Here is a 127916-nt window from a genome sequence, read left to right as displayed (position 1 = left end):
CAAGGTCAATAGGAGACAATCTCCGGATCCAACCCCATCATCTGAGAAAATTCCCACACTATCAGTTTTTGATAAATCAGTCATTTATGGGAAATCAGTCTCTTAGTCCTTAATTTTGTCTTCCTGAGGGCACACGCGAAAGATTCTCCATTTTATCTCCTCCAGTTCTATTTTGGATTGCAATTCTTTCACACTACCATAGCAAGTCAAATTCCTCATGTCCAGACTTGGGAGGGTGAGGTCGCTAAGACAGTGCCCCTTTGGTCAGGAGTGGTGAAGGAGCTGGGTATGACTGAATGTACAGAGTGGAGACAATAACTAGAGCAGAGGAGGACTGGCAGAGCAGAAAATAAATCACACCACATTAATCCTCGCAGTGCAGCCAGGATGCCATGTGCATGTTTATCATGCAATCGAACTCATGATCTGCTAAGATTTGCTCTCCATATTCTCTCAGTTAGGCCTAACTACCCATCCTTTAGGGTCCAAGTCAGCTCAGCTCCCACCTCCTTCCTTAGTCTTTCTCCATTTCTGGAGCCCCTACAGACCTCTCTCTCTTCTGACCTTGTAGCACTATTAGAGCCACTAGCTGAACTCTTGCTGGCAATGTTACTTAGCTTCCCTTTGCATATTTTATCCCTTTTCTGGATTTGAGCTTGCTAAAGCCAGGGACTGTATTATATAGTATCTTATTTTATAACTCCCTCAGTACTTAAAAAGGCTTTTTACTTGGCAGTTCATGCTGTATGGAATCACTTGCACGTAACTTGGTAAATGCTTTTAGATGGCAGTGACTAACATTAGGAAGATAGCCTGCTCCATTATTGTAAAATTTTAATCTATATTACACATTAAATCATGCCTCTGTCCTTCTGAAATGTAACTAAACACAGTTTAAATTTAATTTTACATAGTTGGCCACAATTGTGCCTGCCTAGTGTTGTATCCTATAACCTTAGAGTGGGGATGAAGTAAGACCTTGGTAAGGTTTGGTGAAATGTGAAATAAAATAGATTCACTTATGTCAAGGGGTTTTAAAATGGAGCCAGGAACCCATTAAGGAGGTGAACCTCACACAAGGATGGAACCATGGACTTCTGAATTGGGCCAAACCACAAATATTCCAAGGACTCTGCAAGAACACCTGAAACTTGTTACAGTTACGGACCGGACTTTCCCCTCCCTTTAGTGTTAGCCTTATCAAACCTGTTTAGTCAACACTAGCTTCTGCCTCCAACTACAATTAAAATTCTTTGTAATACAAATCTCCCGTCTTTGCCTTTAAAAGCTCCTGACTTTTACTCCCCAGCAGGACGCTGTTTAGGTTGCTATCAGAATCTATGTGACCTGAATTACAATTCTTTGATCCCCAAATCGGTTCCTTCCAAGACACAAATTCTAAACTTTCTGAAAAAGATTTCTCAGTTACAAAAGACTGGTAACTCTTCTGTCACCCCCTCCAGCTCCTCAAGTCTGTCCTCCACACTTCCCCCCATCTCCCTCCTTCTTTTCCTCTTCCCTTGCTGAACTCCCTTTTTACTCCCCAAACCCTGAGGCCTCCCTTGATCCTCCACCCCCAACCTCTTTCATTCAACCAATTCAAACTCACAGGTTTAGGGAATTCCCTGATGGTCCAATGGTTAGGACTCCGCACTTCCACTACAGGGGTCACAGGTTCGATCCCTGGTCAGAGAACTAAGATCCTGCAAGCTGTGCAGTGCAGCCAAAAAATAAATACATAAATAAATAGACAAAATCATACATTTAAATTGAAACTTAATAATGAGAGCACCCTTTTAAATCTGATTTACATACTTGGGACTAAGGCAGAATTGCTAGCTATAGCCAAAGGGATTTCCAAGCTTACTGAGAACCCTCACCATTTTGCAAAGGAATTTAACATTGTCATTCAAATCTATGAGCTTGTGTTTCCTGATCGCCCAACTTTGGATGGCTAAAACTAGCTGGAATAATCCTTTAGAGGATCTTCAATGTTTCATGCCAGCTGACAGCTCTGAAGCCAAAGAAATACCAAAAACTTTACATGAAGCCATTCCTTGGGCCTTCCCAAAACCTGTTGATTGGAATAAAATCAAAGCATGCACTCAAGGACTAACAAACTTGTGCATGACTATTACAACAGACTTGAAATTGTTTTCAAGGAAAATCCTGGACTTGTAACGGAGCAGGACCTTATGGGGCCTTCCTAGGACAGGCCTTCCCCCATATCCTCTGTTTTAGCTTCTCTCTGAAGTACCTAGATAATAGTTTTTTTTTTTTTCTTAGAGTTCATCTCCATTTATTTCAACATTACATGTTTAATGATGACTTCAACATTGTATTTGCAGTTTTAATATAAACTTAAGTAGGCTTTAATTTTTTTAAATAATTATCTATAGAACTGCTTTTAGGCAGGCAAAACATGTTCAGTGATTTTTTTTATCCTCAGCCATTGTCTTATTGCTCCTTTTATCAAATTAATCCTTCCTGTCCCAAAGAAAATTAAGAGATCACTATTATCTATAAATTGGGGGATGAGTTATAAAGTTTTTGTATATTATATGTTACATACATATATACAATATACATATGCATTTTATATATGTGTGTATATATGTAAAGTATCCTCCAGTTTTACAAATTTTTAGTTACAAGTCTTAAGAGGGATAGAATATATAGAGACTACTTATTAAATTTTATTTGGGAATTACTGAAATAGAATGTTACATATTTGCCTCCTAATAACAAACACCATAAAACATAACTCAGTCAATAAATGGAATTCAAGGAAAAATTTAAATATTCTTACAAACCACAGAGACTACAAATGCCAAAGAAAATCTGATGTCTATTTAGGTCACTAAATAAACATTTTTCAGTAAAATCTACAGATAAAGAAGATTTCAGACTGAATAAAAAAAAAAACATTTGGAGGAAATTTATCTTTAAGTTCAAAAGTCACAAAATTAATCAACTGTCAAAAATTAAGTTCAACAGATTTCTTAACAAACACAAAGAATTCCATACAAGAAACTGATTATAAAATTCTGATAGGACTTCCCTGGTGGTCCAGTGGTTAGGACTCTGGGCTCTGAACGCAGGGAGTCACAGGTTCGACCCCTGGTTGGGGAAGATCCCACATGCCACATGGCAAGGCCCCCCAAAATAAATAATTTACAAAATTTTTTAAATACAGAGAAAGTAAGAAAAAGAGAAATGAAAAATAGTAAGGTCTAATGAATAGTAAATATTATATAAATGAAAGCAAATAAATCATTTATTGTAAGAATTTTTTTTTTTTTTTTGCGGAACGCGGGTCTCTCACTGTTGTGACCTCTCCCGTTGCGGAGCACGGGCTCCGGACGCGCAGGCTCAGCGGCCATGGCTCACGGGCCCAGCCGCTCCGTGGCATGCGGGATCTTCCCGGACCGGGGCACGAACCGTGTTCCCTGCATCGGCAGGCGGACTCTCAACCACTGCGCCACCAGGGAAGCCCTGCATGTCTTTTTGAATTATGGTTTTCTCTGGGTATATGCCCAGTAGTGGGATTGCTGGGTCATATGGTAGTTCTATTTTTAGTTTTTTAAGGAACCTCCATACTGTTCTCCATAGTGGCTGTATCAATTTGCATTCCCACCAACAGTGCAAGAGGGTTCCCTTTTCTCCACACCCTCTCCAGCATCTATTGGATGTCCAGGATGGACATCTTTAGATGGTTATTAAGAAATGGAATAAATAAAAATGACATTAATGGAATTAAAACAAAGGTTTTAATACAACACCACCTGTAACAGGGAAGAGCGAATTTTGACTCTTCGGATCTGTTTCTTCGACTTTAACCTTTGCTTTTCGTTGCTTTTGTTATTATAATCATACATAGTGGCCTGCCTCAGGGAACCCTGCCCCTCTGCCAGAATGTTAAACTAAAGTGCCTTTGTTCAGCTCACAGGGAGGCAATCTGACCCTACCCACCTGTGAATGGCTGCAGAAAAGAAGGAATTAACACATTCCCTCCCCAGCGCTGGCCAAGCCAGGCAAAACTAATGGCCTTTTTACTTTACTTCCTCATCTCCTCCCCCTCTCTGTTCTATAAAAGAAACTGGCATCCAGACCCCGATAAGATGGTTATTTTGAGACATTAGTCTGCTATCTTCTTGGTCTGCTGGCTTTCCGAAGAATAAAGTCTTTTCCTTGCCTCAACGCCTCCTGTCCGATTTATTGGCCTGTGTGGTGAGCAGAGTGAGCTTGGACTCGGTAACACACCTAGGATTGGATGGAACAAAGGGATCCCCTGCTGGTTCCCCCAACATTAAAGGGCCTGGAACAAGTCTGCTCTATTTCCCACAATTAAAAAAACTTTTTCAAAGCCTGCAAGAAAATTACACTGAGATACCTGACCAGTAATTGCTTGGGGACAGTTAGGATAATAAATCAAGTTAAATACTGACAAAAGGGCCTGAGTCCCTTGGCTCAGTCCCTCAATGGGGATCTCAGAGCCTTTTATACAAAAATGGGTAAAATGGCTGGAGATAAAACGTACATTTCTGAGACTTCTTGTTTCAGAAGATTTGTTGATGGGATCCTAATCAAGGCTAAAATTAAAGGTATAAGAGTTGATAGAATTGAGGTGACAGTTTATAAAAATTGGTATATTTGAATGGACTTTATACAAGATGGTTAGTTCTCTTTTGCCTAATTAGATTGTGGGATTGAAACTGTGCACCTCAGGTTGGGACTTGAACCCGTGTCGGGACTCGAACCCAGCCAAAACCCTGATTGGGACTTGAACCCATGGTCTTTTAATTAGAATCACTCACCTAGTGTCTGGACTTACTGAAGCTCAGGTTCTTTGTGTCTCAGCACAGAAGGGATTCAGCAAGAGGCAAAGCGATAGGCAAGAAGTAGATTTATTAATATAGGACACTTGTAAGAGATGCAAGCGGGCAGGCGAGGGAGCTCTGCCCTGAGGATTAAGTGGGCTACGATTTTATAGTCAAAGGAAAGGGAAAGTGTTGGAAGCCATCCTGGAGTCCCTGCGCTGTGACAAAGTCATGATGCAATCAAAGGCAGGACTGCAAAGCAGCACTGTGCCAGGTCGGTGGACTACATCTCTATTGATGTTAAGTCTGCTTGTGTTAAGGAAACAGCACAAGGGGGATTTGTGCCCAGGGTTAGGAAAATGAGAAAAACTACTACCCCCCCCCCCTACTATTATTACCACAAAATGGAAAGTACCTATTCCGGCCGCAGGAAACTGGGAACGCAATACACAATCTGGAAATAATAGGGATGTTCCTATGGAAAACACCCCCAATAGAACAACAGTGGCCCTACGAAGGGGTTGTTGATGATTTTGCTTTCATATGGGTCCACTATAAAGAAAGGTTAATACTCTGGCAACAATTGCCAGGTGATAAACAGGAGCGTAGGAGGTATTGTAAGTGCTACTAGTGGAGTCAGGTACACAGGAACTGTAGGATAAATTGTAAATATTTTCAAGGCACTATTCAAAAAACTTGCCCATGCAGAAAGAACACGAAGATTGCACTTCTGTAATAAAAACTTACGTAATAGCTTGGCTTAACTACTAGAAAATAACCTGCAACTAATGAAAACTTAGAAAATTATCTTGTTAGTACATCTAAAAACTGGGGACATTTTCAAAACACTGATAAAAACATTTTGAGGTTAGAACATGTTAAGATTTTTAAATTTTGTACATGATGATGAAACCTGCCTACATATAAATACCTGCTCTAAAAAATAAATTTAGCTTAATGTGCTGACATCTACAAGGGTGTCAGGTCTCATTTCCTTCGCCGACGCCGTCCATCCCTCAGGTTTCCCTGGACTCGTTGGAGCTGGACTCCGACATGAAAGGGGAAAAGATCCCCTTCTTCGAGTAGACATGAGGCTTACATCACTAGTTCCTCCTTCGTATCAGGCTGGAGAGTGTCTGACCCTATGAGAGCAAACTAGGATTATCAGTAGAAAGGTGGTAACATTTTTCTTCCACCTAATGGCCTGGGGCATATCTCCAGAATGTTTTCTTTAGGGAGTTCCCTGGTTGCCTAGTGGTTGGGATTTGGTGTTTTTATTTATGGCTTTATAGTTAAGCTAGGCTGCTTCGTTCCACAAGTTCCAATAGCTTTCTTGAGTGATCATTAACTTACAGTGGTCTCCCAAAGTTTTCCTAGGTTTCCCTCTCTATGTATAGTCCCCTATTGGGACTTCTACAACTATGTGTATAACTATCCTATTCTATCCCTATCAGGAAAGGCATTATGTCTCACTAGGGAATGCTTCCTCTGCCTGGTATAAGACAGGCACATAAATCTGCTGCTCAGGCAATATTAATTAAACATAAAGGAAACCAATAGGGTTACCTGAGCCCACACAGTATAAAATAAAAACTGGGGGCTAATATTCAGGGGCTAATATAAGCAATAATGGAGGGTATTATTTTTTTTCTTTTTTTGCCCCTAGGGTAAATGGCTAGACCCATCCAGAAAGAGGGCCTCTGTTGTATGCCTTGCGCAAACTTTTGAAAGCATGATAAATTGAACCCTAAAGTTCTAAAACATAGAACTCTTGATATCCAGCTTAGTTGGAAATCTTCTCTCTCTCTCTTTTTTTCTGATATAAAAAAAAGAAAATTAAAGAAAATGTAGTTGGGACTTCCCTGGTGGTGCAGTGGTTAAGAATCCTCCTGCTGATGCAGGGGACACAGGTTCGGTTCCTGGTCCAGGAAGATCCCATATGCCACGAAGCAACAAAGCCCATGCGCCACAACTACTGAGCCTGTGAGCCTAGAGCCTGTGCTCCGCAACAAGAGAAGCCACCGCTATGGGAAGCCCGTGCACCACAACGAAGAGTAGCCCCTGCTCGCCATAACTAGAGAAAGCCTGCCTGCAGCAACAAAGACCCAACACAGCCAAAAAAAAAAAAAAAAAAGGAAGGATGCTATCCTATCTGATTCTTACTATAATAAAAAAAAGATGAGAGCTGGAATAAGAAATGTTTTCTTTAGGGAGTTCCCTGGTTGCCTAGTGGTTGGGATTTGGTACTATCAGTGCGGAGGCCTGGGTTCGATCCCTGGTCGGGGAACCATCCTGCATGCCTCGCAGGACAGCCAAATCACAAAAACAAATAAATTAATACAAATTAAAAGAAAACAAGAAAAAATATAGAAATTAAGAAAAAAACGGTTTAAAAAAGCTTTAAAAAAAATTGTTTCCTTTAGTATGGCAGGTCACCATATGCATAGAGGGGAGAAGCTCTTTTTGCCTTTCAGCTGGGGAACAGCTCCTAGAGAATGCAAAAAGAGTTGCTTTTCCAGACCAGGTGAGTTTATTCCTATTTTTCAAAAGGTTTAATGTTAGAAAATACTTGAGTAGTATTTAATACGTTTATAGGTTAGAGGAGAAAAATATGTATCTAAAAACAAATAATAAACCCAGTGAAGACATACATATTATCCAATATCCATTTCAAAGAGTAGTTTGAAAGATAAAATACTGGACTTCTCAGCTGCAATCAGTTGGACTTACTGTCTCCATTCCCTTATTTATTTATTCACGAATTTTTCTTCCAGTTTTGTTGAGATATCATTGACATACAGCACTGAAAACGTTTAAGGTGTACAGCATAATGATTTGACTTACATACATCATGAAGTGATTATCACAGTAAGTTTAGTGAACGTCTATCGTCTCATGCAGATACAAAATTAAATAGAAAAAAATTTCTTCTTCTGATGAGAACTTTTAGGATTTACTCTTAAAAACTAACATGTAGGGGCGGAGTCAAGATGGCGGACTAGGAGGACGTGGAATTTGGGTCTCTGCACAACTAGGGCACCTACCAGGCACCGGAGGGGGACCATGGACACCTAAGGGGACGGGAGGGACCCCCAGCGACTGGGTAGAATGTGGGGCATGGTGGGGAGTGAAGGTGGAGGAGAAGTGGAGGCAGGACGGGACTGGCGTCCCTGAGAGGTGGCTGGGGGAGGGGAAGGGATCCCACGCCCGAAGGGGGAAATTGGAGAACCGTTGGGAGGGCAGAGGATCAAATGGGAGCACGGACAAGTTTCCCGTGCCCACTTGGGCCCCCAGGAACCTGCTGATATCCCTGGCCTGATCCTCTGCCCACCTAGGCCCCCTCCAGCCATGCGGGTCCTGAGGGAGTGGGAGGGAGGGAAGGGGGAGCAAAAGTAAAGGCCGGACCTCCAGGACCAGCACCCCTGAGGGGTGGCTGGGGAAGGGGAGGTGTTCTCACACCCAGCAGGATCCACCCACAGTTAGGGGTCCAAAGGGGACGGGGGAGACGCTGGGGGAGACCATGGTGGGGGGGCACGGAGGAATGGAAGGGAACGCGGCCAACGCTTTCCCTGTCCAGTTAGGCACCAGGGAGTCTGTTGGGCTCCCAGGCCTAATTCTCTGTCCTCGGAGCCTCCCTCCTGTCGCCCAGAGCCCGAGCCCCGCCCCTATACCCGCACCCAGGGCCCTACCTCTACACTCGGAGACCCCCTCTGAGACCCCCTCCAACTGCACTGGGCCTAAAACACACCCACACACCCTCACCCAGGGCCCTACATCCAAACTCCGGAACTCCACACTCCAGAGGCCCCTCCTTTGGACGTGCTGCCTCTCTTCCTCAGCCCAGGTGCTAAGCAGAGGCACTGCCTAGGCCCTGCCCAGGCCCCGCCCCCAAGGTCTTTTCCTGCCGCGTGGGTCCTGAACCTAGGTCCCGCCCCACACTCAAACGTCACCTCCCCCCACTCGCCTGGGTTCCACCCAACCCTAAACCTTGCCCCTGCCTAAGTTCCACCCCCACCCCTAAACTTCACCCCCAAATCCAAGGGTTTTTCTTTTTTTCCTCTTTTAGATTGGGGTTCTGTTTTACCTTGTTGATTCATTGTTGTTGATTCATTTATATTTTTATTTTTCCTAATAAATCTTTTATTTTTCTAATTTTATTTTATTCTTTACACTTTGTTATTGTTCTCTCCTTTTGGCTTGTTCCCCCGTCCCCCCCTCCCCCCTTTTTTTCTTTTATCTGTTGTGGTTTTATTTTACCTTGTTGTAGTTGTTTCAATTATATTTTTATTTTTCCTTATATATATATATATATTTATTTTTTTTTTTTTTTTTTTTTGCGGTACGCGGGCCTCTCACTGTTGTGGCCTCTCCCGTTGTGGAGCACAGGCTCCAGACGCGCAGGCTCAGTGGCCATGGCTCACGGGCCCAGCTGCTCCGCGGCATGTGGGCTCTTCCGGGACCGGGGCACGAACCCGTGTCCCCTGCATCGGCAGGCGGACTCCCAACCACTGCGCCACCAGGGAAGCCCTCCTAATATATTTTTGATCTTTCCAATTTTATTTTGTTTTTTAATTCTTTGATATTGTACTACTCCTTTTTTTCTGCCGCTCCACACAGGTTGCAGGATCTTGGTTCCCAGGCTGGAGGTCAGACCTGAGCTCCTGCAGTGGGAGCTCCGAGTCCAAACTGCTGGACTAACAGAGAACCTCAGACCCCAGGGAATATTAATCAGAGCGAGGCCTCCCAGAGGTCCTCATCTCAGCACCAAGACCCGGCTCTATCCAAGTGGCTGCAAACTCCAGTGCTGGAGGCCTCAGGCCAAACAACCAGTAAGGCAGGAATAGAGCCCCAGCCATCAAAAAAAACAAAAAAACAAAACACGACAAAAAAATATGTCACAAACAAAGGAACAAGGTAAAAACCTACAAGACCAAATAAATGAAGACGAAATAGGCAAACTACCTGAAAAAGGATTCAGAAAAATGATAGTAAAGATGATCCAAAATTTTGGAAACAGAATGGAGAAAATACAAGAAACATTTAACAAGGATCTAGAAGAAATAAAGAGCAAACAAACAGTGATGAACAACACAATAACTGAAATTAAAAATACTCAAGAAGAAATCAATAGCAGAATAACTGAGGCAGAAGAACGGATAAGTGAGCTGGAATATAAAATGGTGGAAATAACTGTCAGTGAGCAGAATAAAGAAAAAAGAATGAAAAGAAGTGAGGATAGTCTCAAGAGAACTCTGGGACAACATTAAATGCACCAACATTCGAACTGTAGGGGTCCCAGAAGAAGAAGAGAAAAAGAAAGGGTCTGAGAAAATATTAGAAGAGATGATAGTGCAAAACTTCCCTAACATGGGAAAGGAAATAGTGAATCAAGTCCAGGAAGTGAAGAGAGACTCATACAGGATAAACTCAAAGAGAAACACGCTGAGACACATATTAATCAAACTACCAAAAATTAAATACAAAGAAAAAATATTAAAAGCAGCAAGGGAAAAGCAACAAATAACATACAAGGGAATCCCCATAAGGTTAACAGCTGATCTTTCAGCAGAAACTCTGCAAGCCAGAAGGGAGTGGCAGGACATATTTAAACTGATGAAAGGGAAAAACCTACAACCAAGATTAGTCTACCCAGCAAGGATCTCATTCAGATTCAGCGGAGAAATTAAAACCTTTACAGAGAAGCAAAAGTTAAGAGAATTCAGCACCACCAAAGCAGCTTTACAGCAAATGCTAAAGGAACTTCTCTAGGCAAGAAACACAAGAGAAGGAAAAGACCTACAATAACAAACCCAAAACAATTAAGAAAATGGTAATAGGTACATACATATCGACAATTACCTTAAATGTAAATGGATTAAATGCTCCTACCAAAAGACAGACTGGCTGAATGGACACAAAAACAAGACCCATATATATGCTATCTATAAGAGACCCACTTCAGACCTAGGGACACATACAGACTAAAAGTGAGGGGATGGAAAAAGACATTCCATGCAAATGGAAATCAAAAGAAAGCTGGAGTAGCAATTCTCATATAAGACAAAATGACTTTAAAATAAAGACTATTACAAGAGACAAAGAAGGACACTACATAATGATCAAGGAGTCAATCCAAGAAGAAGATATAACAATTGTAAATATTTATACACCCAACATAGGAGCACCCCAATACATAAGGCAAATGCTAACAGCCATAAAAGGGGAAATCACAGTAACACAATCATAGTAGGGAACTTTAACACCACACTTTCACCAATGAACAGATCATTCAAAATAAAAATAAATAAGGAAACACAAGCTTTAAAAGACACATTAGACAAGAGGGACTTAATTGATATTTATAGGACATTCCATTCAAACACAACAGAATACACTTTCTTCTCTAGTGCTCATGGAACATTCTCCAGGCTAGACCAAATCTTGGGTCACAAATCAAGCCTTGGTAAATCTGAGAAAATTGAAATCATATCAAGTATCTTTTCCGACCACAACACTATAAGACTAGATATCAATTACAGGAAAAACTGTAAAAATACAAACACATGGAGGCTAAACAATACACTACTAAATAACCAAGAGATCACTGAAGAAATCAAAGAGGAAATCAAAAAATACCTAGAAACAAATGACAATGAAAGCACGACGACCCAAAACTTATGGGATGCAGCAAAAGCAGTTCTAAGAGGGAAGTTTATAGCAATACAAACCTACCTTAAGAAACAAGAAACATCTCAAATAAACAAGCTAACCTTACACCTAAAGCAATTAGAGAAAGAAGAACAAAAAACCCCCAAAGTTAGCAGAAGGAAAGAAATCATAAAGATCAGATGAGAAATAAATGAAAAAGAAATGAAGGAAACAATATCAAAGATCAATAAAACTTAAAGCTGGCTCTTTGAGAAGATAAACAAAATTGATAGCCCATTAGCCAGACTCATCAAGAAAAAAAGGGAGAAGACTCAAGTCAACAGAATTAGAAATGAAAAAGGAAAAGTAACAACTGACACTGCAGAAATACAAAGGATCATGAGAGATTACTACAAGCAACTCTATGCCAGTAAAATGGACAACCTGGAAGAAATGGACAAATTCCTAGAAAAGTACAACCTTCTGAGACTGAACTTGAAAGAGATAGAAAATATAAACAGACCAGTCACAAGCACTGAAATTGAAACTGTAATGAAAAATCTTCCAACAAAACCCCATGACCAGATGGCTTCACAGGTGAATTCTATCAAACATTTAGAGAAGAGCTAACACCTATCCTTCTCAAACTCTTCCAAAATATAGCAGAGGGAGGAACAACCCCAAACTCATTCTACGAGGCCACCATCACCCTGATACCAAAACCAGACAAAGGTGTCACAAAAAAGAAAACTACAAGCCAGTATCACTGATGAACACAGATGCAAAAATCCTCAACAAGACACTAGCAAACAGAATCCAACAGCACATTAAAAGGATCATATACCATGATCAAGTGGGGTTTATCCCAGGGATGCAAGGATTCTTCAATATATGCAAATCAATCAATGTGATACACCATATTAACAATTTGAAGGATAAAAACCATACGATCATCTCAATAGATGCAGAAAAAGTTTTTGACAAAATTCAACAACTACTTATGATAAAAACTCTCCAGAAAGTAGGCATAGAGGGAACCTACCTGAACATAATACTCAGGTACATAATACATGTACCTGAGTCATGTACAACAAAGCCACAGCCAACATCGTTCTCAATGGTGAAGAAATGAAACGACTTCCTCTAAGATCAGGTACAAGACAAGGTTGCCCACTCTCACCACTATTATTCAACATAGTTTTGGAAGTTTTAGCCACAGCAATCAGAGAAGAAAAACAAATAAAAGGAATCCAAATCAGAAAAGAAGAAGTAAAACTGCCACTGTTTGTAGATGACATGATACTATACATAGAGAATCCTAAAGATGCTATCAGAAAACTACTAGAGCTAATCAATGGATTTGGTAGATTAGCAGGATACAAAATTAGTGTACAGAAATCTCTTGTATTCCTATACACTAATGATGAAAAATGTGAAAGAGAAATTAAGGAAACACTCCCATTTACCATTGCAACAAAAAGAATAAAATACCTAGGAATAAACCTATCTAAGGAGACAAAAAACCTGTAAGCAGAAAACTATAAGACACTGATGAAAGAAATCAAAGATGACACAAACAGATGGAGAGATATATCATGTTCTTGGATTGGAGGAATCAACACTGTGAAATGACTATACTACACAAAGCAATCTACAGATTCAGTGCAATCCCTATCAAACTACCAATGGCATTTTCCACAGAACTAGAAGAAAATATTTCACAACTTGTAGCCAAAGCAATCTTGAGAAAGTAAAATGGAGCTGGAGGAATCAGGCTCCCTGACTTCAGACTATATTAGAAAGCTACAGTAATCAAGACAATATGGTACTGGCACAAAAACAGAAATATAGGTGAAGGGAACAGGATAGAAAGCCCAGAGATAAACCCATGCACATATGGTCACCTTATCTTTGACAAAGGAGGCAAGAGTATACAATGGAGAAGTGACAGCCTCTTCATTAACTCGTGTTGGGAAAACTGGACAGCTACATGTAGAAGAATGAAATTAGAACACTTTCTAACACCATACACAAAAATAAAGTCAAAATGGATTAAAGAACTAAATGTAAAGCCAGACAGTGTAAAACTCTTAGAGTGAAACACAGGCAGAACACTCTATGACCTAAATCACAGCAAGATCGTTTTTGACCCACTTCTAGAGAAATGGAAATAAAAACAAAAATAAACAAATGGGACTTAAGGGAAACCATAAACAAGAAGAAAAGACAACCCTCAGAATGGGAGAAAGTATTTGCAAACGAAGCAATTGACAAAGGATTAATCTCCAAAATATACAAGCAGCTCATGCAGCTCAATATCAAAAAACCTGGGCTTCTCTGGTGGCGCAGTGGTTGAGAGTCTGCCTGCCGATGCAGGGGACACGGGTTTGTGCCCCAGTCCGGGAAGATCCCACATGCTGTGGAGCGGCTGGGCCCGTGAGCCATGGCCGCTGAGCCTGCGCGTCCGGAGCCTGTGCTCCGCAACGGGAGAGCCAGAACAGTGAGAGACCCGCATACCACACACACACAAAAAAAACCTAATCCAAAAAATGGGCAGAAGACCTAAATAGACATTTCTCCAAAGAAGATATACAGTTTGCCAACAAACACATGAAAGGACGCTCAACACCACTAATCATTAGAGAAATGCAAATCAGAACTACAATGAGGTATCACCTCATGCAGGTCAGAATGACCATCATCAAAAAATCTACAAACAATAAATGCTGGAGAGGGTGTGGAGAAAAGGAAACCCTCCTGCACTGTTCGTGGGAATGTAAATTGATACAGCCACTATGGAGAACAGCATGGAGGTTCCTTAAAAAACTAAAAATAGAAGTACTATACGACCTAGTAATCCCACTACTGGGCATATACCCTGAGAAAACCATAATTCAAAAAGAGTCATGTACCACAATGTTCACTGCAGCTCTATTTACAATAGCCAGTACATAGAAGCAACCTCAGTGTCCATCAACAGATCAATGGGTAAAGAAGATGTGGCACATATATACGATGGAATATTACTCAACCATAAAAAGAAACGATATTGGGCTTCCCTGGTGGCGCAGTGGTTGAGACTCCGCCTGCCAATGCAGGGGACGCGGGTTCGTGCCCCGGTCCGGGAAGATCCCACATGCCGCGGAGCGGCTGCGCCTGTGAGCCATGGCCGCTGAGCCTGCGCGTCCGGAGCCTGTGCTCCGCGACAGGAGAGGCCACAGCGGTGAGAGGCCCGCAAAAAAAAAAAAAAAAAAAAAAAAAAGAAACGATATTGAGTTATTTGTAGTGAGGTGGATGGACCTAGATTCTGTCATACAGAGTGAAGTAAGTCAGAAAGAGAAAAACAAATACTGTATGCTAACACATATATATGGAATCTAAAAAAAAAAAAGGTTCTGGTGAACCTAGGGGCAGGACAGGAATAAAGACGCAGACGTAGAGAATGGACTTGAGGACACGGGGAGGGGGAAGGGTAAACTGGGATGAAGTGAGAGAGTAGCATTGATATATATACACTACCAAATGTAATATAGATAGCTAGTGGGAAGCAACTGCATTGCACAGGGAGATCAGCTCGGTGCTTTGTGACCACCTAGAGGGGTGGGATAGGGAGGGTGGGAGGGAGACGCAAGAGGGAGGAGATATGGGGATATATGTATGCATATAGCTGATTCAATTCAAGCAGAAACTAACACATCATTGCAAAGCAATTATACTCCAATAAAGATGTTAAAACAAAAAAAAACTAACATGTGTAACATACAACAGTGTTCATTATATTTATCATGTTGTACATCACATCTCCAGTACTTATTTACCTTATAATTGGAAGTTTTTACTGTTTGACTGCCTTCATCCACTTCCCCCTCCTCGCACACCCAGCTCTTGCAACCACAAATACCGTTCCTTTTTTTATGAGTTTGTTTTTGAAGTATAATTGACCTACACCACTATGTTAGTTCCTGTTATGTTACACATCACAGTGATGTCTATACATTTCAAACTGATCACCACGGTGTCTAGTTATGATATGCCACAAAACAAAGATACTACATAGTTACTGACTATATTCCCCACACTGTTCAACTCATACCTGCGACTCATTTATTCTGCAATTGGAAGTTTTCACCTCTTAGTCCCCCTAACTTATTTTTTTCCTCCCCCAACCCCCTCCCCTCAGGCTAACACTTGTTTGTTCTCTGTATCTATAATTGTTTCTCTTTTATGTTTGTTCATTTTTTTTAAGATTCCACATATAAGTGAAATCATACAGTACTTGTCTTCCTTTGTGACTTGATGACTATCTTTAGTGTTATGTTTGGATTCCTTTCTCTTTTTTGTTTGTATATTATAGATTTTTGGTTTGTGGATACCATGAGGTTTATGTACATGTGACTCTACATGTGACTGTTTTAAGTTGCTGATTTCTTAAGTTCAACTGCATTTTAACAACTCTTCATTTTTACTCCACTCCCCCCCAATGTTTACTATTTTTGACATGTATTTTTTTGTTTTGTATACCCCTTAAATATTGAGGATATAGATGAGTTTACTACTTTTGTCTTTTAATCTCCTTTCATACATGCTTGACTACCTTTACTGTATATTTGCCTTTACCAATGAGCTTTTTCCTTTTGTAACTTTCCTGTTTCTAGCTGTGGCCTTTTCTTTTTCATTTAGAGAAGTCCCTGTAGCATTTCTTGTAAAGCTGGTTTGGTGGTGCTGAACTCTTTCAGCTTTTGCTTGTCTGCAAAACTTGATCTATCAAATCTGAATGAAAGCCTTGCCAGGTAGAGTATTTTTGGTTATAGGTTTTTCCCTTTCATTGTTTTGAATACATCATGCCATTCTGTTCTGGCCTGCAGAGTTTCTGCTGAAAAGTCAGCTGATAGCTTTATGGGAGTTCCCTTGTAGTATGTAACTTGTAGATTTTCCGTCGATGCTTTTTTTTTTTTTTTAAACAGATTCCTTCCTTCCTCCTTCCCTCCCTCCCTGCTATTTTTTTAGATGCGTCACACGGCATGAGGGATCAGATCCCTGACCAGGGATTGAACCCATGCCCCCTGCAGTGGAAGCATGGAGTCTTAAGCACTGGACTGCCAGGGAAGTCCCTCCCTAGATGTTTTTAATATTCTCTTTTTATCTTTAATTTTTGTCATTTTAATTACGTGTCTTAGTGTGGTTCTCTTTGGGTTGATCCTGTTTGAGACTCTCTGCTTCCTGGACCTGGATGTCTGTTTCCTTTCTCAAGTTAGGGAATTTTTTAGCTATTCTGTCTTACAATATGATCTTTGCTCTTGTTCTCCCTTCTCCTTCTGGGACCCCTATAATGTGAATGTTAGTATGCCTGATGTTGTCCCAGAGGTCTCTTTAAACTGTCCTCATTTCTTTTTATTCTTTTTTCTGTTCAGCATCAGTGATTTCCACTCTGTTTTCCAGTTTGCTGACTCATTCCTCCATATCATTTAATCTTCTGTTGATTCCTTCTAGTGCACTTTTCATTTTAGTTACTGTATCCTTCATCTCTGTTTGGTTCTTCTTTATATTTTCTAACTCTGTGTTAAAAACTTCTAACTTCTCATTCTGTTCATACAATCTCCTCCTGAGTTCTTTGAACATCTTTACGATCATTAACTTGAACGTTTTATCAGATATATTGCCTATCTCCACTTCACTTAGCTCTTCTGGGGTTTTATTTTGCTGCTTTGTTTGGAACATATTCCTGTGTTACCTCATCTTGCCTAACTTGCTGTTTTTATTTCTGTGTTATGTGGTCGATTGGTTACATTTCCTGACTTTGGAGAGTTGGCCTTTCATAGGAGACATCCTATGCATCTCAGCAGCACACTCCCCTCTGGTCACCAGAGCTATATGCTCTAGGAGTGCCCCCTATGTGGGCTGTGTGGGTCCTCCTGTTGTGGCAGGCTGAGTACTGTGGGAGGTCTGGTAGTGTGGCTGGCCCCCGGTCTGGTTGGTTGCCAGGTGCTGGTTAGCAGGGCCAGGTCATGAAGTGCTTGCTGTCGAGTCCCAGGCATCACAGGGCTAGTGCTGGCCCACTGGTGGGTGGAGCTAGGTTCTGGGATTGGTGGTTGTGGGGCTGAGGTTCCCAGATCTAGTGTCAGCCTCCTGGTGGGTGGGCTCGTTCTTGACATGGCTGGTTGTGGGTTCTGGGGTGTCCCAAAGCTGGTGCTGACTTGCTGGTGAGTTGGGCTAGATCCTAGAACAGATGGCTGAGGAGTCCAAGGTTTCTCTGAGCTGGTGTCAGCCTGCTGGTGGGTAAGCTGGATCCTGGGGCTGCTGGATGAGGGGCCCAAGGTGTCACAGAGCTGGTGTTGGCCTGCTGGTAGGTGGGCTGGGTCCTGACATAGGTTGGGCTAAGGGGCTGCAGTGGTCCTGGGCTTGGTGTCTGCATGCTTGAGGGGGAAGCCGGGTCTTGGGGCTAGTGCTGGCCTGCTGCTGGGCAGAGCTGTGTCCCAGGATGTCTGGCTGCACGCCCTGGGGGTCCCAGGGTTGGTAAGATGGTCTGCTGGTGGACGGGGCCCAGGCTGCAGCCCAGGTGATCATGGGTCTGATGTATGTCCACTGGTGGATGAGGCTGGTCCAGGGTCTAGCACTGGTGGGCAGGGCCATGTCCCAGGGTGACTGTGGGCTCAATGTGTCTGAAGACAGCAGGCCAGCTGGTGGATGGGGCAGCATCTTCCCCCAGCTGGTTTGGGCTGAGGTGTCCAGTACTGGTGCTGACAGGCTTGTGGGCAGGGCCAGGTCCCGGCGCTAATAAACTTGAAGAAGGATTCCAAAATGGCACTTGCCAGTACCAGTGTCCATGTGGTAGAAGCAGCTCCACAAAATTTTCTGCTGCAATTATTTATGTCCCCAGAGTGAGCTCCAGGTGCCTCCTGCCTCTTGGGGAGGCTCTCCAAGATCAGCAGGTGTGTCTGACCCAGGTTCCTTTCAAATCACTGCTTCTGCCCTGGGTCCTGGCACGTGTGAGATTTTGTGTGCGCCCTTTAAGGGTGGAGTCTCTATTTCCCGCAGTCCTCTGGGTCTCCAGAAAGTAAGCCCCCGTGGTCTTCAAAACCAAACATTCTGGGGGCTCATATTCTTGGTGTAGGACACCCGGACCTGGGGAGCTTGATGTGGGGCTCAGGCTCCTTACTCCTTGAGAAAAGCCTCTGCAGTTGTAATCATCCTTTCATTCATGAGTCACCTACCTGGGCATATGGGTCTTGACTATACCATGTCTCTGCCCTTCCTACCTGTCTCATTGCTGTTCCTTCTTTAGTTGCAGAAGTTCTTTTCTGCTTGTCTTCTGGTCTTTCTCATCAACAGTTACTCTGTAAATAGTTGTAATTTTGTGTGCCCATGAGAGGAGGTGAGCTCAGGGTCTTCCTACTCTGCCATCCTGGCCCCTCCTCAGAGACCTTCTCCATTATGTAAAAGATACATGAGAGTATATGATATTGCAAACCTTGTTGCAAGACATGTAGAAGATGTCTTTTTCTACGATGCAAAAACAAAAAAAGTATTTGTCCTCAAAAGGTTTGCAATCTCTGGAGGTGAAAAACATAAAGTAACCCTAGTAAAAAGGAGTTATGTGTTATAATGTCATTAGACTGGTTTTATAGTACTTCATTCTTCCTTTATTATAGTACTTCTCACATTGTTTTGAAATTTGTCCACTTGTCTATCTTCTTTAGTAAAGTATGAACTGAAGGCAAGAACCATATCTTATTCCTCTCTGTAGCCTACAGACCTAGATTAATGGGTAACCTAGAGGAGGAGCAATAACTATTTGTGTAAAATGAAAGAAACTGATGAATAAGTGAAGAAAATGGCTATGCAATTTAGAGGGCAAGGATCATGTCTGGCTGGGGTGATCGCATAGGGTGAAGTCATTTAAGTTGGATCTTAAAGGATTTAAAGGTGAGAGTCTGAGAAAGGGAATGGGAGCTTAAGGAGGTAGAAAACAGGCAAAAGAAATATAGAGTTGAAAGAGAGATCAGAAGTCTAGTTTTAATATAACCTCCCATTAAATGTGGGCATTTCACCTGTCAAGATGCTGATAAGTGGTTAAGTATCTCATAAAGCGTTCTATTCTGCTTCTTAGATAGTCTAGTTTGATTTGGACAATCTGCCCTAGAACTAGTTTTGATTCTTCTATAAATGAATTCATTTCAGAGTATTGAAGATTATGTAAAATCACTTGGCTTTTTAGGAAGTTAACTTATTTCTCTGACAGGTACTTTTTCCAGTATTTGCTGCTTATGTAATTTAACAAAGTTAAATACTCATGTTTTGGTATGGATCTCAATACCTTGTAACCTACACCTAAGATGTTTTTCTAAAAAATTGTGGTAAAGTACACATAACATAAAATTTACCATCTCAAGAATTTTTAAGGGTATAGTTTAGTGGCTTCAAGCACATTCATATTGTTGTGCTACTATCACCACCATCCACTGGACTCTTTTCATACCAGAGATTTTTAAAACTGAAAAATATAAAATATTATTGCATGCAAAAAAGTCAGATACATTTTTAATAGAGCTATGTACATTTTAAACATGTGACAAAATTCAGACTGGAACTTAAAACCAATTTATTAATTAAACTGTGGTGCTTGGTATTTAACGGTGATTGCACGAACCATGGGCTTTATAAGTCAAAATCTAAGATCTATATAAAAACCTTGTACATTTTTCTCTTAAAATGAGAGATAATTCAAAGTACTAAAAGTTCAATTTTGTAAACCCAGAAAAGATAAGATTTCTGATAGTACAAAAAACTAGACACTCTCCTTTCACTGGATAAATCCTGTGGGAAGTCAAACAGGTGGTAAAGGATCAAACTTTAGCCTATTCCACGCCATCACAGTAGCACTTATTTCTTACCTGTGGGAGCCACCCTTGCCAGAAGAAATGGTTTCAGTTCATTTGGTGGTTCTATTTAACAGGGCAAAGTACGAAGCAGTGGTATTTCCCAATCTCCTGCTAGGACTCCGTTAATTGAAAAGCAGTGCAAGGTAGAATTAGAACCCAGGGTTTTAGGATCTAAGCCCAGTTTTACTTCTAAGAAAAATATTTCTCTAAAATTATAATCCCGATACAATGGCTTCTTCAGTTCAGAATCTTCATCAGAACATTTATTTTTCTCAAACAGTGCCCTCTGCACTTGATTTTGTTTTGAAGCTATTTCGGGAGCAGGTACTGAAGTTTGGGAAACAGTTTCAATGCGTTCTGTGTTGTCACTTCTATAACTTCCTCCACTGAGATCCCTTTCACCTGGGCAATATATTCTGCTGAAATGGAAATGTTTTGGGGCTCATTCCGTACCTGAGACAGACAAAGCAGACATTAATCAAACATGACACTCAAGGAAAGCAATCCTTGAAGACTGTAGATAAAAGAGATGAAAATGAGTTGGTAAAAACAACTGATGAGCTCTTTCTTTTTTTTTTAATGGGGGTGAGGCGAAGCTGAGGAAAAGGCCCTGAACTTCAGCTTGAAAGCTAAGGTTACAACATTAACTGTAAGTCTATCCTGCTCCTGAAAAGAGCCCTGGGGTATTACCAGTCGAGGTCCCAGCACCTAGCATATGAAGCAGTCTGCACAAAGTGGACACTTGGTGACCTGCCTGACTGATGAATTAACTGTGCTTTGGTTTGTTCCTCAAGTGAGTGCTTGCAAAGGTCAAGCTCTGTAGCTTGGCCATTTCAACTCACAGGCTACGTTACAGTTTGACTCAGTAATGCCATGGTGTCTGGAAGACTACACAGATTATGTAGTCATATTTCACTGATTCTAAGATGCATTTCTCCCCTATCTTAACATCTCTGAAATTGACATATATTTTATTTTAATGACATTCAGTGGCATGTGAAAGTATAATTGTAGTGTTTTTTTCCTTAATGGTCACAAAACAGTGGTACATCTACAATCAGTGGCATTTAGATTTGATGAAATATATTATTGTTGTTACTATTAAGTTATCGACTCAGGATGATAGTGTTCAGAGGAATAAGATAACAAGGTTAAAAAATAACCTTGATAACGTAGCCTAAGAAAACAATGAAAAATGCACACCAAGATTTAGGTTCAAGGACATTCATCATATTGTTTATAATACAGTTGACCCCTGAAAAACATGGTTTTGAACTGTGTGGGTCCACTTATACATGGATTTTTTTTTCAATAAATGCTACAGTACTACACAATCCAAGCGTGGTTGAATCTGTGAATGCAGAACCACGAAAATGAGGGCTGAATCCGCAGATGCAAAACTGCAGACGTGGAGGGTGGACAGACATGTATTTTCCATGGTATGGGGCGGGGCTGGGGGGTTGGGGAGGGTGTTGGTACCCCTAAGCACTTCTTGTTCAAGGGTCAACTGTACTGTGTTGGAAACAAATAACCTAAATGACAGTATCAAGTTAAATATATCGTGGCACATTCACACACTAAAATTTATATACTTATTAAACATGATGAGGAAAAGTATATTTATTGATATTTACATGTGTTCACCACATAAAAGCAAGTTATGGGGGCTTCCCTGGTGGCGCAGTGGTTGAGAGTCCGCCTGCCAACGCAGGGGACACGGGTTCATGCCCCGGTCCGGGAGGATCCCACATGCCGCGGAGCGGCTGGGCCCGTGAGCCATGGCCGCTGAGCCTGCGCGTCCGGAGCCTGTGCTCCACAACGGGAGAGGCCCACGTACCAAAAAAAAAAAAAAAAAAAAAAAAGCAAGTTATGAAATGATGTGTTGAGGCTAATCCTATTTTTATGAAAAAAATATTATGTATACATATATGGACATAAAGAAGTGTGGAAGGACATAAGAACCTTCATTTATTTAGTGCTTGTTGTAGGCAAGGTTTTGTTCTAAGGTTTTCATGGAATTTCTCATTTAATCCTCAAAATAACTCTGTGAGATAGGTACTATTATTATTAGCATCCCTTTTTTACAGATAAGAAGGGATCCTAAACAGCGAGTAAGTAGCCCAGTTGAGGTTTAAACCTGTGCAAGCTGACATCAGAGTTTATGCTTTTAACCACTATACTATAGTGGTAACCTTTCAGTGGTAGATGGTTCTATTTTCTTATGATTTTCTGTTTTCTATTTTTCTAGAACAAACACATTTTACTTAACAAAAAGCATATTCAGTTTTATTTTTTTTATTTTTATTTTTTGGCTGCGCTGTGTGGCATGCAGGATCTTAGTTCCCCGACCAGGGATTGAACCCGTGCCCCCTGCAGTGGAAGTGCAGATTTCTAATCACTGGACCGCCAGGGAATTCCTCAGTTTTAAAATTCATTTATTCAATAAATGTTTTTGAGTACCTACTATGTGCAAGGCACTATGCCAGAAATCCACAATTTTTATCAAATTATCTAAATACAAACATAAAACTGAGTTATAAGAGCATTTGAAATTCGTTTCTGTTTAGGGTGAAAAAGCTAGGTCATTTTCATCCTATTTCACACTAACCAGGAAGGCAATTTTGTACCATTCTGTCCTACAGTCAAACAAGAAAATAAATGTGGTTATAATCCTCTATTTTCTCATTCCTCTTCTACATTCTTTTCTTTTTTTTTTGCAGTACGCGGGCCTCTCACTGTTGTGGCCTCTCCCGTTGCGGAGCACAGGCTCCGGACGTGCAGGCTCAGCGGCCATGGCTCACGGACCCAGCCGCTCCGCGGCATGTGGGATTTTCCCGGACCGGGGCACGAACCCGTGTCCCCTGCATTGGCAGGCGGACTCTCAACCACTGTGCCACCAGGGAAGCCCTAGGCACTTTCATATACATTACTTCATTTAATCCCCACTGTAATACTTCAAAATATTTTACTATTATTTTACCCACATTTTATAAATGTAGAAACAGTTTCAGAGAGATTAAGGAACTTGCCCAAAGTTATACAGCTAGTGGGTATCAGAGACAGGATTTGAATCCAGCCCTTTCTGCCTCTAGACACTAAGCTTTTTACTATACTGGTCTGGATTTCAATATTACATAAATTAGGACATGACCCATATCAAATAATATTCTGTGTAGCACAACAGCCATATTTACAAAAGACTTGAAATTAAGTCAATATAACCTTTCAACCTAGCATTAAAGTAGGATCCCATTATATTTACACTGGAATGAGAAACACAGCTAAACTGAAAATAGTTCAAATAAAAGACACAATCTAAATAATGTAGAAATTAGAAAATCATTTACCTTTTTTTCTGGCCCTAGCGCAGGTGAATCTGTTTCCAAGCAAATCGAAGTTAAAGGCAACTGTTTAACAAGTTTCTGCTTCTTAGAGAAAAGAGAAAGCTAGTAAGTTTAAAACATGAGAAGTAAAGATTAAATAAGTAGCATTAAACCCACATGTCAATGCATACTACTCTGCAAGAATCTAAAATTCATACTTTAATATTCAATTAATAAATGTTCACTATGTTCTCATCATTCTACATTAATGGTTAGATTTAAGAAGAAATATTCTTTGCCAAAAATTATCCAAAGCCTCTAGGAACCCAAAGAGTAGTAACCAAGAACAAAAAATGAGGTAACATCCAACAAGAACCAAAACATCTGATATCATATGCCTACTGAAAGATCCAAGGAAGAGTGACTTCCCTGGTGGCATAGTGGTTAAGAATCCACTTGCCAATGCAGGGGACACGGGTTCGAGCCCTGGGCTGGGAAGATCCCACATGCCATGGAGCAACTAAGCCCATGAGCCACAACTACTGAGCCCACCTGCCACAACTACTGAAGCCCGCGTACCTAGAGCTCGTGCTCTGCAACAAGAGAAGCCACCCAATGAGAAGTCTATGCACCACAATGAAGAGTAGCCTCTGCTCCCCTCAACTAGAGAAAGCCCGCGCACAGCAACGAAGACCCAACACCCAAAGATAAATAAATTAAATAAATAAATAAATAAGAAATTTCTCCACAAATGATAAAAGTAGGAAAAATAAAAGTAATCATGGACTATCAATTAACATGACCTAATTGACATTTCTAGAACTTTCCACCTGAAACCGTATATAAGGCCCAGTGTCCCTGTATTTTGAAGTAAATGCTTTTGCTTCAAGTCTCCCAGGCCTCCCCTGGGCCTCAAAAGGCTGGTTCAAGAATTAGTGATTAGGAAATGTGAAGATGTAGGAGCAATGAATAGCTGTTGGGTCGGAAAACTGGTAACAACTTAGACTATGAATTCGCCACATAGCAGAGTCACCAAATTCCCAGTTCCCTGAAAGTTATAGATAGAGGCCTGACACACACTCCTAAGCTGTTCTTACAGGAAGCAGACCCCAACCAGATGGAAACTGCTGACCTCAAGCATGTAGACCCCAGACCAGCTGAAACCAGAAGATTGATGATGCTCAAAACTTCACCTTGACGCCAATCAATTCGAGAACTGAGCACAAGCTGCTCACATACCCTGCAGCCTCCTCCCTCACACTGCCTTTAATATCCTTTTTCTGAAAGCTATCAGAAGTTCAGGTCTTTTGAGTATGAGCTGCCCAATTTTTTGTTAGTGGAAGTTTATTTTTTTTGTGAGTGGAAGTTTATTTTGATGATATCCAATTTATCTATTTTTTCTTTGGTTGCTTGTGCCTTTGGTGTCATAGCTAAGAAACCACTGCCTGATCCAAGGTCACAATGATTTAGATCTGTTTTCTTCTAAGAGTTTTATAATTTTAGCTCTTATACTTAGGACTCTGATCCACTTTTGAGTTACTCTTTATATGAGGTAGGGACCTAAGATTAATTTTTGCAATGAAACCAGAATAGTATCACAAGTATATAATAAAAGTTCATATTTCAGAGTATATTTCACAAAGTATAAAATGAGGTTTAATGAAAGAATTTACCTGTCCACTTCTTATGATAGAAGGAGGAATTGAGAAGAAGTACCCAGCTTTTACTCCTTCCATGGCTACAGATGGCCGACCATCAAATGCATGCAGCAACACTTTGTCAGCACCTCTCAAAAATTAAAGATAAATCACAGTTCCATTTTATTTCCTTAATGAGAGGTTTTACCACTAATCAAACTGAACAACACAGATTTTAAGTAAATGTCGGTCACTATAAGGTTCTATGATTTCTAAAGAGTAGATAAACATATAGTGTTCAACCAGTAGAATAAAAATATAGCAAATTCTTAATCTTCAGAATAAAATTAATAAATATAATTTAAGCAATTATTTAAACTTCCTATACCATCAAACCTTCTCCAAATCTTCAGAATAAAATTAATAAATATAATTTAAGCAATTATTTAAACTTCCTATACCATCAAACCTTCTCCAAAAGTTTCTGAACTGTCAAATTATTGTTCCTAATAGGTTTTTGAGCAAATTGTCCTTAAGAAGGATGCTAGTGAAAGAAGAAATGAGGAAATAAATGACTCACAAATTCAACACTCAGAGTTAGTTTCACAAAAACCATCTCCAGTTCTTAAAGGATGGCTGCTCACCCTGCACAAAAATCACATTCTCGGTGAATCCAGGGGGACTCAGTACTCATCACTGAGAAATACAGTGCTTTCTAGTTGTAGGCAATTATGTTTACTTCACTATTTGATACTGTTGGTAGGTGTGACATTTAGTGAGTTACTACTGTGAATTATGAAATCAAATTAGTGGGTCACGACTGGCCAGTGTGTGCTTATATATTTGTGTGCATAAACACACGCACACACACATATCTATACACACATACATATAGATGTACTGCTGCTTGAACTTTTGTCAGTTTTCTGTATATGTATATACTGAGTTTCGAAATAAAGTCAGTGCCAAAAACAGTATGTGTGTGTATATATCGAGTTTCAAAATACAGTATATTTCTTACCGTGGACAGCACTTTAAAAATTTGAAAAGTAATCCTATAAGAAGTATTTTTTCTTTAGGAACAACTGGTGAAGATGACAGTGCATTTTATATAAGATGGCCACAATCTGTATAATACCATTTTCTAAAGCAGCAGCCATAAAACATGCAAAACAGTAACTCAATGTGATCACCCTTCTTTGCTTTGTTTTTTCCTCTCTCACATACGCTGACTAAAATGTTGGAGCTGCTAATTTTCAAATTAAGGCATTAAAATTACTTGATCCAATTTTTCATTTGCTTTATCCTGGCCTGATAAACATCATAATCACACTGAAAACCTTGTAAATAGTAGGCTGACTTGCAAAACCATCTTAGTTGATTTCCATCTCTACCTTTGACCCATTCCCTTCCCTTTAAGAAATCAAGTAAAGCATGGCTTGTTCTACTGGGAATATGGACTGGAATTGTCAAACTTAAACATTAGGCACATTTTTCTCAGGAACCTAAATACCTTGCTCATTTAAGAGGCTGATGGTGGGTCTTCCAGCTGAACGTGAGTGAACATTTCTGGTAAACAAAAAAAAAATTCCTTTTGAGTACTTAATATGAAATTATTATTTTTGTTATATTAAAGCAATTCAGAGAAAAAGAAAAGTAGAGCTCAATTTCAAGAGAATCATTACTTAATTTGCTCTGTAACTATTAATATAGAAAGATGATAATTAACCTACAAAGGCAAATTTAGTCTTTTGGCTAATTGGACCTGTCTGATTAGGACTTGTCTTTGCTCTTCCTTCTGTTCATCAGTGCCAGCAATTCTGGGGGAGAAATCTAGTCCAACCTATAATGGAAAAATAAAACAGAATTACATGTTTATGGTTTAATGAATCCCCGAAGACATATTATGGTACAGTACAGTCCAAGAGAAATATAATGGGAGCCACACACATAAGCCACATACACAACCTTACAGTTTCCAGTAGCTACATTAAAAACACTAACAAGAAACAGGTGAAATTAATTTTAATGATATATTTAATCCACTATATCTAAAACATTATCAATATTATCATATAGTCATATTATTATGTCAACACATAATCAATAAAAAAAAATTATTGAGTTATTTTACATTCCTTTTTTGAGGTATTGAGACTTTGAAATCCTCAGTGCATTTTATCCTGATAGCACATCTCAGTTTGGGCCAGTCACATTTCAAGTGCTCAACAGCTGCATGTGGTAACCACACTGGACAGTGAAGATTATAAATGACTGCTTCCCTTGATTCTATTCTGGCATGCATCGTGATAACCTAGATTCTGAATGTAAGTGCTATTCTTATTTTTTATCTTTAATTATAAGTGGAATTACCAAGTGATACGATGTTTCACAGCTGTAAATTATTTAATAAAAATGTTCTTTAATTATAAACTCTAACCTATTTAAAGTATGCTTGTATATACTATTTTAACTAACCAGAGAGATAACCCTATGTAAGCAAAAGGAAAAAAAGAGGAAAGTACATTGAAATGGTAATAGTTTTCTTTCATTAACATAAGCCCATGGGGAGACTTCTATTGTTTTATCCCTAAGCACTTTTGATTATTGAGGAAGTACTGACAAAGTATTATTCAGCTGAACAGGGTGAACATAATTATCCAAGTCTGTTATAATCACTAATACTGAATTAAGGACTATTTTCATCTATCACATGAAAGTCTGGATTAGAAATCACTTGATCAGCTAGTGGGTATTTACCTCTCCAATTGCCAACAATCGATCCTTATAATTCTCGATAATGGGCAAAGCTACATCCAAATCCTGGGATGAAAAAAAAGTAAATTTATTAAAATAGGAGAAGGGACTTTTATAGGTTTTGTATAAACACCCATTATATGCCAGGCACTATGCTATACTGGGTCCTTTACATAGTCAATACCTTTTAACCAGTTGAGGAACTAAGAATGTAATCCTTCTATAATGGTGAGTACTTCTGTCCGGAAATTTGAGTACAAACATCCCACATCCATTTATGTTACAAGAACATGACTTCCTTTTTTAAAAAGTATTTATTTATTATTTGGCTGTGCCGGGTCATAGTTGCGGCATACAGGATCTTCGCTGCTGTGTGCGGGATCTTCATTGGGGCATGCAGGATCTTTTAGTTGTGGCATGCGGAATCTTTAGTTGCGGCAGGGGAACTCTTAGTTGTGGCATGTGGGACCTAGTTCCTTGACCAGGGATTGAACCCGGGCCCCCTGTATTGGGAGCGCAGAGTCTTAGCCACTGGACCACTAGGGAAGTCCCAAGAACATAACTTCTTACGAAGATTCCCACTTAAACCCTTCCTTCTGTTCAGGAGGCATTTCCTGGCATTTAGGAGGAGTGAACTGGATTTCCTGGAATAGCTGAGCAAGAGAGAAGAAAGCCACCAAGTGGTCACCTTTGAGTTTTGGGGAGTGCACTGCTATGTTCTCCTCTTAGGGTACTGATGCCTTGTGAATTTTTAATAGTGATAATCCCATACATCCTTTGCACTATTTTCACTAATTTCTTTTGTCTTTATAGTCCTGTGTAGCCTATTTTTGTCCTAAAGGTTCAACAATATACATATTAAATACCACAAATATGTTGTTTGCCAACTATTGAAGTAACTGTGTACTGTTAGTTTCCATGATATTACTATTTCCACTTAAAGAGAATTCCCCCTGTGAGGGATCCCTTTAAGACAAGGGAAAGACAAATACGTGGAAAATTTGCTTCTAGATATTTTAAACAACTTTGAGGATTTTAGTCTCAGAATATGTAAATTCAAGGTACTTCTAGTGAGGATAATCAGAACAAGGGAAAATTAAGAAAAGGGAGGTAGGGCTTCCCTGGTGGCGCAGTGGTTGAGAGTCCGCCTGCCGATGCAGGGGACACGGGTTCGTGCCCCGGTCTGGGAGGATCCCACATGCCACGGAGCGGCTGGGCCCATGAGCCATGGCCGCTGAGCCTGCGCGTCCGGAGCCTGTGCTCCGCAGGGGGAAAGGCCACAACAGTGAGAGGCCCACGTATCCTAAGAAAAGGGAGGTAAACCATATGGTAGAGGAAGAAGAGGAGATTTTATAATTATACCTCAAGAGAGAGAAAAGAAGATGAGGAAGGGTAAATCAAGGCCTCAGACATTCCAGTAGACTCAATGAAGAAGAATTAATATTGTCATGTGGAGCTAAGAGTATATAACCCTAAATACCAGAGAAGATGTCTGGCAATAGCTGAGTAGGTCAAAGTGTCAGGCAAAGATTTTCCATATCAAACATCCAAACTACTGTGTGTCTGTGGGACCTCAAAGGGACTGGAGAAGTTGGAGAGATTACTCAGGAAATGTTTGACACTTAGAAAGTCTTCAGTCAGAAAGAAATTACACATTTGGATGAAGACGAGATACAGGGAAAATATGCTTCTTGGAATATGTATTATCTATAAAAAGAAGCAAAATACATTTACAATGAGACTGTTCCCATTCCTCATGAAATATTTTGGAAGTTTCTGGCAAGTCAGGTATAGTAAATAGAAATTAATATAATTCATATCACAGATTCAATATGTATAAATGTATGTGTGGTCTTTATCATTTTAATAGATGTAAAAATATTGATAAGGACATTCATAGGTCTAAAACTGACTTCAGTTCTATTCCCACTTCCTCCATGAAGTCTCAAGTTCTTTAACAGCTAATGGTTCTACTGTAGGGTTTTAAAATATCCTATACCTCTATACCCTATGACTGGGCATACTACAACTAAATAATTATTCATGATTTACAAATGAGGAAATTGAGACTTGGCAAAGTTAAGTGCCACAGATCACAGAAGCCAGTAGGCCAAGTCTCTCTGACTTCAAAGCCCATGCTGTTTCCACTATGCTGTTGAGAGAAGAAAGGAGAGAGAAGGAAAGGATGGAAGAAAGAAGGGCAAGGGGAGGGAGGAGAGCTTTATTCTGAATGATTTAAAATAATTAGAATTGATTTTTTTATTAAAGAAAATGTTTAGTCTTCAGAACCTTTAGAACAGGGGTCAGGCGTGTAACCGAAATGAGTGAAGTGGGTTAAGTAGGGACAGGAGCCAAATGGACAGCATGTGCCCTGCCTGGAGGGGGCAGTAGCTTGTAGACAGTGAATTGTGATTCCCCAGGGTATCCCAGGGGCTTAAATTCTGCCTGGTAATAATATTTATTGAATATGCTGAAAGATTTGTGTGATGCTAGGCAATTTTCATTTTATAAACCAAGGTAATTTAATGAATACTTACATATTGTACATACCTACCTTTGTACCACATGGTAGGAGCTTGTAATCTAACCACAATGGGAAAACTAAACTATTGTGGGGACTACAAGCACGTTAGGAACAAAACTGCTTAACTCTGGTCTTTTCCAGTGGGCTATCTTGAGATTTGCTGAGTTCCTGTCTGTTTTGAGAATCTAGACTTACCTGTATATTGTTGGTATTTTATTTAGTTTTGTAAGTTAAATAGTCCCATCAGTTCTACATTCATGCCAAAAACATGCCAAATCCACTCACTTCTCTTCATCTCCACTGCTACCACTCTGGTCCAATCCACCATCGTTTCTCACATGGACTATTGCCAACAGTCTTTTAACTATTCTCCCTTCTTCCTTTTTTGCCCTCTTCAAAATTGATTCTTCACACCATTGCCAAGGGTATCTTTTCAAAACAGAAATCACATCTTGTCACTCCTTACTTTAAATCCCCCACTGATGTAAACTACAATCCAACAAGGCCCTGTATGAGGTGAGTGGGGATCCCTGCCCAATCCCTCTGACCTCACTATTCCTTCCTCTTCCATCTAGTCACATCAGTCGTCTTTCTATTTCTTGACCACATCAAACTTGTAACTACCTTAGGACCTTTGTGCTTCATTGTTTCCTTTGCCTTCAACACTCTCACCCCTCTCTTTGCATGGCCAACTGCATTCAGGTTGCAGTTCAAACATCACCTCCTCAGAGAGGCCTTCCCTGACTACACAATCTAAAAACCAGCATCCACAATCCCCATCACATAATCTTGTTTCATTGCCTTTAAAGCACTTAGTTCACGTATCTAATTGTTGACTGTCTTCCCCAATCCAGAATCTGGCTTCTGTGAGAGGGATTTTACTCTATAGTGCTTAGAACAGTGTTTGAAATATAGTACATGCTCACTAAACACTTGTTGACTGACTACTGAAATGAAGGACTATTAGTATAAATCTCTACATAAGTGAAAGAAATACTGTCCTGCTATCATCCCCAACATCTTGGGAATTGCAACTCTCTGGCAATTTAGCTAATTTTATCATATCAACAACTCAGGAAATCTACAGGATAAGTATTTATTTTTACCTGAAGTGAATTAGAAGTAATTTTGTTTCAAAATAAGTAAAACTACCTCGGGTACCCCAATGTAGGAATACAGATTTATTATTATAAAAAATGATAGTCTTCATATCTTAATTTATTCATAGATAACAAAAAGTCTTTGCTTCTTCAACATGGGGCTTTCAATCTCATTATGTAATAAAGCACTCAGGACACTGTGCATCTCCCTGATGCTGAGTCAGGAGAAAAGTCTGAAACAGAAGACATGTTGACTACTGTGAGTCAGTGAGATCTTGTGGGTAGGAATTTTTTTAGAGCGGGTATAAAAGTAATGCAGTTTAACAGATCAAGAGCACTCCTACAGGGATAGTTCAATGTTCAAAGAAGACACCATGTACTTGAACTCATCTGTTCCCTTGCAGTACCGCATCTATGAATTTGTATCTTTCTTTTTCTGGATATCTTATCACTTTTATTGCCAAAGCAATATGATAACATGATAAAAAATATGAAAACAAGGTGCTTATAACTCTACCAGACCATCACAACGAGTATAATTTCTGTACTTTTCTCTCTAGTCTTCTCCTTATAGAATATATTTTTACATGGATGTCACAATGAATAAGCCATTTGGTATCCTGCTTGTCTCCCTACACTATACTGTAAACATTTTCCATGTTGCTACATAAACCTTATAGTCCACACTTTCTATAGTTGTATTTAACATTGTATAAGTTAACTGGTTTTTTATCTCCTAACCTCTAGGCTCTTTCCACTTTTTCTCTATTTCAAGTAACTGCTGTAACAAACATCTTTGTGAAAGAAGATGGAATTTATTTCTTTTGGATTATTGCCTTATAATATTAATTTGAAAGAGGAGGAGCACTGAGTCAAAAGATGTTATGATTTTTTTATGGTTCTTGTTTTATAAGACTGTTTGTTACCTTTAACGTGACACTTCTTTGGTCTTTTGGTGAAACTCCCTGAACTGGGTGAACACCCAAGCATGGCAGAACAAATCCATTATACCTAAAAATGTAGAACGAATTAAGAAAGCAGAATATTAGACTAGGAGACAAAGTTACTCTGAGGAACAAGTAGGAAAGAATTTTTTTAGGGCTATGTTAATGTGATTGTTTTTCTTCTCGTTCTCTTTAAAAATTGATGATCTTTGATATTATAAATATGAAATCATAACTGCATCCTTATTAACAACTCTTTCTAAATCTTAATGAGAAGTAACACCTTTCTGAAAGCTGCATAATCTTTTCAAATTCTCCTGAATGTTCAGCAACCACCACAAGAGCCATAACATTGGCCTGCAACAAAAATGAAGAGAATAGTTAGAGTCTCAAACAATATACATCCAATATAATTAAATAAAAATTTAAAGTTTTCTGTGCTTTTAGTTATCCTTGCTCACTCACACTCCATCAGTATAATCATAATAGCTATCACTGAGTAGTTACTATGCTTCAGGTATTATGTTCGGTGAATATAAATATTACCCCCCATTTAATCTACATACTCCTATGACATAGGCATTGCTGTAATCCACTGTATGGATCAAGAGACAGAGTTTTGGATGGAGTCAAATAACTTGCCCAACATCACTAGCCCTGTGTAACTCCAAACCCCATACTCCTAATTAAGCTGCCACAGTGAAAGATGGCTGTATGTAAAAATGGCAACCATTTCTGACTATCAATTTTGGGGAAGATCACAAAATGCTAGCTTCATAAACACTTCCAAAGATTAATAATTTTTTTCCCACACAAATCAAACTGTTTCAGAAAACTTTTATAATTTCTCCAAGATCTCCAGAATAATGTTAATTCAAGAACTGAAAGATGGACCAATTTGTTCCATATTGCTGGTAAGCATGGTGGCTGTGGGAATGTGTTTTGGATTCAGACTATCTTGTCTACATCACTCACTAGTGGTGTGTCTTCGGACAAGTTAATCTCTAGGCCTTAGTTTCCTCATCTATAAAATGGTAATGGTTGGCTATAAAATAGTAGCTTCCTCAGAAGCTTGCTGTGAAACATTAAATGAGATAATGTACAGGATGGGCTTAGCTCAGTGTCTGGCACACAGTAAACAATAAATGCTGTTTATTATTAACTTATTGTTATTGAAGTAACAACAACATCGTATAACTAAATTTCAAGCTGTTTTAGATCAAAATTAGGAGGAAAATAAAAACAACCGAAAAAAGGGCAATTATAGGTATTGGCTTACTTTCTTGGCTTTCTCCAACACATCATCCAGATCCTAAAATAAACATAAGTAATCACAATCATTTTAGATGGATAAGTAAGTGTCCTTTGGCTGTGTATATCAATGTAATTGAGGCACCATAAAGAATGACAATGATGGCAAGGAACAAGGTGGTGGAATGTGAAGAGCCTATGCTGACCCTACCTCCCATCTACTCTCTCAGTAAAATGTGGCTTCTGTTCCCACTCTACTAAAACAGAAACTGTTATTGTCAAATATAAAGGACACTTCTCTGTCCTCCTACTCTACCCCTCAGCAGCATTAGAAACTCCTCACTTGTCCACTCCTTCCTTTTTGAGATATTTTCCACTCTTGGCTTCTGCAAATACTCCTCTCTAGCTGGCTGCTACTTTTCAGTCTCCTTGACTGGCTCTCTCTTCTCTGATTTCAGAACCCTATGCTTCTCTCTCTGACTCACCTTAAGTACTCTTATTACTATGCTCATTATGCTAATGAGTCCCCAGTTTTTATCTCCAGCCTATAACTCTCTCCTGAACCCAAGATTCACATTTTATTTTATTTATTTATTTATTTTAGTGGTACGCGGGCCTCTCACTGTTGTGGCCTCTCCCGTCGCGGAGCACAGGCTCTGGACGTGCAGGCTCAGCGGCCATGGCTCATGGGCCCAGCCGCTCCGCGGCATGTGGGATCTTCCCGGACCAGGGCACGAACCTGCGTCCGCTGCATCGGCAGGCGGACTCTCAACCACTGCGCCACCAGAGTAGCCCCAAGATTCACATTTTTAAATGACCATATGACATCTCCACTTGGATGGATATTAGGTTTCAACATGTGCGGAACATAACCATTTCTCAACAAACCTATTCTTTCTGCCTGCCCTCTCCAGCCTGTTTTCCCTCATCTCAGCACCACCACCTCTCTACAGCATCCTCAAGTTCTCCCTTTCCCTCTCTTTCCTCAATTCCTCTCAGCATGTACTACAGATTCTATCTCTAAAATATACCTTGAATCCATCTGCTTCTCTCAAACTCAACCACTATCTTTAGTCTAAATACTACAAAAGCTTCTAAGCTGGTCTTCTAGCTTCCATTCTTGTTCTCTGTCCATTAACCACACATCAGCAAAATGGTTTTTAAATGGATTATCAGATCTTGTCTCTCTCCTTAAAAAGCAAAGCCCTTTACTAGATCCCCATTGTGCTTCTAATGAAATGCGAACTCCTGACTCACTAAACCTCGGCAAACCTCTTCGGTCTTGTTTTACGCGTCTTTTTAGCTCATCAGGCTCCACCCAGCCTTCCGGTAGCTCGAACGTCCAAATTCTGTCTTGCCTGGAGGACTGCAACCCGCTTGCTTTCCTCACCACCATGCACTCACCTATTTGTCTTTCCAGCACCAATTTAAGCTTCACCTCTTGAGAGGTTTTTCCCCTAAAATAGACCCCGCTCTTCTTTTTTATTAGCCTCTAGTTTCCAATGTAGCGGATAAAACACTTTGAAATTACGTGTGTGTGTGTGCGCGCGGTAGTTTTTGTTTGCTTCGCTCCCCTGTAGAACTGGAGCACGCGGCGTGCGGGAGTGGGCCCGAGTTTCGCGGACGGCGTCCTGGGGAAAGTGGATTCTCTGCCCGGAGCTGAGAGGCTGGTAGGATAGCCGGGCCAAGGCGGGGTAGGGGGAAGGACTCCAGTAGCCAGTAACAGCAAATAAAAGCCAAGTGGAGATAGAGGATACGGATATTCGGAATGAGAAAGAAAAATCAGTGTGAGTGAGATTAAATAAGTCGTAAGGAGCAAGTCGCACAGGACCACAGACGGGGGCCCGGGAGGATTTGGGGCTCCGCCCTAAGGGAGGAGAACAAGGATAGCCTGAAGGGAAAGAATGGGGGCCTCCCTGCTCCCACGGGCCCGACCTCGCCCTCACATACGCGGTCAAAGTCCGGGGCGGAGAGGTGGCAGTGACAGTCCACCAGCCCTACGCCCACCGCCCCCATCGCCGCAGCCACTGATTCCCTCGACTTGCCCGCGGAGCCTCAGGCGGAACGCTGCTGCTGCAGGCCGAGTTTCCGGCCGGACGTATGCTCTTTCCTCCAGGGGAACCCGCTCTTCCGCTCCCAGAGTTCCCGCCCACAATTCAAGTTGGGAAAATGGAGGGGGCTCTTGCGTCGGTGGCCCGTTCTGCTCCGCGGGACGTGGAGAGAGTGGCCGGGACAGACGATGGGGCCCCGGTTCTTGCCACTTCCCGAAAAGACTTCCGGGTGCGTTGCACCTCGAAGCGGGCCGTGACGGAAATGCTAGAATTGTGCGGCCGCTTCGTGCAAAAGCTGGGGGACGCGCTGCCAGAGGAGATTCGGGAGCCCGTGCTGCGAGATGCGCAGTGGGTACGGGCCCAGTCTTGTTTTATCACCCCCTCTCTCCACACCCCAGGTCTCAGTGGTCAGAAAGAGCGCACGCCAGGCTTCGGCAGAGTTAACGGTGCCCCACGCTTGGTTAGAAGCAGCTCGGGACACGGGAGGGAACGAAGTAGATGCTAGAGGCAGCTGGGTATTGTTAATTACTTAGACCAGTGCTGTCCGACAGAAAAATACAAGGCGAGCCATGTATGTAACTTGAAATTAAAAGTAAGAAAAAATAGGTGAAATTAATTTTAATCGTTTTAGCTTATAATAATTAAAAAATGAACGAGATAGTTAAATGAACGAGATAGTTTACATTCTTTTGTTCATACTAAGCTTTTCAAATCTGTCTTAAACTTACAGCTCATCTCCTTTCTTACTAGCCACATTTTAAGGCCTCAGCAGCCATAAAGTGGCTAGTTGCTCCCCTATTGGGCAATGCAGACAGAGACTATGAGAAATTCTCCAGGAGAGGGTAATCCTGGAAGTCAGTCAGTCAGTCACCAGGCTAGCTTTTGGTCTTTCCTTTTGTTTGTTTTAGAACATCTTGTAAAGAGAGCGAGAACTTTTTCCCTACAAGTCTAAAGTCTTGCTTTTATAAACTTCAGTAAGATCACACACGCTGGCCCTTATAATACATTTCCCCTTCCTTTCTTAAATATTTTGCAAAGCCCTGAAGAAGATAGCTTTTTGGGGAAAGACATAACAAATTGGGGGATTTGTGCCTGTCAAAAGGAAGCACACAATCTATTTATATTCAGGAAGAAAAGTTAAAATGCTTATAATGCAGTACAGTTTTGAGTGTGAATGACCACAGTGCAACCAAAATAAAGGGTAAATGGATGAAGAATGAAGGAACACTCCCTGGGTTGTGATTCTGTATTCCAGTGTTGTGTACACTGGCTCTTACATCATTCTCTCCTCGCAAGCAAGGGAAGAATAGAGACATACCTGAGGACATTTTTAGTAGTTTCTTGGGAGAAGACTGTTTTGTTGTGTAATGATCTTAGAGTTTACCCCTTTCTAGGAAGTGCTAAGCTGCTTAGAACATTTAATTATCTTACAAAAAAAAGGAACTTGGCTTAACCTATTATACCTTATTTAATGGATGAGAAAGTGGATTAGAAGATAAAAGGTGTGAAGACTTAAACTACCAAGGGAATTAACTTGTGTTTTACTTTAATTAAGAGAACAGATAAAAGGCAGAGGCTTTAATTATGTTGACATCTCTTTATCTAAAACCACATAATATATAGTATTATCACAGTCTTTTTTTGTGATAGTTATTTTTAAATTTATTTTATTGAAGTATAGTTGATTTACAATGTGTTAATTTCTACTGTACAGCAGTGGTTCAGTTATATATGCATTCTTTTTTTAAAAAAATTTTATTTATTTATTTTTGACTGTGTTGGGTCTTTGTTGCTGTGTGCGGGTTTTCTCTAGTTGTGGCGAGCGGGGGCTGCTCTTCGTTGCAGTGTGCAGGCTTTTTGTTGCGGTGGCTTCTCTTGTTGCAGAGCACAGGCTCTAGGTGAGCAGGCTTCAGTAGTTGCGGCACGCGGACTCTAGAGTGCAGGCTCAGTAGTTGTGGCGCGGGGGCTTAGTTGCTCCGAGGCATGTGGGATCTTCCTGAACCAGGGCTTGAACCCTTGTCCCCTGCATTGGCAGGTGGATTCTTAACCACTGCGCCACCAGGGAAGTCCCTGCTACTTTTTTTAATATTCTCTATCACAAATCTGAAATTGTTATTTTGCCAAAATGTTTGAATTCAGTATTTAAAGTTACTTTCAGTGACTTGACTATTGTGACTTTATTGCAGACTTTTGAATCAGCTGTGCAAGAGAATGTCAGCATTAATGGGCAAGCATGGCAGGAAGCTTCAGACAATTACTTTATGGGTATGTGATTTCGCTTTGTCCCTCTGTCATTCATTTCTGAGTTATTTTTGTGGCTAGTTTTATTTATTAATTTAATTTAATTTTATTTTATTTTTGGTCGTGCTGCGAGGCTTGCAGGGTCTTAGTTCCCCAACCAGGGATCAAACCTGTGCGGAGTCCTAACCACTGGACCCCCAGGGAATTCCCTCTAGTTTTATTTTGAGTGCTAATTCTTAATCCCCATTTTCAGTGTCACTTCTTTTAAAATTCCTTTAGTGGAAGAGTTCCTTTGCTGGAAAAAAGAGAAAAGTAATCTAGAAGACTATTGAGGTCATAAGCTGAGGCAAACACGGTAGTGGTTACTGTGATCCTTTATATTGATATATATACTATCTGGCATTCCCAACAAGACTTTCATCTGGTTAAACTTCAAAAGTACCCTTGTCAATAGCTTATTGGAAAATACTGTAGAACTATCCCCAGATGAAGAAACAGGTCCAGAGAATCCCTATGCTTAATACTTTATAAATCAAGTTGTATTTTTACAAGTGATCCTTTGAGTAGATAGTGAAGTACTCTTAGAAATGTGAAGTTAAACTATAAAAGTACCATGTAAAGGATGAGGTCAGTATTTGTAGAAACCTCCTTGATAAAACAGAATATTTTCCTGGTGTAGAGCAGACTAGATTGTACCCTAACTAATGATGTTGACATATCTAAAGAAAAAGTTTTAATAGAAAGAAAATGGTTAGTGTAGGAAGGAAAAAATGTAGTAGAAAAAGAGTGATCAGTGTGGGAAGAGAGGCAGAACTCTCCAGCAATGTCCAGGAGAAGGGCTGCCCCGATAAGAGGACTGGAGTGTCTTGTTGGTCCCCATAGTAATAGTATGGAGATTTGACCAGCATAGATTGATATCAGTGCTAGCTGTTCAGCTTAACCACTTATACCCTTGAGCTTATTCCAAGCCCATCAGGATACCCTTGAGCTTATTCCAAGCCCATCAAGTCATTCTCTGTGGCTATAATTTTTCTCCTCAACATGAAGATAATTCTTTGCCCAGAAGACTTCACTGTTTAATCCTCGGCATTATTATAGTTGTCTCTTCAAAGTCACCAAAGTTCACTTTCCGGTTTATATATTAAAATGGAAAAAATAACATCAGATTTTCCAAATATTATCAGAGTGATTGACAGTTAGTGGGGGAGGGGCAGTGTATCATAATCACCTCGGAGTATTTTCAAACTACACAGCTTCTACTGTGTGTTCAACTGACTCTTGTTCTTTGAAGTTCACTTTGGAATCGCTTTATTGATTGGTCCAGACTGGCTTCAGCAGTATGATTCATCAGTTTATAGATTACCATGTATTTTCTGACAGGTTGGCAGCCTGGGTAGATGGCTCTGAAGTGTGGATATTCTCTATCCCTTTCCCCCCTTATAACTCTGAGGGGAAATAGTTGAGAATACTACATTTTTACCTTCTTTCATGGGCACTTGATAAATGCCAGACACTGCCAAATTCCAGGAAATAGATGAAAAGATACGGTTCTTACCATTTAGGAACTCATCATTAAGGGAAGGAAATAGACAAAGAATCACTATTACTCTTCAGGAAGTAGGAGAAGATGTAGCAGAGTAGGTTGTTGTTAAAGGAAATGCATTTAATAAGTAAGCGTGTGCTAGACAGAAAGGAGGTAAGAAGGACATTTGAAGCAAGGAGAAAAGCATATGCAAAGGCACAAAGGAGTGATATGTTTGCAAAATGTCAGCAGTGAATTGGGAATACTAATGACAGATGTGGCCAGAAAGATAAGTTGGGACCAGATCACAAGAAACCCTGTAGGATATGCTGAGGAATCTGCACTTTATCCTGCAGGTAATAGGAAGCTGGTGAAGGTTTTTAAAGTAAAATTACAGTAGTCCCTTCTTATCTGAGGGGGATGGGTTCCAGGATGCCCAGTGGATGCCTGAAATCTCAGATACTACCAAACCCTATATCTACTATTTTTTTAAAAAATTTTATTGAAGTATAGTTGATTTACAATGTTGTGTTAATTCTTTCTGTACAGCAAAGTGACTCAGTTATACATATATGTATATTCTTTTTCATATTCTTTTCCATTATGGTTTGTCACAGGATATTGAATATAGTTCCCAGTGCTATACAGTACGACCTTGTTGTTTATCCATCCTATATATATCTATGATAGAGTTTAATTTAGAAATCAGGCACAGCAAGAGATTAACAGCTATAACTAATTATAAGATAGAACAATTATAATAATACGCTATAATGCAAGTTATGTGAATATGATCTCTCTCCCTCATTCTCAGAATATCTTATTGTACAAATTTAATGCCTTTTCCATCTTAACTAAGGACGTATCATGCAATATGGCTGTAACTTTTGCAGTTTGAGGTACGACAACAAAGCTAGTACAGATTTCTTTTTCCTTCTTCACAATTTCATGGATAGAAGATTTATTCTTACTGTCAATCTTAGCAACTTCAGCATAAAATTTTTTTCCTTTATTAAGTTGTGAACTTTCACCTTTTCATTTAACGGAAGCACAGCTTCTCTTTGCCATATTTGAATTGCCAGCATCACTACTCTTGTGCTTTGGGCCCATTATTAAGTATCAATAAAATAAGGGTTACTTGAAAACAAGCACCACGATACTGCAGCAATGGCTACCAAGTCACTAATGGGCAGGATACACTGGACAAAGGGATGATTCATGTCCTGGGTGGGACAGAGCAGGATGTTGCGAAATTTCATCATGCCACTCAGAATGGCGCACAATTTAAAACTTATAAATTTTCCATGTAATATTTTCAGACCATGGTTGACCATGGGTAACTGAAACTGCAGAAAATGAAACCACAGATAAGGGTGCACTACTATAACAAGAAAAGGCTTGTGTTTTAGAAAGCTAACTGCTGGCTGTGTGGGGGACAGATTGGAGAAGGGAGAAATTCCAGGGAGAACCTCTAAGACCTTAGGACGTTATTGCAGTAATATACCAAAAGATGGTGAAGACTTACCCTAAGAAAGGAGAGAAGAGGACGGGTTCAAGAGATGTTAGCAGGTAGAATTAATAGGATCTGTGTCTGATCTGATACATAGAATCAATAAGCAAGCTTCACAAGGGCAGAGGTTTTTGTCTGTTTTGTTCATTGAGATCATTGTGCAAATGAGTGAATGAATAAAGAATGAATGAATGTGCAAATGAAACCAACTTCCTCCCTGCCCCTCTACCCTGAAAGGAATTGAATTCAGAAGGCTGGACCTGACACATTTAAGAATTAAAAGATAAGTTCCTTGAGAGCAGGGATTATATATTTTTTTCTCATCACTGTGTTTTCAATACTTGGCTTGGCACACAGTACATATTTGTTAGATTAATGACAAATTCTTCCCTGCTCAAATTTATATATTTCAGTTTTGTAGCTTTATCATTAGGTGGCGCTAAGAAACCATTTTCTTCTCTACATGGAAGATTTAGCTGGGAGACTTGTTTTTTTAAACTGATTGTGAAATAGTTACAATATTCCTTTCAGGCTAGTGATTGAACTTTTTAAATAAATTAAAATCTAGGGAAGACTGCTCATTTAAGTGAGTATTCAAAGTAAGAAATGACTATATTTTATAATACTCTCAGAAGAAGTAATTTAATTGGACTTGGTGAATATTATTTTCACGAATGCAAGGCCATACATGATATATACCTCATTAATCTTTATGATATATATGTTTATGCTGATGTATGTCAGCAGTGTCTCAAAATGTTCTCAAAATATGTAACATGTTTCAGACTTCTCCCTGATGAAGCTCTACTCAATAAAATAAATAGATCTATTTCTATGATAGACTTTGACATAGCAGAACACAAATGACGTAAGACCAGTTAAGCTGAGGACCTAGCTCTTTAGTATTTTTAGCTACTTAATATTTGCTACTTTTTAAAGTGATTTTCAAAATAAAGTTGATGTATCCCCTGCATTCATTTCATCTGGGGTGCTGAATTTCTGGGCCCCATTCCAGAGAACTCTACTAGGAATCAAAATTTCTGCACTTCTCCTTACCAAAGAGTATGTACTGTGTGATTTCATTTATATAAAATTCTAGGAAATGAAAACTAGAATATAGTGACAAAAATTTGATCGGTGATTGCCTGGGGATAGAGAGCAGTTTGGGAGGAGCAGGAGGGATAGATTACAAGGGAGCATTAGGAAACTTAGGGGTGATGATTGTGTTCATTATCTTGACTGTAGTGGTGGTTTCAAGGGTATACACATATGTCAAAACTTATCAAATCGTATACTTTAAATATGTGCAGCTCACTGTATGACAGATATACCTCAATAAAGCTGTTTTTTAAAAAGTAAAAAAAAATGTCTGCACTTCTGACAAGTTCCCCAGGTGATTATTCATTCTTTCAGAGTTTGAGAATCAGTACATTTGACTCTTGAACAGCTCAGGTTTGAACTGCAAGAGTCCACTCATACAGGGATTTTTTTCACCAAATACAGTACGACACCATTTGTAGTTGGTTGAATCCACAGATGTGGAAACTCTAAAGTTTCCACAGAGGGCAAACTATAAAGTTACGATTGGATTTTTGACGGCAAGGATGGTTGGTGTCCCTAACCTCCACGTTGTGCAAGGGTCAACTGTACTTAAAAACATAGGAAAGCAACTGACAAGATAGCTTTAACCAAATCAAAGAAACTCTAAAGTCACCATATCTTTTATGTTTTCCTACCATTTATCCAGTTGTACCTGTTTCAAATCTAGCTGCTCCACTCACTGCTATTGTCACTGCTTTGGTTCACCACATAACAAAGTCAAAACTTATTAGCATCCCTGATGTTAAATGTTCTTTACAGTGTGGCTCTTCTATATATTATCATCCTTTTTTCCTTATACTTTAACCTGCAGCCATTTAGATCTTTTTCTGTTTCCTAAAGACTCTTTGATCTTGCAGATACTGTTTTCTCTGCCTCAAATGCATCTCCCTATTATTTTTTTCCCTACCTTTTTTTATGCAGTGGATTTACACTTATATTTCAAGTTCCAAATCAAATGTTATTTTCTCTTTAAAGTCTTAAATTCCCAAGGCAGAGTTAGTGTTCCACTGTTCTTTGTCCAGATAGCATTTTGTTCATACCTCTACTGTATTTATTCAGTTGTTTTGCAGTTGTATGTCTGTTTCTTCCAGTGAACTGTGAGCTCTTAGAGAACAGGGATTATGTTCTGTTCATCTTTGTATTTCTCTGATTTAGGCTTGGCTTCCCATAGGGGCTCAGTAAGTAATCGACTGTTCAATGAATAAATGAATCAGTTACCAAAGTGGAGCATCCATTAACTTGCCATATTTGTTTTCCTTAAATTTTGTGTTTTCTAAATTTAGTTTATTATGTTACATTTTCATATAGAATATTAAAAAATGTGTTTTAAGGAATTTTTTCATATTATTTTTCCCTCGAAATAGATTCTGATATCAAAGTCCTTGAAGACCAGTTTGATGAAATCATAGTCGATATAGCCACAAAACGTAAGCAGTATCCCAGAAAGATCCTTGAATGTGTCATCAAAATCATAAAAGCAAAACAAGAAATTCTGGTAAGATGATTTACCTTTAAAGTAGTAAATTTTATGTAATGTCTATTTTACTACAGTAAAAAAATTAAAGTATGAGATCCAAGTGGAGGTAAGTGACATTTTGTTTTCTTTGTCTTTCCTGCCTCAGTTGCTACTGTTTGTCTCCTTCAAAGTCACACTAGGTTTTGAATACAGCTGATGATAAAATAAAATAGAATTTGAAGATAGAAGACTGACAGTGACTTAATTCTGAGACCAGGAGGGAAAAAGAAATGTATTTTTTAAGCCTTTTCCTTCTATCTGTCATTTGTGTTTGGCACATTATTTGTATATGTTTATGTATTTTGGAAGACCCTTTAGTTAAATCGATGATGAAGATTGACTACCTGTTTTTTAACAACAAAATTTGCTTTATGAATTGTGTATAATTTGTTTTGTTCCAAAAATCATGATGAGGTGGAAGTAGGTTTGGTGGGAATGGCATTGCCTGTGGAGTGAGACATACATGTTGCTTTCGATTGTGCTTTACTTTTTGTCATTAGTTTTTGAAATTAGCATACTTTCACATATAAATTTTCTAGTTGCTTTCCTTTCAGGAATTGTTTTAGAGAGTGAAGACAGGTACTTTCTCTAAAACATTTTAGTTATCATTCTGTGAGAAAAAAATAATTATAAGCAAAATTTTTCATTTTTTTCTTCCATAGAAGTCAGTCCTCCAAGAAATACCCCACTCCCTTTGCCTCATCCACTTTTAAAGTTTCCTCGGGAAAAACATTCAAAATGTATTTATTTTCCAGCATCTCCCTCTCTATTACTACCCTTCCTCCCTCACCCAAACCTAGTAATCAGTATTGCATAAAAGAAAGGAAGTTGGCCGGCCTAGGTGGGGTACTGCTGTGGAAGTTTAAAATTGATGCAAAATGGATGGGGTAAGGATACTAAAGACAGCTTTTTTAAAAAACAAACAAACAACAACAACAGTAACAAAAACTTTTTGGCTTCTGCTACTTTGGGCAAGAGAAAGGAGAGACATTCTTCTCTTTCTTTTTGCCTGAATTTTGGATCCCGTTCTTATAGTTCTGCTATTGCAGTCCCAGTGTATCACAGGATACGTAGGTAGGCATTAGTGTGCTGATATGGTAGTGGCCTGGCCACATTTTTTTTTTTTTTTTCTGGCCACTTTTTAAAACAGTTTCTGTGGGAATATGAGTTCTGAGTTCTAAACACTTCTTAAAATGAACTTTTCAAAAACAGTCCATTCATAATTTGAAAACTACCTTGTACTTTATAAACACAAGATTCCATCTCTGTGCCTCTAATTTGCTTGATTGCTTTTCTTATGCTTTTTGTTTTTCCTGGGTTTTTTTTTTGGCTGCACTTTAGTTCCTTGACCAGGGATTGAACCCTGACCCTCAGCAACAAAAGCGTGGAGTCCTAACCACTGGACCACCAGGGAATTCCCTCTTATGCTTTTTTATGGTGCTATATCTTAGTGTATGCAGTAGGTGGCAATACTATAAAAGGTATAATTCAGTCTTAGTTTGATCTTTTCGTTTCTCCTCCCTTTCCTACAGATTTTCAGGATCTAATTTTGGGGTTTTTTGTTTGTTTTTGTTTTTTTAGCAAAAGAATGGTACTACTGACTAATAATATATTTGCTTATATAAACTGAAGAAAATGTTTGTATGAGGCACTAAGTTGTTAAATTAAATCTATTTTAATTTATTTTATGTTTAGAAGCAATACCACCCTGTTGTACATTCACTGGACCTAAAACATGACCCTGATCCAGGTGAGTCAGTGTTTATGGTAAAAGTTAAGCATGAGCTTGTAATTTTCAGGAGTTCCTGATACTCTTTTAAAGGTTTCAGCATCAAGGGTATCTTCCCTTTGATGCTCTAACTCACTACCAGTCATCAGTGTTTAACTCTTTTTTTCACTTAGGATTATAAGAACTTGGTCTAAACCTTCCAACTCAGAATCTCTAGGGCTAGGACCCAGGAATCTGGACTTTTATTAAGCACTCTCCTGACCTAGACTATTATAACACCTTGTCAATCTCTAACTTCTGTTATAATACCCTCCCATCTCTAATGCTATTAAACCATCCATTCTTTGCATTACAGCCAAAGTTATACTATTAAAGCACTCACGGTGTCTCTCCGTAGTGTGATAACCATCACTGGTTTCTCATTATTTACAGAATAAAATCCAACAAAAATGTAATATTGAACTTAAGAAGAGATACATACACTTGTTATGCCTTTGAACTCAATTCTGTTTCCACTTAGGTGCATCCTCTAAATCACAAAGAAATAAAATTTATACCAATTTTGTAAATCCAGCAATAGAACTGACTTTGCTAAGAATGTGGATCATATGTATTTTTAAATGACTGTATTCTCACATTTAAAAATTTCTAGCAGTTTTCTTGAGACCTTTTGAAATTTGCCTTTGGTTTTCAAAAGTACCATTTCTGAAATATCAGTAAAACAGTTAAGACCTTCATTTATTTGTATGGGATTTCTATACATATGGCTTTGAGTACATCACCCTTGTTGAATTCTGATTTACTTTCTAACATGTCCCCTTGCCCTTCGTAAGTGTCCCAAGCCAATGGGATAAACTGAGAGGGGGAAGTAAAGATACTCTGAAATTGGTTAAAATCACAGCACTCACTGTATTTGATAATAAAAATTGACCTAGGACCTAACACTTAATTGTCATGGTTCACTAAAAAGGATTAGTTGCCAAAATGCAGTGGTTGACATATACTTGTTTTGGTTTTGAACAACAGAAAAATAATAATTGAAAAATGTGTTGTCACAATATACTCAAGTATTACTTTTTAACTATAGTTAATTCTCCAAAGAAACTTGGTTAACCTTTTTATCTTAGGAGGGAAAACAGGTTTATTTAAATGATCCTTTGACAGTCTACGTGATTTTCTTCCTACCATTCCAGTTATGTAGTATTAGTGGAAAAATCTTCTTTGTCATGTGATTCTGACTTAACAGTTAAGCAAATAATTAGAATCTATCTTTTGGATAAATTTTGAGATTTTTGTCATTATACATTTTCATAATGTTTATAAGCTTAGAATAGCAGCAGCTCTTTAAGCACAGCAAAATTAACTTACTGTTTTATTAGCTGGATGTCCTTGGGCAAGTCACTTGACTTCAAGCCTCAGTTCCCAGGGGGAACTCTGGGGGATATGGAGATAAAAAAGATTCTCCCCGTAAAGAGCTTATGTCTGGGTAGAAATAAGAGATAAACATAAAACAGGATTCTTTCATGCTCTCCAACTGATTCCTTTCCTGGTTTTCTCCATCCGAGTAAACAGTACCTTCTCCTACGTACTGCTTTAGTGAGAAGTCAACTTTGATTCTTTCCTCTCCTGAACTCCTCATCTACAATCCATCAATAAGTCCTACAAATTATTCCTTTGAAATATAATCTCACATTCATCCACTTCTCTTCACCTCTCTATTATCACCTCTAATCTAGGTCACCATCACTCTAGCCAGGATTTGTAGACGTGCTTTCCTAAAGATCTTCTGTTTCACTCTTATTCTCTTCCAATCCATTGCATGCACCTCAAGCAGAGTTGATTTTTTAAAAAATTCTTTGAAAATTTCAAACATATAGAAAACATGGAGTATAACATAATGAACATCTTTGTATTTACCACTTATTTTTAAGGGCTATTCAAATTTGCCAAACTTGGGTCAGACCTTCTTAGGAATTAAAAGATATGGATACAGTTGAAACTTTCTTTGTACCCTTCACCATCCCATTCCACTCCCTCTTACTTCAGAAGTAACCACCATCCTCAAGGTTAGTGGACCGTTCCTATCCATGTTTTTATGCTTTTATTGATACTTCATCAATGTATCCATAAACAATGTATGGCATTTGTTTTAAAATTTTACATATATTGTATCATACCAGTCATATCATTCTGCAACTTATTTTCCCCCTCAATATTTTATACACACATATCTCTCTATTCATTTAGTTTCTAAATAATATTCCTGAGTATGAATACACCTCTGTAAATCCATTCCTCTACTGAGGGACACTTAGTTTCTTTTTTTTTTTTTGGCTGTTATAAACAATATTACAATGAATATTTTTATACCTGTGTCCTTGTAAAGTGTAAATATGTCACATATTTTGTGGGGTAGATTTCTGAAAGCAAAATTTCTAGGTCCACAGGGCTTGTCTCTGTTCAGCTTTATTACATATGAGCTTTACTACCCCTCCAAAAGAGTCGTATCAGTTTACCGTCCCACCAGCAGTGTTTGAAAGTTCTTGCTTCTCTACATTTTGCCAACAATTATTACTGTCAGGCTTTCTGTATTTTTTTTTTTCTGCCAATTTGATGGACGTGCGATAGTATTTAAAGTGAGGTTGAGCATCCTTGAATTCCCTATTTATATTCTTTGCCCGTTTTTTGGTTGGGTTATTTGAATTTTCCTTATTCATTTCTAAGAGTCATATACACAGGCACATGAATGTACAGGCACATGAATGTACATGCACACACACATTATGGATATTTAGGTTATGAGCACTGTAAATATTTGCTCTAAATTTTTGGCTTGTCTTATAACTTTATAATGACATTTTATATATGTTTACATAAGTTTTAATGTAGTCAGATTTACCAGAGTTTTTCCATTATAAATGCTCTTTCAGTGCCTTTAAGTGTCTATCTAAATGACATAAAGATCCTTTGTTATTTTATTTATAGACTTCTGATTATCATATTTAGGTCTTGAATACAACTGAATTTTTAAAAAAATTTTATAAGGAAGGGATCTAATTTCTACTGTACTGGTACCCAGTTGTCTTAGCATCATTTATTGAATAGTCCATCTCTTTTCCACTGCTTTGTAATGTCACTCTCTAATATACTAAGTTTCCATGTATTTGGGGGTCTGTTTCCGGGCTTTGTCTCTCTTTTTCTTTTTTTTTTTTTTCTGGGCCCGCGTCTTGTGGGATCTTAGTTCCCTGACCAGGGATTGAACCCTGGCCCTTGCCAGTGAAAATGTGGAGTCTTAGCCACTGGACCACCAGGGAATTCCTCTGGATTCTCTTTTAACGTTATTCATTGACTTGGCTGTCTCAGCACCATTACCACACTTTTTAAGTTTCTGTAGTTTAAAAAGAAGTCTTGATATCTTGCAATTTCTTCCAAATTTTGTTGCCTGTTTTTGGCCCTTTACTCTTCCATAGGAATTGTTAGGATCAACTTGTAAAATTGCTTGAAAAATCTTATTGGGATTTGATTGGGATTGCATTTAATTTATAGATAAATTTGGAGAGAAGTGCCACGTTTACAATATATGTCTTCCCATTTGTGAACATATTATATCTCATTTTGGGTTTTTCAAAATGTCCTCCAATAGTGTTTTATAAACACATGTAATAAAGATGTTTATAAGAATGCTGCCTGCTTGCTATGTTGAAAACAGTGTTATTTAAGGGACTGGATCTGATAAGATATTCTGTAATGCATGTAGAGAAGTGTTTAAAGACATGTAATAAAGATGGTTTTAAGGAAAAAACAGTATTTTATAAATTTCTCCACATAGGTTTTACGCATCTTTTATTTGTTCCTAGATACCTTTTTGTAGCTATGGTAAATAGTAATATTTTGGGATTGCACATTGTAATTGAATATTCCTGGTGTTTAGGAATACCGTCGATTTTTATTTGCTGAACTCTTGTTAGTTCTAATGGATTAGCTAATTTCAACTAGATTTTTAAAAATGTAGATAATCATCATTTGCAAGTAATGCTAGGTTTTATCTTTTTCCTAACTTTATACATGTTCTATTTTTGTCTTATTATTACATTGATTAGAGCCTCCATTATAAATATTTAGGGGGTGCGGGAAGGATAAATCAGGAGTTTGGGATTAGCAGATACAAACTACTACATATAAAACAGATAAACAACAAGGTCCTAATGTATAGCACAGGGAACTATATTCAACGTCCTATAATAAACCATAATGGAAAAGAATATGAAAAAGAATATATATATATATATATATATATATATATATGTATAACTGCATCAGCTTGCAGTACCCCAGAAACTAACACAGCATTATAAATCAACTATACTTCAACAAAAAAATTTTTAAGGAAAAAAAACCAAAAACTGAAAAAAAAACAACCTCCAGTGTAATGTTGAATACTAGTAATGATAGTGGCCATGATATATATATATATTTTAAATTTATTTTATTTATTTATTTTTGGCTGCGTTTGGTCTTCGTTGCTGCGCGGGCTTTCTCTAATTGTGGCGAGCAGGGGCTACTCTTGGTTACGGTGCGCGGGCTTCTCATTGCGGTGGCTTCTCTTGTTGTGGAGCCCGGGCTCTAGGTGAGCAGGCTTCAGTAGTTGCAGCATACAGGCACAGTGGTTGTGGCTCGCAGGCTCTAGAGTGCAGGCTCAGTAGTTGTGGTGCACGGGCTTAGTTTCTCCATGGCATGTGGGATCTTCCCAGACCAGGGCTCGAACCCATGTCCCCTGCATTGGCAGGCGGATTCTTAACCACTCCGCCACCAGGGAAGCCCAGTCGCCATGATATTTTAAAATTATGAATAAATGTTTAATTTTATTGAACACTTCTTTTGCATCAACTGAGATCATATACTTGTTTGACCAACTTTATTGAGGTATAGTTTACATATAATAAAATACATCAATTTTATGCATACAGTTTGAGTTTTGACAAATGTATACAACTATGTAACTGTGACCACAATTCAGATATAGAATTTTTCATCACTCATGAAGTTCCCTTGTGCCCCTAGATCGTATGCTTTTTTGTCTCTAACTGTTAATATGGTGAGTTAACAGTGACAGATTTTTCTGATGGTTATCTTTGCATTCATAGAGAAAACCCCACACTCATTAGTATATTTTTTCTTTTATACACTTGAATTAAATTTACTTATACTCTATACCTGTATTTTATTTAGTATATTAACCTATAGTATATTTGCATCTGTAGTCACACAGAAAATAAACATGTGTTTTAAAACATACTGAACAGGCAGGAATAGAGACATAGACTTAGAGAATGGATGTGTGGACATGGTGGGGAGGGGTGGGGAGGGGCGGGGAGGGTGGGACGGGTTGGGAGATTGGGAGTGACATGTATACACTACCATGTGTAAAAAAGATGGCTGGCCTGAGCATGCTGTAAAGCACAGGAAACTCAGCTCGGTGCTCTGTGACAACCTAGATGGGCAGGATGGAGGGTGGGGTGGGTGGGAGGTTCAAGAGGGGGCATATAGATATGCATATGGCTGATACACTTCATTGTACAGTGGAAGCTGGCACAACATTGTGGAGCAATTATACTCTAATAAGGAAAAAAATAATAGTAAAGCAGGTGAACTTCAATGAAAAAAACAAACCATACTGTCCCTTTCCAGTTTTGTCATCAAGGTTATGCTGCCCTCACAAAACAGTTTCTAAATGTTGGAGGTTTTTTGTTCCTTGAAGAGTTAAGGTTCATGTATAAAACTGTGTGAGCCTGGGGTATGTATGGGGGTAAGTTTGACTTAACTGATTTAGTATACTTAATGGTTATTGATTTCTTCAGGTTTTTAATTTTTTCTTGAATCAAATTTGGTAATATTTGTTTGGAAAATAGTCTGTTTCATCCATGTGTTCAATATGTTGGTATGAAACTGTTTGTAGTAGTTGCTTGTAATTAAAAGAATTTGTTCCACATATGCTTATTTCTTAATGTTGTTTGTTTTTGCTTTCTCTTTTTTCTTGATATCTTGCTCTAGATTTCTTTGTTTTTATTGGTCTTTGCAGAGAGTCAGCTTTTAGTTTTGCTGAGTTTCTCTATTGTTTTTTTACTTTTCTGGTTCCTTGAGTTCTGATCTTATCTTTAGTGTGGTCTTCCTGCTTTCTTGAGTTTTCTGTTATTTTTAGCTTCTTGAGTTAAACACTTAAGTTTACTTCAGTCTTATTTTTTAATAAATATGTTTAAGGATACATTTAGATTTATCTCTAAGTCCTGCTTTAGCCATATCCTCGAGACATGACATGTAGAACTTTCACAATTCAGCTCTGAATATTTTTTTGTTTCCAAATATAGGAGTTTTACTATTTTCCCTCTTTTTTGCCATCTATCATGTTGATAGATTTTTCTTTATTCTCTTATTTTCCTTTTTTCTGGTTTGGAAGCTATATGCTATGCTTCTTTTCCTTTAGTGTTACCTGTAAAATTTTAGCATACTATAATTTTAAAATTATCTAACACAGTCGGGAGTTATACAGTATTTCAAGTCCCCTCCTGGGCAAGAAAAGGACTTTATTACACATTACCCACTGAATAAGCATACCCCTCCCCCAATTTTCCTTCTTGTTTGTGTCTAGAACTTTAGTTCTTCTCTTGTTAAAAAACACTTCAATAGTTGCTACTTTTTTGCACTCAGTGATTAATTAAATTTATAGTAAAATGTTCCAAACTCTCTGTCATGGCTTCCTTCTAGGTTTACTACTCTGTTGATGGGTTCCTTAGGTACTTTGAGTAAAAGTCTGTGGGCGGTAGACTCTTAGTTTTTATTTCATGCTCTTGAATTTTGTTTTATTTACTTTCATGTACCATATGGAATATATTACATCATTATCTTTGACACTTATTTTTTTCTAGTGGCTTTATTGAGGTACAATTCATATACTATCCCGTTCACCCATTTAAAGTGTGCAACTCGATATTCACAGGGTTTTATGCAGCCATCACTATAATTAATTTTTAAACATTTTCATCACTTCAAAAAGAAACCCTACATTCTCCCCCTAATCTCTCATCCCTCTCCCTTGGCCCTAGGCAACCATTAATCTGCTTTCTATCTATATAGATTTGACTATTCTAGACATTTCTTATAAATTAAATCATGTAATATGTCATCCTTTAAGAATGCCTTCTTTGAATTAGCATGTTTTCAAGGTCCATGTTGTAGCATGTATCAGTATTTCATTTCTTTTTTTTGCCAAATATTCTATTTTATGGACATATCACATTTTATTTATCCATTTATCAATGTATAGCTATTCTTGAGTTGTTTCTACTTTTGGTTGTTATGAATAATTCTGCTATGAACATTTGTGTACAAGTTATTGTGTGGACATATGTTTACAGTTCTCTTGAGTATATATAGCTAGGAATGGGATTGCTGGATCATATGGGAACTCTATGTTTAGAGGAACTGTTGAACTGTTTTCCAAAGTGGCTGCCCCATTTCACATTTCCACCAGCAGTGTTCGAGGGTTCCAGTTCCTCCACATCCTCATCAGCTCTTGTTATTTTCTGTCTTTTTTTTTCTGTCTTTTTTTTTAATTGGAGTAAAATTGTTATGTTAGTTTCTGCTGTACAGTGAAGTGAATCAGCTATATGTCTACCTATATCCCCACCCTCTTGGACCTCCCTCCCCCCTTCCCCCCCCGCCCCCGGCCCTCCGCCATCTAGGTAATCACAGAACACAGAGCTGAGCTCCTGGTGCTATACAGCAGGTAGTGTATTTACACATGGTAGTGTATTTATGTCAAACCTAATCTCCCAATTCGTCCCACCCTCTCCTTCCCCCGCTGTGTCCCCATGTCTGTTCTCTACGTCTGTGTCTCTATTCCTGCCCTACAAATAGGTTCATCTGTACCATTTTTCTAGATTCCACATATATGCATTAATACGTGATACTTGTTTTTTTCTTTCTGGCTTATTCCACTCTGTATGACAGATTGTAGGTCCATCCACATCTCTGCAAATGACCCAATTTTGTTCCTTTTTATGGCTGAGCAATATTCCATTGTACATATGTACCACATCTTCCTTATCCATTCATCTGTTGTTGGACATTTAGGTTGTTTCCGTGTCCTGTCTATTGTAAATAGTGCTGCAATGAACATTGGGGTACATGTGTCCTTTTTTTTTTAAATTTTTTTTTTGGCTAAGTTGGGTCTTCATTGCTGCATGCAGGCTTCCTCTAGTTGCAGTGAGCAGGGGCTACTCTTCGTTGCGGTGTGTGGACTTATCATTGCAGTAGCCTCTTGTTATGGAGCATGGGCTCTAGGCACACAGTCTTCAGTAGTTGTGGATCAGGGACTCTAGAGTGCAGGCTCAGTATTTATGGTGCATGGGCTTAGTTGTTCCGTGTCTTGGACCAGGGCTCAAACCTGTGTCCCCTGCATTGACAGGTAGATTCTTAACCCTGCGCCACCAGGGAAGCCCTATGTGTCCTTTTGAATTATGGTTTTCTCGGTATATGCTTAGTAGTGGGATTGCTGGGTCATATGGTAGTTCTATTTTTAGTTTTTTAAGGAGCCTCCATACTGTTCTCCATAGTGGCTGTATCAATTTACATTCCCACCAGCAGTGCAAAAGGGTTCCCTTTTCTCCACACCCTCTCCAGCATTTATTGTAGATTTTTTGATGATGGTCATTACAGCCGGTGTGAGGTGATACCTCATTGTAGTTTTGTTTTGTTTTGTTTTGTGTGATACGCAGGCCTCTCACTGCTGTGGCCTCTCCCGTTGCGGAGCACAGGCTCTGGACGCGCAGGCTCAGCGGCCATGGCTCACGGTCCCAGACGCTCTGCGGCACGTGGGATCTTCCTGGACCGGGGCACGAACCCATGTCCCCTGCATCGGCAGGCAGACTCTCAACCACTGCGCCACCAGGGAAGCCCTAATTGCCATTTTTTTATAGATAATCTATTTTTTTCTCTCCTGATTTTTCAGAATTCTTTTTGTATTCTTAATGTTCTGCACTTTTACCATAATGTGGCTAGATGTTTATTTTTATTTACGTAGCATGGTGCTTGAGGTGCACTTTTTTTTTTAAACGTTGAAAGCAACTTTATTGCTTTTTCTTCATTATGTATAAATGCATTCACATTCCACAAGTGTTAAAAGCGTAAGAAACAAATTTAAATCACACAAAATCATGTACTCAAGAGATAATCACTATTAACATGTTTATAACCAGTGACCAAGTATTATAATATATTGCTTGAGGCTACACCTTCAATCTACCTGAAGGTCTTGCTTCCTTTACCTTGAAAATTGAATCCAACTACTTCCTACCAAATCCATCTGTACTGCTGTTGTCCTTGTTGTCCTTGTATTCTCCTAGTGGGACTGCTACAGTAGTCTCCTCACTGGTCTCCTTCCATTTCAGTTTGCCACACAGCGGATTCTTTTTAAAGCATAATCCGATTATGTCACCCCCTGCTTAAAAGTCTCTAGTGGCTCCCCATCATACTTCCCTTGGTCTCTCTGACCTGGTCCCTGAGTGCTCCTCTTATTCCATCTCTGACCCCGGTTTCTTACCACTCTCACCTTTGTTTACTGAGCTCCAGCTACACTAGCATTCTTTCTGTTTCACCAAGAATGTGCCAAACACACAGTGGCCCTGTGGCTTTCACACTTGCTGCTCCCCCATTCCTATCTGAAACTTCATTCAGCTGTCTGTTCAAAGTGTTACCTCATCAGAGAGGTCTTCCCTGACAATCTGTGTCAAATCCCCTACTGACCCACTTGGTCATACTCTATCACTTTAACCTGCTTTATTTCCCCCACTCCTTACTGACATTATGTAATTTCTGTTCATTTTATTGTCTTCATCCCTTCCCCCCGCCAAGGACTTTGTTTTGTCCACTTTTGTATCCCGTAGCTCTAAGATCATTATCTGACATAGCACACTCAGGAAATATTTATGAAATAAGTACATAATTATACATGTTCTTTTTAAATTAAAAAATAAGGATAGCATTTTATTTTTTGTTTTTGGCTTCCTTTCTCCTTTCCCATCTACTGCTCCTTCAGATGTCCAACATTAATCTGGTATGAATCCATTTATCCATTTTTCTCTTCTCATATAATCATACAGAAATACATATGTACTAGACATTTGGGGAGCATAATTTATTTTACAGAAAATTGATTTATGTATTCAGATTATCTACACCTGACTCTTCTAACCTAAGTATATGGGAGAATCCTCCAATTCAGCTGCCATAGATCTAACATTATTATTTTAAACTGTTTTATATTTTTATAATTAGTTTTTGTTTTGTTCTCTTAATAAGTGTAAGCTTAATATAAACTTTTAAATAATCAGTGGTGTATATATAGTAGAAAATGAAAGTCCACCATACTTGTCTTCCCAAGTCTATCTGATGCCACACACCTTCAAATAGATAACTACTGTAACTGTTTGATATGTCTAATTTTAGATCTTTATATCAGTGCATTTGTATGTGGGCAGATAGGCACAGGGAGTTTTGAGTTATTTATTTTTTATATATAAGTATTATACAATATATTATATTCCGTTACTTTTTTTCCACTCAACTATGTAACATATAGTTCAGCTCTGTGCTGCTTATTGGTAATTTCTTTATGTTTTTGTACATATACACACAATTTTATTTAAATAGATCATACACATATTTTTTTGGTTTGGGTGGGTTTTTTGTTTGTTTTGCTTGCTTCCTTTTTCTTCTCATCTTCCACTCAGATCTCTGTGTGTACTTTCAATCTGAGGACTCCCATCTTCTAGAAAATCTTTAACTTAATCATTCAACTTTGCTTTATCATTTTTTCTATTTTTGTAGTATTCTTGTTTTTATTTCATAGCGTATTTTTTTTCTGTAATGTCTGTTATAATTTCCTTTAGCTATTGGAGGATCCTAAACCTTTAAAAATCATTTTCAGATTGCTCTATTTTTATTCCATCTGCAGCAGGTTCCTCTCCTTGACATTGGTTATACTGGCTGTCTTTCATGGTTGTAATTTCTTCATGTATTTAAGAATTTTGCTTAGCAAGTGCTTCTTGACTAAGTTTTTCATGTGCTTATTTTCTTATTGCTGCTTTCCCCTCTTCCTGTCTAGTAGTTTTGTGGTTTCCTTCCGTCTGGCCCTTGAACAGTCCCAGGCTAGAACCATATCTTAAATTGACACTGTGGGGCCCCTGTTCCACTGCAATATTGGAGATAGTGGATCTAGTCACTAAGTCAGCAGGCAGCTTAATCTAGGCCTGGGCTTTGAGGTATTTTCTGCTTCCCATCAACTTCTAGTGTAGCTTTAAGTATGCTGCAGCTCCTTTCAGTGGTTAATGTCAGGTTTTTTTTTTCCAGCCTCCTTTTCAGTGTAGGAAAACTCCATTTCAGCCCTTGGTTTGATTATGAGATCGACTCTCCCCATTTCCTGCCCCTCTGGAGCACTTTGATCCCCTTTTATCTTGTGGGAAGCAAATTCCTGGTTACTTACTGCCTACCTACCATCTGCCTACCAGTGGATCTGCAACTTCAGCCTGACTTACAGCTTTTTCTCGTCTGCGTTTTTCTGGTTCAAAGAAATGTTTACTTTATATATGCTTTGGGATTTGTTTTTTTTAATTTTCTGTATTTATCCAATGGTGTTTTGGACAAAGGTGGGGAGTTTATGAACTTCCAAGACCAACTTGAATAAAAATCTAGGATACTCTTAAAAACACAAATCAACTTTAATTCCTTTGCTTAAAATCCTAAAATCTTCCAATTTTAAATATAATAGACTTCAAACTTCTCAGCATTCCTTTACATGACCTGGCTCCTCTAAATTCATTTCAGGCACTTTTTGCTGTAGCCCTAGACCCCATCTTTCAGTTCTTTGAAAGTACCTCACTTTCACATATGCTTCTTCCCAATGCTTCTTTTTTTTAAAATTGTTATTGAAATATAGTTGATTTACACTGTTGTGTTAGTTTCAGGCGTATAGCAAAGTGGTCTCTCTCTCTCTCTCTCTCTCTCTCTCTCTCTCTATATATATATATATCCCTTTTTAGGTTCTTTTCCATTGTAGGTTATTATAAGATAATGAATAGAGTTCCCTGTGCTATACAGTAGGTCCTTATTGGTTATGTATTTTATATATAGTAGTGTGTATATTTTAATCCCAAACTCCTGATTTATTCCTCCTATCCTTTCCCCTTTGGTAACCAGAAGTTCGTTTTCTATGTCTGTGAGTCTATTTCTGTTTTGTAAATAAATTCATTTGTATCATTTTTTTTAATTCCACATACAAGCAATATCATATGATATTTGTCTTTCTCTGTCTGACTTCACTTAGCATGATAATCTCTAGGTCTATCCATGTTGCTGCAAATGGCATTATTTCATTCTTTTTATGGTTGAGTAGTATTCCATTGTGTACATATACCACAGCTTCTTTATCCATTTATCTGTCAGTAGACACTTAGGTTGTTTTCATGTCTTGGCTATTATAAATAGTGCTGCTATGGACATTGGGATGCATGTGTCTTTTCAAATTATAGTTTTCTCCAAATAAATGCCCAGGAGTGGAATTGCTGGTAGCTCTATTTTTAGTTGTTTAAGAAATCTCTATACTGTTCTCCATAGTGGCTTCACCAATTTACATTCCCACCAGCAGTGTAGGAGGGTTCCCTTTTCTCCACACCCTCTCCAGCATTTATTATTTGTAGACTTTCTGATGATGGCCATTCTGACTGGTGTGAGGTGATACCTCATTATTGTTTTGATTTGCATTTCTTAAATAGTGATGTTGAGCATCTTTTCATGTGCCCGTTGGCCATCTGTATGCCATCTTTGGAGAAATGTCTGTTTAGGTATTCTGCTCATTTTTTTTTTAATCCGTTTATTTATTTTGGGCTGCATTGGGTCTTCGTTGCTGCTCGCTGCCTTTCTCTAGTTGCGGCAAGCGGGGGCTCCTCTTTGTTGCGGTGCGTGGGCTTCTCATCGCGGTGGCTTCTCTTGTTGCGGAGCACGGGCTCTAGGCATGCGGGCTTCAGTAGTTGTGGCTCACGGGCTCTAGAGCGCAGGCTTAGTAGTTGCGGCGCACGGGCTTAGTTGCTCCGCAGCATGTGGGCTCTTCCCGGACCAGGGCTCGAACCCGCGTCCCCTGCATTGGCAGGCGGATTCTTAACCACTGTCCCACCAGGGAAGTCCCTGGGCTCATTTTTCGATTGGGTGTTTTTTTGTTTGTTTTTGATATTGAGCCGTATGAGGTGTTTGTGTATTTTTGGAAATTAATCCCCTGTCGGTCACATAGTTTGCAAGTATTTCCTCCGGTTCCATAGGCTGTATTTTTGTTTTGTTGATGGTTTCCTTTGATGTGCAAAGCCTTTTAAGTTTAATTAGGTCCCATTTGTTTATTTTTGTTTTTATTTCCATTACTCTAGGAGACAAATCCAAAAAAAACATTGCTGTGATTTTTGTTAAAGGGTGTTCTGCCTATGTTTTCCTTTAGGAGTTTTATAGTATCCAGTCTTACATTTAGGTCTTTAATCCATTTTGAGTTTGCTTTTGTGTGTGGTGTTAGAGAATGTTCTAATTTCATTCTTTTACATGAAGCTGTCCAGTTTTCCCAGCACCACTTGTTGAAGAGACTGTCTTTTATCCATTGTACATTCTTGCCTCCTTTGTCATAGATTAATTAACCATAAGTGCGTAAGTTTATTTTCCCCAGGGCTTCTAAGGTTGACATCTTTTCAATTTTTCTTTCGCATTTAAAGGCTACCTCCTCAGAGGATCTTCCCTAACTACCCTAACTAAAATAGCCTCTCTCCAGTTCTCTATCATAACCCTTGTTTATTTCCTTAATATCATTTGTTACGATATGTATTTGTGTGTTTCTTTATGGTTTCTCACAAAACTGAAAGCTTCATGAGCTTTTTACTTTGTGTTTGCATGATATAGTATCATGCTCAGTAAATACTTACTGCCTGATTATTATTCACCCATCCATTCAGCATATTTATTGAATGTCTACTATATGCCAGAACTGTTCTCACTGTGGAGGATGTAATGGTGAACAACACAGACAGGGTCCTTGCTCTGTGGCGCTTATGTTCTAGTGGGAGAAGAAAAGTATCAACAAATAGTAAAATAAATAAGTAAAATCAGTGTTACGGTGGTGTGTTTAGGTGATGGGAAACACTTTTCTGAGGAAGCAGCAAGAAGGAATTTACCTTGTGACAATCAAGAGGAAGAACTTTTCAGTTAGAGAGAAGAGCTAGAACAAGGTTCCTAAGTTAAGAATGAGGTTGAGTATAGAGCAAGAGACCACTGAAGCTGTGGTGGAAGAAATAGAGGGAAAGAGCATTACAGGATAAGGTTAGAGACTTGGCTGAGACCAGGTAACACAAGCTAGGAGTTTGAAAGTATGTGGTAGCTTAAGACAGATGCAACTCTTCAGTATTGAAGGAGCTGGTGAGGTGCATGTGGGAGTGATTGCAGAGGATTACATACCTGCTACCTAGCAGGTGTGTTAAACAGATGTGTTTAAATTGTAGCAAAGTGTTACCTTCCAGAAAGTCATAAGTCACTGCTTAGTTTTTGGTTTCATTTTCAACAGGGATGGTACTTTTTAATTCATGGTTCTTATTCATGCCTTTGGTTACCCCTTTAGAAACTCGTACAAGCCAGACATCCTCTGTTATGCATGCTTGCTCATACATGCTCATAAAATACAGTGGAAATAGAAAGGAAGCATTCAGTTAATGCTTTTTTGCTGAATTTCTGAATTTGTGCAGGCTTTTGGAATTTCATGTTTCCTAGTTTAGTCAGTGCAATGACCTGAAAGCCAAACAAGGTTGATTACTCAATCTTTCATTTCCACTTTTTCATTTCCCTATGTTTTAGAAAGCAAGTGACTAGGGAAGGCAGTGTACTCAAGGGTGTATAACTTCCACATTTTTAAGAGCAAACTTTTTAATATCTTTGCAGCAATCTTTTAATTAACTATCTACTAATAGGATGAGTTTTCATTTGTCACTTATAATGTTTTGTGATCCTATTAGTAAAACTAATCATTGCTTCCATATCGTCATTTTTTAAAAGTTATTTGAAGTTTATCGATGAGACTCCCTTTTAATTATTTCCTGTCCTTCTCTAAACATGTAGTGATGACAAGGAGCTATTTTAAGTTTCTCTGTAGTAGACTTTATGATAGTTCCAGTTCTTTTGGTGACCCTACAAGCAGAGGACTTAGAGGCTGTTCCTCTTCTCTCCTAATAATGACTTGCTTAAGCCACTGCCAGAATACTTACAGGTAGTCACCCACTTACATTTCAGACATTCATATTTAATCTGAGCTTTGGAATTTGAATTGTATTTCCCCCCTGAAAAACAATTTACAAATGGTATTATAAATGAATTAGTTTCTAGGCTACCCTTTAAAGATCTACATAACCTACAGGGTAGCTGAATTATCAATACTGCACATTTATGATGAAAAACATTAGGAGAATCACATTTCAGATGCACGTTAGTTCTACTACATGATGTTTAAATAGGAGGGATTCCTAAACACCTTTGTTTGTGGTGAGAGGATGAACAGTGGTCCCATGAAGATGTTCCCATTGAGGCTATGGAGAGAGCCATTGGGAACGCTTCTGGAGGAAGCCCATCCCCATCTCCTGCATGGCAGGGACTAGCTGTCTGCATGTGAGACATTCTTAAGTCAAATGGGTGTATATCAGGAGTATCTGTATGCTCTTACTAGTTACAAAAAGTGAAAAATTCATTAAAAGGAATCGTAAGTGAGGGATTGAAAAGTTTATATATTTTGAAATTTCCAAAGCAGATGTTAATGTTGATAAATGCTTTTTTGATACCTTTACAGACATTTCATGTTTAGTGATATTTAATTGTGTGTTCCCCTCCCCCTTGTTTTTTTTTTTAATCTTTGTGTGTTTTGGGACTTCCCTGGCAGTCCAGTGGTTAAGACTCTGCGCTTCCAATGTGGGGGCAGTGGGTTCGATCCCTGGGTGGGAAATGAAGATCCCACATACCGCACGGTGTGGCCAAAGAAAAAAATCTTTGTGTGTTTGGTTTTATTCCTAAAATTATTGATGATCCTTAGTTTTCAAAGAAAGGAATTTAATTCACTTAACTAAAAAGAAAGAAAATGGTACTGTAATGTTAACATTTGAAACAAATTTAACTCTAGACTTATTCTACTTTTAATTCTTTACCAGGCATAATTTATTTTTATTTCAAGAGATTTTCATTATATTGGAGCTAATTTTTGATCATTCTTCTGAGTATAGTATAATTCCTGGCAAAGTGATATTTTGGAAAGTTATGTATAGAATACAGAAGAGCATGTGCTGTGGGTTCTAATTCTATTCAATGTTTATTCAGTTATTCATTCAGTTCAGATACATTTCTCAGCCCTGAACAGCTTCTTTTTCCCTATATATAAAAGGAGGCTGATGAAATCTGCTTGCCTCACAGAGTTGCTAAAGTTATTACATAAGATTGATTGGCAATGTATGACAGCCCATAATACCAGAAATGGGCTGTCGTAGGATCAAGTAGGGAAAGCTTTCATGCCATTGTGTTTCTTTTCCCTGAACTCTCCTCCTTTTCATAGCCAGGTTTCTCAAAAGAATAATCTACACACATCAGCTTTACTTGTAATCTCTCATTTTTGTCAGAAATAATCACTAGTATTTAGCATTGATATTGTTATGTTAAATGTTCTTCAAATGAGCCAGGTAATCATACTATGAGTATATTTTCTTTCCTGAACATCTTCCCATCCCCCTTCAGAATGCTTTATTTTTCTGTTTGCTTTGTTTGCTGTTGTGTCTTTCACTAATTCTTTCCCAAACACTTCAATAGAACTGTAAAATTCCTCTCAGTATAGTAAACACTTCCATCAAATGGTTATCCATCAAATCCATTTTAAAACCCTTTCCTTTTTTCTTGGAGGTATTCCTCTGGGAGTCTTTTGTCTTCCTAGTATAATCTGGACTGTTTGCTCTCTAGGCCTGCTGCAAAGCTTTCATCCTGTCTGTTCCTTTCCTCATCATCCTGGGAATTTCCTTTACTTCTTCTCTGTTTTGGATCATGTTTCCTGGTTCCTGTGTTTTCTTCTTTCTTGATTTATTCCCTTGTTTTGGTATAGCACATCCTCTACCACCCACCTCCTATTCCCACTCACCCCCAGCCATCCAAGTCCTCTTAGGCTAGGCAACTCTCTTACAACATCTATGTAGTTTTTACTCTCCTTTCAATTCCCCTGTTGGATTGACCTCACCTCCCTTTGTGCCTCCATAGAATACTTTATCATAGCCTTGGTCTGTCATACTTATTAAGCACCTACTCTACATGTCAGGCACTGTGTTCAGCACTAGACCGTCCAAGATTAAGAGAATGAGGTTCTTGTTCCCAGGGAAATTCTGAAAGGTGGAAAAAGAACACCATGGTTCTCACTGGAGGCAGTACTGCCCCCTAGCGGCCCTTTGAAAAAGTGGGGGGAAGTTTTCTGTTACCACAGTAATGGGAGGGTACAAGCTGGCATTTTGTAGTCAGGAGCCAGGAATACTAAATGTCTTATAAGTGCAGCACAACTTTAGAATGTTCCACCAAACATTCATGTGTGAAAATCTGTTCATAGTTATTCAAGCCTGGGACCTAAACTCCATTTTACGCACAAACCCAAACTACTTGGCGCTTTTTACGTTGTCTTTGCTTGTGCAACAGATGGAAAACAGCTACTGTCCATCATTGTGGGTTTATAGAAGAAACATTTTTTTAAGTAGCATATGTTTATAAAAAAAGTTAAGAATCCCTTGGATGATAGATTCATGCAATAGCAATGAAGAAGGAAATGATTGCCTTACTCTATACATAAAAGTAAGAACTTTCTAGAGTAAATGTTAAAAAAAGATTCTGTTCATTATTGTGTGTATGTTTGTATATACTGAGCTATAATATACAGTGCACAGCTTGATGAATTGGTAAACACACATACACATTAAGACATGCAACTGCCACCTGGATCTAGATAGAGTGTCTGCATAGTTGGGAAACATAGGATAAACTTATTTTTAAAAAGTATGTTACATTTTCAAATAATGTGCCCGTTATATTTTCATGTGTACAATAAATTCAGTCAAAGTGTCCAAAAAATCTGGAAACATCAGGAAACTATCCTATTTAATACATTTTAGCAGTTGGACCCATTGTTTTATTTTATTTTTTTAACATCTTTATGGAGTATAATTGCTTTACAATGGTGTGTTAGTTTCTGCTTTATAACAAAGTGAATCAGTTATACATATATCTCCATATCTCTTCCCTCTTGCGTCTCCCTCCCTCCCACCCTCCCTATCCCACCTCTCTAGGTGGTCACAAAGCACCGAGCTGATCTCCCTGTGCTTTGCGGCTGCTTCCCACTAGCTATCTATATTACATTTGGTAGTGTATATATGTCCATGCCACTCTCTCACTTTGTCCCAGCTTACCCTTCCCCCTCCTCGTATCCTCAAGTCCATTCTCTAGTAGGTCTACATCTTTATTCCCATTTGCCCCTAGGTTCTATATGACTTTTTTTTTTTTTTTTTTAGATTCCATATGTATGTGTTAGCATATGGTATTTATTTTTCTCTTTCTGTCTTACTTCACTCTATGACAGACTCTAGGTCCATCCACCTCACTACAAATAACTCAATTTCGTTTCTTTTTATGGCTGAGTAATATTCCATTGTATATATGTGCCACATCTTCTTTATCCATTCATCTGTTGATGGACACTTAGGTTGCTGACATGTCCTGGCTATTGTAAATAGAGCTGCAATGAACATTGTGGTACATGACTCTTTTTGAATTATGGTTTTCTCAGGGTATATGCCCAGTAGTGGGATTGCTGGGTTGTATGGTAGTTCTATTTTTAGTTTTTTAAGGAACCTCCAGACTGTTCTCCATAGTGGCTATATCAATTTAAATTCCCACCAGCAGTGCAGGGGGGTTCTGTTTTCTCCACACCGTCTCCAGCATTTATTGTTTGTAGATTTTTTGATGATGGCCATTCTGACCGGTGTGAGATAATATCTCATTGTAGTTTTGATTTGCATTTCTCTAATGATTAATGATGTTGAGGATTCTTTCACGTGTTTGTTGGCAATCTGTATATCTTCTTTGGAGAAATGTCTATTTAGGTCTTCTGCCCATTTTTGGATTGCGTTGTTTTTTTGATATTGAGCTGCATGAGCTGCTTGTAAATTTTGGAGATTAATCCTTTGTCAGTTGTTTCATTTGCAAGTATTTTTTCTCATTCTGAGGGTTGTCTTTTTGTCTTATTTATGGTTTCCTTTGCTGTGCAAAAGCTTTTAGGTTCCATTAGGTCCCATTTGTTTATTTTTGTTTTTATTTCCATTCCTCTAGGAGGTGGGTCAAAAAGGATCTTGCTGTGATTTATGTCATAGAGTGTTCTGCCTATGTTTTGCTCTAAGAGTTTGATAGTGTCTGGCCTTACATTTAGGTCTTTAATCCATTTTGAGTTTATTTTTGTGTATGGTGTTAGGGAGTGTTCTAATTTCATTCTTTTACATGTACACGTCCAGTTGTCCCAGCACCACTTATTGAAGAGGCTGTCTTTTCTCCACTCTATATTCTTGCCTCCTTTATAAAAGATAAGGTGACCATATGTGTGTGGGTTTATCTCTGGGCTTTCTATCCTGTTCCATTGATCTATATTTCTGTTTTTGTGCCAGTACCATACTGTCTTGATTACTGTAGTTTTGTAGTATAGTTCGAAGTCAGGTAGCTTGATTCCTCCAACTCTGTTTTTTTCCCTCAAGATTGCTTTGGCTATTTGGGGTCTTTTGTGTTTCCATACAAATTCTGAAATTTTTTGTTCTAGTTCTGTGAAAAATGCCAGTGGCAGTTTGATAGGGATTGCATTGAATCTGTAGATTGCTTTGGGTAGTATAGTCATTTTCACAATGTTGATTCTTCCAATCCAAGAACATGGTATATCTCTCCATCTATTTGTATCATGTTTAATTTCTTTCATCAGTGTCTTATAGTTTTCTGCATACAGGTCTTTTGTCTCATTAGGTAGGTTTATTCCTAGGTATTTTATTCTTTTTGTTGCAATGGTAAATGGGAGTGTTTCCTTAATTTCTCTTTCACATTTTTCATCATTAGTGTATAGGAATGCAAGAGATTTCTGTGCATTAATTTTGTGTCCTGCTACTTTACCAAATTCATTGATTAGCTCTAGTAATTTTCTGGTAGCATCTTTAGGATTTTCTATGTATAGTATCATGTCATCTGCAAACACTGACAGCTTTACTTCTTCTTTTCCAATTTGGATTCCTGTTGTTTCTTTTTCTTCTCTGATTGCTGTGGCTAAAACTTCCAAAACTATGTTGAATAATAGTGGTGAGAGTGGACAGCCTTGTCTTGTTTCTGATCTTAGAGGACATGGTTTCAGTTTTTCACCATTGGGAACTATGTTGGTGGTGGGTTTGTCATATATGGCCTTTATTATGTTGAGGCAAGTTCCCTCTATGCCTACTTTCTGGAGGGTTTTTATCATAAATGGGTGTTGAATTTTGTCAAAAGCTTTCTCTGCATCTTTTGAGGTGATCATATAGTTTTTATCTTTCAATTTGTTAATATGGTGTATCACATTGATTGATTTGCGTATATTGAAAAATCCTTGCATTCCTGGGTTAAACCCCACTTGATCATGGTGTATGATCCTTTTAATGTGCTGTTGGATTCTGTTTGCTAGTATTTTGTTGAGGAGTTTTGCATCTATGTTCATCAGTGATATTAGCCTGTAGTTTTCTTTCTTTGTGACATCTTTGTCTGGTTTTGGTATCAGGGTGATGGTGGCCTCGTAGAACGAGTTTGGGAGTGTTCCGCCCTCTGCTATCATCATCATATTTCTTCAAATATTCTTTCTATCTCTGTTAGTTTACATGTGCAGGAAAGGTAAATTGAACTAAAAAGAAACAACTCTTTGCAACCAGTTACATTTTATCAGTCTAATTATGAAATGTTTTAGATCCAGTTACAACTTTCATACTCCCTTTTTTCAAAAGATGATGAATTACTTAGAGCGTTGTGTGTAGAACAAAGCTAATGGGAAATATGTAATAGAAGATTTGAGAGTCCTTTTAATAGAACCAAATGTTACTGAATTAATAGAAGCACACGAAGTATAGGAATCTCATTTTTTATTATAAAAATGATTTTTAAATACTTCCTATTATTGCCACATTAAATATTAGAAACTATTTTTGTACAGTGATAAGAAATTATGTGAATATTAAATTTTTAATTCGAGTTTTAGATTGCTTTTCTTTACTCTTACTCTGAATCTATCCACAAAGGTCAACCACATATCTTCTCTGTAGTTTCTCATATTTCTGTTTTTGTCTTATCCATTCTCTATTGCCCACTGCCTTTCAACAGTGTGATCTCTGAATTCTTTTTGAGTGGATGTATATACTGAATGTAATTTGAATTATGGTGGAATTTCAAAGTAGGAGATATGTTTTCTGTTGGATTTAATCTTACACTTTCTCATGTTTTAATGTAGGGAATTATTATTTTTTTTTTTTTGCGGCACGTGGGTCCCTCACTGTTCTGGCACCTCCCGCTGCGGAGCACAGGCTTCAGACGCCCAGGCCCATTGGCTGTGTCTCACGGGCCCAGCCGCTCCACGGCACGCGGGATCCTCCCGGACTGGGGCACGAACCTGCGCCCCCTGCATCGGCAGGCGGACCCCCAACCACTGTGCCACCAGGGAAGCCCTCCATGTGTCTCTTTTAAACTGAAAGTTCCTTGAGGGGCAGAGACCATTTTTCCTTACTCTGAATACCTAACTACTGGTATTTGTCCATGGAAAGTACATAATAAATGTTAGAAGAATGGGCAGCTCCACACAGGTGTGCAAGTTTGATGAGGAGAGAATGTGGGCCTGGCTGGAAGCCAGATTGCTACAAGAGTACTGAAGGTTGGATCATTTATTTGCCATACCCAGGGGAAAATTTAATAATTGCCTGAGTGCTCTTGGGGGAATCTCCCCAAATCGTAAAAGAATTGAAATTAAATCAGCATACTATTTTAAGGCAAGGGTCCTGAGAATATAGGAGGCTGTGAACTTGGAGAGGAAAAAATTACAGTGTTATTCTTATTAACCTCAAACTGAAATTTAGCATTTCCTTCAATTTTGAATGCAGGTAATGGTGGTAGTATTAGCAGTACCTGTAAATTTTTTTTTTTTGCTACTGGAAGCCACAGATATTTTCAGTTTCCGTTGTTGCAGACACCTCGCAATATTGTTTATACTCATTATTTTCTTATTATGGTAATTAGACCTGCCGCTCGATCTTTTTGTTTAAATCATTATAAAGAAGCACCTGTATTACCTATTACAATTTTTAATTAATTATATTTTTAAATTATATTTTAAAACATTGTTCTGAAATTCTAGAGTAAGCAAAACTGACGTATAATGATAGAAATCAGATGAGTGGTTGCTTCTTGTATAGAAGATTGGGAAAGGGGCACAAGAAAACTTTCTGGAGTGATGGAAATGTCCCATGTCTTTGGTGTACATTTGTCAAAGGTGGTTGAATGCTAAACTTAAGTTCTGCATTTAACTGTATGTACATTATACCTCAATTTAAAAAATAAATACATTAAAAAATATTCTGAGAAGGGGTCCATAGGCTTCTCCAAATTGCCAAAGAAATCTCTGGGAACTAAAAAAGGTCAAGAACCCTTTTTCTGAGGCTATGATGTTGCCTTTGCCTTTGCCTTTCTCCTTTAAGGCCCCATTCTCTCAGTTCCTTTTTTTTTTTTAATTAATTTTTATTGGAGTATAGTTCCTTTACAATGTTGTGTTTTTACTGTACAGCAAAGTGAATCAGCTATACATATACATGTATTCCCTCTTTTTTGGATTTCCTTCCCATTTAGGTCACCACAGAGCATTGAGTAGAGTTCCCTGTGCTATACAGTAGGTTCTCATTAGTTATCTATTTTATACATAGTATCAATAGTGTATGTCAGTCCCAATCTCCCAGTTCATCCCACCCTGCCCCTTCCCCCTTGATAACCATGTTTGTTCTCTACATCTGTGTCTCTGTTTCTGCTTTGCAAATAAGATCATCTATACCAGATTGCACATATATGCGTTAATAAAAGATATTTGTTTTTCTCTTTCTGACTTACTTCACTCTGTATGACAGCCTCTAGGTCCATCCACTTCTCTACAAATGACCCAATTTCGTTCCTTTTTAAGGCTGAGTAACATTCCATTGTATATGTGTACTGCATCTTCTTTATCCATTCATCTTTCGATGGACATTTAGGTTGCTTCCGTGACCTGGCTATTATCAGTAGTGCTGCTATGAACATTGGGGTGCATGTGTCTTTTTGAATTATGGTTTTCTCAGGGTTTATGCCTAGGAGTGGGATTGCTGGGTCATATGGTAGTTCTATTTTTAGTTTTTTAAGGAACCTCCATACTGTTCTCCATAGTGGCTGTAATCAATTTACATTCCCACCAACAGTGCAAGAGGGTTCCCTTTTCTCCACACCCTCTCCGGCATCTCTCAGTTGCCTTTGCTATTCATTTTCTTTATTCTAAATGTGTTCTCACTTTTTTGAGCCAAGAAAAGTCAGAAAAGAAAAAGAGCAGCTATGAAAGAAATTCTTTGCTTGGCTTATTTGCCAATCTGTTGAAGTCAGTAAAACTGTGGCCTTCCTAACATAGTTATATACTTGCTTAGACTTTAAGAAATTTCTAGTGAGAACTACTCTTCTAAAAACTAATTTGTAGGGGCTTCCCTGGTGGCGCAGTGGTTGAGAGTCCGCCTGCCGATGCAGGGGACACGGGTTCGTGCCCTGGTCCGTGAAGATCCCACATGCCGCGGAGCGGCTGGGCCCGTGGGCCATGGCCGCTGGGCCTGCACGTCCGGAGCCTGTGCTCCGCAACGGGAGAGGCCACAACAGTGAGAGGCCCACGTACCACAAAAAAACAAACAAAAAAACCCAAAAAAAACTAATTTGTAGATGATTTCATAATGGAATGATTTTTCTTATCTCCAGTTTCACTTGGAGTTTTGTTAGGATTTTTATACAGAGGTATCATTAAATATGCAGTTCTGTTATGAAGTAGGCATGAACATTTGTAACACAGATTGGAAGAAAAGAAAATGTATTAGGAATCAGAAAAGCATTGAGTGGGGCTTCCCTGGTGACGCAGTGGTTAAGAATCTGCCTGCCAATGCAGGGGACATGGGTTCGAGCCCGAGTTCAGTAGTTGTGGCTCGTGGGCTCTAGAGCGCAGCCTCAGTAGTTGTAGCGCACGGGCTCAGTTGCTCCACGGCATGTGGGATCTTCCCAGACCAGGGTTCAAACCCGTGCCAGGCACATTCTTAACCACTGTGCCACCAGGCACATCCCTGTCTATCATTTTATACTTATAACCATAAGTTTTTCTCTGCTATTCTAATATTTTCACGGTCTTTTTATTTATCTGGATAAACTTAATAGGACACTTGTTTTAAATAGATTACAAAGTATTCTAAGAAAGATTGAGCCAAGGTGAATAATTCTAACAGACTGTCGTCCAGATAGCATCTGCATGTCTTTTATGACTTCGTATTAGATAAAAAGCCTAAAATACTGTTTGACGGTTTCTTTGCAGCCCCTCGTATGGAAAATTTGAAATGCAGAGGAGAAAAAATAGCTAAGGAGATCAGTGAAGCCATGAAGGTAAAAGCTACATACTAAATTATAAGTGAATAACATGTGTGGCTAAGTGTTTGCTTTTAGCATTCTTAGGTGTTTTAGTCTGTTGTAACAGGAATTCTCAGTAGTCTTTTAAATAGATCTTTAATGAATTATTAATTGACGGTAACATTCAGAATAATTACCATTTATTAGACACCTACTATGTGCCAGTATTATACCTGGCTTCTTTAAAGGTTGGTTATATTTTTGAGTTCTGAGAGTTAGCAATCCATCACACAATTTTGGATGATAATACCAGTTAACATTTAGCCAGCATTTAGTCTGGATTAGGCACCATCTAACTGCTTTACATGTATAATATTTCCTCATTTAATCCTTACACTAACCCTCTGAGATAGGTACTGCTACTGTTTTACAGATAAGGAAAGCAAGGCACAGAGGGGCTAAGTAGATTGCCCAAATAAGTAATTGTGCCAGGATTTAAACCCTAGATGTTTAGCTCCAGAGCCTATACTCTCAGCCACTATATTATTCTGTGTTGATGCAAATAATCAATAAACAATATACAATAAGAATAGAAGAAGAGTTTTATTAGAGCCAAACTGAGGACTATAGCCCAGGAAACAGCTTCTCAGTAGCTCTGCTGGGACTGCTCCGAAGGGGTAGGGGAGGAGAGAAGATATATGAATTTTTTTGGCTGGAAAAAATGTGGTCAAGGTTACAGCTTGGTAAAAGATTACCGCTAACCACAAAGAACAGACATCTCAAGTTAATGAATTTAGGATTTTTTCTGTGTATGGGAAGATGTAAGAATCTGGGGTCGTTGAAATTCATCCTTAAATATGCATCTTAACTATCTAGAAGCCTATACATCCAAAGCACAGAATGCCTGAATTCCCCTGAGGGCTCACTGTCTTGGGTGGCTGCAGTGGGTTGCAGCTTAACCCTTTATGTAAGTGGATGATGAACAAATTCTTTTCTTTAATGATGAAAGCAGATGTACAATGTATGTTTGACAGGCCACAAGACAGGCTGTTTCAGTTAGCATAAAGTTCAGCCTAAATCATGTATAAGCCAGAGTGATTTCCCCATACCTCAATATGTGAAAATTTCTTCCATCAACTGTATATCCAACTTGGAGTTTAATATTATTATCATAAATTGTTTATATTATTGACATTTATTTTGCCCAAACAGAAAATATTTAGATTTCTAGTACAGGAAAATTATTTTAAAACTCCTTCAGAATCTCCTCTGTTTTGATCATCTTCTGTAACACTCTTTTGTGGTTTGTACTGATGCCATGATTTTCTGGTACTCACACTTCTCACTTCTCTCATAACATGTTTTTTTGTTTTTTTTTTTTGCGGTATGCGGGCCTCTCACTGTTGTGGCCTCTCCCGTTGCGGAGCACAGGCTCCGGACGCGCAGGCCCAGCGGCCATGGCTCACGGGCCCAGCCGCTCCGTGGCATGTGGGATCTTCCCGGCCCGGGGCACGAACCCGTGTCCCCTGCATCGGCAGGCGGACTCTCAACCACTGCGCCACCAGGAAAGCCCTCATAACATGTTCTTAATCAGGAGTTGACAAACTGTGGTGGGACAGGGTAAAATCCAGCCTGCCACCTGTTTTTGTAAATAAAACTATTTTGGAACACAGCCATGTACATTCGTTTACTTATTGTCTATGGCTTCTTTACATTACAACAGGAAAGTTGAATAATTGCGACAGGGATGTAAGGGCCCTCAGAGCCTAAAATGTTTACTGTATGGCCCTTTACAGAAAAAATGTGCTGATCCCTGCTCTTGATAATTAAGATTTCTAAAATACTTACTATCGTAAAATATGGAATTTCAGACATTAAATTTTAAACTCTGAAATTCTGTTACCTCCTGTTTTGCCAGAGTTTTATTTTACTACCAGGCATTATAGGAACAGAACATATCTTTTTAGTTTTAGCTTTTTGTTAAAATTCCTCAGCTAAAACTGGTATTTTAAGGTAAAGTTGAATATCTATGACCTAAAAAATTAGGTTTTAGAAAAAGCCTTGATCTGAAGAGTTAAAATACTCAAGTGTTGTGTCTATCTCTGTGTGTTTGCATTTCAACCTGAGATTAATGTTAAGTATTACTGTTGTTTGTTTTTTAAGTCCTTGCCTGCATTAATTGAACAAGGAGATGGATTTTCCCAAGTTTTAAAGATGCAGCCTGTTATCCAGCTGCAGAGAGTCCACCAAGAAGTGTTTTCCGGTTGTTGTAGGAAACCAGATGTTAAACCTGAGAGCTTTATAGCACAAATAGAAACCACACCAGCAGAGAGTTCTGCTAGGAAAGACACTGACTTGGTACTGAGAAGAAAGCGAACTAAAGACTGCCCCCAGAGAAAATGGTATCCACTGCGGCCAAAGAGGATCAGTCTTGACACCTAAACTCTTTTTGTCTTGGGAGTTGAGATTAGGCACTATCAACATTTAGATTCCAGCTTAATGCCTGGACGGGACTTCATTTAAAACAACAGATAAGTAGTGATTCTTTTACACAAATATAGTAGCTCTGTGCTGGGGTATGATGTAATATTGTATTTCTTTCCTCACCTTTGCATTGATAGTCAGTGAAAAGCGTATTGTTTGAATATTGGCACAAAGCCTGTCAATGGTCATTAAGAGTGCAAACTTTTACTGTCCTTGAATACCATCAACACTTGGCTGCCTTATAGCTTTTATGGAATTTCAGAAGTAACATATTCCATTGGGTTTCCTGGATATACATATTTCTTTTTAAAAAAGAGCTGTGTGACAGTTGTCATTATTTAAGGACTGAAAGTCATCATCAGTTCTGCACAGGAGCAGATGCAGTCCTCCCCCACCCCTGCAAAGCAGTTTGATTTATCAAATTAGCGTGCAGGTGACAAGACTGGCTCTGACTTTGTTACTCTAAGTTCCGCTAATTTGGATTTGTGGGATTAATTTTAGGATTTTTTGGTTTTGTTTTGTAAGGTAAAGAAGATGATTATTTTGTGAAGATGATTATTATGTGTAAAAATTTCTGTTAGAAATAAAAATTGGCATGTAGCCAATGTTTCTTACCCACACTTTTGTTTTCCATAGATCTCTTAACTTTTAAACATAATTTGACTTGGAACTAATAAGTTTCTTTTCAGGATTTCTCATTATTTCTTTGTAAATGACTCCAGGTCAAAAATATATATCAGATTAATACATTAAACAAATTGTCATTGTGGAACAAATATAGATGCAATCATACTGAACTATTTTACATTTAAGAATGTTTATATATCAAGTATATAATCATTGGTAGAAGTCTGAGAAAGCTATATTGCCTATACTTCTAACATTAACTGCAGTTTCTTATTTCTTACTGTGTCTCTTACATTAATACATTGTAGGCAGTGTCATCTAATTTGCCAACTGTTTCCCTATTAATGACTGAATACCTTCATTCCTTTGCAGAGGAATTTACTAATCATGAGGCTGGAAAATCCGTACTTCTCTTGTTCATTATGTCTTAATAATCATAAAAGTCTAAATGTGACAGAAAATCTGTCTCAGTGAAGAAAACTTACAAAGCTACTTCATCGCATTCTGTATTTGAATGTTAAAACTTGAGATCTGTATATTCGTACACAGCAGTATGTTTTTTATTAAAATAATGTACAAAGACTTCAACCTTATACTGTGTATTTTTTTTTAATTAACTTATTTATTTTTGGCTGCATTGGGTCTTCGTTGCTGCGTGCAGGCTTTCTCTAGTTGCGGCGAGTGAGGGCTACTCTTCGTTGTGGTGCGCGGGCTTCTCATTGTGGTGGCTTCTCTTGTGGAGCACAGGCTCTAGGCATGTGGGCTTCAGTAGTTGTGGCTCGCGGGCTTCAGTAGTTGTGGGTCGCAGGCTGTAGGGCGCAGGCTCAGTAGTTGTGCCGCACAGGCTTAGTTGCTCCACGGTATGTGGGATCTTCCCCGACCAGGGCTCAAACCCATGTCCCCTGCATTGGCAGGCAGATTCTGAGCCACCAGGGAAGCCCCTGTGTGTTTTTAAGAGTTGTCTCAGGCCTTCTTGAGCTCAGCTTTAGTTAGATGGTAGATCAGCACCTTGCATTTCAGAACATACTAAATTTCACTTTAAAACTGTTTTGAGTCTACAGAATATTGCTATACAAATGCAGTGCTAACTTTTTCATAGTACAGAATTCTGTATGAGTAGTTTCACTTCAGAAGCATGCAGACAAAAGAATTATTGTTAATTCTCCTAGATTAGATAATTACAATGTGTTTACATAAGAAAATGTCTCCCTTTTTTAAGAGATTCATATTGAGATACATAGAGTTTAATGACTTGATGTCTTAGATTTGTTCTGAAATATGTCAGCAAAGAAAAAAAAGGAAAAGGAATAGATTAAGCAAGTGTGACAAAAATCTTGATAATGTTGGATCTGTGTGAGGCTCTAATCTTTCTACTCCTGGGTCTGGAAATTTTTGTAATTAAAAAAAAGTTTTGTTGTTTTTAAAGTGCTCAGACAGGCAGCTGAAACTTTTTTTTGGGAGGGGTGGGAATCGAACCCACACCCCCTGCATTAGAAGCACAAAGTCTTAACCACTGGACTGCCAGGGAAGTCCCTGAAACTTGAAATCTTTCAGAGAGCCCCAACTTTCACTCCACAGTTATAGCAGAGTTACAAATGAAATACCATTAGGAAAGAAAATATATTAGCATTATTAACTAAGATAAAGATGGCTGATATCAGTAATAATATTGATAATATACATTTTTAAGAAGAGAAATTGAGTTTCTGCATAGACCAAGAACTAAGCTAAGCTAAGGTGATAAAAGTCCAGAAAGTTTATAGTTGCAGGGAATGTTGAAGGAAGGAATAGAAAATCAAATATTGACCTACCTATGGTAAAAAGAAGGCTGGATTGGATGGAGTCTTAAAATTTCCTTTCAACAAAAACCAAAGCCAAACAAACAAAAAAACACAACACGGGAAGTTTAAATCCAGTTCCACTGGAGAGAGAACACTGTTAAAGCAGCTGGTTTCTGAAAACACTGAAGGAATATCTGTGTTTTCCAAACTTCAGACATTAGAAACTGTATTAGTTGGTTTGAGTTGCTATAACAAAATACCACAGACTGGGTGGCCTAAACAACAGAAATTTAATGTCTCACAGTTCTGGAGGCTTGAAGTCCATGATCAAGGCAAATTCGGTTTCTGGTGAGGTTTCTCTTCCATCGTGCATGCATTGGGGGTTGGGGGATGTTGGTGTCTTTTCTTATAAGGACGTTAATCTTATTAGATCATGGTTGCACCCATATAACCTCATTTGACCTTAGTTACTTCCTTAGAGGCCCCAACTCCAAATACAGCCACACTGGGGGCAGGGTGGGGGCAGGGTTAGGGCTTCAACCTATGGATTTTGAGGGGAGGCAAACATTTAGTCCATAACACTAGATAAGAGAAATCTTTTCCTAGACCTCTTTCTCTGGGTCTTTATGGCTTGGGCTGCATAGAGAACAAAGCCAATGACATCAGACTTTTAATTTGCTTCAGAATGTAGCTATCTCTAAGAATGAGCTTGTTTGACTTCTATTGAAAGCCTTGCTTTTTCCCTACACACCTTCATTCATTCATTAATCCATTCAGCAGATTCCGGTTAGTCACTACTCAGTTCAAAAGTCAGAGAGGTTCAGAGCATAGTCTCTCAGCCAGATCATCTGCATTCAGATTTCTGCTCTCCTGTTATTAGATAGAATTGGACAAGTTGCTTAACCTCTCTGCACTGCAGTGTTCTCATATGTAACATGGGTGTGATGATAAAACCCACCTTATAGTGTTATTATGGGAAGGAAATGAGTTCATAATATAAAGTCCTTAGACTAGTACTTGGTGCGTAGTATACATAGTAAGCATTCCATAAGCATTATTATTACTTGGTTTGACAAAGGAAGTGAAAACACCCATAGGATAAAACTTGTCTTCAAGAATCTCATATTCTAGTGAGGAGAACAAGCATGTGAACAATGATCGTGCAGTGCAGCAACTGCTATATAAATGTGTGTGGAGGGAACTTTGGTGAGAAGTCATGGAAGTCTTTGTGGAGGAGGTGACATTTGAACAGTCTTGAATATTTTAGGCGAATAATCAGGGAGGAAGATTCCTGGCAGCCTGAGAGAATTTAACAAAGCAGGTGGTTGTGACGGAGCGTTGTGTACTGGAGGACCATCAGGTAAGTGTCTCTATGTGGGTCTTGTTTAAAGAGGCTTGCTACAGGTGAACCCGAAGAAAGAAGCAGGATCAGCTCTTAAGAATTTTGTACTTCTTAGAATTGGTGATGAGGAGCCATTAATTTCAGAAAATGAGGGAAAAGGAAGTGGAAATCCATTGAATCCATTTTCCTCCTTTTGTAGCATTTATCCCAAAATAGCAAAAGAAAGAGAAACACACTCATCTTTTGATGAAACCAGGAGATACGTTGCCCCAAACCTTAGCATATGAAGAAGGAAAGTATATGGAGGAAAGAGAAATGATTTAGCAGATCAGAGGAAGATCAATCCTAAGTGTCTGCAGAGAGATGCACTGATAAGAGAAATCCAGTTTTCCCCCAGAATCTCTGAACAGTGGAAGAATGGAGGACACTACACCACCACAAAAGGCTGAGATGAGATGGAGGAGCCTGAAAATGAGATTGTGTCCTTATCTCCTCCACTCACTGTCAGTAATTAATCTTTGCCAAAGGAATTTGTTTTCTGAAAAACTGAAGTACAGATGCTCTGGAGAGAAGGGTGAAACTCAGTACAAAAAAATGGGCAAAATGAAATTCTGCTCTGGAATGATAAGACTTGGAATGATAAGACTTGGAATCATCTGGAATGATAAAACCCATTGAACTGTATAGTTTAAGTGGGTGAATTGTGTGGTACGTGAAGTATATCTCAAAAAGAGAGTGAAGAAATAAGAATAATACAAGAAACATTCCCAGATACCAAGACTCCAGAGAATGAAAGCTGAGTATTCAATACAAGGAATGAAAAAAGACAAGAAACAAAAAACAAACTCACACCCACCAAGGCACATAACTGAGAAATGTTAGATAAAGAGAAGTTCCTAAAAGCTTCCGCGAGAGGAAAAAGATCATAAAGAAAAGGGAATTGGAATGGCATCAAACCACTAAATAACAATCCTGAATCTAGAAGTCCCTGGAGCAATACAATCTGGAAATTCTCAGTATAAGTGATTGGCAACCTAGGACTCTATACCCAGCCAAACAATTAAGTGTGAGGTTAGCTAAAAGCCTTTCCCAGACATGGAAAATCTTAAAAAAGAAAAGAAAAGAAAAAAATTACTTCCAAAGCATCCTGTTTGGGGACACTTCTAGAGGATGTGCACCACTACAAAGGGTAAACCAAAGAAGAAACCCATGGGATCTAGGAAAGAGAGGCTACAAGATAGCAGCCAATTCAAGTCCACAGGACACTGTTCAGCAGATCTCGAGAAGAGTCCAGTCAGACCAGGTTGGAATATGAACATGTCAGACTCCAAAAGAGATATTTTTGGGAGGAGAAAATATAACTGACAACGTGGAAAATTTTACAGAAGAGGTATTTTATAGTATTCAGATGTTCAAAGAGACAAATCAAATATCAGGCAATTATTCACTACAATAAAAGCAGAAAGTTACACAAGAAAAGAAATGTAGTAATAGTTGGCTCCACAGTGAATAATATTTATATAGGCATAATAATGTATACTCCAAATCTGAACTCAATAAAAAATCAAGACAGTTATATTGGGAGGGCAAGAAGATTAGGAATTAACAATGAGTACAGCATGAGTACTGGACATTCAGAACAGACAGTGGTCAAAACACTGGAGCAGGGGATCTGGAATGCCCGCTTATCTGCTGGGTCCTGGGGAAGTCCAGGGTTTCCCAGGATGGGAACTGGAGCAGCCAGGGTGACAGGGATAGGATGCTGAGGAAGCTTCTGTACCAACCAGTACAGAAGTTCATTTTTCAGTGCTGAAACAACCCATATGGTTGTAACTCTGACCATCTGAATATCAGCCACGAAGTGGGAACGCTGGAGAGTGAAATCTTCGTCAGTGCGAAGTGTCTAAAATAGCCGACTCAAGAGATAGCCGGAGATGGATATTATTCAGTAAATGCCAGAAAAACACAGCTAAAAGAATGGAAGTAGCTAACTGTGGATGAATCTAAGTGGGAAAAGTGGGCCAAGGGACTGATATTTTTTGTTATAACCCTTATAGATTTGATTCTTTAAATTATGTGCATATAATACTTGCATGAAAATAGATTTGATTTTTAAATGATTTAAAAACTATAACACAAATGCAAGTGAATATGAATTGTCTTAATTCTCAATGACTCTTCTTCCTGTCATTGAGAATTAAGAAATGAATTGTACCCCAGAGGCTCTTTCAGCTGTTTCAGTTCCATTATCTCAGTATATTTCAGATAAGACTGTTTTTAGCTGTTCGTTTTGGTTTCTTTGGAGTTACCCCCTGCCCCCTGCTCCCTGACCATTTGTTTTGCAAACAGATTCTATTATCAAGCCTCTCTGTACAAAAATGAAGAAAAAAAAATCTTTCTAGAGAACCACTAATAGGTTAGTGGAGATTTTATATGAAAGGATTTGGAGAAATTAATACTATATTCATTTGAAGCTTCAGGGTTGAAGAGTCCTCCTATAATTCATTGCTGTATCCCTAAGTTGTTTGTACCCCGTGGGCTCTCCACTAATATTAGTTGAATGAATGAATGAATGATTTCATATTGCAAATTTCTAACTTTTCAGTTTCCCTATATCACAATCTCAGGCATTAGTGACCTGTGGTATTCATATTCTTTATTAATTGAGTTTAGAAGACAGTCTTCCTAGCGGGAGGCAGGGGAGTGGAGTGGGGAGTAGGTGCGTGGCTGGGGGATTTAAAGTCCTGAGGGCAAATCACTGGGAAGCTTACCTGAATGAGAACTCTGGAGTCTTCTGGCTACTACCATTGAAGTCTAATCCCTGTAGCCCTGAGGATGTCAGAGCAGAGGAGGGCATACACACCCCTCAGACTGACTCCCTGGTGCCAGCAGATATATTTGCCCTCTGGCCCTCCTTTCCTTTAGCTACTAGGTGGCCTGGGAGAGCCAGGTAAGAAAAGCTGACTCCTCTGGGTCTACTGCTCCAGCCGATACCTGTGACTGTTGAAGGCTCACGCCGACTGTATTATCACCTTGACTAGCTTCATTTCAGAGACTGTCTCCCATGCCTTTGAGCTCATACCTAGTCATGGGTTTTAAGGCCTCCGTTGTTGCCTGCATATGTGGCTCTGTGGCCCACATCTTCCGCCACAATGGCACTGGAGCTTTCTGTCCATTTCTGCTCCTGGCGTCGCCTGGATGGGAATCCCCTTCACCAGTCCGTAAGTATCTGAGACTTGGGCATTTCATTCTTTTGGTTCCTTCAGACTCTTCTGAGGTTTAGTTCCTCCTTGAAGCAGCCAGTGGTTACCCTCGCCCTTCAGGGCTCTTGCTGCCTGCATCACCTCAACAGCGCCTGGATCCCCCCATCCCTGCCCTTTGCAGCACCAGCTGGTTCAGTGACTTTTCCCAGGTTAGAGTTCCTTTGTTCCTAAATTTGAAGCTCCTTTTCTTTTGAGGCATTTAACACCTGAGCATCTCCACCAGAAGTGTAGGTGGGAAAAAGAAGAGAGGAGGCTTTGACCTGCATATCTTGCTTCATTTCCTTCCCTGTTGAAAATAACGTGGTGGGAAGAAGGTTCAAATAAGTGTGGGTATGAATTCTCTCTGATTTGTCATACTTGACATATGTCACATCTGCTGCCCACTTCTGATCCTGTGAGGGTGTGGAAATTAGGGAGTGACAGGGTAGAGTAATAACATTTGACCAACTTGTAGGACACCTCTGTGCCATCCCACACCTCCCAGCTCCAGAGCCTTATCATCTTTCCCAATCACATTCCAAACCATTTCAAAATCATTTTTCACTCTCACTCCTTCTTTTATTCTACAAATACTCAGTGTGCTAAGAGGTATTAGACACGTGTAAACCAAGGCACAGACCCTGCCCACAAGCAATCTGCCATTGGTCACGGGAGACATCAGTGGCAGCTGGGAATTCAATGGGGTGACAAAAAGGAGCCGAAGGAAAGGGCCAGCAGTGGGGTGGGGGGATGGGACTTGCACTGTTGCTAGGTTTCCAGGCTCCCAGAGGGAAGGTGAGGTTAAAACTCATGTGTTCTGAGACTTATGTGGAATTAGCTGCTTGCAAGCAATTGTTTTGTCTGGTTTCGAAAACTTACGATGTAGCACTAAGAAATTCCTGTAATTTACTGGCAAATCTTAATACTTTCTGCGATTTCCGTTTGTTATAAGACCAATCCAAGAATTCCTCTTTTAAAGGAATTTTTCAGATTTAACAAATGATTGCTTCTCCAGAAATACTCCTTAAACGAATCCTCGCTTCATTTGTCTTTCACACTCAAAAGGAACAAAGTTCAAAAACATAAATCAAGGGACTTCCCTGGTGGCACAGTGGTTAAGAATCCGCCTGCCAATGCAGGGGACACGGGTTCGAGCCCTGGTCCGGGAAGATCCCATATGCCGCGGAGCAACGAAGCCCACGTGCCACAACTAATGAGCCCGCGCGCCTAGAGCCTGCGCTCCACAGCAGGAGAAGCCACCGCAGTGAGAAGCCTGCAGGCACCGCAATGAAGAGTAGCCCCCGCTCGCCACAACTAGAGAAAGCCCGCGCGCAGCAACGAAGACACAACGCAGCCAAAAATAAATAAAATTAATTAATTAAAAAAACCCCAAACAAACATAAATCAATATTGTGTTCTCTCTGCCTGGGTGATGGACTCTGTGGCCACTCCACCCCCGACTTGCAACACTCCCAGGCTTGCCCTCCCTGAAATATAGGACTTAATCTGCTGGGGGCTCTGCCCTGGACCCCCCTTCCTGCCTCCCAGCTGTTGTCGGATCAGAGAGGGAGGAAACAGAGGAGGAACAAGACAAGATGTGGCATCAAAGGGACCATGATCAAGTTTACTCCGTGTTATCTGTGAAAGTGTCACACTCTCCAGACATTTCCTCGAATGGCTTACGAGATGTGCAGATAAGCCTGTGGTTCCCTTCACTATTTAATACATAGATCAAAGCCTCAGAATTCTCAGAAATCATTTTTTCCCCCAACACAACCCCTTTTCTCTTTCATATCTCCCTTTAAATATGATTTGAAAAAATTGTTTAAACCAACCCATGATGTTACAGTGCAGCAAAATCGAGTGAAAGGCCATTAATAGAATGAATTATAAAATTGTTTAAAGCAACATATTTTAATTTTTTTTATTTTTTAAGGTTTGGGTTTTTTTTTTTTTGGTGGCGGCAGGGGCTGGGGTGGGCGGTAAGCCGTTCTCTCACTGTTGTGGCCTCTCCCGTTGCGGAGCACAGGCTCCGGACACGCAGGCTCAGCAGCCATGGCTCACGGGCCCAGCCGCTCCGCAGCATGTGGGATCTTCGCGGACCAGGGCACGAACCTGTGTCCCCAGCATCGGCAGGCGGACTCCCAACCACTGCGCCACCAGGGAAGCCCAGAGTCTTTTTCTTCTATATGCTTTCCAATTGATTCTAGATTTTACTGTCATGTATGACCAGAAAAAAATATATATATTAAAGGTTATAAAGTTAGCTGGCTGACTATTAGGTGCCAACTACCTGCCTACCTCTTCCACAGTGTTGACGAGCAAGGTTGTAATTAGGAAAGTAATTCTCTTATTCTGAAAAAGAAAACAAAACAAACAAACAAAAAACCTACAACAAATTACAAATGTAAAAAACTGACAAATACCAAAAATAGCAGAAAAATTAAGAAAAATACCATATTTTTATTAATTACCTTCCTGACATACCTTTATAATACTTTTTTCTCACCTTTTAAGTGCACATTTTTTGTTCTTTTCATAAGACAATGCTCCTGTAATATCATTTTCTATAGACCAGAAAGATAATTCAGTCCTTCCATGTGATGGATAAAAATTTGATTTAAAAATATTCAGATAATTTCTTTCAGCCTCACAGCAAGTTACTGGTAATTGTCATATAATTTTTTAGAATTTTTGTCAGATTTGGAAAAACCTCTAAATTTGTCAATGTGTGAGTTGTAATATTTCAGGACATTTCATGTTTCTTTTCCATTGATTCATCTTAAATATTCTTAGAACTGATGACATTCATTAACCAGTTTGTTACCGATGTCCTCATTGTACTGGCATATTTTCCTTATCAATGTCAATATTTCACATGAGAGCAGCAAGAATTGTAAATGTTTCTCCTTTGTGATTGTATACTGTACTCTACCTCATTATTGGATCATCAGACAATCCAAGGGCCTGTTCATTGATTCCATTTGACATTATCTTTTCCTCTGAATGAACTACTGCTTGCAGTATAATCTGAAATGTGTTGTTATTATTTGCGTATTGATGTCAGAAAAATTTCTATTGATTTTAATTACTTATCTTTAACTCTTTTTTACATTTCACTAATTTTATGTATCTTTTTCTCTCAATTCTTTAATACATAAATGAATTGACTTAAAATTATTTATTTATTTTGATTGAAATATAGTTGATATACAATATTATGTGAGTTTTGGTGTACAACATAGTGATTTGCCGTTTAAATACATTACAAAATGATCATGATAAGTCTAGTAACCATCTGACACCACACAAAGTTATTACAGTATCGTTGTATATATTCCTTATGCTATAAGTTACCTCCCCGTGACTTGTTTACTTTATAATTGGAAGTTTGTACCTCTTATTCCCCTCACCTCTTTCATCTAACTCCCCACCCTATACATAAATGAATTTAGAGATGAGAAAGAATAGTGTCCTCCCTATAAGGAAAAAATCAGAAGTCTGTACTCTTTTTTTTCTTAAGATTTTTTTTTTTTGATGTGGACCATTTTTAAAGTCTTTATTGAATTTGTTACAACACTGATTCTGTTTTACGTTTTGGTTTTTTGGCAGTGACACATGTGGTGTCTTAGCTCCCTGACCAGGGATTAAACCTGCACCTCCTGCATTGGAAGGCCAGGTCTTAACCGCTGTACCACCAGGGAAGTCCCTGTACTCTCTTGTATTGAAAATGTTCCAGAAGATATTTCCAAATAGCAGTTAAAATGTCATATTCAAGCTTTATCAAATATATCACTCCCATTAACAAAGAAAAAAATCCCTTATGGTACATTTATTATTGTATAAGCTGTATGGTTGATTTCATTCCTGGCAGGAGAGAATGCTATTTTGACTAGACATAAACAAAAGCTGAATCTTCTGCTTACCATTCTACACGTGTGATGATCTGAAGAATTTTCAGAGATTAGCTTCTGGGGCTGTACATTTCAAACCTTGTTTCTCTTCCACCACTGACATAAGTTTGGTGCCTGGCAGTGTAGGAATGTTCCTGTCTCAGTACAACATACCTTGTCAGGTAAGTTAGCATGGAGCGCAGTAGGAATATTCCTGGAAGCCATACAGTAAGCAATAATAGGACTTGACAGAAGTGACTGCAAACCACATCCCTGTATCCCAATATAAAAATATGTCTCTGATTAAACCTTCCCCCAAATGCCCACAGCCACTTCAATACCACCAGACTTGAGGGGACTGAGGGGAAGTTGGGGTGGAAAAGAGACAGTGGTCTTAACCATTTGTGGTTGAAATACCCCAGTTTTGTAAATTTTATTGCAACCTATCACCATGTGAACACATTACCAGGGCCCCTTCTGGGCCTTGAAAGGAACCTGTCCAAGTGAGGAGCCTTGAAGCTTATGCTCACTGACTTCCTGGCAAATTGGGCTCAGCCTCCCCCACTCTCAACATCTTCCAAGCCCTCATCCACGCTCTCCTGGATTGTTGCCATCACTTCCTCTTTCTTCCCTGCTCCTTTCAGTCTGTTCTTAACACAGTGCCCAAAGAGATCCTGTAAAAACTTAAGTCAGATCGTGTCATACCTCTGTTCAAAAGCCTCCAACGTTTTCCGATCTCAATTCCAGTAAAAACTAATAGTCCAGGTGGCACTGAGTGACCTGGCCTTTTGCCTTTCTGACTTCACCTCATGGTATCCAGCCCTTCCTCACTCCACTTCAGTCTCCTACAGTTTCTGGAGTGGCCAGACACAGTCCCATGGGGCTCTTGAATTTGCTGTTCATGGAGCCTGGACAGCTCTTCCATCTCCTTCAGTGAAACCTTGCTTGACCTCCCCTCACAACCCTGCTTTATATTTCTCCATAGACTGAATCACCATCTAAATACTATGTTTTCCTTTTTTTTTTTTTTCGGTACGCGGGCCTCTCACTGTTGTGGTCTCTCCAGTTGCGGAGCACAGGCTCCGGACACTCAGGCTCAGCGGCCATGGCTCACGGGCCCAGCCCCGCTCCGCGGCATGTGGGATCTTCCCGGACCGGGGCACGAACCCGCGTCCCCTGCATCGGCAGGCGGACTCCCAACCACTGCGCCACCAGGGAAGCCCTGCTTATTATTATTATGTTTTTTAGTTATTTTATTTTTTTAACATCTTTATTGGAGTATAATTGCTTTACAATGGTGTTTTAGTTTCTGCTGTATAACAAAGTGAATCAGCTATACATATACATATATCCCCATATCTCCTCCCTCTTGCATCTCCCTCCCTCCCACCCTCCCTATCCCACCCCTCTAGGTGGTCACAAAGCACCGAGCTGATTTCCCTGTGCTATGTGGCTGCTTCCCACTAGCTATCTACCTTACGTTTGGTAATGTATATGTATACATGCCACTCTCTCACTTTGTCCCAGCTTACCCTTCCCCCTCCCCGTGCCCTCAAGACCATTCTCTACGTCTGCGTCTTTATTCCTGTCCTGGCCCTAGGTTCTTCAGAATCTTTTTTTTTTTTAGATTCCATATATATGTGTTAGCATACGGTATTTTGTTTTTCTCTTTCTGACTTACTTCACTTTGTATGACAGACTCTAGGTCCATCCACCTCACTACAAATAACTCAATTTCATTTATTTTTATGGCTGAGTAATATTCCATTATATATATGTGCCACATCTTCTTTATCCATTCATCTATCAATGGACACTTAGGTTGCTTCTGTGTCCTGACTGTTGTAAATAGAGCTGCAATGAACATTGCAGTACATGACTCTTTTTGAATTATGGTTTCCTCAGGGTATATGCCCAGTATTGGGATTGCTGGGTCGTATGGTGGTTCTATTTTTAGTTTTTAAGGAACCTCCATACTGTTCTCCATAGTGGCTGTATCAATTTACATTCCCACCAATAGTGTAAGTGGGTTCCCTTTTCTCCACACCCTTTCCAGTTTTTATTGTTTGTACATTTATTGGTGATGGCCTTTCTGACTGGTGTGAGGTGACACCTCATTGTAGTTTTGATTTACATTTCTCTAATGATTAGTGACGTTGAGCATCCTTTCATGTGTCTGTTGACAATCTGTATATCTTCTTTGGAGAAATGTCTATTTAGGACTTCTGCTCATTTTTGGATTGGGTTGTTTGTTTTTTGATACTGAACTTCATGAGCTGCTTGTAAATTTTGAAGATTAATTCTTTGTCAGTTGCTTCATTTGCAACTATTTTCTCCCATTCTGAGGGTTGTCTTTTCGTCTTGTTTATGGTTTCCTTTGCTGTGCAAAAGCTTTTAAGTTTCATTAGGTCCCATTTGTTTATTTTTGTTTTTATTTCCATTTCTCTAGGAGGTGGGTCAAAAAGGATCTTGCTGTAATTTATGTCATAGAGTGTTCTGCCTATGTTTTCCTCTAAGAGTTTGATAGTGTCTGGCCTTACATTTAGGTCTTTAATCCATTTTGAGTTTCTTTTTGTGTATGGTGTTAGGGAGTGTTCTAATTTCATTCTTTTACATGTAGCTGTCCAGTTTTCCCACCACTACTTATTGAAGAGGCTGTCTTATCTCCGTTGTATATTCTTGTCTCCTTTATCACAAATAAGGTGACCATAGGTGTGTGGGTTTATCTCTGGGCTTTCTATCCGGTTCCATTGATCTATATTTCTGTTTTTGTGCCAGTACCATACTGTCTTGATTACTGTAGCTTTGTAGTATAGTCTGAAGTCTGGGAGCCTGATTCCTCCAGCTCTGTTTTTCTTTCTCAAGGTTGCTTTATTCGGGGTCTTTTGTGTTTCCATACAAATTCTGAAATTTTTTGTTCTAGTTCTGTGAAAAATGCCAGTGGTAGTATGATATGGATTGCATTGAATCTGTAGATTGCTTTGGGTAGTATAGTCATTTTCACAATGTTGATTCTTCCAATTCAAGAACATGGTATATCTCTCCATCTGTCTGTATCATCTTTAATTTCTTTCATCAGTGTCTTATAGTTTTCTGCGTACAGGTCTTTTGTCTCATTAGGTAGGTTTATTCCTAGGTATTTTATTCTTTTTGTTGCAATGGTAAATGGGAGTGTTTCCTGACAGCTTTACTTCTTCTTTTCTGATTTGGATTCCTTTTATTTCTTTTTCTTCTCTGATTGCTGTGGCTAAAACTTCCAAAACTACGTTGAATAATAGTGGTGAGAGTGGACAGCCTTGTCTTGTTCCTGATCTTAGAGGAAATGGTTTCAGTTTTTCACCATTGAGAATGATGTTGGCTGTGGGTTTGTCATATATGGCCTTTAATATGTTGAGGAAAGTTCCCTCTATGCCTACTTTCTGGAGGGTTTTTATCATAAATGGGTGTTGAATTATGTCAAAAGCTTCTGCATCTATTGAGATGATCATATGGTTTTTCTCCTTCAATTTGTTAATATGGTTTATAACATTGATTGATTTGCGTATATTGAAGAATCCTTGCATTCCTAGGTTAAACCCCACTTGATCATGGTGTATGATCCTTTTAATGTGCTGTTTGTATTTTGTTGAGGATTTTTGCTTCTGTGTTCATCAGTGATATTGGCTTGTAGTTTTCTTTCTTTGTGACATCTTTGTCTGGTTTTGGTATCGGGCTGATGGTGGCCTCATAGAATGAGTTTGGGAGTGTTCCTCCTTCTGCTATATTTTGGAAGAGTTTGAGGACAGGTGTTAGCTCTTCTCTAAATGTTTGATAGAATTCACCTGTGAAGCCATCTGGTCCTGGGCTTTTGTTTGTTGGAAGATTTTTAATCACAGTTTCAATTTCAGTGCTTGTGATTGGTCTGTTCATATTTTCTATTTATTCCTGGTTCAGTCTTGGAAGGTTGTGCATTTCTAAGAATTTGTCCATTTCTTCCAGGTTCTCCATTTTATTGGCATATAGTTGCTTGTAGTAATCTCTCATGATCCTTTGTATTTCTGCAGTGTCAGTTGTTACTTCTCCTTTTTCATTTCTAATTCTATTGATTTAAGTCTTCTCCCTTTTTTTCTTGATGAGTCTGGCTAATGGTTTATCAATTTTGTTTATCTTCTCAAAAACCAGCTTTTAGTTTTACTGATCTTTGCTATCGTTTCCTTAATTTCTTTTCATTTATTTCTGATCTGATCTTTATGATTTCTTTCCTTCTGCTAACGTTGGGTTTTTTTTGTTCTTTCTCTAATTGCTTTAGGTGTAAGGTTAGGTTGTTTATTTGAGATGTTTCTTGTTTCTTGAGGTAGGATTGTATTGCTATAAACTTCCCTCTTAGAACTGCTTTTGCTGCATCCCATAGGTTTTTGGTCATCGTGTTTTCATTGTCATTTGTTTCTAGGTTTTTTTTAATTTCCTCTTTGATTTCTTCAGTGATCTCTTGGTTATTAAGTAGTTTATTGTGTAGCCTCCATGTGTTTGTATTTTTTACAGATATTTTCCTGTAATTGATATCTAGTCTCATAGCGTTGTGGTCAGAAAAGATACTTGATATGATTTCAATTTTCTTAAATCTACCAAGGCTTGATTTGTGATCCAAGGTATGATCTATCCTGGAGAATGTTCCATAAGCACTTGAGAAGAAAGTATATTCTGTTGTTTTTGGTTGGAATATCCTATAAGTAACAAGACCATCTTATTTAATGTCTCATTTAAAGCTTGTGTTTCCTTATTTATTTTCATTTTGGATGATCTGTCCATTGGTGAAAATGAGGTGTTAATGTCCCCTACTATGACTGTGTTAATGTCGATTTCCCCTTTTAAGGCTGTTAGCATTTGTCTTATGTATTGAGGTGCTCCTATGTTGGGTGTATAAATATTTACAATTGTTATAACTTCTTCTTGGATTGATCCCTTGATCATGATGTAGTGTCCTTCTTTGTCTCTTGTAATAGTCTTTATTTTAAAGTTATTTTGTCTGATATGAGAATTGCTACTCCAGCTTTCTTTTGATTTCCATTTGTGTGGAATATCTTTTTCCATCCCCTCACTTTTGGTCTGTATGTGTCCCTAGGTCTGAAGTGGGTCTCTTGTAGACAGCATATGTACGGATCTTGTTTTTGTGTCCATTCAGCCAGTCTATGTCTTTTGGTGGGAGCATTTAATCCATTTACATTTAAGGTGGTTATCGATATGTGTGTTCCTATTACCGTTTCCTTAGTTGTTTTGGGTTTGTTATTGTAGGTCTTTTCCTTCTCCTGTGTTTCTTGCCTAGAGAAGTTCCTTTAGCATTTGTTGTAAAGCTGGTTTGGTGGTGCTGAATTCTCTTAGCTTTTCCTTGTCTGTAGAGGTTTTACTTTCTCTGTTGAATCTGAATGAGATCCTTGCTGGGTAGAGTAATCTTGGTTGTAGGTTTTTCCCTTTCATCACTTTAAATATGTCCTGCCACTCCCTACTGGCTTGCAGAGTTTCTGCTGAAAGAACAGCTGTTAACCTTATGGGGATTCCCTTGTATGTTATTTGTTGCTCTTCCCTTGCTGCTTTTAATATTTTTTCTTTTTATTTAATTTTTTATAGTTTAATTATTATGTGTCTTGGCATGTTTCTCCTTGGATCTATCCTGTATGGGACTCTCTGCACTTCCTGGACTTGATTGACTGTTTCCTTTCCCATATTAGGGAAGTTTTCAACTGTAATCTCTTCAAATATTTCCTCAGCCCCTTTTTTTTTCTCTTCCTCTTCTGGGACCCCTATAATTCGAATGTTGGTGCATTTAATGTTGTCCCAGAGGTCTCTGAGACTGTCCTCAATTCTCTTCATTCTTTTTTCTTTATCCTGCTCTGCGGTAATTATTTCCACTATTTTATCTCCCAGGTCACTTCTCTGTTCTTCTGCCTCAGTTATTCTGCTATTGATTCCTTCTTGAGAATTTTTAATTTCATTTATGGTGCTGTTCATCATTTTTTGTTTGCTCTTTAGTTCTTCTAGATCCTTGTTAAACGTTTCTTTTATTTTCTCCATTCTATTTCCAAGATTTTGGATCATCTTTACTGTCATTACTCTGAATCCTTTTTTAGGTAGACTGCCTATTTTCTCTTCATTTGTTTGGTCTGGTGGGTTTTTACCTTGCTCCTTCATCTGCTTTGTGTTTCTCTGTCTTCTCATTTTGCTTAACTTACTGTGTTTGGGGTCTCCATTTCACAGGCTGCTGGTTTGTAGTTACCGTTGTTTTTGGTGCCTGCCCCCAGTGGGTGAGGTTGTTTCAGTGGCTTGTGTAGGCTTCCTGGTGGAGGGGACTGGTGCCTGTGTTCTGGTGGATAAAGCTGGATCTTGTCTTTCTGGTGGGCAGGACTGCATCCGGTGGTGTCTTTGGGGGTGTCTGTGACCTTATTATGATTTTAGACAGCGTCTCTGCTAATGGGTGGTGTTGTATTTCTGTCTTGCTAGTTGTTTGGCATAGGGTATCCAGCACTGTAGCTTGCTGGTCGTTGAGTGGAGCTGGGTCTTAGCGTTGAGATGGAGATCTCTGGGAGAGAGACCTTTTGCTGTTTGATATTACATGGGGCTGCGAGGTCTCTGGTGGACCAATATCCTGAACTCGGCTCTCCCACCTCAGAGGCACAGGCCTGACACCCGGCTGGAGCACCAAGACCCTGTCAGCCACACAGCTGGCCTGGAGCCTTCTCCCACAAGGAATGGGAGCTGTTTCACTTTCTCTTGAGCTTCTCTTTAACCAGATTAAAAGGGCCTCTGAGTTTCTGTTGGTGCAGTCAGAGTTTGCAGTATCTGTGTTTTGCTTATTATCTGTCTCCCTCCTCTAGAATGTGAGCTCCTTATGGTGTGGATCTTTGTTTTGTCCACTGCTGTACCCAGTGCCTGACATAATGACTGTTTTCTGGTAAAGACAGGGGTTTCTGCCTTAAATGTTCCTTTCTCTAGCCCCACCAGCAGCCTGCAGGACCACCTTCTGAGAAAGATCAGTGAAAGTATAGTTACTAGAAGTCCAGTTTCCCTAAAAGAGAAGAGCAAAGGTGACATAGTGGCAGGGTTTTCTAGCATTTGAGCAGCTTGTTTCTATATAGAACTGTTTTCTTGTGAAGTGACTCACCGGAGGATTTGATCACTGAATTATAAATCTCGTGCACCTCCTCCCCTTGTTCTCCAAAATGTAATCCAGAGTCACTGCGGTAGTAATAGGAAATTGCCAAATCATATAACTTTTCTTACCATTTCAAAGGAAAAAATACAAATAAAAAGAAAAGAAGAAAAGGAGTCACTTGAAATGTTTGTTCTTATCTTTTCTTCCTTTTCATTTTTCTTTCTCCTTCTGACTTCGAATAAAATAAACCAGAAAATATCACAGAAAAGCAAGAAAACAGGCTGTTATTAGAGCCTCCCACTTACTCAGAGGGTTTTGGCATTCTGCTGTGACAAATGAGCTTAGGGCCAGGGGAGATAATATCACTTGTAAATATAAAATATTTTAAATTGTTAACATAATAAAACATTTTCCAAAAAGTTTAAAAAAGACAAGTAAAAGGGGGCTTCCCTGGTGGCGCAGTGGTTGGGAGTCCGCCTGCCAATGCCGGGGACGCGGGTTCTTGCCCCGCTCCGGGAGGGTCCCACGTGCCGTGGAGCGGCTGGGCCCATGGGCCATGGCCGCTGAGCCTCCGTGTCCGGAGCCTGTGCTCCGCAACGGGAGTGGCCACAGCAGTGAGAGGCCCGCATACGGCAAAAAAAAAAAAAAAAAAAAGACAAGTAAAAGTATTCATAATCCCACCACCACAAAAGAAAAGCTAGAACTTTGGTATATTCCCTTCCAATTTTTTCTCTCATGCATACACTTTTTCATCATGGTAAAAAACATACAACATAAAATGTACCGTCTTAGCCATTTTAAGTGTACAGTACAGGAGTGTTATGCACATATTTTTTTTTTCACATATTTTTTAAAAATAAATTTATTTATTTATTTTTGGCTGTGTTGGGTCTTTGTTGCTGCTCACGGGCTTTCTCTAGTTGTGGTGAGCGTGGGCTACTTTTCATTGCAGTCCGCAGCCTTCTCATTGTGGTGGCTTCTCTTGTTGTGAAGCATGGTATCTAGTCGTGCAGTCTTCAGTAGTTGTGGCTCACGGGCTTTGTTGCTCCGCGGCACATGGGATCTTCCCGGAGCAGGGCTCGAACCTGTGTCCCCTGCGTTGGCAGGTGGACTCTTAACAACTGCGCCACCAGGGAATTCCCCATATATTTTTACATATGTGTCATACTTGTACCTTTTGTACCCTGATTTTTTTCCCTCACTTTACCTCATATCAAATAAATCTTCCATGTAGCCAATTTGTCTACATGCTTGTAATTTTAAAGATGCATAATATTCTATCCCATGGTTATAACATACTTTATTTAACTGTTCACCTATAATTGGACATATATGTTGCTTACAGTTTTTCACTCAAAATATTATTATGAACTTTTAGTTCATACAGTATTTTTCTCTTTAATACTTTCAATGAACTTGACTTTCTAGAAGTTTTCTGGGGAAAACTAAGTCAAAAGTGATGTCTTGCATGGTTCTTAAAAATTACAATAAAATGGCTTCCCAGTGGTTTGTACCAGTTTACAATGATCCCAGTGAAGTATGAGAGTACCAATTTCACCACACTCTCACTTTTTCTGTTGCTAATTTAATAGTATAAAACGTTTCTTATTTTAATATGTATTTTTCCTATATCTATTTTCCTTGATTATTTTCTCTGTTGGGAAATGCCAGTTCCTGTCACTTGCTCGGTTTACCTTTGGGATGTTGTCTCAATATTTTTCTTATTCCTTTTCATGGGCTGTATATATAATAGAGATTTTAACCCTTTTTCATATTTATTGTGAATATTTTCCCCCAGCTATTGGTTTAAATTTACTTGTTATACTGTCATCTGAAGAAATTTAACATTGTTATACAGTTCAGATCTTTATCAATGTGGTTTTTCCCATCATCTGTCATCTTAGAATATTCTCTCCGCTTTGTCTTATCCCCAGGGCTTTGATAAAGGATTTAATTCTGCTTTATCTTCCTGATTTTATTTTCTATATCTAATTATTTCATTCATCCATTTTGATGTAAATGATATGCAGGTTAAATTAATCTGTTCCTTAAATGCTCACTAGTTAACCAACACTCTTCCTTTAAGTACACTTGAAAAAACCCTTGAATAACTGAGATAGTAGGTCTATGCCTGTATGAAGAGTTCTTGTGTGCTGGGGTAGGATTCCAGGCTCCCTGGGGAAAGTATAGTCCCAAAGGACTTAGGATGTGGTGTGGTTCAGTGAGAACACAAAAGGAGCAATAACCAGAATGAAGTGTGGGAGTGCCCCTAAATGTCCTTGCGTTTTCACCTTGCTCGTCCCTTCCCCATTTTGGGGAATGACTGCATTTCTAAAAATTAAAGACCACTTGACCCAGAGGTTTTCCTATCTTGTTAGAGTCCTGCTGAGTTTCCAGGAATGAGGGCTCTCAGTTGACCTACAGCAGTACATTTACTAATCACTCGTGCATGGAGTCTGTGCTAGGCACATTGTGTGTGCCTGTGTACGAGGCAGAATAATAGCCCCAGGACAACCATGAGTTATGCTGTGAGAAGAAAACGATAAAAGGGAGATGAGAAGAGAAATCTAGGTAGATGTAGAGATGGTTCCGCTGTGCAGCCTTAATGGTGTGGGGTGCGGCACTGTCCCTGTGAAGGGCTGTGCCCGCCCTCCATCCTCCTGCCGCCGCTGTGCACCTCTACCCTCCTCTCAGTTGGTCGAAGCCCCTGCACACACAGACAAGACTCTCCACTTGCTTCCCTGCCCTCGGCCAGGCTGCATCTCAAAGCTTTTGCAAGGGTCTTAATCCTGGCGGAGAGCCACGTGCACTAGACTGGGAGTCAGAAGTGCCCGCCCCCCCTCCCCCCCCCCCCCCCCCCATCCCCACTGCTGTCCAAGAGCCTGGAGCCTGAAAGCTTAAGCGGCTACACTCGGAAGGAAGGCACGTCTGACCTCCTGGTTCTGGTTCCCACCCGCCCACCCAGGTTCGCGGTTATCTTTCCTTCCCGGTGCTCACAGTAAGGCAGACCGCAAACCCATAACCACTTGTTTTTTCTCTGCTGGGACCATGTACAATAATGGTCTTGACTTTGCATCTTTTAACTGGCAGGCAGGTGGAGGGAACGCGCCTCAGGACCTCTGTCTCATCCTGTTTGGCATGAAGAAGTCATGCATCTTAACCTGTTGACAGAGCATCTGCCACTTTAATCTTGAGAAAGAAAAAGGATCTGGTCCATTTAACGTTAGCACGGAGAGTCCAGATCCCCGAACCTGTTAAACAGAGACGTCCACCGTGCCAGCTTGGCTCTCGGGGAAGCCCAGCCACTGTTAAATTCCAGGACAATCTCTTCCTTGCCACCCTCCACTGAGGGAATTCACCCTCGGGGCCGCCCCGCCTGGCTCCCTCCCACAGCCCTGCGAAGACTGGAGTAGGTGCTCCCCTCAGAAAGGCCCTGGAGTGCCCCGTGGCTCTCAGGGTGCGCAGTGGGACTCGGTAAAGCCGCTGTCCCCTCCCGGGGACAGCGCCTCCTGGGCAGGGCAGCCGGGGGCCGCGGAAGGAGCGAGAGTGGCGCCCGCGTGACTGATCGCGGCGGAGAAAGTCCCCCGAGACTGTGACCCCTGCGCTGGGGGAAGGCGGGGCCGATGCGCAGGAAGATGCCGTGATGGGACCGGGAAAAAAAACACCAACCCCAAACCACCCACTTGTGTTTCTCAACCCGAGTTCACCGAGAGCGGCCGAAAGACCCCAGAAGCTGCGCCGCACCTCCTCGACCCCCACCTGCCCAGCCTCGCTTCTTGTGGGTGGGCTTCGCGCTCCCTCCCGGGTTTCGGAGTCACCACGTGACTTCCACGAAGAGTGAGGCCCCAGCGGAAAGCTGCCACAGGGGTGGTATTTGGGACCCCGAGGTGCGGCGAGAGGGCGGGGAGAGGAGGAAACGAGGCGGGGGTGGGAGGAGGGGGCGGGGCGGACTTGAGGACGGGAAGGACGGCGGGCTTGGACTGGGGGGTGGGGAAACCCGGGCGTTGCGCAGAGGGCGCTGGAGCCGGGAAAGCGGGAAGCCCGAGGGGGCGCGGCAGAGGCGGCGGCCGGCAGGTGCTGGGGCGCGGGGATGCCGGTGGCTGGAGAGAGCCGGTAGGCAGCTCCCCGCGTGCAGGGCGCGCCGGGCCGGGCGGCCGCTCCTCTGCTAGGCTGCGCGGCGGGGCGGGCCGGGCCGGAGAAGCGCGCGGCATGTCGCAAGGGCTCCCGGCCGCCGGCAGCGTCCTGCAGAGGAGCTTCGCGGCTCCGGGGAACCAGGCGCAGCCGCAGGTAGTGAACTAGAGGCTCGGGGAGGACCGCGGGCGATGCGGGGGTGGGCGTGCCTGGGGGCGCGAGGAGGTGGGTGCCGGGGCTCCAGTGTGGCGACCACTGAGTGCAAGGGTGGAGGGCCCTGCGGGAGCTAGACGCGAGCGGTGTGGGGGCCGCGGGGGCGGGCCAGGGACCCTGGCGTGCGCCTCTGCCCTGCCGCCCCCGCGCACGCACGGTGCCCGGGGCGTCCGGGATGGTGACTGGGCTCCTGAGCCTGGGAGGGGGAGAGGCCAGAGGGCGCCGTCGCCTGGTAGGGCTGGGCACTGTCCACGCTCCCCCGCACGTGGGGTCCCCGCTGCCTTGGGCGTCGCCATCCATGCGCCGCCGCCGGCTGCCACCCCACCGCTGGAGCGCGTGGTCCTTCCCCGCCGCTCCGAGCGGGGGCCAAGGTGTGGAGAGGGGAAATTCCGCTACAAGGGGAAACTCGTGCCCAGGCACTCCCAACATCTACCGGCTGCCTCCCGAATGGCCTAGCGGTGCGAGGTAGGGGCCAGAAGTAGGCGGACTCCACCCTCAGAACTGGTGGAAAGCTCTTGGCTGGCGCTCGGTCCTGTGCGCTGTCCACCACCACGTTTACAACCGCGTACTGGGGAAACTGACACAAAGTTGCCCGCAGGGACTGCAGTATGAGAACTTCCCGCTCTGCTGCTTTAGGACTGAGTCTTTTCATGGTTATGCCCTTCTCAATTCGGTGCCTGGCACAGGATGTCATCGGGTGACGCTAGAGAGCCACACATCTGAGTTTAGGCCTGGACTTTGCCACACACAGGCTGAGTAGCCTTGGGCAATTTGCTCAACCTCTCTGAACCTCAATTTCCCCACGTGTAAAATCAATATGACAATATCAACTTCTCATGATATTTATGAGAACTAATTGAGATGTGGTTAATAATACATGAATATCTCAACAGTTTGCTCCCCTCTTTCCATCTTTTTTTTTTTTTTTTTTTGCGGTACGCGGGCTTCCCACTGTTGTGGCCTCTCCCGTTGCGGAGCACAGGCTCCAGACACGCAGGCTCAGCGGCCATGGCTCACGGGCCCAGCCGCTCCGCGGCATGTGGGATCTTCCCGGACCGGGGCACGAACCCGTGTCCCCTGCATCGGCAGGCGGACCCCCAACCACTGCGCCACCAGGGAAGCCCCCCTCTTTCCATCTTGATTAAATGTTTCTGCTGGTTGTCAGGTATGACAATATGATAGGTGATAAATCCAGTTGGAGTGTCTGCTCCTACAGGGCGGAATGCAGACTGCTTCATGTGCCCTATGAATTTCTGATGATGAACAGAGAGGCATGATTTGGTGACAGGCACTATGGGGGACTCAATAAAAACTAGCAGCAGCCTTAACAGAGATTATTGAGGGCATACCATGCGCTGGTAGCTTTGGGATAAAATCTCATTTTATCCTATGCAGCCCCAAGCATTGGGCTGTTAGGATGATCATTGCAGAGATTACTGACCACTTGTTCAGGGCATGTGTCTCTAGTGCCCAGGACAGTGCCTGGCACATGGCAGGTACTCAGTTAATACTTGCTGAAGGAATGAATGAATCACACAACAAATGAGAAAATGGAAAAATCAGAGAGTTTAAATCATTTGCCCGACACCATATTGATAGTAAGAGACAAAACCAGGAACTGTGTATTTCTAAAGCTAAAAGTTCTGTCTGCTGCACTCGCTGTTGTGTTCCGGTTATATCTACCAAGACTTCTTTGCCTCTAAGGGACTACATTTTAACGTTCTATGCCTGTTCCCTTAAGCACTGCCTCCAGTCCACTTCTATTTGTTATGTTCTTTCTTCTTGTCCTTTCATAGCTTTATATTCTTGCATATGCTGAAAATTCTTTACCTGCTGTAACTTGGGGAGGTGATATGGGTCTTTTCTTATTTGGAATATTAGACCAGATAAAATGATAACTGAAAACATCCATTATTTTATGTTATCAATATTTGCTTTCCATTAATAGTAATAATTGAGTAGCTTTCCTGTGTTTGTATCCCACTAATCTCTTGGCCTTTAAACTCTTTAAAGGTAGTATTTCCCGGGTGTCTCCTCATAGGGTTCTGGAAAGCAAATACTGCCCCACCTCTCCATGTTTTCTATAACTGGATAAAGTGTTTTTACCATGGTAGGTGGATTTTTCTGCCTGCCTGTTTCAGGATAACTCTTTTTTTTTTTTTTTTTTTGCGGTATGCGGGCCTCTCACTGTTGTGGCCTCTCCCGTTGCGGAGCACAGGCTCCGGACGCTCAGGCTTAGCGGCCATGGCTCACGGGCCCAGCCGCTCCGCGGCATGTGGGCTCTTCCGGGACCGGGGCACGAACCCGTGTCCCCTGCATCGGCAGGCGGACTCTCAACCACTGCGCCACCAGGGAAGCCCTCAGGATAACTCTTGAAGGATTTGACCAAGTTTGGTTAAATCTCATATACAGCCAAGAGCTTTCAAGACACATCATAAATTTGCTTTCTCATTCGCCCTGACCTGTGTGTGAAACAAAACGTCAGTCAGACATTGTTCAAAGGAACCTCTTGTTGTGGCGTTCAGGATCACGTGGTATGTTGGGAGAGTTCCGTGGTTGCAGTTAGTTATCAGCGTAATGGTGATTTGTACACAGTCTCAAAAGGACCTGTTTGCAAACATTTTAGAAATATGTTTTAGAAATGATGCTTCCTATATACAAGAAACCAAAGTGGTTAACTAGGGGTCTGCTTTTCAATGTTTTATTCTTTCTAATTTTTAAACTATGTAGATGTTTTACCAACTAAAAATTTTAAATGATATCTTCTAAATTAAAAAAAAAAAAAAAAAGTACCTGTTTGTGTGTGGTGGCAGAAGCCCCGGCCCACAGCAAGTCCCAGATAGCAGCCGCCTTCTGCCTTTCCCGTCCTCAGATGAGCACCAACACCACACCTCTTCCAGGCACAGGCCCTGCAGGGGAGAGGTTTGAGAACGTTGGTTTGGAGTCCAGCAGACCTGAGTTCCACTTCCCGTTCTCCCCGCTACTAGCTGTGATACCTGGAGCAAGTTCCTCAGCATCTCTGAGTTTCTTATTCCTCATCTTTTAGATGGCGGTCCCACCACACATTTCTCAGGGTGGCGACAGGGGTTAACAGCTAGCACAGTCATAGCGCATGGTGAGTGCTCCTCGACGTGGGGCCACTGTTACCCCACTGATGTAGCAGCAAGCACTGCTGTGGCTGCAAAGAAAATGGTGACGCTCCGTAAGCAATGCTGGGTGAAGAGAAAGGGCAGGGAAGGTGAGGCGAGGGGCCTCAGCATCATACCTGACCAAACCTTCCCCCCCAGAGCCCTGAGGATGATGACAGGAAGGTCCGAAGGAGGGAAAAAAACCGAGTTGCTGCTCAGAGAAGCCGGAAGAAGCAGACCCAGAAGGCTGACAAACTCCATGAGGTGAGAGTGTGGTTAGGGCAGAGCCATGCAAGGGCCACGGCAAGGAGTCATCCTCCACCCTTGCACTGTGGTGGACCTAAGGTCACACCCTGGTCCTCACCAGTTCGGCCACATGCATGTCTAGTTCTGCTGTGTCCTGCCAGCCCAGTGTTCTGAGTCTTCACTCACTGGTGTCTTCATTTCTCCCTCACTGGTTGCATCTCACACTCACGTTTCCTTTATTACAAAATGAAGAACCCACCTTTTGATCCTGATTCCCTTTCAAGCTAGCGCCCCATTTCTTTTCTTTCCCTCTTTTATTCCCCTGCTTATTAAAAAGAGACATGCTGTCTCCATGTCCTCAGTTCCTGTTTATTCCCCAGTCCTCTGTGGTATCGTTTCTGCTCCCCCAACACACATACACGCACACACGCACATGCACACTTCCTACAGAAGCTGCTCCGCTGAGGCCACTAGTGCCCTGGCACTGCCCGGTCCAGGGACCTCTTTCTAGTCCCCTCATCCTTCGCCTTGCTGGCTCCTCTGACACCACTGATCCTCGCCTTCTTGAAACCTTCTTTCAAGGTCTTTAGCTTCTAAAAGACCAGTTTCCTATTTCTCCTGACCCTCTTCACCACTTTTTTCTTAGTTTCTTTGTTCACTTTTCTACCTCTGTCTGTTTTCTTAAAAGTTGGTGCTGACCAGGCTTTCAGACTCTGCCCTTTTTTCTTCTCACCCTGGAAGACTTAATCTATTAATCTGTTCTGCCAACGTCAGCTCCCAACATCACTTACTCTCAGGTAGGCATTGATTACTCCAAGACCTCTGGCCCTAACCCCACATGACCAGCGTCTGCTTAGATACCTCCAAATGGGTCGCCACAGCTCCTCAGCTGCAGCATGACCACGATAGCGTGTCTGTTCACCCTGAGACTTTCTCTTCTCACTGTCATCAAATTGTAGTTAATGGAGCTAACTAACCATCTACCTTATCACCCAAATCAGGAACCTGAGCTTTATTCTAAACTCTTCCATTTTCCTCTATCCCTGTGCATAATCCCACGTAATCTCACAGTCAGGACATGGGAACCGACGTCGAAGGCATCCCAGGATCTGTCCAAGGAATTGATGGCATTCCCATGCTCTTGTCTTTGCACAGGGTTGGTGTGAATATTAAGGGTTTTAGTTCAGCTCTCTCCTGCCACACTTTCTGGCCATAGATTGTCTCAGCAAGGCCAGTCTGAGCGGCATTGATAGCACAGGAGACTCTGAGGTGTTATGAGGGGGAAATGACAGTCTCTAAAAACCCCTTCACACTGAGCAGAGAACAGATTTAGAATGCACAGGCTCCAGGGAGAGGTGACCCACTGATATAAATTCCCAGAGGGCCATAGATTATAAATATTACGTTCTTTCTTGAAAGTAGGAAGTCTGGGCTGTAGAAAGAGACTAGGATCTTCAGACCAGGGTCAGGGAAGGTCTGTCCCAGCCGGGATTAGTTCTGTAAAATTTCCACAGAGGAATTGGGGTGCCCTTTGCCTCCTTTCTTCCCTCCCCCTTGCTCCTGAAGCAAGCCTGGTTCTAGCTTCATGCTACCAAATAACCCCCAGAAGGGACTTGTGGCTTGGTCAGTGCAAGGCCCTATATTCAGAACACATGTGCTAGCAGGACCCTTCCTCTCGAGGAACTTCTAGTTGCAGCCAGATGCATCAATATCAAAACACACTAGAGAACACCTGGTTTTAACTCCCAAGTGATTATGTGTGTGGAGGTGACTGAATGACTTGGACAAGATCTTTCATGGAGCAAGGTCGAGTAGATTCGTTCAACAAATATTTATCAAGAACCACTGCAGGCAAGGCATTGCCACTGGGTCACAAGGAGGGGATTAATATCTCATTCCTGTCCTTGGGAGGCATGAGTCTCAAGGAAAGTATATTCGTTTCCTATGGCTGCTGTAACAAATCATGACAAAGTTGGTGACTTAAAACAACACAGATCTATTTTGTCTCACAGTTTTGGAGGCCAGGCATATGAAATGGGTCTCACTGGGCTAGAATCAAGGTGTCAACAGGGCTGCATTCCTTCTGGAGGCTCTGTGGAGGAATCCGTTTCTTGCCTTTTCGAGTTTCTAGAGGCTTCTGTATTCCTTGGCTTGTTGGTCCCCTTCCATTTTCAAAGCCAGCACTGGCCAGTTGAGTCTTTCTCACCCTGCCTCACTCTGACACCGTTTCTGTTGTTACATCTCCTTCTCTGCTTCCTCTTTCCCTAACACTCTCATGATTACACTGGGCTCGCCTGCATAATCTGGGATAATCTCCCTCTTTTAAGATATTCAACTTAGTCACATCTGCAAAGTCCCTTTGGCCATGTAAGGTAACATAGTCACAGGTTCCAGAGATTGGATGTAAACATCGTGGGGGTTGGCATTATTCTGCCTACCACAAACATAAATACTTTACTACAGTGTCACAAAAAGATGGGTCTCTCTCAATTTCTGTCATTGTTGGATGTGATAATGAAATGAACTAGATTTCCGGGAAATTTAGGGGTGATTTGCCACATTTACTCCTGCCTAATCCCTCTTAGAATGGTGGGTGGAGGGCCCTTCATAGGATTCTTAGCTTGTTCTGCTGTCCATAAACATAACTGTGCCAGTTGCCCTTTCCAGAAGGGGGCCGACTGATCTGAAACCCAGTCCCTCCACAGAAGAACACGCCCTTCTCCTCTTTCTCTGTGGAGCTACAAGAATGGATTAGGGTCATGCACCACTGGCAGATCACCTCAGCAACGCCAGTTTTGTTGGGAAACATAGTATCAAGGAGGCCAGGACAGTGCTTCCATCCATACACAGGCCCCAAAGCAGAAGTCCACCCTTTACCGTCACTAGCTACACACAAGTGTCATTGGTCACTGGTGTCAGTAGTCACTTTGGTGACTAGTTTTTAAATTTTGAGAAACATCTACATATTGAGAGTGGGATGTCTGGTTAAGAAATGTGGTGATGAATAATGTTACTGTGCTCCAGTGAGCTGCAGGCAGAGGACTTAGCACCCTGCTTTAGGTCACAGCTGAAAGCCCCTCAGGCTCCCTGGGGCTCCCAGGACACATCTAGGTTGGGAAAAGTAAGAGCCAGACACAGTGCATGGAAACCTTCTCCTCAGGCTTGGAATGAGGCCAGCTCATGGGGAGACACCGAAGGGCACAGAAAACTGCCACCTGGTAGCCACGACTGCCCACTACTCCCTGGGGAGCTGAGCCCATCATGAGGGCTTTGAGTAAATGTAAAATAGATAGCTAGTGGGAAGCAGCTGCACAGTGCAGGGAGATCAGCTCGGTGCTTTGTGACCGCCTAGAGGGGTGGGATAGAGAGAGTGGGAGGGAGACACAAGAGGGAAGAGATGTGGGGATATATGTATACATATAGCTGATTCACTTTGTTATACAGCAGAAACTAACACACCATTGTAAAGCAATTATACTCCAATAAAGATGTTAAAAAAAAAAAGGGCTTTGAGTAAAGCCCTTATCCCATAAATTCCTCTATCCTATACTGTGGGCTAGCATTGCTAAATATCTCCAAGTAACTCAAGCTCTTTATTTGCCTTTCCTGAACACCATGAAGGGGAATATTTAGAGCAAGACATGTTTAAAATTCCCACTTCCTCTCCTGCCCACTCAGTTCTTGAGCCTCTCTCACCTCCAACATCCAGAAAATCCTCCTCCAGTCCCAGCTGTTACAAGTCTCTCAGCTGCCTTCTTCCTCCCCCAGCTCTCCATCCCCAAAGCCCGGGGACTATCCATCAGGGCAGAACCCCCTTGGAGGGCAGGGCGGGAGGAGAAGCTGAGCAGGCCAAGCCAGAGAGAGACTGGGGTCACTCTTCAGAGATGTCTGAGTTTCCCCCTCAGGGTGGTGGCTGCCAAAAGTCGCCCCACAGTGATGAGAAGCAGTTCCTAGTGTGTATCTGTGCACCTCGCTGTTCACTGTGGCTTTTCGAGTTTTCCCTTCAAGGCACTTACCCTTCTCATGGAGACTTTGACCCGTATTCATCTCTGAATATTAGGCACATGGCCAGGGTGCAGATTCACAAATGGGAACCCAAGAAAACAGTCCAGGTCTCTAAGCCCAGTTGAAAGTGTCTCAGAAGTGGGTCACACTGGTTCAAGCCAGGCACCCAAAGGTGTAAGACTAAGAAAGAACTTTGAGTCAGAAAAGGAAGGCAGCGATGCCATCCTCAGGAGCCCCAAATGTCACAAACTGACAACTTTCTTGGGCAACATGGTTGTGGTACGTGTTGCCCTGGTGTTTTCAGATATTGCATACTCTAAGAGAATCCTTCATGTCAGTCCTCACTGGGTTTAGAAACTGATGATGACACTAATTTGTACAGCCCTTGCTGGTGACACAATTTTTCTGCTGGGAAGTATATGAGCTTAAGGCTTGGGAATAGACTTATGGTAAAATCCTGAGCTCACGTAGCCCTTTACTGCTGGTAACCACCATGGGGGGAAATTTGGGCCCAGACGCTGCCAAGCGAAAGCAGAATTGCTGTCATTGCCTGAGAGCTGCAGTTGACCTTGAAGTCAGGGATTAGGCCCCAAGTCTGCATGACCTCAGAAAAGCCACCGTACCTCTGAGTTTCAGTTGTCTCGCTTGTGACATGGGGTCTGTGTCCTCCTGATGGCCTTTTCCTTCCCCTCATTTCCTTCCCACCTTAGTTATCACCTCTGGTCCCTGGTACCCACATGAGCTTCTTTACCAGTCTTTGCCTCAGAGGCATCCTAGACCCTGAATCCCCCCCCAGACGGCACCTCATTCCTCAATCAGCCTCTCTTTAGAAGCTCAGACCAGGGTTTCTCAGCCGCAGCACTATTGGCCTTTGGGGTCAGCTATTTCCTCGTTGGGGTGGGGGCAGTAGTGCCCCCTTCCCAGCTGTGACAACCCAAACTGTCGCAAGCCGCTCCAGATGTTCCCCAGGGACTGTCAGAATTGGCCCAGTTGAGAATTATTGCCCTAGACAGCTTAATTTCTGAGGCAGAAGTGGGATTTGCAGAGATTTCAACACCTCCCATTTCTGGTCTCTGCTTTGTGACTGTGTCCTGCACATACCCAGAGAAGGCAGCACAGTGACCTCAAATCCTCCTGAGATAGGAGATTGGAAAGTCAGTGATATTTGAGCTAAACTGATCATCTCTTTGGAAATAACAAAGGATCTAATGTTCTTGGCTTCTTTTTCACATATGTTAAGTCCAGGTAATCTTTCCTCAGGTTGAAGTGGGTCTTACTATTCCCCTTTGTACCCACTCAGTGTTCTCACCTCCTCTTTCTCCCCTCTCAGCTCCCTCTTTTATTTTTGTGGAACTGGTCTCGCTTGAAGAAGATTTTGACTTCTTCTCTTTTTATTCCCTCAGCTCAGTAAAAGCCCCTCCGCAGATTTATGAGTAAAACTTAAATCCCAGAAGAGAAAGTCCCTGTGGAGAAGGCAGCCGAGGGGCCTGCTGGAGGCCCGCGACAGGCAGCTCTGTGGCCTTTCTGAGCTGGGGCTCGGGGAGAGCCGTGGACTTCGGCAGCATGGCCCCTGTGGCTTCCAGAGGGAGAGCTCAGAAGCTCAGAAGCATCTTGCCACAGCATTCAGTAACTATACAAAGGCATGTGGAATATTCTGCTACAGGAAGAATTCTGTTCTTTGGAATCTAGTTAAAATGTTAGCTCATCGCTGGGCTTCCCTGGTGGCGCAGTGGTTGGGAGTCCGCCTGCCGATGCAGGGGACACGGGTTCGTGCCCCGGTCCGGGAGGATCCCACGTGCCGCGGAGCGGCTGGGCCCGTGAGCCATGGCCACTGGGCCTGCACGTCCGGAGCCAGTGCTCCGCAACGGAAAGGCCACAACAGTGAGAGGCCCGCGTACCGCAAAAAAAAAAAAAAAAAAATCTTAGCTCATCGGAACCATTCAAATGTATTCTTCATTTTACTTGGAGGTGAAGAGAATTTCCAGTTGCAGGGTGGAGAGAGAGAGTGTGTGTGTGTGTGTGTGTGTGTGTGTGCGCGCGCGTGCGCGCATGTACGAACTACCCAGAGCTGTGGCCTCTGTCAGCCCTTTGCTACAGGCAGCGCTCCCCACGTTGCCTAGGTCCCCATCCCCTCCTCCCAGCCAGACCCTTCCTGCCCACAGAGGGCCTCTTGCTGCATTGGGAGACTGCATTCTGACTCCCGGACTAGAGCTGTCAGAGGCCAGAGGAGAGCCTGGGGCATTGGGGGTGGTAGGCCTGGAGGAAAGCTGAAGGCGTAATGCAGCCAGGGTACTAGGGGGCCAAAGTGGCCCAGCTCAGCCTGTGGCAGGGTGGGCGAGGCCCGCTGCCATGGAGAGTATTCCGGGTCACCCTGAGAGCCTGCCTGGGAAAGACAGGAGGCAGAGAGATAGCTCTGATGGCCTCTATGTGCAACCTCTCTGAGGCCCTTGTTCTGAGAGGGAGGAAAGTGCCTAGAGTGGGAGGGAGGGAAGGAAGGGGGCAGGAGAAGGAGACCAAGGGCGAGGGTTGTGGAGTCACTGAGCTCGTAGATGTTGGCACTGGGGCCTGTCGGGCAGGGGTACAGGAGAAGGTAGCAGAGGCCCCTAGTTGCTATACATTTCTGATCTTTAGGGAGAAACCTTATTTAATATAAGTAAGATTGACTATGATGCAAGACTGAATAGAACACGTAATGAGAGATGTGGTTCCATTAGGTGCTATGATCTGGGAAGCCTTCCTGGAGGTGTTGGGCTTGACCTTCCACACACAAGCAGGAAGGCAGCCCAGTTGAGGATAACAGCTTTAGTAAAGAGGCAGAGCTGAGAATTTGCATGTATCTTCATGGCCTGTAAGAAGATCAGACTTTTTTAGTACTATTTCTTAAAAGTTACTGGTAAGATAATAAGGTTGGGCTCCCAGCTCAGGAAATGCATGGCATGCATGGTTCAACAAAGCCTAACCATATGAATCAACCTAGAAATGATTGAAAACAACATTTCAACAAGATGCAAATAAGATCGTCAGCCTTAAGAAGGTCTCTCTTGATATGCCATAGGGCTCTGTAAGTGGCCGAGTATTGTAGGACTTATTAATGAGTTGGGTGAAGAAAAGGAAGACCTACTTCATCGAGTTAGCGGACAGCTTAGAGCTGTGTGGTATCACTAACCCAGGAGCTGACACAATCGATATTCAAAAAGATTTTGCTAGGCTGGCAGATGACCAAGCAAACAGGGCGACATTCAGTAGAAGAGGATGTAAGGCCCACCCTTAAGCCAAAGTATCAGTTGTAGTTCAAGTACGAACAGAGAAGCGGCCGATGCAGATGAAGCTTGCACTGCTCTGCATTCTCAGAGAGAATCCCCAGAGCTAGGTGGCTGCGCACTTGGGTCCCACCCAGAGCAGACTACCTCACGCATTTGCCCTCTGAATGGCGGGACTATCCCCAGAATCGTGCATGGTGTTTTGGGAACATTTTCTCAGAGCTCCTGGCAAATTGGAACGTGTGTTGGGAATGGCCTCCCAAAGGGCGTTGGAACCAGAAGTCCTGAAACCCAAGAAACTCAGAGGACCTGAAGCAGTTGGGCTCAGAGAATACCTAAGGGGAAGTGGTATGGGGACGTCTCCTAACATTTCAAGAACTGTGATGTTGAAAAAGTATTGCATGTACTCTATGTGGTTCCATAGGTGGAACCAAGCCCAGTGGGTGGGTTTAAAGGAGAGAATGACTTTGGATAGTACAAAGAGGAGCTTTCTAATAGAGCAGCTCAGAAATAGCAGGAACTGTCTTTTGAAGGAGAGAGTGTCCAGCACAAGTTGGATGTCGGAGCTAGAATTACATAGGGAAGGTTTCTGCACTGTGTGGTTTGGGCTAAGGGCTCTCTGATCTCCCGCAGTTCTAAGCCTCTGTAAACTCCGATATAGTGGAAGCTTAACAGGTGAGTGTTGGAGCAAAGCCAAGGCAAGGGGTGTTTTCATTCATTTACTCAGCATTCGACAAACATGTGTTATGTTCCCGGCACTGTTCCAGGTGCTGGGGCTGTAACAGTGAACCCAGCAGAAACCACCAGAAAGCAGATCAGTGGCTGTGGGGAGAGGGTCACTGACTGCAGAGGGAGATCAGGGAACTTCTCAGAGTGATGGAAATGTTCTGTGTCTTGATCAACACAGGTGTTTACATTTGTCAAAACTCATCAAATTATACACCTAAAATTAGGTGCATTTTATTTTATGTCAATTATAAATAAGATAATAAAGATGATTCAGAAGACAAAGCCCGGCCCTAATCCTGGTGGGAGGGGAGAGACATGAAGCAAATGAACAAACAAATCTGAGTGGTGGAGGCGGCTAATGAGAAAGATTTCAGGGAAGGAGGTGAGCATCGTGGCCGGGGTTAGATCTGCCCGGAGGACAGAGGAAGGGCACGTGGTTTCAGAACCGATGCTGAAGACTGATTTCTGTCTTCCCAGGAGTATGAGTGCCTGGAGCAAGAAAACACAGTGCTGCGGAGAGAGATCGGGAAGCTGACGGAGGAGCTGAAGCACCTGAGCGAGGTGCTGAAAGAGCACGAGAAGATATGCCCGCTGCTGCTCTGCCCCGTGAACTTTGTGCCGGTGCCGCGGCTGGACCCCGTGGCTGGCTGTCTGCCCCGGTGAAGCCCAGAGACGGTCCTCCTCTGCCCAGCAAGGAGCGTTGGTCTTTCTCACACCTGGGAAAAGGCTTCCCTCTGCATCCATGTACCGGGGAACCTGTGGCCGGGTCAGCTCTTAGGAGCTCCGGGCCGTGTCCCCAGCAGCCCAGGCTCAGCATGATGCTGTCACAGGCCCCTGACTCAGAGCCTTTAGCGGATCCAGGCAGGGAGGCCATCTTCAGGAATCACTGCGCATCCACTCTGGCAGCTAGTAGGTTCCGTTTTTGTGCAGAATCATTTCCTCTAGCACATGGATAATAAAGGTGTTATCTTCTCTTCTTTCGCCAAGTTCTTAGAATTTAGAGACACAATACCTTTCCTCTTCCTGAAGAGGTCATCTCCTGTCTCCTCAGGTGGTTTTGCAGCTCCTGGGTCTTGCTTCTCCTCCTGGTCATCTCCCCCATGGTCACATCCATGCTAGATGAGGAGGCACCTTTGGGGTGGGACTCCCCTGCCACCCCAGCTGGGTCATGCAGGGGTGTGCTGGGCATGACTCGTGCTTGTCTCATGCGCTGCGTGACCCTCCATCCTGGTCAGCTTTCCCACCCAGGCTGGACCGTCCTGGAAGCTTTTCTACTCCAGGCTGGTTTTCCCATGTGCTCTGTATATTCCCGGGTCACCTCCCATTCCATTGGTAGTCATAGGATCAGGGGACAAATGTACTTTATGGAAGTCTGAATCACACTCGAATGGAGGAGATCTGTCCCCTATGTAAACAAGCAAATATCTGGGTAGATGAGGAGAGGGGAGCTATTTCCTTTTAAAGGTCCCATCCAACTCTATTCTTTCAGGAAAATCAGAACCAGGCCAAGTTGAAAGTGGTCCCAGCAAGAAAAGCATAATGGGAGAACGCATCCCATCCCCTCCCAATTCTCTTTCTTCCTGGAGCAAGGGAGTTGTGGAAAGTGGAGCCAGCCTATCATAAAGGGAACAAGAAATGAGAACAGCAGGGAAAGTGCTTTGTTGTAAATGTAAATGGTTAAAAAAAAAGAAAAGAAATAGAAAGCTCTTCCCAGGGGTGAAGAACTTGCTGACCTCATGCCAGGATTCATACTGGCTAATCCCCACCAGCCTCCTCTTTTTTTCCTCTTTTCTCTCTTTCTTCCCCTGCTTACTGGAGGCTGGCCTGCTGTCTTCTAACTCACGCAGGCTGATGGTGGCAAGATTTCCCTGGTCAGAGGCGCTGGAAGGCTGCTGTTAGATGGGGCCTGTGCCTGCTGGCAGGACCAGGCCAAAGCTTCCTGAATACAGCTCTTTCAGGGAGATGGTGGAATTATCTAGCCACGCGGCTTGTGGCATCTTAGTTCTCCGACCAGGGATTGAACCCAGGCCCATGGCAATGAAAGCGTGGAGCCTTAACCACTGGACTCCCAGGGAATTCCCAGCACAAGACACTTTAAAATCATCCAGCCTCATCCCTTCACTTTGTAGTTGAGGTGTGTGGCAAGGGGGAGGGGATTGCTCACGGTCACCTCTGAGTTAGAAGCAGAACCAGAAGCAGACCCCAGGGGATCTGACTGCTGATCCACTGTAGTTGATAGAGTCAGGCTGCCGCCGTGTCAGGATCCTGCTCAGCTGGTGGCTAACTGTGGTGTGACCTTCTGTCAGCACCTTACCAGGCTGCCAGGACTTCACAGTCCAGGCGAGTGGCCCATATGTGAAGGATGGACGCAGAGCCAGGGCCTCAGGGGCCTATGTAGCTGAGGAGAGCATGGACACGTGAAGTATGTGTCTTGTACCAGCAGGCATTTTGCTGCTGCTTTCAACTCCAGCACTTTCCAGAAGGGAGCATTTTACACGCTGGCTGGGGCTCACCTGGCCCTGCAGTACTTCCAGGCTCTGGCTTGCAGACCCCTCTCACTGTCTTACTGCTGATCTGCTCCAACCCCTATGGTCACTGCTGTCCAGCTGGCTGTTCACCCACTCCGCTGCTGACCCCAGGGAGTCCGTGCCCACCAGCCCCACTGGCCAGAGCCCCCTGGCACCATGTAACAACCCAGGGACCAGTTTCCTTCCATGTAGCTGCTATGGGCCCCCGAGGCCTTGGAGTCCCCCTAGATCCTCAACCCTGACTGGGTGACTTGGAGGAAGAGTCCCTGGAGGATGGTGGGGAAGGGCTGTATCCTGGAGGTGAGAGTGCATCCTTTCCCACGCACAGTCCTTGTGCCGGACCTCAAACGCGTGGCCTCACCCAGACACAAGGGAGGCTGGGAAATGAAACTCAGCCCCGTGCCCAGGAGCTGGAGGAGGGAGCTTAGGTGAACATCTGTCAGCCTCTGCCATCAGACAGCCTAGCTTTTGCTCCCGCCACCTCACTGAAACTGCCCCCTTGGAGGTCCCCAGGAGGCGCTTTTTTGCTAAATCTAATGGGCATGTCTCGGGCTTTATCTTCCTTTACTTCCTAACAGCTTGTGACACTGGCTTTGGTGTTGCTTCTACCCTCTCTACCTGCTTCTCAGTATAAAGGGGCTCCTCTTCTTGGGGCCTCAGTCACCACCTATCCCTATAAGACAACTCCCACATCGGTACCCAGAGCCCTGCTCTCCCTTCAGAGGGCAGACTTGTGTATTCAGCTGCCCATCACGTGTCTCTGAAAGACCATCTCACAAACGTTTCCCGCTCAACAAGTTCAAAACCATACTTGTGATCTCATCATCTTCCCTTCAAACCTGCTTCTCAATCTGTTTTTCCCTGTTTAATAAAGGACTCCATCATCCATCTGGTCAGAAACCAACACATCATATTTGATTCCTCCAAATCCTTCCGTTGTGTCTCCTAGATATACCCCGATCCAGCCACTTGGCTCCAATGTGCCAGCTGCCTTATCCGCCATCAAGAAATGTATTCAAAGTATCTGCTGGGCACAGGGGCTTCCTCCCTAAGCTGTGTGTTCACTGAGGTTGAGCTCACATTTAGGGAGGGTTAGGCCCCCATTTTTTTTTTTTTTGCGGTACGCGGGCCTCTCACTGTTGTGGCCTCTCCCGTTGCGGAGCACAGGCTCCGGACGCGCAGGCCCAGCGGCCATGGCTCACGGGCCCAGCTGCTCTGCGGCATGTGGGATCTTCCCAAACTGGGGCACGAACCCGTGTCCCCTGCATCGGCAGGCGGACTCTCAACCACTGCGCCACCAGGGAAGCCCTAGGCTCCCATTTCTGATGTCAACAGTAAATTTGGAGTTAGGGAACCAAAACTAGGGTAGTCCAGGGTAGTGAGTCATGGTGATGGGGACAAGTCCCCTCCAAGATAACTGGAGAGGTGACCAGAGTTCTGAAAACCAAATGTTCGTGAAACTTGTTGCTAAAAACATCTTTATCCAGATCCCAGTAACATTGAGGGCCGTCTCAGCTCCCCTCTGAAAAAGTAGAAATTCCGTATAAATCGGAGAAATGATTATTTTGTTCCCGGAGCTACAAGGGAAGTAGACCAGTTCTGGAGACTAGATTTGATTGGCTGTATTCACACTGCTGCTGTGTGCCAGACACTGGGCTGGGTATCTGAATTAAATCTGAGAGTGACTGTCGGGCTGGGAGGAAGGGAGGCAAGCTGAGAAAGGCCCCTTTAGAATAGAAAGTGTCAGAGAGGGAGGAAGCCCTTCCTTCACACCCATGCAGCCACACCACTTCCTGTCCGCAATCTTGCCCCGTATTGCACCACCTCAGCCTTGAAGCCTGGGGTTTCCATCACTGAATCAGGCCCCAGTTTTGGCCTCAAACCTTGGTTGAGAATGATGACTCTAACGGACAGGAAAGCGAGAGACTCAAAAGCCCCTCTCTTCTTTCCCATCAATGCTAGGGTTTCCACAGTCCGGGTGTACTCACTAGGGCTGTGGGTTCTGCCGTAGAAGGAGCTAGAAGAAAAGGGGTAGCCCCAATCTCACTGACATGTCTTCCCTCCTGGATGTCCAGGAAGTCCTGGCAGTGTCATCCATGCCACAGCAGGAAGGCTCGTAACCAAAAGCCAGGGAAGTGGAAAGAAGAAACAATGGAGAGGAGGAAGGAGAGAGGAAGGAAGGGAAGGAGAAGGAGAGGAGGAAGTGGGAAGGGGGAAGGGAAGAGGGTGATGGGGATCCTTGAGCTCTGAACCTAAACCATCCCTGCTCCTGGGAAGTTATGCTGAAGCCCCAGGAGGGTACGCTATTTGGAAGCTCCCCGAACAACGCCGCACGTCTGCAGGCATGAGAGTGGAGCTAGCCAAGTCTAGTCTCTGGAAACCCCTCTATGCTTGGAGTCAAGGGAAATTTCCTGGATTGCCCATTTGGAAACTGACCACCTTGATGAAATTGTTCCTCCCCAGATATTTGGGGCAAAGGAGATCCATGTGGTTACTACTGTCGCCATGGACATCAGCACCATCAGCACGACGCACACTGAAAGTCTGCAGTTAGCAGATGCAGGTGTGCTTGGTGTGGCGTGCTTGAACTTGTGCCCCAGTCTGGGGCTGTGTTCAGGGCACACTCTGTCCCTAGAGACAGCTCACCTGCTCTTTTGGGTGTTCTAGCATGACCTTTTCTGGTATGGTATTCTTAAGAAGATCAGAAATGTCATTGCAGATCAGACCAAAGGCCACTAGCCCAGAATTCCAACCACGACACGGAGGGGAAGCGTGAGGGAGAGTCCAGTGTTTGCATTCTAAGACACCATCCTGAAAGGCCTGAGGTGTACTTGGAACTTCCCTGATTTCCCTTAATAACCCACTGTTATCTATCCATTCATTAATCAAGAGTCTTCTTGAACCAGTTTGAGTTCTCCATCACCTTGTGCAGGGTGGTACTTCTGCTCTGCTCTGAATCCACCCCCTGCGCTTCTAAATCCCAGAGGAACTCATTCTTGGATGGTGCTGGGACCTGGAAAGCAGGACTATTTCCTGAGCATCCCAGGTTCACCAAGCTTCCTCGCAGTCTTTCCTCTAGGCTGGCAGCAAGGCCAAAAAGTACCTTGCGAAATGTCACAAACGTACAGAAGGCTCAATTTGCCAGGCAGTACTTTTTTGAAATTGAGAAAGCAAGAGTTCAAGAACCACAAGTAGTGGCCGGTGTCCTGAGGCTAAAGAGTGGAAAGAACCAATGAATGTTCCCCGCGGTAGTTCTTGAGCTGTTGCAGCACATTTGTAAATTATTTCGATTAATCATTATGAAACTTTATTAGTAATTAATTACTTATTTTAATTCATCGTCATTAATGATTACAGTAAACCAATATATTTATTAATAAAAATAAATGATAAAATAAATTATTTATTGTTGTAATATACCAACATATTTATTTATGAAGTAATAAAATATTTCTTTTAAAATAATAAAATAATGCATTATGAATAGTTATTATTATGAATTTACGAATTAGCTATTGTTCAAACAATTAGTAGTGAAATACTCATTGCACGTGTGGGGAGGGAAGCAGGGCCAGTAAGGGAAAGACCCCCCCTCGCCCCACAGCACCTTAAAGGGCACCTTGTCATACAATTTCTGAAAACTTACCTCCAGACCTATCTCACTTGGAGCAGAGGAAATCTAATGATTTTTCTCCGTCTGGTCGGAACAGGGAATACCCCTCCTTAGAATGTAAGCAATTACAGGACAGGTATTGTGTTTTTTGTTTGTTTGTTTTGTTGTTGTTTTTTTAAATTTTTATTGGAGTAGAGTGGATTTACAATGTTGTGTTATTCTCAGGTGTACAGCAAAGTGAATCAGTTATACATATACATATATCCACTCTCTATATATTTTTTAAGATTCTTTTCCCATATAGGTCATTACAGAGTATTGAGCAGAATTCCCTGTGCTATACAGTGGGGTCTTAGGGAATTGTGTCTTATTTATCCACATATCCCTACTTGCCTAACACGTGTGCTTAGGTACCTAGCACTAAAAATTCCTGCTTGAAGGATTGACGGAGTGAATGGCTACCCCTTTTCTAGTCTTCATCCCAATTAAGGCCTCACCCTCATTCCAATCCAAAAAAGAACTTACTATGACTCTATTTGTGATATGAATTTCTCATGGTTATTTCCCCATTTAAGAGTGTGAACCTAAGTTACTTTTCTTGTTCCTGTAATTCAACATCTGGGTCAGCTTGCCTGTCGTAAATTAGGGATTCCCATAAATCAGCAGTGAAGTTGCTTCATAAAACCCTGGTAACAATACTGTTGAAAGGAACAGTAGGCTGGTTGATGAGGATTGGGGGAGGGCGGCAGAAATACACACAGGGAGCAAATCTCTTCAGATGTCATCTTCAATTTTATTCATTTATTTATTTATTCTAAAGGATAGTTACCTTTTTAAAAAAAAATATTTATTTGTTTATCTTTGGCTGTGTTGGGTCTTCATTGTTGCGCACGGGCTTTCTCTAGTTGCGATGAGCAGGGGCTACTCTTCCTTGCGGTGTGCAGGCTTCTCATTGCTGTGGCTTCTCTTGTTGTGGAGCACGGGCTCTAGGCGTGTGGGCTTCAGTAGTTGTGACACGTTGGCTTAGTAGTTGTGGCTCACAGGCTCTAGAGCGCAGGCTCCGTAGTTGTGGCGCACGGGCTTAGTTGCTCCGTGGCATGTGGGATCTTCCCGGACCAGGGCTCGAACCCGTGTCCCCTGCATTGGCAGGCGGATTCTTAACCACTGAGCCACAAGGGAAGCCCTTCAATTTCATTTAAATGTTGTAAATACAGTTGTTATATTTTATTTGTCCTACACTCATTACTATTTAAACCTTTAATATTTATTTAGGATTGCTTAACTTGTCACCTGTGCACAGAGGAGTTGGATACATAAATCACCAGTGGCCCTCAACTAGAGAGAAAAAAGAAAGAAATTTAACAGTGGTAGGGGAAAAATTCAGGGGAAAAATATACAGGCATACCTGGGAAATAGTCTGGGTTCATTTCCAGACCACTGCATTAGAATGATCATAGCAATAATGCAAGTCACAAGTTATTTGGTTTCCCAGCACATATAGAAATTATGTTTACACTATACTGTAGTCTATTAAGTATGCAGCAGCATTATGTCTAAAACGTACCTTGTTGCTAAAAAGTGCTATCATCTGAGCCTTCAATGAGTCATCATCTTTTTGCTAGTGGAGTATCTTGCTGCTGGTGGATGGTGATGGCTGCTAACTGATCTGATCAGGGTGGAGGTTGCTGAAGGCTGGGGTGGCTGTGCAGTTCTTAAACCAGGAGAGCAAGGAAGTTTGTTGCATCACGTGACTCTTTCACAAGCAATTTCTTTGTAGCGTGCAATGATGTTCGATAGCATTTTTACGTACAGTAGAACTTCTTTCAAACTCGAAGTCAATCCTCTCAAACCTTGTCACTACTACTGAAACAAACTTGGGTCTGCTCACCTGATGTGCAGTAAAGCCAATCTACTGACACCAGCTGTGGTGAGGGTAAGTACAGAGCTTACTGCAGGGCCCCGCAAGGAGAATGAGCAGCTCATGGTCAAAAGACTCAAACTCCTCAATGGCTTCCAGGGAAGAGATTTTAAAGGCGAGACGAGGGAGAGGGTCACAGGGTACATAATCATCTGTGTACATCCTTTTGATTGGTTGGTGGTGAGGTAACAGGGTGATGTGCCTGGAATCTCAATTATCAACCTTTTGGTTCTAAGTGGCCTGGGGTCTTCCTGGTGGTCAGCATGCAGTTAACTTTTCCCACCTGGTGGGGGTTTTAGTATCTGCAAAACAACTCAAAAATAGGCTCAGGATATTATCTATAGACCTTGAGGAGGAACTAAAAGTCCTTCACTTTGTTTTATGGCTAAACTATTATTGTGTCTTACTTGACTGCTTTCCTTCGTTTCTGCATTTCCTCACTTCTCTGATTAAATTTGTTTTGGAACTCGGGGAAGGCCTACAAGAGGCGAGGGACACAGGGGAGAAGTGGGGTCTGTCCCTGAGAAGGCCCTGCAAGGTCCTGATCAGTTTCATCACTGCTTTATCAACTGTTTATTTAATATTACAAATCCTATGTTGTCATTTCAACAATCTTCAAACCATCTTCACCAAGAGTAGATTCTGTCTCAAAAAACCACTTTCTTTGCTCATCCATAAGAAGCAACTCCTCATCTGTTAAAGTTTTATCATGAGATTGCAGCAGTTCTGTCACATCTTCAGGCTCCACTTCTAATTCTAGTTCTCTTGCTATTTCTACCATATCTGCAGTTACTTCCTCCACTGAAGTCTTGAACCCCTCTAAGTCATCCAGGAGGGCTGGAATTAACCTCTTCCAAACTCCTGTTACCGTTCATATTTTTAACTATCCATGAATCATGAATGTTAATGTCATCTAGAATGGTGAACACTTTCCAGAAGGTTTTCAGTTCACTTTCCCCAGATCCATCAGAGGGATCACTATGTATGGCAGCTATAGCCTCATGAAATGTATTTCTTAAATATTGATAAGACTTGAAAGTTGAAATTACTCCTTGGTCCATGGGCTACAGAAAGGATGTTGTGTTAGCAGGGATGAAAACAATATTAATCTCATTGTACATCTCCATCAGAGCTCTTGGGTGACCAGGTGCATTGTCAATGAACAGTAATATTTTGAAAGAAGTCTTTTTTTTTTCTGAGCAGTAGGCCTCAACTGTGGGCTTAAAATATTCAGTAAACCATGTTGTAAACAGGTGTGCTGTCACCTAGGCTTTGTTGTTCCATTTATAGAGTATAGGCAGAGTAGATTTAACATAATTCTGAAGGGCTCTAGGATTTTCAGAATGGTAAGTGAACATCGGCTTCAACGTCAAGTCACCAGCTGCATCAGCCCCTAACAAGAGAGTCAGCCTGTCCTTTGAAGCTTTGAAGCCAGGCACTGAGTACTCGTCTCCAGCTATGAAAGTCCTAGATGGCATCTTCTTCCAATAGAAGGCTGTTTTGCCAACATGGAAAATCTGCTGTTTAGTGTGTAGCCACCTTCATTATCTCAGCTAGATCTTCTGGATAACTCACTGTAGCTTCTACATCAGCACTTGCTGCTTCACCTTGCACTTTTATGTCACGGAGACAACTTATTTCCTGAAATCTCATGAACCAACCTCTGCCAGCTTCCAACTTTTCTTCTGCAGCTTCCTCACCTCTCTTGACCTTCATAGAATTGTAGAGAGTTGGGGCCTTGCTCTGGATTAGTCTTTGGCTGAAGGGAATGTTGTGGCTGGTTTGATCCTCTATCCAGACCACTGAAACTTTCTCCATATCGATATAAAGCTCTTTCTCTTTCTTGTCATTCGTGTGTCCACTGAAGTAGCACTTTTAATTTCCTTCAAGAACTTCTCCTTTGCATCCACAACTTGGCTAACTGGTTGGTGCATGGTGTCTAACTTTTGGTCCATCTTGGCTTTTGCCTTCCTTGATGAGCTTAGTCATATCTAGCTTTTGATTTAAAGTGCGAGATGTGTGACTCTTCCTTTCACTTGAGCACTTATAGACCATTGTAGGGATACTAATTGGCCTAATTTCAATATTGTTGTGTCTCAGGGAATAGGGAGGCCTGAGGAGAGGGACAGAGATGGAGGAACGGCTTGTCGGTGGATCAGCAGAACACATACATTTATTGATGAAGTTTGCCATCTTATGTGGGCACATTTCATGGCACCCCAAAACAATCACAATAGTAACATCAAAGATCACTAATCACAGATCACCATAACAAATATAATAACAATGAAATTTTGATATATTGCAAGAATTACCGTCAAAATGTGACACAGATACAGAGTGAGCAAATCTGTTGGAAAAATGGCACCTACAGACTTGCCCAATGCAAGGATGACACAAACCTTCAATTTGTAAAAAATATCTGTGAAGTCCAATAAAGCAAAGAGCAATAAAATGAAGTATGCCTGTACGTTGTCTAGAAGACATGCTTCGGGTTATCTAACTACAGTTTTTCAGTGTTTTTGAGCTATTTCACAATTCTATAAATAGTAGCCAATTGATAGCAATGCAAAGCAATTCTTGCCTGTAGACATGCAAATTATGTCAAAAGACTGTCAGTTCAACTTCCTCCCTTCCCCTGCCTTCAAAAACCAGTTTGCCTCCAATTGCACAATCATTTCAGTATTCCAAATCTATCAATATGACTGTCCTTTAGATTCTCTTCTGAGCTAGTTGTAACTGCTCAGCTCCCCCACTAATTAATGATCTTTAATCTTTATGATCTTATTTAATCTTTAATAAGTAAAAATTTTAACACGTGTTCATTTCATATCTCAATGAGAACCATGATTTTGCCTTTTTTTAAAAAAATTATTTTTAATCAGGGTCAAATGATCCTAGTATTGTTGTTTGGGAGATGTTCACCCCATGTGGCTAGAGACAGTATATTGACATTGAGTGTCATCTCCAAGGGACAAAGTCTCTGGGGTCATCTCTCCTGTTCCGCTGTCCTGGGCTGCGTTATCCTGAATCAAGCCCTCATATTTGTTGTTCCTCTTCCTCATTTTCTCTCCAATTCCTAAGCATCCTTTATGTCATAGGCTAAAGGTCTTTCTTCCCAGAAGCCTTCCCAGAAGGATTTGATTGCGTGCTCTTACTCTGTGCTCCCCTTCACTGTATAGTGAGTTATAGCATACGTCCCATTCTTCGTTATAGCTCGTTTAAATACATGAATATGCAAATGAATGGATCCTGATGTGAAAGATTCTGCAGCACCTTATAGCCACCAGTTCTGGTGCCTGACTTCAGTGAGAAAACTTCTTGGGTATAAACGGAATCTTCATGGAAATATTTCTCTTTCTTCATTTTCAGCAGACACACTCCCTTTTAAAATTTAGTTTGTATTGAAATACCTTTGTGCTTGAAAATGCTTACTGATACCTGTTTCATTTTTTCCTTCTCATATTTTCTTCTTTGTCTTTCTTTTTTTCCTCCTCTGTCGTCTTTATTGAACTTCAGAGCCCACAAAACTAATAGCACAGGATCGAACCCGTATTTGCAAATAAATGCTTTGAAGGCAGCAAGATCCTGACACATTTCACCTCGGGCTGTTTTCCAGGGACACTCGTGAGCACAACAAAGGAGCGGGCATCTCCCTGAGGCCACCCTTGGAGTAACCCTGAAGCCGGAGTGCACAGTCTTCACGCCTCCACAAGAAAACCATGCTGTGCACATGTCTGAGTCATCTGACCCCTGTAGACAGCTAGGAAAGCAAAAGCATAAGAGGCACTCTGGGCCCCAGAGCAGACTGAGCAAATCTGTGCCCTTATCCAGACTAATTCTTTACATTAATAAAGAGAAAGATGATAATACAGTTCAGAAATATCTGGACCCCCTTTCAAACCAGGATTTCAGAAAAGCTCTGTGGTGTACTTCCATTTCACCCCAGGGCCATGCAATGTGGTTGGTGGTCACTGAAGGTTCTTTGCCTTCCAGCTTATTGGTGAGAAAATATGGAATCCTGTGTCTTTAAGAACTGAAACTGTCTAGAAACAGGATTTGATACCCAGTAGGAGACAGGAGACTTCCCTTTTGCTGTTCAAGTTTCATCTTCAGTTATCAGGAACTGAGTGGGGGGCACCGGGACCGGAGCTGCAGCAGCACAGGCCTGTGAAGCTGCTGCTCTCTGGAGATGAATACACTCTTCTTTCTTTTTGAATGTACCTCATCACAGTGAAAGAAAGCCCCTGGTCGACTCAGCACGTCCCAGGGTTTCACTGGAAGAGAGGAGCACCAAGTGCAGTCCCAGATGCTGGCCAGTCCCAGGATTCCCCGGGGCTGCCCTTTGCAGGCCTGGCACCCTATCTGCATGGGGCGGAGCCCTGGGAGTAGGGAGTGTGTGGTGGAGCTCAGTCTGTGCTGGTGAGAGAGCCAAGGGACCCCACGTTGGAAGGCTATGAAGGTCATGTGGTCCAGCCTACTCATTTTAACAGCTGAAGCAGTTGAAGTCCCAGATGCCAACCACGTGCCCTTGAGGACGGCTGGTGTATGGCAGGGCCAGGACTGTCAGGGATCCATGTATCTTGATATCCTGGGGTGTGATTTTCCTGCCATTCTACAGAATTGCCCATGCCACTGCCTTGCACAGGCTGTGCTGGAGGACGTGGTTGTGTTGGTGTATCTTGCTTGCTGCCACACACCTGAGCCGTTTTTCACCCCTCTCTGCCTCACTCCGAGTCCACAAAGCTGACCCTTACATACTCCAGCCCCTGCTCCCCTGTTGGCTGGTTTCTAATTGACATTAGCCAATAGGAGGCACCAGTAGGAGGCTGGGGGTTGAAAGGTGGAAGAGGTTGGCTGGGATGTTTCTTGACTGTCTCTCCCTGATTTGGAACCTCACGTCTGGCAATGCCACATTCCTCTGTGACAATAGCTACTCCTGGAGCGACAGCCCCCTCCTCCACTGGGTCCCAGCCTTTCCTTCTGCCCTTTCGGGCCTAGATGTGGTAACAGCTCTCGATTGTTGATATCCTTTGGGTGCCTCAGCATCTTAAGGTCTCCTTAATCCTGCCCACATCCCTCTAAATTGTCCTTTCATTAAAAGCTCTTCCATAGAGTGGCATCCAGGAACGTGATTGAGGTGCTGGTCAAATTTGTTCCAGCATTCTAAACCAAGGGCCAGTTGGCTAGCAACCAACAAATCCATGCTAAATAACGCCACCATCACCCCCAAAACCATGGAGAAAATTGCTTTGTACTTGCTCAGAGCCCTATGACTCAGCATCTGTCCAACTAATTAATGCCCAGATAACACCTTTCTTGCCAGCAGGGTCTGCCCTGTGGGGGAACAACTAAAGGACTGGCTGGAGTCAGTCTACCTCCAGCTATCTGCCTGCTGGGCACACTTAGTGTGACTGAATTCTTGAGCTCTCTATGGGACATGTAGATATAATTCTTCTCTCAACCTCTCTCACCCTCCACTCCCATATATCAACATACTTGGCTCTTCATTTCCCAAGTCCTGGAAAAGGAAACTATTATCCACTCAGTTTCCTGAGCTGGAGGCTGCAAAGTTAACTGGACTTCTTTCACCAAGTCCAGTTGGTCTCCAAATCTATCTTCCATCCATTCTTGTTTCTCTACCCGCATGGGTGTTACTTTGTTTGGACCAGTAGTTTTCAAGCAGGATCAACTGGAGAGTTTTTTCAAAATGCAGATGCTTTAACTCTCCCTCTCCCATCCCCTTAGAGGGATGAGGGGGATCCCCTCATCCCTCTAAGGGGATGTAAAATTTTTGATCAGGGTAGGATGTATTTTGCTACTACCCAGTCTCTGTGTTCACTGAGTTCCTTTGGTTGTGACCTTCAGATACCTTCCTCCTTGGTCTGCCTGTCTCTAGCTTCTCCACACCAACAGAACTATCTGTCTAAAAGCCAAGCCTGATCATTTCTTTCTCTTGCTTAAAAATCTTCAGAGACTACAAAGAAACAAAATTGAGTTATTTGTAGTGAGGTGGATGGATCCAGAGTCTGTCATACAGAGTGAAGTAAGCCAGAAAGAGAAAAACCAATACCGTATGCTAACACATGTATATGGAATCTAAAAAAAAAAAAAAAAAATGGTTCTGAAGAACCTAGGGACAGGACAGGAGTAAAGACGCAGATGTAGAAAATGGACTTGAGGACATGGGGGGGGGGAAGGGTAAGCTGGGATGAAGTGAGAGAGTGGCATGGACATATATGCACTACCAAATGTAAAATAGATAGCTAGTGGGAAGCAGCCGCATAGCACAGGGAGATCAGCTCCGTGCTTTGTGACCACCTAGAGGGGTGGGATAGGGAAGGTGGGAGGGAGGGAGACACAAGAGGGAGGGGATATGGGGATATATGTATATGTATAGATGATTCACTTTGTTATACAGCAGAAATTAACACAACATTGTAAAGCAATTATACTCCAATAAAGACGTTAAAAAAAAATCTTCAGAGGCTACAATGATAAAAATGAACCTGTGTGTCCAAACAAGGCCTTTCACCATCTGTTTCTAACCTATGCTTCTAGTTTCATACCTGAAAGTACAGAGAATAAAGCAAAAGGTAGGAGGAGGCAAGAAAAGATAGACACAGACATAAGACTACATTAAATATTTAGGGGTCCTGGCTGCTAAGGTCAGGAAAGGAACCTCAGATCCAGAACTTCCCTCCGAGCCCAGAAACCATGAGGTCTCACCAAAGATTTCTTTTCTTTTCTTTTTTTTTTGGCTGCGTTGGGTCTCTTTTGCTGCGTGCAGGCTTTCTCTAGTTGTGGCGAGCAGGGGCTACCCTTCTTTGTGGTGTGCAGGCTTCTCATTGCATTGGCTTCTCTTGTTGCAGAGCACGGGCTCTAGATGTGCATGCTTCAGTAGTTGCAGCACGCGGGTTCTAGGGTGGGTGGGCTTCAGTAGTTGTGGCACGTGGGCTCAGTAGTTGTGGCTCATGGGCTTAGTTGCTCCACAGCATGTGGGATCTTCCCGGACCAGGGATCGAACCCGTGTTCCCTGCATTGGCAGGCGGATTCTTAACCACTGTGCCACCAGGGAAGTCCTCACCAAAGATTTCTATGAGACTTCTCTCCTGGACAGTTCCACATGCAACCCCCTTACCTGACTAAGTGAGATGAGTTGTAGTTTTTTATGATCAGCAAAGCCTAAGTAAATCAATGCCCACCTGGTAAGTCCTCGGTCATCTTTCAACTCCCCGTTCAAATGGTACCTCCTTTGAGGAGCCTCCCCTGAGTTACCTAATCAGAGCTATTCTTCCTTCCTCTGTGCTGTTGTAGAATCTCATATGTGCCTCTGTTACAGCATTGATCTTATTTTATTCAATTTTAGATGTACTGTATTATTTTTAAAGTTTCATATAAATTTAGAGTTATCTTGTCAATGTCTAGAAACCACAGTTGTCTTCAAATTAGGTTGCATTAAATTTATAGATCAATTTGGGGAGAATTGACATTTGATAATCTTAAATCTTCTAATCCATGCACGTGATATTATCTAGTCTTTTATTTAAATATTTTAAATTTCTCTCAGCTTATACAATGTATGATAAAAATTCACTGTAGACATCTTGCACATCTTCCATTAAATTTATCCCTAAATATTTGACGCTTTCTGATGTTATTGTCAATGGGATTTGTAAGATTATAATTTTCCAGTTGTTTGTTCTGGTGTATTGGTTTTTGTGTGTTGATCATGTATCCTTTCACCTTGCTAAATTCACTTACTAATTCTAGTTTAGGTGTTTTTTGTTTGTTTTTTTCAAGGATTTCTTGGAATTTTCTATGTAGACATTTGCTGCCTGTAAAGAAAGTTTTACTTTTTCCTTTCCAAACTGTGTGCCTTTTTTTTTTTTTTTTTTTTTTTTTTTGCGGTACACGGGCATCTCACTGTTGTGGCCTCTCCCGTTGTGGAGCACAGGCTCCGGACGTGCAGGCTCAGCGGCCATGGCTCACGGGCCCAGCCGCTCTGCAGCATGTGGAATCTTCCTGGACCGGGGCACGAACCAGTGTCCCCTGCATCGGCAGGCAGACTCTCAACCACTGCGCCACCAGGGAAGCCCCAAACTGTGTGCCTTTTATTTCATTTTCTTGCTTTATGCATTAGCTAAAGGCTCCAGCATAGTATTTAATAGATGGGTTAAGAGCAGTTGTCTTTTCATTTTTCCCTCTCTCAGGGGAAATCATTCATTCTTTCACTGTAAAGTATGTTGTTAGCTGTAGTTTTATTTCAGAATTGCCTTCTGTCAAGTTTAAGAAGTTCACTTCTATTTTTAGTTTTCTGGGCATTTTTATCGTGAAGGATTATTGGTTTTTTTCAAATGCTTTTTCTGCATCTGTTGAGCTGATTACTTGATTTTCAATCCTTTATTCTGTTAATGTGGTCAAGTACACTGATTGTTTTTTGGATGCTGAGTTGACCATTCATTCCTGGGAAACCCCATTTGGTCATGGTGCATTATTTTTACATATTGCTGGATTCAATTGGCCAAAATTTTGTCAAAAATTTTTGTGGCTATGTTTGTGAGCGATATTGGTCTGTGATGTTTTTCTTGAAATGTTTTTGCCAGATTTTGATATAAAAGCTTATTTTTTAATTAAAATTTATTTTTTAATCAAACATATACATAATTTAAAAACATCAGATAGTGCTAGAAGGCTTATGGAGTAAGTAGCATTAGTTTCAACTACAAATAATTGAAAAACCCCAAATATTTGCACTTAAACAAGATATATATATTTTCTCATTTAAAAGCAGTCTGAAAGGAAGGGAGTCAAGCTGGTATGGCAGCTCCACTGTGTCATCAGAGACCTAGGCTCATTTCCTGGTTATCCTGAGGGTCACTTCACATTCCAAGATGGCTGCTGGAGCCCCATTCACCAGGTCCATATTCTAGGCCATCAGCAAGAGAAAGGGGAAGAAAAGAAAAAGGTTTTCTGCCTCTCACTTTTACAGAGCCTTCCAGAAGTCCCACATGACCCTTCTAGTTATGTTTCTTTGGCCATCATTTTATCATATGACCACATCTAGTTGCAAGGAACACTGGGAGGTGTAATCTTTTAGCTAGGTACATCGCCCAGGATTTACTGAGGAAGAAGAGGAGGATGGATACAAACATTATGCTGAGCCCAAAAGCCCCAGACACAAAAAGTGTACACACTGTATGATTCCATTTATACGAAACTCTGGAAAAGCCAAATCTAATTTCTAGAGACATTACTGATTGCAGGTCAAGATTGAATGAGATGGGGCAAAGAAACTTTGGGGAATGATGGAATGTTCTGTAACCTGATTACATGGGTGTATAAATTTGTCAAAATTCATCCAAAAGTATACTTAAAATGGGTGCGTTTTTGTGTATATACTTCAATAAAGTTAATTTTTATAAGTACAGAAGATCTCAGCAACCATAACAAAACTACTCTTAAATTTTGTTCATGTCTGTCATGTCTTCATTCACTTGCTTACCTTTGCGTGACTGAAATCAGAACGCACATAACGACTTTGAATCTTGCTTTTTTCATTTAACGTTACATCATAAAATTTTCCATATTGCTTCATTAATTTTCATAATCACCATTTTAAATGACTCTATAATCCTTTGGGAATTGAAAATGTAATATCTACTTACAGTAAAAAAAAAAAAAAATTCAGAGACACCCTACACAGGAAGAGCTAACTCTTCCCCTGAACTCTGACCTTTAAGGCCCCTAACTTAGAAGTAGTGGACAATCCAGTTTCTAGTATGTACATCCAGAAATATTCTATGCACATGAAGACTAGATGTGAGCATCTTTCCCTCTCCTTTTAGACGTAACTAAGACAATACAAGATGCTTGCTTTTCCCCATAATACAGCTTGGATACCATCTCATGTTCACACATCGAAACAGGCCTTGTTCTTTTTAACCACTGCATGTATTCTACAGTGCACTGAACCAATATTGATAAACAGTTAGGGTTTTCCCAGTTTTGTTTTTTTTCTGTTTCACATACCACAAGATATAATGTTAAAGTTTTGACTCAGCTATCAACTTACAGTAGATGCTACATTCCAAAGGAAGTGCTGGCCTGTAAGCAAAATTTACCACAAAAGTAGCTGAGAGCTTGTCACATGATCATTGAAACCTCTCAGCTACACTGAGGATATAAAAGGGTGGAGAGGGAAGAGATTGTGAAGGGATTTGGGAGGGCTTCCTCCATCCCTTAAGGTCAAGAAAGACTTTATTCAATAGGTAACTCGAAGGGCTCAGTATATGTCCCTGCAGTCTGGGGTCTGACTTCTGTCTAGGAAACACTGAGGAGGAAAGAAATACTAGAATGATCTCTTAAGGGTATAAAGTGGTGTGGCTCCTGCCTGTGCTCATCCTGTGGGCTCAGGATTTTTCCAGAGAAAATTATACAAGTTTTCCCGTGCAGCACTTGACGCTAAGTCAGTGCCATCTACACCCCCCGCCCCCTCCCACTGGCTTCCTCTGGTCTGTCAGCTGGAGGCAAGGCCAGCTTTTACCTCTTTGCCCATGAATCACAACCTGTTTCTCTCATATTCTCAGCACAAGTCAGGGGCGGACAGGCCAGGACATCTGGATTAGGTCTGGGTCCAGTTCTCAGCCTGGCTCCTTGCCTTTGACCATTCTTCGGCCCCTAGCCCACCTACCCTGTGGGCTGGGCTGAAATAGAGACTGAAATAGAGTGACCCGTAGGTCACTGTGCTGAGCCTGAAGGGCTTCTCTCTTCCTTCCTACCACCTGCATCAAGACAGGTGCTTCCTCTCACCCCACTGCTGCCTTCCCGGGAGAGCCTGCTTTCTGGGCTTCTTCCCCCTCATTGCCCCTCTTGATCTAGAGGCCAGTTGCCAAGGTCATGACATGCACACACTCCCTACGTGATCTGTCCTTGCAGTCCTTGGGTTGTTCTCTCTCTGCTCTTCCCACCCTCGACTATGCTGAGGACTGGCTGTCCCCAGAACAAGGCACATGCTCAGAGAAGACCAGCCCCTGTTAGCATCCTTGGGAGCAAAGCAAAATTCTGCAAGGAAGGTCACTGCCCATGAGGATAATATCCAACAAGGTGCTTCTCAAACTTTAATTTGTATTGGAAGCATCAGAGGATCTTGCTGAACCGCAGACCCTGACCCAGGATATCTGGATGATGAAAGTCTGCATTTCTAACAAGCTCCCATGAGATGCCAATGCTGCTAGTCTGTGGACCAAACTCTGAGTGGCAAAGACTTAGTACATTCCAAAGCCAAAGCGATTTTTAAAAAGTCATTCTTTGGGGTCATCTCATAGGTACAGAGAGCAATCAGAATTAAAAATAAATTATTGGGACTTCCCTGATGGTCCAGTGGTTGAGAATCTGCCTTCCAATGCAAGGGACGCAGGTTCGATCCCTGATTGGGGGACTAAAGATCCCACGTGCCATGGGGCAACTAAGCCCGCATGCCACAACTAGTGAGACTGTGTGTTGCAACTACAGAGCCCACGTGCTCTGGAGCCTGCACCCCACAACTAGAGAGAAGTCCACACGCCGTAACAAAAGGTCCCGTGTGCTGCAACTAAGACCTGACACAGCCAAAAATATATAAATAAGTAAATAAATATTTAAAAAAGATACATCCTAAAAAATAAATAAAATTAAAAATAAATTATTTAAATATTGTAAAGCACAAGGACTTTTATTTCTTTCAAGGATATGTATTATCACGGAGTGGAGTGACAGAGGGCTAAAAAAGAGGGTCCTGTGAATCTGCTGCAACAAAGAGGGAAGCACTAAGATTCACAGGTCTGTTTTCCTGCTACATGTGAGGTCTTCGAAACAGCTTGAAAATGCCTGATTTTCACCCATAGGCCAGGGTGCTACGACAGATTCTCTTATCCATTTTTTTTCTTGGCCATTTTTAGGGTGTTTTCTAACCCTCCTTGAGTGTGTTCTTATCTATGTATTGAATAAACGCACAAAGAATTGGATTAGTTTGCTAAGAAATTAGTTTCCTAACTGTACAAAAGTAAACTCTGGTCCCATCATTACGTTGTCACAAAGTCTGTGCACTGTTCAAGTTAATGATGCTTTCCCCAAACCTAAGCCAGGCTCACACCTGTTTCCTTCTATTGCCCCTGCTTGCCCAGGGATTACTCAGGGTTACATGAATGTGTTTTCCTGAGCAAGGCTGGGCAGTCACTGTTGCTGACCTGCAAGGACAGCCAGAAACAGCTCTTCTGTGATCACCTCTCCCCGCCTGTGCCGGGTCGGGGTGGGGATGCAGGAGGATTGGCAGGGAAGCTAAGAGGCTGCTTTGAGAGGCTGCCAAGTAAACTGCTGCATGGTTATCTCTGAGTCATCAGGGCAGGGATGAGCTTGGAGGAGTGGGGTTTTCCTGCCAGTATTCTGGTATCTCTGGGTATGAGCAGATGCAATTGGCTCTGTGGACTGGCAACCAGCCCCGTGGCTGCTGCCTCATTTGCATCATGATTTACATGGTTGGGTCTTAGACACTCATGGGTAGGCATTTTTCTGAAAGGTTTAGACAGACACATGCTTTATGCATATCTATGCAAGTGAAGAGTTCTTTGGAGTGATGACCAGATTTTTGGCTGTTTCCTAATTTGTGCATTTCTACCAGCGGTGCCAGCTGCTAATGCAGTGGTAGCCATGAAGCTGGAGCATCTCACTAGGGTCCACCTTATGAAAAGCTTCACATGGGGCCCTTGGCATTGGAGAGGAGAGGCCATAAAGAGAACTGGTAAATACAGCCCTGATTTTTGAGGAACTGACAGTCTGAGGCAGGAAGAGAAGCAAAGAAAGATCCTGAGAAATCATGAAGGAACTTCTGTGCAAATGGGTTTAGGAAGCACAAGGGCACGGGGTGGTGACCATGGAGAGAGCAGAGGTGCTGCACCCCTAGGGGGTAGGGGGAAGCAGAGGGGGATTAGCTGTGTCCTCTAGGGAGTTACTTAACCTCTCTAGGCTTTAATTCCCACCCCCATCCCAGCATCCCACAGTGAAACAGTAACACCTAGCAGCTCAGTTGCTTTGAGGATGAAATGACAGAATGCATATAAAATGTTTGGAGCAGGGTCTGCTGTCAGTGGCATCTGTCACAATTATTATTGTCAATAGGATGGAACCGCGGACCAACCATGATGCTGTCTTTCATATTTAGCCTTCCACTGTGAGGAAGCCCTGTCCTGAGCTCCCTCACTCCCTCAAACCTTGGGTTTTCCTTGGAATCTACGGCACCAGTGAACGGCTGGACAGAGGGCAAAGTGCCACCTG

The 127916-nt window shown here is 41.3% G+C and overlaps 3 protein-coding genes and 1 non-coding gene across 7 annotated transcripts; 3 read left to right on the top strand and 1 right to left on the bottom strand.

The window, feature by feature from the left end:
- The first annotated feature begins 3058 nt into the window (after window positions 1-3058).
- Window positions 3059-3132, top strand: TRNAQ-CUG (transfer RNA glutamine (anticodon CUG)). Its single transcript has one exon. It is a non-coding gene; the product is annotated as a tRNA-Gln (tRNA).
- A 16858-nt stretch (window positions 3133-19990) lies between these two features.
- On the bottom strand, window positions 19991-35977 carry TATDN3 (TatD DNase domain containing 3). 4 transcript variants are annotated; one of them, XM_027082944.1, is made up of 10 exons: window positions 35834-35973; window positions 33912-33944; window positions 32916-32989; window positions 32615-32699; window positions 28068-28130; window positions 27041-27150; window positions 26821-26876; window positions 25344-25456; window positions 23695-23775; window positions 19991-20800 (listed from the first exon to the last, which is right to left on the bottom strand). In XM_027082944.1, exons 1-10 carry the CDS (start codon window positions 35897-35899, stop codon window positions 20657-20659), a joined length of 825 nt encoding a protein of 274 aa, XP_026938745.1. In that variant the 5' UTR covers window positions 35900-35973; the 3' UTR covers window positions 19991-20656. The 4 variants fall into 4 exon arrangements, with proteins under 4 accessions (XP_026938745.1, XP_026938746.1, XP_026938747.1 ...); XM_027082945.1 differs by having other exon boundaries at window positions 20051-20800; window positions 23695-23772; window positions 35834-35971; XM_027082946.1 differs by lacking the exon at window positions 28068-28130 and having other exon boundaries at window positions 20051-20800; window positions 35834-35977.
- A 50-nt stretch (window positions 35978-36027) lies between these two features.
- NSL1 (NSL1 component of MIS12 kinetochore complex) lies at window positions 36028-74043 on the top strand. The gene is made up of 6 exons (XM_027082943.1): window positions 36028-36286; window positions 38121-38199; window positions 43673-43803; window positions 45520-45574; window positions 70308-70375; window positions 72503-74043. Exons 1-6 carry the CDS (start codon window positions 36053-36055, stop codon window positions 72779-72781), a joined length of 846 nt encoding a protein of 281 aa, XP_026938744.1. The 5' UTR covers window positions 36028-36052; the 3' UTR covers window positions 72782-74043.
- Window positions 74044-94953: 20910 nt separating this feature from the next.
- BATF3 (basic leucine zipper ATF-like transcription factor 3) lies at window positions 94954-107522 on the top strand. The gene is made up of 3 exons (XM_027082941.1): window positions 94954-95121; window positions 98466-98570; window positions 107024-107522. The coding sequence occupies exons 1-3, from the start codon at window positions 95044-95046 to the stop codon at window positions 107207-107209; spliced, it is 369 nt and encodes a 122-aa protein (XP_026938742.1). The 5' UTR covers window positions 94954-95043; the 3' UTR covers window positions 107210-107522.
- The last annotated feature ends 20394 nt before the right edge of the window (window positions 107523-127916 follow it).

Source organism: Aethalodelphis obliquidens, unplaced genomic scaffold (assembly GCF_003676395.1).
Source record: "Aethalodelphis obliquidens isolate GAN/ISIS:26980383/991018 unplaced genomic scaffold, ASM367639v1 scaffold48, whole genome shotgun sequence".
Classification (NCBI taxonomy): domain Eukaryota; kingdom Metazoa; phylum Chordata; class Mammalia; order Artiodactyla; family Delphinidae; genus Aethalodelphis; species Aethalodelphis obliquidens.
This window is presented reverse-complemented; position numbering and strand designations above follow the sequence as displayed.

Bases quoted from the DNA above. Each gene is read 5' to 3' on its own strand.
- TATDN3 (XM_027082944.1), bottom strand. From the start codon at position 35,899: ATGGGGGCGGTGGGCGTAGGGCTGGTGGACTGTCACTGCCACCTCTCC. The intron at 27,151-28,067 runs GTAAATACCCAC...TTTCCATTATAG, and splicing joins GATTGTTGGCAATTGGAGAG to GTTGGACTAGATTTCTCCCC. The intron at 26,877-27,040 runs GTAGGTTAATTA...TTTGTTTACCAG, and splicing joins AAAAGACTAAATTTGCCTTT to AAATGTTCACTCACGTTCAG.
- NSL1 (XM_027082943.1), top strand. From the start codon at position 36,053: ATGGAGGGGGCTCTTGCGTCGGTGGCCCGTTCTGCTCCGCGGGACGTG. The intron at 36,287-38,120 runs GTACGGGCCCAG...ACTTTATTGCAG, and splicing joins TGCTGCGAGATGCGCAGTGG to ACTTTTGAATCAGCTGTGCA. The intron at 43,804-45,519 runs GTAAGATGATTT...TTTTATGTTTAG, and splicing joins AAGCAAAACAAGAAATTCTG to AAGCAATACCACCCTGTTGT.
- BATF3 (XM_027082941.1), top strand. From the start codon at position 95,044: ATGTCGCAAGGGCTCCCGGCCGCCGGCAGCGTCCTGCAGAGGAGCTTC. The intron at 95,122-98,465 runs GTAGTGAACTAG...CTTCCCCCCCAG, and splicing joins GGAACCAGGCGCAGCCGCAG to AGCCCTGAGGATGATGACAG. The intron at 98,571-107,023 runs GTGAGAGTGTGG...CTGTCTTCCCAG, and splicing joins AGGCTGACAAACTCCATGAG to GAGTATGAGTGCCTGGAGCA.